Source organism: Equus przewalskii, chromosome 24 (genome assembly GCF_037783145.1).
Source record: "Equus przewalskii isolate Varuska chromosome 24, EquPr2, whole genome shotgun sequence".
In the NCBI taxonomy this organism is placed as follows: Eukaryota; Metazoa; Chordata; class Mammalia; order Perissodactyla; family Equidae; genus Equus; species Equus przewalskii.
In genome coordinates this window covers 31,948,773-32,070,668 of record NC_091854.1, presented here as the reverse complement: position 1 = coordinate 32,070,668, position 121,896 = coordinate 31,948,773, and the positions used below count along the sequence as shown (strand labels likewise).

Genomic DNA, 121,896 nt, shown 5'->3' with positions numbered 1-121,896 from the left:
CCTAGCCGACAACTCAACATCAGCCTTGTTATGTATACACCCGGAGCCTTCAACCCAGCCAAACCCACCCGGACTTCTGACCTAGAGAACAGTGATAACAAATGGGCGTTGTTCTAAATTGCTGAGTCTGTGGTAATCCGTCACACAGCAGGAAAAGTAATACAAGGGGATCAGGTAAAGGCAAGGCTCCCCGGAGGCAGCGATGTGGGGACCACCTGCAGCAGAGCCCAGCCCAGACCAGCAGAACCGCCCAGGTAACTCATAAAACCCCGAGCAATAGTCATACATGGCCATTGTGCTAAGCCACTACGTTTTAGAGCGCTTTGTTATGTAGTTACAGCTAATTGTTACAAGTTCTAAGGTGAGAATACAGAACAATTCCACTTCAGTGAAAAGCCCCATCCTAGTTCCAAAGACAGTGAAGAACATAGAGCGTGGGATGTGACTTGGCTGGCCTCCAAGTCATGTAACAGTGAGCTACACTTCCTGAGTGCTTCATGCTCTGCTGGGAGCTCCACATGCAGTATCTAAGGTAAGCCATACGACTCTGTGAGGTGGGTCTCCCTAGGACGCCGTGAGTCCATGCCACACTTTCATTTTGTGGTGTTAGGTAACCTCGGTTTACATTCACCATTCTATCCTCAATCTCTAGTCTATAAAATGGGGTTGATTATACTACTTAATTCACAAGATGATACTACTCTGTAAGCTTTGTGAACTTGTGTGTAAATATTAGAAATCTTCACCAGCAGTCCAGGATTCGGTTTGCATGTCATTTGCCCCTGAAACTCATCTACAGTGACTATCTCAACACTTGTCCTTTGTCTACATAACACCTATGTCGACACGTACATCAGCATTTGATTTCTGAGAGTCAGCGGTCCCGTGCGTCTGTCAGCCTCCCTCCTTGGTCAAGACGTACCAATTAACTATTAGAGGGGCATGAACAGAATCAAACTCACAGGTTAATGATAAGCTCTGGTGTGGGAATTGGGGCAGGGGAGCTAACATTTTTGGAGGGCCTCTAGGTGTCAGGCTCCATGCTGGGGGATTTCCTTACATCAGCTGATTGTCATGGAATGTGTCTGGACTGGAACACGGGTATTTCAGAAAGTGTCTCAGGCAATTCTACTGTGTATCTGTGCCTGAGACATACTGACATACAAAACCCTATTAATTCGTGCAGGAATTCTCTAAGATGGGTTTTATGTCCATTTTGTAGCAAAGAAATAGATGCCCATAGACATTAACTAACTTTCCCCAGGTCACACATCTTGTAAGTAGGGGAGAAAGCAGTGGCTTTTTGCCACTTCACCAAAATGACACGTTTCTGGAGCAGAAGAGACAACACTCTCACCAAACCGAGGGAGATGCTAAACCAAAAGGAAAGACTCAAGATTCCTACTTAATAACTGAGTCCCTTTCCTCCACTCTGTATTCTCCACCAACCCTTCTGGCCACCTCAGTCCTTGATCTCTCACCAAATTTCTATTCCATGAGTACCTGGTTTATTTTGACGTAACCATATTCAGCCTTGCTTTACTCAGTAAGGTACTCAGTACTCAGTACCTCCATCTATCAAGCCTTCCCTGTCTATCCCCTAGTTGTCAAACCTGATGACATGGCAGGTCAATCATGGTAAGAGCCCTCCTTTTGGAGCCACCCCCACCTAAGCTGGCCTCCTGCCTGTACTTATCTCTGCGGCCTTGACAAGCCATTTTATTTTTTGAATCTCAGTTTTGTAAGCATAAAACAGGGAAAACTAAACCTGTGCTTTAGCAAGGATTAGAAACATATTCAGTAAACCTTAGCTATTGGTATTCCCACCCTAGCCAACGGAAGCGGTGTGTGGTCCATCAGTAAACACGTGGAAAGACGCAGGTCGACTCAGACCTTTGAAGTTGACTCCTTTCTTCTAACACAAATATGCTAACCTTTGGCGAGAACAGAAAGAATAAGGAGTCAGAAAATCGAGCTAAGGCTGGCACTTCTACTCCTCAGGTTTCCAGAAAGGCATTTACAGGAAGTCGATATACCCTGTGTTTTTCCCCCCCTGCCTCGAATCCCTGCCCCACGACCGGGTCCCACCCGCAGCTCTGCCCTTCCATTTGGGGAGGAGCGGCGGATTTCACTTCATACTGGATTGGCTAACAGGGGGAGGTGAATCACCGAGGCTCCACCCACTTCACAGCAGGCCTGGAGGTGGGCGCGCGCCTGTTCCCTCCCTCCGGACCTGCCCAGAGGTGGGCTGGCCTGTCCCCGTCCCTTTAAGGAGGAGGCCCGAGCGCGGCCGGAGAGCCGGCATTGCCCCCGCCCGGAGCCGCTGCAGCCACAGCCCCGGCCGCCCCCGGCGAGCAGAGTCCGCCCCGGCCCAGGAAGCGTCGCCACCATGGTGAAGATCGTGACCGTTAAGACCCAGGCGTACCCGGACCAGAAGCCGGGCACGAGCGGGCTGCGGAAGCGCGTGAAGGTGTTTCAGAGCAGCGCGCACTACGCGGAGAACTTCATCCAGAGTATTCTCTCCACGGTGGAGCCGGCGCAGCGGCAGGAGGCCCAGCTGGTGGTGGGCGGGGACGGCCGCTTCTACATGAAGGAGGCCATCCAGCTCATCGTGCGCATCGCCGCCGCCAACGGGGTAAGCACGCGCGGGCCGAGCCGCTGCGCCCGGGCCGCGCGCGCCCCCTGCGCGCCCCCGCTCCCCAGCCAGTCCCCGCCCCGCTCCCCGGCGCCCGCGCCGCCCAAGGAGGCCCGGCCCGGACGCCCGCCCGGAGGTCCCGCGGGGTCGCCGTGCGCGGGCGGGTGGCTGCCTGGCCCCGCAGGGCTGCGCTCCTGACCCCCGGGCGCGGCGAGGCGCCGGCAGCCGAGCTGGGCCTGACCTTGGAAGGCCCGACCCTCCGCTCTTGCCCCTCCCTCTCTCTCCTCCTCCTGCTCCACCCGCTTCTTCGCCTCCCTGCCCTCCTCCTGTCCCCCCTTCCGAGGCCTCTGACATTTACGTTAACCTTTCCGGCCGCGGGAGATACGGTTACGGCGCAGAGCGCAGCCGCCGCCGCGCTGGAACCCCGCGCCTCCCGCCCGGCTGCCTGCTGTTCTCGTCTGGGCCCGGCGCTCCCGCTGGCTCCGAGCCGACCACAGGGCGGGCAGGGCCGCGGGGGGTCAGACCTCTGGGGGGGGCGGCCTGCAGGGGGTCAGGCGGCGGCTCAGCCTCGCTCCCCCCGCCAGTTTGCGCTGGGCCGGAGCCCCTGCCCTGGCGCGGCCTGGTGGCCGGGGGCGCAGCTTTTGGGAAGGCTGGTCTTTGCTCGGCGGTGCTTCTGGACGCGTTCCACGCGGGCCTGGCGCTGAATTCTGAGAGCCGGGCTGCGTGCCCGTGGGCGCCCTGATGCAAGCGGCCGCCGCAGGCCAGGAAATTAGCGCAACGCCGCGGTTCCGGCCGGCCGGGGAGCCGTCACTGACCCCGCTCCGCGTGGGGGGGGGGGGGGTTCAGCAAAGCTGGTACATAGCAATGTGGATTTATAAAACAGCTAAGTCGGGGCTGTTTGTTCACTCACTTCTGTAAAACATTTTCTAGCAAGTTTTTCAAAAACACCCCAAGTTTTCTTTCTATATTTAAAATAAGATTTGACTTACACCCAGCTCTTCTGGGGACTGACTCCCTTTAAGAATATTGTTATTCATTGGTAGTACCGTCTCTTTCTTGATTAGGGTATTGAGGGCCATTTTGCCCGGTCCCTTGCCTGTCTGTCCGTCCTCCGTGGCCCTGTGAGGTAGGCGCTATTACAGGCGGGCGGCTTCAAGATGCCAACGAGAAAACTGAAGCATAGGCAGGTGAAAGAATTTACGGGAACTGCAGTGGCAGCACTGAGAATCCAGGACAGACCTGCCAATTGCAAGAACTTGGACAGCTTCTGGGAACGAGGGGACCTTAAATCTAAACGTGTATTTTCCAGTATTCTCTAAAATCTAAAGCGGGCCCAGTCTGCATCTGCCGCCCCGGGTTAAACATTTGTGAGAGGCATCAGTGAGAGAAGATTGTCTGGATTTGTTGTCTCCACGCTCCTGAGTTTTCAGACAACCACAAATCCCCTGGAAAGAAGAGCTAACAATAGCTGTATCCCAGCAGAGGCCTTCATTTCCCTGTTAGCACCTGTGTTGAATTTGCATTTCATTCGTTCATTCATTCGACAGTGAGCCTGTACCATGTACAGAGAAATGTGTGGAATTAAAAGGTGATTCAGACACAACACTCCTCCTTAAGGAGCTTACAGCATAGTAGGACTATTAGGAGTCCAAATGGAATATTGTCCGTTGGGAGTAGTGTGCAGTGGGAAGGAAAAAATTAGTTAAGACTAAGAAAATATGTTCTTAGAACCTCATCCTCTTTAGCTACTGCCCGATTGCTTTCCCTCCTTTTAGCCCATCTTTATAAAAGTTGTCTGCCTTCACCATCATTGATGCCTCACGCCCGTCCACTCTCCCCTCACTGCCGTCTGGCTCCTGCCTTCTCCACCGCTCCACTGGCTCTGCTCTGACAAAGGCTGCTGCTGACTGTCGGGTTGCTAACTCCACGGGACGCTTTAGGCCATGTCTTCCTTGCCCTTCCTGTTGCATTGGGCGCTGCTGATCTTGCACTCCTGTAAAGCTCTCGTTCCCGTGCCTTCCTCACTGTCTCCTGATTCTACTCCCACTTTTGGAGAGTTCTCCATGGGCTGCTTGTCCTCCCCACACCCTGGCTTTCCTTAGGTTTCTGTCCTCAGCTCGCTGTTCTCTGGTTTTCTCCTTTTCTCTCTCTCCGCGCCGGGGAATTGAATATGCCACTCCTCTTCTGGTGTGATTCAGTACAGATAGCGTCTTCAGAAAGCTTCCTCAGCAACCGCGCTCTGCCGCCCTCCTCCCCTTGCCAAGTGCTTCTTTCCACAGATAATTCTAGAATAGATGAACCAAACCCCAGAGAAAGGATCCGTTGACACGGGACACTCCCCCACTGGACAGTAAGCTTCTTTATGACAGGTTTGTGGTTTATCTGTATCTGCCTCCCGAGGACAATGTGGCATTCAGTGCATCCTTGTTCCATTGCCCTGAACTGTGAATTGTGCATGTGACGGATCCACTTTAAATTAAGTGTATCTCAGCACATAAAGCCTGTGTAGAGTTGGTGACCAATAAATTGATCCTCATCAAACATTTATTCTGTGCTTACTTCGTGTTGGACATTATGCTAAGTTCTTGGGATCCGCAGTCTTCCTGCCCTCGGGAAATCCATAGTCTAGAAGGGGAGGTAGACAGAACCGGCTGGCGGTGTGTGAGGTGTTGGGGTGGAGGTCTGGGCCAGGTAGGGAAGGGGCGAGAGCCTGCGGGCTGTGCTTGGGCGGGGAAGGTGAGGGAGGGGGGCTTCACCGAGGGGTGGTAGCTGGACTGGGGTGGAAGGAAGGAGTTGGAGCCCTAAGGTGGGCTCGTTGGGGGAGAAACTCTAGGCAGAAAGAGTGAGTCAGAGTTGGGATGGTCTGCTTGAGCAAGCTGCTTAATTTCTGATCCTTTCCCCCCTTGTGTGTAAAAGTTGGAAATGATAATATGTACCCAGAGAGGCTCTTGTGAGGATTCAGTGAAACATTTAAAATTGCCTGGAACCCCCTTGTCACCTGGAAGCTGTTTGAGTGACACTTGTGGGGAAACCTCAGGGTGGGCCTGGGGCCCGGCTTTATGTTATCAGTGTTCTGCTGATGTGGGGACACCAAGTTAATCACAGCCAACCGGATGGATGAAGATGTTAGCACCTGCCCCCCCCCCCACCCCAAAGGCATCAGCATTGTCTCCCGCCTTCCTCTGACTCTCAATGGCCCTAACCAGTACAGAGGGATTCCCTGTTAGTCTAAACCCAGTTGGGTAAGTGGCAGAAACCTAACTCCCATTAGCCCAAGTGAAAAACGGATTTATTGGCCAGTTACTGGAAAGTCTAGGAGACGCCCGGTGCACACTGCTTGATTCAAACCACTCCTGGTCTCTAAAAATCAGTCTTGGGGCCCAAGGATCTGCAAATGACCAATTTAGGAATTGGAGAGAGTTCAGACTCACAAGGAAATGAATGTTTGGATATTTTGAAAGATAGGTTATCTTCAGCAAAGATAAATGCCTTCATGGGAACCTGTGAATAAGCAGGTTTTCTTTCATCAGTTCACAGGGGTTCTTGTGTCATTGGTTCCTTTGTTAAACCTGTGGACCTCCTCTCAGAATAATTTTATTTTTAAATAAGTAAAACAAAATACAAAGGATTACAAAGGAAATAAAAATTATATTGAAATACAGTTATCAAAATATTAACCAAATTTGTGATATAGCAAGATAGTTGCTTTTTTTTTATTGTGGTAACCTTGGTTTATAACATTATATAAATTTAAGTGTACATCCTTATATTTCAGTTTCATGTAGATTACATCATGTTCAACACCCAAAGACTAATTACAATGCTTTTCCACGTACATATGCCCAATCCCCCTAGAAGTGGTAACAATAATAATAATGATTCTGTGGTTTGTTGCCAACATTCATAATTGAAGGAAATGCTAAATTTCATTTAGAGGTTAGTGAAAATAAAGATTTGTGTTTGTTTTGCCATTCAAATTCATGGACCCCATTGAACTCTACCTATGGACCTCTTCGGGGTGGGGGCGTCTAAGGGTCCGAGTTCAGAACCCCTGCACTGAACAGATGACCCCCTTTCAGTGTCAGGTGCTGCTCCCACCAACATGGGCGTCAAATCCATGACGTGAGGTTGAGGGTCTCAAGTTCTCAGACCACACAGTGGGGCTTCAGTGGGGGGACTCCACTATCTCCCGCTTGGGATGGGTCAGTCTTTTCTGAACTTCCATGAGGTCCAACTGCAAACACAGGCGAAGGGAGGTGTTTCTGGATGTAGTTCTGAGAAGGAAATGGAAGAATACAGGGCAGGAGGGGAATGCTTGGAACTCGGAGGTACTTGGTGTTAGGTGGAGCACCTTGCTACCCTTCCTGATATCCTTGGGGGAGAGATGACTTGGCAGGAAAGCATCTTTGGATCACTTTTTAATATGCTATAAGTCCCATATTAAAATAAAAGTCCTTTAATTATGATGCGCTTATGAGTGATGGTTCTACCCAGTTTACACTTTCTGATTTTGATTGGCATTAAATAATAGGATGAATAAGCTATTGTCCTTTTCCATCCAGGAGTGTGCAATCTTTTGGGGGAGATAAGGCACAAGAAATACACATGCAAAGAACAGAATTAGAGAAGGTGCTCAGTTCAGATAAGGGAGAGAACGTTCTGGATTGGAGAAAGAAGAGGCAGAACTTGAATTGTGTCTTGAAGAGTGGATAGTATGCAAACAGAAGAGGGGGCCGCCTAACAGGAGGGGGGGCAGCAGAAAGGTAAGGTGGAGGAACGGGCAGGGCTGCTGCTTAGAGCCGGGCACTTAGCCGCTCAACCATCTTTGCTGTATAAAATATTCAGATCAAATTGTTTGGGAGCTTCTCTTTCTTGGCGTCACAATACTCTTGCTAAAAAATCTTTTTTTCTTTTCTCTCTCTTTCTGACCCAAATCTAATGCCCAGGGAACAGTAAAGACTAAAAGAAAAACGTTCTCCCTTTTCACAGTAAAGCTTCTTTGGGTAATTAGGATTCAGTAGGGAAGAGTGACTCATCAAGTCAGTAAATGTACCTATCCAGCGCCTGCTGTGTGCCAGGCCGAGTTTTGGGCCCAAGAATACAGCAGTGCCCTGAACAAAGCTGCTGCTGTCCCGGGGCTGCAGGGTCCTAGGCAGGGAGAGAGAGATGTCAGATCAATGCTCCGAGGAAAGTAGGGCATGGTAAAGGGAGCGAGTGTGGGAGGGCGGGCTGCCCTGTCCAGTGTGCGATCGAGAAAGCCTCTGAGAAACCTCCATGAGCAGAGACCCCAGTGGAGTGGAGGGGGGAGCCGTGCGGGCGTCTCGTGATAAGACTCCCAGCAGAGGAGGAGTTAAATGTAAGGGCTGAAACACTTGAATCGTTTCACATTGTGTAATTGTGTTCCAAATAAACAAAGGGACACATTTTCGCTGTACAAACGGTCCCAGTATACATAGAGTTTATTCATGTATTTGCAATGTTTGTGGAAGTTCACCGAAAAGTGAGACTCAGAGCCAGTTAGAATTTGGGGTTTATATACCATCTTAATAGGGGAAGGGGAGGGAGAGAAGGGCGTTTATGGAGAAGGAAGTGACTCTTAGGGAAGATAAACGAGGCCCCAGAGAAGGGCTGAGGGAGACAGGCTAGTTCAGCGATGAGGCCTCGGCTCTGGTGCTGAGTCCATCTCCCTGTTTGAGGACCTCTCCCGGGGAACGGCTTTGTGACAGGTGGGGAGGCTCTGCTTCCAGGCAGATAAAGGAGTGCAGAGAAATGCCTGTTCTCAAATGCCTTCAGCTCAGAATAATTTGGATGCCACAGTGGCGTATTCAGGACCCCTTCTGACTGTAGAAGAGCTTTCAGGAGAGTGATTTGTGTGGGCTACACCTCTGAGAAAGTTAGGCAGGAAAGTTTGAACTTCCTCCCCTAAATTCCCCCAAGGTCCACGCAGACCTACCCCGTCGTTCTGTTGCCCGTGGAGCTGTGCTCAGTGTTGGGAACCACCTTTTAAAAATGGCTGCTGAGCGTGTTGAGTAATCGAGGCTCAGCAAGGGCTTCAGCTGGGAGCATTCGGAGGACGTTTCTCACCTGACATCCTCAAAGGGGGCAGATCTCAAAGGGGCAGCCCCGAAAGTTGTTTGGGAAGGGTAAAAAGAGTGTGCCTTAGCCGTGGGGCATGCAGATATCAACTCTGTGTGTGTGTGTGTGTGTAACTTCAGCTGTTGGAGGTCCCCCTTCCCAACGCTTCTCCCAGTCACCACGCAGCTGAGTCCCTGAGGCGTACGATGGAAAAGGTGAGTCAAGCCCCGGATAAACACAGTGGGGACTGCCGATCAAGTCATGCCAATAAAGATTTGATCATGAAGCCGGACACCTCGAACATTATGTTTTCATAGTGGAAACATTTTCTCTCCTTTGTCGTCTTCATGAGTACCTGAAAGCGTTTCTGAAAAGATGAAATGTGACAGACAGGTGGTGCACAGAAGATGGGCTGACTTGTCCAACCTGCTAGTGAATGATGGAGTTGGAACCAGGACTCTGGTCTTCTGATATTTCATCCAGTTGGTCTTTTCCATAAATAATTTTACCCCAAAGCAAGTCGTTCAGGGGATTGTATAATATCCTGGTTAAAAGTTTGGGAAAACTGGATAGGGCAGTGTTAGGTAGGACTTTTCAGAGCTTTTAGTATACAAATGAAGTCCTGTGAATTTGCAAGAACGATTTTGGGAAATACCAGTTTATACCATCCCGGGTTGAACTCCAGTATGCTTACAAACACCTCTGTTGCTGGAGAGTGAGTTGAAAGGGCTAATACCTGTGTGAGTCCAGTGAGCTTAGTCAGCGTGGGGAGTAGCCGTTTTGGGGCCAAACCACCCAGTGTGGCACTGGCGGGGACCTCAGGATGAACCTGTCAGTTAAACTGACTGTCTCCTGGGATAAAGCAGAGCAGAAGACAAGCCCAGTTGTCACCCACTTGGGACTCACAGTCGAGAAGATTTGTGTTGGAGGCAGGTGGCCGCAGACAAGCACACCAGCAACTGCTGCCGGATGCAGTCAGAGCTGTGATGGGGAGAGCAGACCAGAGGTGCACCTGATTCCAGGACAGGGAGCAGGGAAGTGACACATACCCAGACCTGAAGGGGAGGAGGAGAGAAGAATTTTCCAGGTGAAACCAGATGTGAGAGAGCATAGCAGGTTGCAGAGGTGGGCTGGAGACGCCCAACTCTGTATTTCTGTTTCATATTCTACAAGAAGCAAGCGCACTAAAGGCACACCTCGTGTTTTCTATTTTGCAAGATGCTTTGCTTCATTTCCTCTCTACAGCAGACATTTCAGGAGTCCCAGACCCATGATCACAGTGTCAGGAAAAGAGACTGGAAACTGCCTCCTTTGCGCCTAGATCGTAAGAGATATTACAGTGGAAAACAAGGCAGGCCCCCCGGGACCGTGCTCCAGATTCCAGGTTCCCACGGGGAGTGGCTGAGGACACTGCCGGCCAGGTGAAGCTTTAAGCAGGAACTGAGCGTTTGGAGTGGAGAAGCGTGCAGACCATCTGCTTGGATGGAAGCCACTTTTCTCGCTATTAGATTGAATCGAAACCAGGTTAGGGATCACAGTGTAAAGGAAGAGGCAAATTCCACATCAAGGCATGACTGTTTTTCTTCCTTTGGTGATTCATGGAAAAAATGAAAACGGGACCGGTAGAATATAATTCTAGGACCAGCTGGCCTCCCTTGGTTCAATGGGGACAAGTCATTAAGTGTCATCCTATTAGCACCGGGAAGTCACATTTTACCACTGGGATGGGTTCTCGGGTTAGGGTGGAAGGTGAAACTTTAGTATAGTCAAAACCAACCTTAAAATCTCTTAGGAAAGTACCAGATTGTCAAAATGTGTAACATGATATGTATGTCTTTAAACACCAGAATAACACTTGGCACAGCAAGATGCTCACAGCTTCAGAGGCGTGTGGGGACTAAGATTGACTGAGGGCATATGGTCGCTGAGTGAAATGAGAGCAGAACTGCCCATGCTATTTAAATCTCACTTCCCTCTGCTCCCCCTGTCAGTTATATATAAACTTGTGCAAGATAAATACTTGTGTGCTGTGACTACACTGCAAATTCCTGCTGCCACTCGGAGTTGCACATGTGCGAACCACAGCAGTCCTGATTCAGCACATGCGATCTGGAGTGTTGAGCCCTGTGTCTTTCTGCTTGGCTTGAGTGTGGAATCTGTTAGAGTTCCCTCTCAAGGCCTGGACTCCCACTGTAGCTCAGTTTCGGCTGCCCTGGAAGATGACATTTTAAGGGACCTCCCAAAGTGAATTTGATGTACACCGTGTAGCCTATATTTTAAGTCGAATAATTTACACAAATACATAGGTTCAGGGTGGTAACAGAGACTCAAAACCATGGTGGATTAGACAAGATAGAAGTTTTTCCCTCTCTCCTGGAATAGTCTGGGTGTGAGCAGGCCAGGACTAGTGTGTAGATCCATGGTGTTGGGACCCCACCTCCTTCAATCTTGTGGCCCCACCATCTTGAAGGTGTTGCCCTTGCCCACCTGGTCGCAGATAGCTCCCCCCACTACATCCGCATTTCAGCGAGGGGGTGTGGGAAAAAGATGGAGCAAAGTGCCTTTTCCACAATGTGGAAAGAGCATGCCTCACTCTTGCTCACAATCCATTGATTAGATCTTCCGTGCAGGCCAGACTTAAGTTGCAAGAAGGGCTGAAAAATGCAGAGTTTATATTGGGGGGCATGTGCCCAGCTAAAAATGGGTGGTTCTGCTATCTTAAGAAAGGGAGGGCGACTAGAAATCTCTGCCGTGGGCCACCTCTTTGGCCACGCAGATGACCATGCCCACTCCTCTTCCCACCCATGAAACACATCACTCCTTCTCAGGGGAGGCACCTCAGATTCCTTCCAATAAATATGCATAGTTACACTGTTATACAAGCAGAGTGGTCACCAGCCATTGTGTTCACACTCTGCTGCTGGCGGGGAATGCAGACTCCCTGCCCTGGCAGTGGACCAGGTCCACAGGGCGCCCTGGTTCTGCCCTGTGGAGGAGCTCTCTTGTTTTCCATCCTCTTGCTCGCTCAGTGCTGGACCCTGGGGAGGAGGTCCTGAGAGCCCTTTTGGGCACTGAACAGCTTCCGCATTGTGCTTCCTGCCGGTGAAAGTTGGGAGGTGGAGGCCAGGGGTTGCTTTTGCAGACCAAGTTTGTGGTTTCTGTTACTACATAGTTATTTCAGAAGCTCATTAGGCTTCTGGCCTGTTCTGATCAGTTCCAGGTACTGACAACCAGGGTCAAAGTCCTCATTTAGACAGTTTTGAAGCCTGAAGCCTTCAGCTGTGATTCTCTGGCCTCCATGCTCTGTCCCTCCCCTGGTTTCTCCACCCCGGATGGCTGCCCTGAGACAGTAGGAAAGGATGGGCTGGGTGAGAAGGCAGTATCCTTACCTGGATCTTTGTGGGTGGGCTAGATCCCACTGTCTGGCAGGGAATCCTGGGAAGGATGTGAGGCCAGAGCCTTTTCTGCTACACCTGCTGCTTCATGCATGGCCGCTTTGGCTGGGGTGCGTAAATAGTGGTCATCTCCACTCTGCAGTGCTGCACGCTACTGGGCATGGGCAACATAGGTTGCAGGCCACAGTCAAAGACAACTTCTCGTCTTCTCTTCTCTGTAACCTCCATTTCTGTCTGCAGACTGGCCAGTCCTTGCCTGAGCTCCTCTCTGTATTGTGGCAAGACGCAGCCAACAAACACTCCTATTCTGAATTCTCCCGATCATTTGCCTGGAGCTACAGGTTTGATTGGCCAGTGGTCTGGCTTCTCAGGTTGCAGTGGTAACAGTTTTGCTATGGCATAAAAAGTGTGCCAATGCCACATATTTTAGATTCTGTTTTGGTACAGAATACCAAGTTTTATTATTAGTTAAAAGGTAGAGGGGCTAGCCCAGTGGTGTAGTTGTTAAGTTTGCGTGCTCCGCTTCTGTGGCCTGGGGTTCGCTGGTTCGGATCCCAGGTGTGGACCTGGCGCTGCTCATCAGGCCACACTGTGGTGGGATCTTACGTAAAACGGAGGAAGATGGGCACAGGTGTCAGTTCAGCGACAATCTTCCTCAAGCAAAAAGAGGAAGATTGGCAACAGATGTTAGCTCAGGGCTAATCTTCCTCATCAAAAAAAGGTGCATTTGGCTGCTGTAACAGATTTCCAAGATAAGTTACTTAAAATAAAAGCTCACAGTAATAGAACCCTCTGTGCAATAGGCTGGGTGTGGGCAGTCCAGGGCTGGTGAGGTCGCTGCATTGTGTAAGGGGACCCACATGTCTCTTTGGTTCTCAGCCTTCCCTAGCCAGGTGATATGGTTGTTCCAGCCAAGAGGAAGAGGAAGGAAGGCACGCCTTTCTCAGAGATTGCGCATGATCAGCTCCACTCGTGTCCCTTGGCCAAAACTTAGTCTGAGGCCTCCTCTGGCAGCAAGGGAGTCTGGGAAATATCAGTGTTATTCTGGGTGCTATGTGTCAAGGCTAAATGTTGGGGGTGTCAAGCTAAATGAAAGGGAGAACTGATGTTGGGGAGCACCCAACAGACCTCACTGTCCCAAACATGGTTTTCAGATTGAGGGAAGACCACTCAGTCATTTTCAAGTGGTAGAGTCACAGAGGGGAGACAGAAACTTAACTTTATATAGGTAAATAGATTTTCGAAAGAGACCTTGACTATCGTTTATTCCAACCGCCATCTTAGAAAGGAACCGAGGCAAAAACCTTCCCATTTTGGAGGACTTTTTAAATGAAACTGCTTTACTGAGATATAATTGACATAACACAATACATCCACTTAAAGTGTACCAGTCAATATTTTTTGTGTATTTACAGAGTTGTACAACCATCACAACAATTTTAGAATATTTCTATGACCGTAGAGGAAGCCCCATGCATTAGCAGTCAATCCCTCTTGCCCCCCTCTGCCTTTGGCCCCAAGCAACCACTAGTCTACCTTAGGTCTCTATAAAATTGTGTGGGTGGGTTTTACGCGGACTGAATGGCCAGTTCTGGTTGCCAGGCAGAAGTAACTAGGGAGGCCCAGGAGCAGGAGAAGCAGAGGCAAAGCCTTTGAGTCAAGACAGGAGTTGATGTCCCATTCTCCCGTGCGCACTGTCCCCAGCACTGGAGACACAGAGTTGAAGATGTCCCCAATCTCAAGAAGCCTCCAGCTGAATAGGGGAAGACTGACACACAAAAAAGACCGTCATCTCTAGGTACTGTAAGAGCTAGTACCCAAGGAAAAGAGATGGCTCTGGGCGCTCAGGGCAGGGGCACCTGCCCCAGCCTGGGGGCGGTGGGTGTCTCTAGGAGGGTGCTGTGTCCAGCGAAGGCTTTCTGCAGGCGACAAGTCTGTTTTTCTCTGCAGACTCCCTGTCCAAAGCAGACCAGGTTGTCAAAAAAAGGAGGAGAAATTTCTCCAGGAGAATATCTTCTTCATTTCCATGAGTGTAAGCAATCAGATTTCTTTTTTTACAAACATATTTGAACTTATATATCCAAATTAGTATTGTACGCTGCCAGATCGCCACTCTGGGACCCGCACGCTTATGCCAGTGATGCGTCTAGTGCTCAGAGCATTTGGGAACTCCTCTACGGGAACTATTTTTCAGCCAGTCGGCTTATGGGTCACCTAGGAAAACCAGTCACATTATTTTATAGTCATGCCTCATTTTTCACCTAAAATGATGTAACAAGATTTGATCACCCACTTTATTCATTAGACGTGGCTCCAACCAATTTTTGTCTCTTTCCAAAGTTCAAATCCATTCTCCAAGGATGAAATTTGTTATGACTGAAGACTTTCAAAGAAAGTCCCACAGACTGTAAAGACAGTTGCCCGAAAAAGAGTTCCAGAAATGTGAGTGCAGTGTCAGCATTGTTTGAATAAATATATTCGTTCCCGAGGTGATTGTTCTGAAGGAGATGACATTAATTTAGATGAAAGTCCTCTGGCATAGCTGTTTAGCATGTTACCGTATTTGTACTGTCGAAGCACACTGCCCTGTTGAGAGGGTCTTGGGAGACGGTTGTGCTGAGGGGCACTCTGGCCTTCTGCCTGCCTTCTGCAGTCTGCGGGGCGGCCTGGGGATACGGTTCTCCTCCATTCTGGTCAACATCTGAACGTGCTTTGGTTAGCATTTGGACACTGTACACAATGGGAAGGTTTGTTAAAACACAAGCAGACAAGATGGCCCTGACCCAGGGTGACAGTCCTGTCAGCCCTTGGCCACAGAAACGAGAACCTAGGTGTTCACCTGTGCCCACCTGACTGGGAGATGGTCCCGCGGGTGCAGAGAGGCCAGGACATGGAGCTGGGATGGCGTAGTGGGGTGGGGTGGGGAAAGAGCGTTCATGTTAATAATAAAACCATGTTATCACCGCCTCCACGGGGCCTTTGAGAAACGCACTCTGTGGAGAAATCCATCTAAAAATGAGGAAAAGGGAGACGAGCGCAGGATCCACTGAGGTGGATCGGGAATGAGGTTGGCATCTGTTGCAGAAGGCAGACTGCCTCCCCGGGCCCCACAGATGGCGCCAGGCCCTCTGTGGTCAAATCCAGGAGAAAAACACTTCTCCCACGGTTCACCATGGCCAGTCCCCATGTGTAGATTTAGTGTAAAAAGAGTAATAACGGCAATATCTGCCTTCAAAGAGACATGTGAGGATGAAGTAAAATGCATCAGGCTGTTATCATAGTGCCTGACGTGGTGTTCAGTGAACAGAAGATTCTGATGCTTCTAACCATTATGATGATTCCAAACGCTGAGGCCGTTGGAGTGTGGGGGGGTCTTCTGTGTCTGCCGCGACTCCCCCTGCCGCCCACCTGGACGTCCTGTCTTCTCTCTGTCCACGCATTACCCCTTGAATTTGGTTTGCGGTGCAGAGGCTCACGGTTGCTGTCCCAGTCACAGGCCGGTCAGTTTGGGGCTGTCACCTCATTGGAGTTGAGCTGGCAGTTGAGACGGATGTCTTAGGATGGGTCTGTGGAATGGTTCCCGGGCCCAGGCCAGTGTTATGCTGCAGATGGGAAGCTGCAGGAAATGCCTGTGGCCTGGCTGTGCGCCTCCTGCCTGCGTGGATTTGTTCGTCCATGAGCATGGTTGAGCACTCTCCATGTGCCGGGCCCTATGGGAGGTGGGGCGGCACAAAGATGAAGAAGAGCAAGCCTTTGTTCTCAGGGTGCTCATGCTCCTAGAGCAGCACCCATAGGTACGTAGAAAAATGTGGTGCGGATCGTAGTTTCCTGTGGCTGCTGTGACAAATACTACAAACTACGTGGCTTAGAGCTACAGAAATTGATTTCCTCGCAGTGCTGGAGACCAGAAGTCTGAGATCAGGGTGTTGGCAGGACTGCGCTCCCTCTGAAGTCTCCAGGGGAGAATTCTTCCTGCCTCTTTCAGCTTTTGGGGGCTCCCAGTGCTCTTGGCTTGTGGCTGCCTCACTCCAGTCTCTGCCTCTTCTCCTCTTCTGTCTCTTTTAAGGACACTTGTTATTGGATTTAGGGCCCACGTGGGTAATCCAGGATGGTCTCATCTCAAGATCCTTAATTCCGTTACGTCTGCTAAGACCCTTTTATCAAACACAGTTGCATTCACAGGATCCAGGTGGACATGTCTTTGGGGGAGGGCGGAGGGGGGGAAGTGGCTGCCATTCAACCCCGATACAGCTGTATAAGAGGACAAGTGCAGGGCATCATGGGAACGCAGAGGAGAGCTGCCCAGCCCCACTTTGAGGGGGAAGGGAGGAACAAGGGTGTCTTCTCTTCCCAGACGAGGTGATTTTTGAGGCAAGTGCAGAACGATAAAGAGGAATCAGAGTGAGGTGAGGGTGGAGGGAAGCCACAGTCCTTGGCTTACAGCAGGTGGCTGATACCTCTTGTCCTACTTCAGTCACACCAATGGTGTGTTACTACACCATTGTGTAATGTGTGTAACAGCTGGTGTGTATTACACCAATGGTAATAATTGACAAGAAGATTGCAGAGTTCCAGAGTCCACAGCGCTGCTGCAGACGCCTGACGTAATGCCCAGTGGAAGACAGGCCACTTGGAGGCTCCCTGAATCTCACCAGATAACTGCTTCATAGTGATGGGTTGGAATTGAAGATTTTGGTTCAAATCTCAGTTGTACAGTTTACTGTGCAATATCATGTTTTCTGCTTAACTGATCTAAAGCTCAGTTTTCTCACTTGTAAAATGGGATTAATTCTAATATCCGCTTTATCAGAGAGTTTTATGAGAATTAAATTAAACAATGGGCATGCAAAGGTTTTGGAAACCCTAGGATACAACCCAAATGTGAGTTATTATGGTTGTTTTGAAATTCCACTGTTGCTTCAGGAAAGCCACCCCACTGGACGAGTTTAAGTTTCCTGCCAAAACAAATCACAGCATGCAGCTTTATCTGACATCTCTCAAAGTCCAAAACTCAAATGTGCTAAAGAGTAACCAAAAAGTAGAGAGATCATGCCATTTTGAGGATCTTAGTGGGGTATCAAGATTAGCTCTTTTACCTTAGAATTTTGTTGCACTATAACTTTTGATGTCAGACAGACTTGAGTTTGATGCCTGGATGTGCTGTTTATTCGCTGTCTAATCAGGCACACTGCTTGAACTCTTTTTCTCTTTACCTATTTGTAAAATTAAAATGATGTGTCATAGAGGTGTGTTCAGGGCGTGGTAAGATAACGCATAGGAAGCCACCCAGGAAACGGTCTCACACGTGGTCGTAAGAAGCAGGTCACCACGCTGGGCAGTGGGGTGGTGATGGGAAATTCAGACACTTGAAACTTCTCCTTGCTGATCGTCCCCAGCCAGCCCCCACCTTCTCAGTTTCACTCTCTTCTTCCCAGCTTTGCCACTGACCCATCAAGATGCTCCACACCTGTCAGCCTATAAATTTCAGAAGTGTCTATTATAGAGACTAAGTGTTTCATGCCCAGGGCCCGGGGAGCAGTGGGAGACCTTCTCTGTATAACTTTAGGTTTTCAGTAACGTGTTATCAGCTTGATGCTCAGTTATCTCGTAAGAAGACAGTGGTCAGCCTCCAAAATAAACAAAATTGTCCTTGAGTAGCTTAAGTCCTAGTCACAGTGTTTGGTCTACCCGTTAGGGTGCTAGGGTAGTGGTTCTGGTAAATGGTTGGGTCCGCTTTCTCCTCCAGCTTCTCCCGAAAGATATTTGAGGGGGTGCTTTGCATCCATCCAACATTTACTGAGCGTTTTCTCATTGCTCAATGCTGTGCTGTGCATTTGGGTCAAATACGGTGCACAAGACGGTCTCCAGCTCCCGGGGGAGCTCGCTGTCCAGTGGGCGTTACAACGTGGGGTGACAGGTGCCTCCTTCGTGTCACTGGGAGCCTGGCGGGAGCACCAAGCGGTAATCAAACAAGTGGTAAGGAAACTTCCAGGGGAGGTGTATTCGAGCCAAGTCCTAAGGATGATGGAGAGGAAGCCAGGAAAAAGTGGACATGTTCCACATAGAGGGAGCAGCACCAGCCAAACCAGGGGGCCCTTGTGGAAAGTGAGCCCACAGGCTCAGACCTGAAAATAGAGCTCGTCCTGACTCCTGCCTGGCAGGACGGGGGCAGGCGGCGAGGCGGCCAGCGATGAGTGAGCCCCACACGGCCCCTCACCCTGAGTCTTACTCTTCTTTATACTCAGGCCGACCTAAGACCCAGTCTGAGGGTTATCTACGACCCCAGTGGGAAGGAAGAATCTTGGAGACTTAGGTTAACCGATCCGAAAAGCTATTTATAAGGGGAACTGGGTCACAGTATTTGTCCAGTACCTCATGAAGGCTCCATCAGTTTGCCGGGACTGTCTGTGTTCATCCAGCAGATGACATGGCATACAACGGTCCATATGTGACCTGACGTTTTCATCCGGGCAAGTCTTTTAACTTGGGTTGGTTCCAGATCTATGTTGTCGAATGAATGACACACGTTCTCTAGGTTAAATGATGCATTTACAGACACAAACGTTTAGAGAAAGCTAGACGTCCAGTGTGGCGGTGCTGTTCCTGTAGCTCTCACTCTGATGCCAGTGGAGGGGCTGGGACGCGGGGTGGCCGCGACCTTCCCTTTCCCTTGTGTGTTTTGCTCTGTGTCTCTCTCACTCCCCACCTTTCTATCCCACACTGAAGTCCAGGTTCTGGAACGAGCCCCGTGAAGACCTCTCTGTCTCTCCGCCTGCAATTATCCAGGGCTCCCCTTGGCAGTAGTACAAGCTTTTAGCCTCAACCACAGAGACTAACCAGCTCTACTTCCTTTGCTGTTGCAATTTCTAGTTCTGTTCCTAACTGTTATTGCACAAGTCTGTGTGCTGTAGAAACCCTAAAATGCCGGTTCTCAGGTGGAGTGTGCTCTGTGGCTGATGCCTTGTTCTTTGAGAAGTTGTCTGTGATGGTGGGAGTGATTTTATAGTTGAGGTTGGTCTCAGAAGGGGAAATAACTTAGTTGACTACTGCCTGGAAGAGCTCGCCTCCGTCCATCAGGAGCCCTGCTCACAGCGGTCATTTAACTCTCTCGCTTCAGCAGGGGAGCCGCTCTGACATGTGTTGACTCTCTGCTGTGTGCCAGCTTCATTCTAGGTCCTGAGGGTGCAGAATGAGTACGGTCCTTCCCTTCCCCTCTGGTTTGTGTACTGTGCCATGGCCTCAGCTGTGTTATTTGGTGAGAAGAACCAAACACTCGGGGGCAGAGCTGTGCGGGGAGGGGTCTCACTCAGACCAGCCACCCTGCAACAGGGGGACCCCACTGTCCCTGGGGTGGGCTTGCCTTTACATTAAGTCACTTGCGTATGGTATTAGTTTCCTAGGACTGCTGTAACCGAGTACCACAACCTTTGAGGCTTAAAACAGCAGAACTGTGTGCTCTCACAGCTCTGGGGTTGGAAGTCCCAAATCAAGGTGTCGGCAGGGCCGCGCTCCCTCTGAAGGCCCCAGGGGAGTGTCCCTCTCGCCTCTTCCAGCTTCTGGTGGTGCCCGCAGCTGCGGGGCCAGCGTAGCTCCAGCCTCTGCTCCGTCTCCACATGGCTCTCTTCCTCATGTGTCTCTCTGTCCCTGTGAAGAACCCAGTCCCTGCGTTCAGGGCCCACTTTGGTGTGGCGTGACCTCATCTTAATTTGATCACCTTTGCAAAGACCCTTTTTCCAAATAACGTCACAGTCACAGGTCTCTGGGGTTAGAATTTCAGCATACTGGTTTTTTTCCCGAGGGCGTGCGCAATTCACCCCACAAGACCTCTGCTGTCCTCCCAGTGCGGTGGGGTGGACAGGCGCCAAACTCACATACTTCACCCTTGCACCGTAGCCCTTTGGGAATCACTTGGGATCTGTTTCCTCTTGATTTTCTCCGAGTGCAAATGAGCTCGAGCATCCAAAGGCGCCATGCAGCCTAATGATGGGAAGCGCGAGCTTTAGCATTGAAACTGGTGTTGAAAGTGGCCTTCCCAATTTATTAGTTGTGGGACCCTGAGCAGGTCACCTAACTTCTCTGAGCCTCAGTTTCCTCATCTGTAAAATGAGGATTGCAGGGGTGGCTGTAAGCCTGCAGGAGAACCTGCATGCAATAGCATGCACTGTGCTCAGCCCTTTACATGACCTCATTTCATCTTTCAACAATGCCTAAGAGATTGGTGATTAGACCCCTGTTTTAAGATGAGGAAACAGAGGGTAAGTGAGTTGCCCAAGATCACCAAGATACTGAAAATGATCAAGAGTTGGATTCAAACCCAAATTTCCACTGTGCTGAATTCCTCAAGGTCAACCGTTTTAATAGAGTTATCTAGAGCTGTGGGCTAGGGGGGGCCAAACTTTTCATGTTGATGTCCAGCATTTATTTTCCTGAAGCCTGGTTCTCACCCAATCCTTGAGCCGAGAGAGAGCCCTGTGGCTGCCCCTCTGAGCCACTGTTCATCCCAGGAATTCCCACAAATGGTGTAGAGGGGAGAAAATGCCCACATTTCTTTAGATCACTGTTTTAAAAGCTATTGTTTATTGGGTATTTGCCGCTCACGTGGCCCCTGGTTAGAGTAAGAGGCAGCATGGTGTGATGGTTAAGTGTGGGCTCTGGGCCAGATTGCTGGGTTCAAATCCATCTCCACAAGTTCCCAGCTGTTTGACCTTGGGCAGATGACATGACCTCTGTGTCCCCCAGTGTCCTCATCCCTGAGATAGGGGCTGAGATCATAGTACTGATCTTATAGGGTCATTGCGAAGATCAAGTTAACGCTTGTAAAGCCCTTGGAACATTGTCCCACACGGCGTGACCTGCTGTGGTCATCTCCTACTGTAGGACCACCTTTAATGCAGGTGCCATTGTCCCGCCTTACAAATGAGAAAACTGAGGCCAGAAAGGCCACGCACAGCCAGAAGCTTATGTCTGTGCCTGCAGAGCCCTCTTCTCAGAGCAGGGCCTGTGCATCCCGTTCCTCCCCGTTTCCCCGCCCATCACAGGCGTTCGGTCCACACGCAGACCGACCCATGGTACGATTCTCTCCTGCCTGGGCTCACCTGCGTGGAGATGAGGGGCTGTGTGAGAAGGGTGTGACCAGTCCTTGTCAATGTCTCTCTGTTTTGGGGGTTTGTTTAACATTTGTTGAGCGGCTGCTCTCTGACCAGGTATTGTGATAAGTTACAGGCTTTCCTCCTCTACTTTCAGAACCGTTAAAGGAAGTTTTACTGTCGCCGTTTTACAGAAACTCAGGTTCACAAAGACCCCGTAGAAAAAGAAGTCCCCTCTTTGTGGCCACCTTCAGTCACTTCCTTTACAGCTTGACATCCTGGTTCAGCCAGGCCGTGTAACTGGAAACATCCTCCATGAGACAGAAAATAACCTCACCGTCCCTCTCCTCTTCTTAAAAGCCCAGAAATCCCGCCGCAGTGAAATTATTTAATGAGGGCCCGCCACTCTGCCGCCACGCTCCAGGGGTGTGTGGATGCAACTTCCCATTGTATCCAGGGCAACGGCCCCGGAGTTGTGCCATGAGCTCCAGCCAGTTGGCGCGCCCCCTTGTGAGGCTGCGGGAAGCTGTGCTTGATTTTCCATTTTCCACCACAAGAGGGAAACATACAACCGTGAATGATTTGAAAATAAAGCGATTCCACAGATGGACCTCTTTTTACCAGGGGATTTTAATACATGGTTCCTGGTAATAGCCAGAATATGGGGAAATATTCTGTTAGCTCCAAATGAATATTCTTAAGGGATTTAAATGAAAATTTTCTTGAGGATGCTTCAAAAAGGAAATGAGGTAAAAGATACATATAAAAATTTTATGTGAACCATACAAATTGCTGTTTTTATAGGTCAAAATGGTTGAATATTAGTGGTTTCTCATAGAACAGGAGTCCTCCTCATATGTGCGTGTGTCTGAAAGGGAGCGCTAAGCCCTGCGCATCTTCAGACCGGGGAGGTTGTTTGTAGTCTTAACCACACAAATTAGGAATGGCATTGTGGAGGCGGGAATGCCCCCATGACTTCTCTCTCTCCTCTGAGTGCTCATGGCTCCCTTGCGAGCTCCCAGAGTAGCATTTTCTACTCCATTTCATAGCAATTGGTTGATGTATCCATCTCTCCTCTTAGACCAAAAGTTTCTGGACAACTTGAGGCTGCCGTCTTCCCATGGTGCACAGTGCCTGATGAAATGGATGCGCTAAGTTAATTTATGTACTGACTGCTGGTATGCGATGGGTAAACAGGTGGACGACAGACTGATGGATGCTAAAGGACGCACACGCTCTGAGGCAGCTGTTTTGTTGTTTTTTAACCTCAAAATATGCTTCAGGAGTCTTTGAACCTGGGATTCTGTAAGTCTCTAAGCCATCTGGTCCTTTTGATTCTTCTGGCCTCATACCTTCTTTATAATTTAATGCAATTTCTCCTTTTCTTTAAAGGACATTTCCTAATTCTGTTAAAATGCATAATAGGTCAGAAACACAGCTACCTATTTCCAGATTGGTTCAGGGCAGTAATAAAAGCTGACACGTAGGCTCAGGAGGCAGTAGACCAGCCGGTGCTAAGCTCATTGAGTCATCCTGTCTTCACACAGCAAACCTCTGCAGCAGGTGCTATTTTCCTTTTTTTCCTCTCCTTAAGAGATGCATTTGTTTTAAATTGAAGTATAATTGACATATAACATTATATTAGTTTTTGGTGTACAACATAATGATTCGATATTTGTATATCTTGCAAAATCACCACAATAAGTAGGTACTATTTTTCAATCCCCATTTTACAAATGAGAAAATGGGGGCACCGAGAGCTTAAGTACTTTGCGCAGGGTCACCCAGCTAGTCAACGGTACTCTGCCTGTCTCCTTGCTATTGACTGAGGTTGCTCAAAGGGAGGAAGGCAAGCCGTTTCTACCGAGAGGACTTATCATAAGGCTAGAGAGTCGTCTCTGGAAAGCCGAGGGTGGCGTGGACAGGAGGGACCAGGCAGCTACTCCCCGTCTCTCCTCTCTGTTTATCTCAGCATATCTGCTGCCTTTCCTCTCTCTCTGCTGACTCACTTGTCAGTGCAAGTTGGTTTGTTCTGTTTTTTGGTGATCTTAGCTACAAGCTCATTTATTCAAACTCCTATGAATATTTCAGATTTGTGAATCAAATTCAAATATGTTTATTTCCTTTTTAAATTCCTTGTCTAACAAGCATAACTTTTGAAGTATTCACGTTGTTCTAACAATGATGCCAACAGGCGCTTGTGCAGGGCGTCCCGTACCAGCTCTAGTTTGGAACTTCCTGTATGTCACCTCATTCAACCATGACTGCAGCGGCAAGTGAGGTGGAGGGACTGCTGGTCTCCCCGTGTCCACAGATGAGGAAACGGAAGCCCAGGGAGGTTAAATGACTTGTCTGAGGTCACACAGCCAGTGGCTGGCAGAGCTGGGGTCCAACCCTGTCAGTCTGGCCTGGGAGTCCATTCCCTGAGATGCTGCAGTCAACTGCCTGCATCTGATGATTTAACCTTATCAATGTGGTACAAAGTTTTCTTGAATGTTCCCATAATGTTTATAATGTTGATAACATTCTCTTACCCCCTTGAACTTAAAATCCTAAGTCAAAACAAGTTACTCAATACACGTTATAAACTAGACTCACAAGGCTAAGCTGTTAGATAAACTAATATCCCAGATTCTCTTAATGTACTTAAATACCAAATATACTTGGATTTCCCCCCAAACTTACTGCAAAAGTGCTGTGTTTGACTTATTGTATTATATGTATACTATGTTTGATTTACTTCATATCTACACTTAATTCTGAATCTTTCTATGTTTAAAAATGCCCGCTTCAAAACCCCTTTTCTCACCCCAAGCAATTAGGAGTCTCCTTTCCAATTGAGTTGGGGGTGACGTTGTCAGCTGGCTGAGGCGCATGTTGACCTGCGATCTGGATGTGGAGCCACCCCAGTCCAGACGCCTGTGCCAATGGCATCCGCAGTGGCTGTGTTCACAGACCATGTTCCCTAATCGCCATGTCTCATCAGTCTGCAGCCCTTGCCCTCCTGAGAAGATTCGTCTGACTTATTTTCTGCTTGATTCTATTCTGAATTCTTTTCCAGCTCTTCCTGTTCATCAGGCCCACAACTCTTACAGATGTCTAAATAATCCAGAGTTGGAGCCTGCATAGCTCCCACCTATTCTCATGTATCGTCTGGCTGTCAGTCACTATTCTGTGACTGTTCTCATGACACAGCTGTCCCTGTGCCACAGCTCCTGCATTGACCTGTCTGCCAAGTTCAAGAACTAACTGAGTCTGACTGATGCTTTTGAGTCCTACTTCGAGATTCCTAGGACAGATAATAGGATTGGTCCAGCTGTTGTCAGGTGTCCACTCTGGTGATCATGGCCTGGCATCAGGGTCCTGTAGGAGAAACATGGCCCCAGGAGTCCACTCTTGTGGGGTGGGTTAGGGGACAGTTGTCAGAGAGGAGAGGGAATGAGTGGAACACACTACGTAGAGAAGGGGTCAGAGGAAAGAGAGGTTGTTCAGGTAGTGTCTTCATGTGGAGGGAAGAAACCCAGCAGCGCTCCAGCTGGCCCAAGGACTGGAAGCTGAAGTCCTGTGTGGGAGGCCGGCAGGGGAGGAGCTCTGGACAAGATCACACTGACCAGGATCCTCAGAGCTGAGGACGGGATCCTTTTGCGAGCCTTGGTTAACCTTTTTCCAGTCTCTCCTCCTCCAAGCCAGTTGATGTACCACCAGCAGCCAGTCAACTTTCCAAGAACACACTGGTTTATATTCCTCCAGCTAAAAAGTTTCCATAGCTTCCGGTGCCTACAAAATAAACTTTATGTGGTTCATGAGACTCAAATCTTGCCTCAACTGTTTCTCTAGCCTCCCCCCGTCACTGCAGCCTCTCCAGAGCCGCAGCTCTCCACGTGCACCTCCAGGACAGCGTGAAGCCGCCCTGCTGGGATGGCTCCCCTTTGAGAGGAGTGTCTTATGAAGAAAGGTCTATACACCTTTTTTTCTATCTCCACCCCCCTCAGACTGTGGAAAAAAAATCGTATCTTTACATGATTTTCTCGTTCACTAAGGCTTTCGTGGACATTCAGTGAGGTCAGCTTCACAAATGCGTTGTGAGGCAGGTGTTGTGGCCCCACTTTAGAGACAAGGAAATCGCGGGTTGGGAGGGGTAGGGCTAACGTTTACCGACACTCTACTTTGTGCCAGACCCGGACTGAGTGCTCTCGTGTGTCACCTGATTCAGTCCTCAGAACAACCTAGAGAGCTGTCCCCATTTTACAGGCTCAGTTCAAGGAAGTAACGTGCTCAAGATGGTACCTCCCCCACATTTTTGAGTCAAAGATCTGAGCCCCAGTTTTGTCTGGCTCCCAACACTGCGGTCTTTGCATTATCCTGCAATGCCCAGCTTGGGGCCGGCGTTTACCACGTGCTTCTGTACTGTTGGTTGGAGAAATGAATGACTCTTTCCCAGCTTGTTTCCCACCACTGGGATCAGACACCCCAGCAATCAGAGGCAGGCACCTGCAGCTGTCGAAGAGCAGGACCTCAGTTGGGGGTCTGCGGATCCCTGCTGACTTTAGCCAAGTTTTTAGCTTTCTTTCGAGTGCTTGCACTCAGAGACAGGGTTGGCAGTTCCGTCCCCTATGCCCACTGGTGTGGCATGTGCTAAAGATGAACTCTTGGTGTGAAGAGGGGAACCCCTTCAGGCCCTCGGTACAGCCCTCGCATGAGCCCTGGGACACAGTAGTTAACCACCCGATAAATATTTATTGATGGAAAAAAGATAGAATGAATAGAGGATTGGCAGGTCTACAGTTTCTGCTCTCTTCTACCAGGAAGGTGTCACTGCTGATGGCAATGGGAGCTGGAATCTTTGCAAGGCCGGGAGCGAAGGGGTCCGTCGTAACTCTGCCATTGTGAAATTGATTGGACCCAAGACCGGCATGAAAGTTCCTCCTCTGAAGGGAGTAATCCTTAAATCCCCCATATGGTTTAAATGTAATTTGTGTCATTGTGAAGGAGTACTGGCAACGCAGGCGAATTCATTAGGCCAAATTGGGTTCGCTATGCTCGACAGTAAGGTTTCCGAAGATGAAGTTCAACCTTTGCTGGAGAGCTAAAACAAATGAGTTTCTTAATAGCAGCCCACTTCGTCTGAGTGTCTTAGGAAGCTTAATGTTTTAATGCCTCTTCTTTTTCACCACACTTCACAGTCCATCTAACATTGCTGCTTCAGGTAATATTTTTATATGGGGTTGAGTTCTATAGTGTCCATAAAATTAGGACTCAGGCCCAGTTTTAGAATAGAAGCTTTTCTAGGGCAAGGATTATCTTTTGGGCTTAGTTTTGCAGACTGACAGACACCATTCCAGACATATGCATTTGCTGAAAACGTTACTCTCTGGTTTTGGGTACAGAACTCTCGTCTGGGCCTTAGATTTGGTGCGCACTTAAATTGCTGGGTTTTCATTGACATGGGCATAAGCCGTAAGAGGCGGGCATCTTCCCCAGTCCACGCCTGGCCGTGAGGCTGGTCATCCACAGGGAAGTGGAAAGGTGCGCATGCCCACACAGACACTCCTGTCAAGAGGGGCTCTGGGTCCACCTGTGACCTGACTCCACAGGTTGGACATGTGCGACCTCTTGATGCTCAAACGCTGATATCTATTTCTGTTTGGGTTAAAGAAATTTTTACATATGGACATGATCTACTGGGCAAGTATATTTAAAGATCTTGAGATTAAGAGGCAGACAAAATAATCAACCCCAGGATGGCATATCACGTATTTGGGAAGTTGAAACTGGATGAGCGCCACCCTTGTTCGGTTTGCAATAAATTTATTTAAACTACTTTAGAATTTTTTTTTAACCTTTGAGTATCAGAATAATTACATTTGGAATACTTTCTGTACCAATCTGTTTTACGTAGTTAGAAACTGGTACTAGGCTTGTGAGCAGGCTTAATTCTGGAAAAACATAGCTTTTACAACAGTTACAATGTGAAAAAAAAAACAAGTTTTGCTTCACATGAACACAGACCCGTAAGCGTAAGGTGAGGTTCAGTATCTAAGGTGGCCTCGGTCTCCAAGAAGAAAAGCAGGTGTTTGGCATCCTTTGAAACAAGATCTGTTGGATTTCATCCTGCAAAGAAACTGGCTTTCATGCTTGTACGTTTTGTGTTGAATATCTGTTTTGAATTTGCATGATGATGCCTTGATCCTTTGTAATTTCTCATTTAATGGGATTGATTGCATTAGCTGTAAACTGTAAATAAAATAAATGTGCGGAGAATACCGCAACAAAAGTTGGCTCTCCTGGTTCCAGCTCTAGAAAGAACTTCCCCGAGAAAGCGGCAGCCCACCAGTGGAGAACATGCTGGAATGTGTGGGCAGAGAAGCTTTGTTTCGGGGTGTTGGAGCACCTGTGACCAGAGGCCCCTGAATCTCCCCTGGAATTTCAAGATGTCATTAAGAAAACTACCAATTACGTGTTTGGTTGCTCTGTTATTCTCAATGAAAAAATTACTGGGCTATTTCATAAATCTGAATCTATTATTAAATATATCAAGACACAAATGCTGGCCTCATTTGCAGGCTTATCTAGAACCAGAGAAAAATTTGGCACTGAACCTAAAGAATATGAATACAAAGATGCGTTTGTAGCAAGTTGGAAAACAGTGGGCGTGTAAACTACTGTTAATAAAGCAAGTTTATTTCGTAAATTAATTTGCAAAACATTTTATTTTTAAAAACCAAGTAAGAGGCAAAAATAAGCTATTAAAAGCAATCGTCTTTTGGGCAACTGGTTTTCAACTTAACAGACGTGTCTCGTGAATCGTTTTCATGTGTGTCTCCAGGTTGTCCCTGCGCACAGCCAGCCCCTTTTGTCATTCGAGGGAGCGCAGCTGACCTGCCAGTGTCCCGCTTTCTGTTCCCGGGCCCTCAGTTTCTGCTGCTCCTGCGCAGAGCAGCCCGGAACACAGGGGCAGTGCTACCTTGGCGGGGGGATGCTGCTCCTCTCGCTTTCGGACTTTGCTTGACAAGTTGGTAGAAAAATACTTAAATTTCATTTCTCAAGGCATCGTTCACTTTTCCCTTGAACACCTTGACTCCTCTGTGCACGACAAACTCCCCAAATGTGTGGGGTAACTAGTCCTGGTTTACTTTTCAACCATCTTAACAAGTTCACCAAAACCTTGACATTGGAGCTTCTTAACTGGGAGTTTCTGCTGAACCAGATAAAGAGCGAGCATGTCTGCATTTAAGTAGATTATTCCCAACATCTCAGGGATCAAATGCGGCTGGATATTAACTTTATTCAGGTAGAAAGTTTTCAAATGTCAGGTTCTTCAAATGCGAAGGGCCTAGACGGCTTCACTGAAAATGTTTTCGTAAAAAGTCAAGTGTTTTTAAAACTCAGGAGATTAAAACACAAAATTTAACCTCATGTTCATACTATTTTTCCGAATAATAATTTGATGAAACCTCATGCACTCAGGAAAACATACTTTTCCCCGCTGTCCTGCTTCCGTTTTCGGGCGAATCTGGTGCGTCTTCATCCCCACGTTTCTCTGAGTTTCAGGGATGACGAGGTGCTGGTGCCCCACCGTGTGTTTGTAGGCATCTGTTCTTCCAGGATGGAATACTGCTTTGTTATTTCTTCAGTGGCCAATGAATAAATGTGTGCTGTTAGATGATTTTTTTTTTCTTCTAACTGGGATTGCGTGTGGGAAGTAAGAAATCCCCTGGGTATCAAAATGACAGTGATGTAAGGAAACCGGGGGTAACAGATCCCGCGCTTCCATTTTAAGATTGACCTTTAACTTGCTGGACGGTGTGGAGCAACTTTAGCTGAAGATGGCCTTCTCCGTGAGGAATGCCCAGAGAGGCTCCTGGTTTAAGGGGCGTCAGGAGTGGCGAGGGCCACTGCGGTGTCCAGGGCGTGAGCCTGCCTCTTGGGACGGCACCTGCCTGTCTGCGCCCGGGCTCGGAGAGTGGAGCCTGGCAGCCCTCTGCTGCTGGCGACTGAAGTCCGCTGCCCGCAGCACCCTTTGCAGCTCTCTCCACCCTAACGGGGAGACGAGACAAACATAATTGAAGGGTATTCGGCTTGGTTATGTGGGCAGGTGTCCTCATCCAAACAACTTTGAAGATCTTCTTTGTGCGTGAGTGTGGGTGGGTGTGTGGCCCTTAACTTTTTCCAGAGGGGCGACAACAACCAGGAACAAGCCAGCTTCCTCGTCGGGAGTGCATGTCCAGGCAGGACCTCCGTTTTAGCCACTCAGACAACACCGTTGCAGCTCGGGGCTGGACAGACTATTCTGGGGACTCTGGATAGCTCTCTGGACATCCTCGCTGAGCCGCGTTCTGGGAAGGAAAGATGAGTGATTTTGACGAATGGATTTCTGGGAAATACAGAAAAATGGAAGAAGGTCCTCTCCCTCTGTTGACTTTTGCTACAGCTCCTTACTACGACCAGAAACCAGGAACTAGTGGATTACGGAAGAAAACCTTTTGTTTTGAGGAAAAGCCATGCTATCTGGAGAATTTCATCCAGAGTATATTCTTTTCCATAGACCTAAAAGATCGCCAGGGGTCGTCACTGGTGGTTGGTGGAGATGGGCGGTATTTTAATAAATCGGCAATAGAAACAATAGTGCAGATGGCAGCCGCCAATGGGGTTGGTATACAATAAGTGTTGTTGTGTTTCTGGCTCTCCACGTAACCTCTTAATTTTGCAGAAATAGATAAAAGTACCAGGATTTGTATGTTGTAGACACCTGAATTCTACTAATGTCCAGTTAATTTCCTTGTGACTTTGGAGACGGTGTATTGTGATCTTGCTCCTGAAATCACGTGAGATCAGCTGCTTGTGTGTTGTGCTCTGTGCCTGTTGCTTGAAAAAGTACTTGTTGCTTTTTAGACATTTAAGGTGCACCTCTGCCTTAAGCTGTCTTGTCTATGTTCTAACTGGTCTCGAGGGGCAGCCTGTCCTATGTGAGCAGGCTCTGTCGAGTACTGGAGAGAGGAGGATTTTGTTTTCTTTCAATGGCTTCCTTGTTGAAGTTCAGTCACTTGTCAAACAGGGATACAAAAGCCAGGGCATGCTGTTGTTTGTGGATCCTGGTAGCCGTGCAGAAATGCTAGGAGGGGCTTGGAACGTGTTAGGGGTGAGCCTTCCAAGAGGACCTGTTACAGGGGACCTGCTCGTGATGACCTTGGGCACAGAGGAGCCCTGTGTGCAGTGAATTTGTGCAGCAGGCTAGAGAGAATAACCCCTGTGAGTCTGTAACAGAAGGAGTCTCCTACAGCTCGGCATCGTCAACAGCTGTGTGGCTGGATTAACCAAATCAGAAGGAATCTTGCACCTGAAAGCACTGATTTTGATAATCTAACAATTTACACAATCCCACAGATTTACGGGAAGGTGGGCATCAGGACGTTCCTGTTTTTGCTCTGCAAATTCCTCCACAGGACCAAAAATATATTTTTTTAGTGTTTTAGATTACGTTTATCAATAATTTGGAGCACACGGTCCTCGAGTGCTCGTAAATTTAAAAATATGTTGTATTTCCTTTCTAGAAGTGAACAGAAAATTTAGCATTGCAGCCAAATGTGTCAGGCGTTTATCTCGAGTCTATTTTAATAATACGCCAAGCAGGTGTGATTGCAAAAGCCAAATTAAAAAAAACACACACACCACCAAGTTAAATTTAAAAGTGTTTGTAGATCCTGTTGTTTATAATGCAAGGTTTCCTTTCCACCCAGTTTCAGAATCTGAATGCCTCTCATGTAAAAATTGCAGATCAAGCGCTCCGATATGAAATTATTATGAAGCATACACATTTTTAAGATAAAGTGTGGCATGCTGTAAATTTCACCTTTGAGGAGAGCTGTACAGGGAGCCATATTAAGATGCTTTCATCTTTGGAGAGAGAACGAGTGGAACATTATTTCTCCGCATAGATCCAGATTGTTGAGTGGCTCTGGGACACTGTCCCCTTTGCTGTGATATATTTGGCTTCATTTCATTTTTGTGTAGAGCTGAAGGATGTGGAAGAGGTGCTAGGAATGTGTAATTCAGGCAGACCCTATAGACTTCCTCGGATTTACGATCTGCAGGTTTGCTAAATAATACATTTAAGTGATAATAATTGACTAAATATGGTAACTGCCTATTTGTTAGCGCTGTGGCAGCCCAAGCAATATTTCCAAGTCTTTTCAAGGACATTGCTTATTAAAAATAGCGTTGCATTTAAAGCAGTCATGCTCCGCAACTGAATTACTTAAAACATTGAGTGGACCAATAAAACACTTTAATCTGATAAAACCCATCAAATCCTATATAGTTTGATTTCTTCTTTTTCTAACACATCCTAAGTTCTGGCCATTTTAACATCCCTTTGATTTTGGACAGAACTCTGAGGAGGAATGTAAAGGAAAGCTAATTTATTGCCACAGGTGTTGGTAGAGGCGATGTCCCTTCCTCCCCCGGGTGGAGACCCACTCCACCGTGAGCCGTGCTTGGAGAACTTGTTAGCCTAGTGAGCGAGATGGAGATCATTTCATTTCTTCTCTTCAGCACACTTTTACCTGGTGCATTTATGAATTGTGGACTATAATCTGCCTTTGTGAGAAGTGTCCCTTTGTTTTTATTTGCATAGAGCTGTCTGCATTTACAGGAAATTTTAATGTGCAAAATAAGACATTGGTGGGGCCCCATTTATAATACTGATACCTCATTTGGTCCCCAGAACTTAAACTTAGTGATATGTTTAGACATGAGAATAGAACCCACGCGTATGACTAGCAAGGCAAAGAAAATGAAACTTTTTTTTTGTGAAACATAAAAAAACACCAGGCCCTATTTTCAATTAAAAGGAATACTTTAAAATTTGCCCCTGTCATGTTTGACTGTAAAGTGTTGGGGGAACAGTGAGGCATCCAGTTTGGCAGCATGACTTGAGTCACGTGGAAGGGAGTATGGGAGAGGAAAGGGCGGCAGAGGCTGCTGGGTGAGGGGCTCGCCGGCCAGGCTGGGAACCAGGCAAGGACTTTTCTTTTTTTCTAATTTTTATTTTTTGTGGTAAAGTATACGTAACATAAAATTTAGTGTTTTAACTATTTTTAAGCGCACAATTCAGTGGTATTAATTACATTCACAAAGTTCAGCAACCAGCACCATTATTCATTTCCAGAGCTTTTTATCACCCCATCTGAAACCCTATACTTCTCCCCTCCCCCCAGCCCCTGGCAACCTCTCTTCTACTTTCTGTCTGTGGATTTGCCTATTCTGTGTACCTCATGTAAGTGGAATCATAAAATACTTGTTCTTTTCTGTCTGGCTTGCTTTACTTAGTACAATGTTTTCAAGATCCATCCATGTTGTAGCATGTGTCAGAATTTCCTTTTTAAGGCTGAGTAATGCTCCCTTGTGTGTATGGACCACGTTTTGTCTATCCATTCGTCTGTGGCTGGACATTTGGCTTGTTCCCATCTTTGGCTATTGTCTGCCATGCTGTTATGAACATGGGCGTGTACGTTATCTGTTTGAGTCTCTGCTTTCTTTTTGTGTCTACACCTTGAGGTGGAGTTTCTGGATCATGTGGTGCAGGAAAGGTTTTGAGTTGAGGAGGGACACGGTTTGAACTATGGTTTAGAAAGATGAAGTAGGTGGGCCTGAGTAGGTAGGATCGATTCTGCCAGGGTAGAGGAGGGGGCACTGAGGCAGGAGCTGTCACAGTGCTGCAGACATCCTTCAGGGAAGGAGGGCACCGTCTCCCCGATGCCTGGCTGGGGGTGACTCGTAGGAAAGGGTCTGCTCCGGAAGGGGCTGGCGTGCTGGCTGCACCTCTTCTTGGTTCAAGAGAAAGGAGCTATCATGGACTTCCCGTGCTCTGTCTCTTGACTTGCTTTCTTATTCTTTCCCCTGGTATAATGCCCTCAGTCTTGGACCATCACTGACTGCAGATCTCACCATAAGGAATGGTAGAGTTCAGGGTGCCTGGGGTAGCAAAGCTTAATAGTCATTTACCACTCTCCCCTTCCACACCAAATACAGAAAGAATCTAAGTGAAAGTCGATGTTCTTCATGTGCAAATACAGTTTCCAGATAGCTCCCCAGCCACTCCGGCTGAGTAAATTGCCATCTCTAAACCCCTCCTATCAAAATTATGGAACTGCTCAACCACAGACTTTTATATTCTTAGCAGAACCACACCTGGAACCTGCTGGAAGGGTGAGATGCTACTGTTCCCACTGTACTGAATCAGGAGGTATCAATGCTTTTCCCACCTGTGGCCACTAATTTGCCATGGGACCTTGTCCTGTCATCTATCTCAGTCAGTGTCCACCATAGCACCTTCTCATCATTGCTTGTTCTTATTGCTGCTTGATGGATGAAGAATGAACGAATGGGCAGAATCATGGCGACTCTGGACCTCAGCTTCTTCATCTGCACAATGGTACTTGGAGGAGCAAATGTGAGATTGAATTGAAAGTGCCCTGGGCTACAGAAAGCACACTACAGCTCAGTAATAATCATTAATATTGATTTCATACCGTCTGCAGGCTCCTCTAGTCTAGAAAGGAGCCTAGTTATAGCGGCTCCCCTGGTCCTGAGGGAGGCAGGACAGAACATACATTAGCACAATGAAAGTTGTTCGGAGAGAGACGTATGAGAGCCAAGAGGTGATGAAATGAAGCAGCTGCTTCCTGGGGGGTGGTTGGCAGAGGAGGGTTGAATTATAAGGCAGTCAAGTTCTCAGTGAGCTGAGGGAGGTGGGCAAAGATGACAATCCCAGAAAAACTTTCCCAAGGGAATCCAGGTATCTTATTGGCGTTTTCAACATATGAAACACATCTTCCACCGTAAGTCATTTCTTCAACCATATTTATCTTGGATGGGGCAAAAAGAAATAACAAATGGAAAATTTAAAATCATTCCTGTCTTTTTCTTCTCTCAGAAGGGATAACGGAGGGAGGGCACAAACTCCTCATTTTATAAATCTCTTTATGTAGCAGGCATGTCTTCTCCAAGTGTGTCAGAGGAACTTTCTTCTTTTCCAACTTGGGTTATGTGAAACAGGTATAAATTACTGTCATTTTAGCGAGGAAAGATCAGGAGCTGTGCTGATACCATCTGTGAGAGGTATGGGAAGGTAACAGAAGTCCCACCTGCAGCCTTTCGTGTAGGTGGGTCTGACTGGTACCCAGTAACTCCCAGCATTCCCTGCCTTGGGCCCAGGTGGTAACCCCGGGTCACCCTACCATGCGTGGGTGTGTTCTGCTTTGAGGGAACCAACCATATCAAAACCTAAGCTTGGCTGGAAACATGAATTTATGAGATATATTTTGTAATATTCGTCATATAAAGTTTGCCCTTTTTAACTTTTCCAAACATTTTAATTTACAAACACCTTATCTTTGGGTTAGAATTCCTTTAACTAGTTCAACTTATATCTTCTTTCCCAATGTAGATTGAAAGTATGATTGAACTGGATATAAATGTGGGTTTTCTCACAAATTTTTGGTGTATCCAAATTGTGAACCTGTCTGGACAGGCCCTGTTGGGGATACTCAGTGTTTTCTTGCCAGAGCCTTACAGACCCCCAGATCACGGTCTGTCCTGAAATGGCAAAATCCCACAGACTGTCCAGAGGAATGGCTTTGTCAACAATGCATGTTCTACTCCAATCGCAATGTTATTCACAACAACAATATTCTACTTTAATATAATAATAATAATAAGAAGAAGAACCCAAGCTGTAGACATTTGCAGCAGAACATCTTTTCTGGTCCAGCAGAGTATTGCTTTGTCCGTCCGCCCGTTCTGGGGTTTCTGTGCAGTAGCGCTGCCTTTATTGGTGTGAAAGTGTGTGCTCTGGCTTCCTCTCCTAGATTGGCCGCTTGGTTATTGGACAGAATGGAATCCTCTCCACCCCTGCTGTGTCCTGCATCATTAGGAAGATCAAAGCCATTGGTGGGATCATTCTGACAGCCAGCCACAACCCAGGAGGGCCCAATGGAGACTTTGGAATCAAATTCAATATTTCCAATGGAGGTGAGTTTGCTGTCATTTGGAAGACGGTGAATTTTATGTTCAGTGAGATAAACCAATAACTGAGGCCTTGGGAGGCCAGGATTCTGGTTCTGATCCTTAGCAAGGAGGTTCTTTGTTTCCCTTTGATGAAAATGAAATTCTTCTCATTCTGCTGTACCCAAACGTGAGGAGCCATGCATGGAAGATCATTAACATAATATTTTCTTTTGGAAAATCCTGATACTTTGCGGCCTGATGATGGAGCAGCAGATGTGCTAGTGAAGAGGAATCGATGAGCTTGGTGTTCTTTCCGTTTCCAGGTCAGCTGCGCAAAATGACCCACTGTTTGCTGTTTGATTTCCAGGTCCTGCTCCGGAAGCCATAACTGATAAGATTTTCCAAATCAGCAAGACGATTGAAGAATATGCCATTTGCCCTGACCTGAAAGTAGACCTCGGAGTCCTGGGAAAGCAGCAGTTTGACCTGGAAAACAAGTTCAAACCCTTCACAGGCACGTGGACTTTCCTTCCCATCCCGCCCATTCCTAGTTCCAGCGTGAGCGATTTGCCTCTCAAGGTTTCGTTAACATGGGTCTTCAGCTTTGGGACGACTGTGCTCACCAGGCTGTGCGTGCATTAGTTAGCTGGTCTCAACGTCTAGAGATCTGGGCACTTGGGCCCTGCCAGGGGTCAGCTGTGTGACCTGGGGCCAGTCATTTCCAAATCTCTGGGCCTCGGTCTCCACACCTTTAACATGAACGCCCTTGACGAGAAGACATGTAAGATGACATTCACAGCTAACTTGTCTGAGCTTTTATTATGGGCCAAGCTCTGAGATGCGTTATCCCGTTTCCTTTTCGCAGTGGCCCTGTGAGGGAAGCACTTTCTCCAGAGGGGGAGACACAGGCTGAGCGAGCCTGGGGAGCAGGCTCCAGTCACGTAGCCGGGGTGCAGCGAGCCAGGTTCCAACTCAGGTGCCAGTGGTCCCCGAGCCTGCACTTCGACTTTGTTATTCCTGCCCCGATATTCAGTGAAATCAAGTTAGACCGTTTTGGGGCTAAATTGAAACTCCGTGTTAGGCAACGGTGGTAAACACTTTGTTGTGGACTGCTGATAACTGGTAGAGTCAGTGTTTATCGAGTGATTCATATTGATGAACAAAGCCGAGAGGCTTGGCAGTGAGCCTGAGCTCTGACTCTGCTCTAACGCGTATCCGTCCTCCGGACCGCGGCTTCACGGAACGTGTTTCGTTTGAACCGCCCATCGAGAGCTGACGGCCGCTTCCTAACGAAGAGAAACGGCGCTTTGGTTCATCGTTAAGACGTTCTCAGGGTTTAGAAAACACCAGGAGAGAATTTCTTAAATTCTTAATGTTTTGAAAACATTCACACCCCTGAAAATCCAACAACAAAAACAACGGTACGAAGTTATGTTTCTTTTATTCCTTTAGCAGTGTATGTGAGGAGCGATTCATTAAAAAATTTTTTTCTGCTTTTTACCATTAAGTCTTGATGCCAGTGGGCCTGGAGAAAGGAAAGTAGGTGTTATATTTTCTGTTATTTATGACACCAAAAGGCACCTGTCTTGGAGAAGGACAAGGAGTCGATGTGGCGGCATGGCAGGGCTTACCGCCGGGCAGACCTCCGTGAGAATGCCCTGTGCCCATCGCAGGCCGGTGGGCAGGGTGTTAACCTTTCTGAACTTGAGCCTCCTCATCTATAAAATAGGACTAAGGACACTTACCTCTCAGGAAAGCTGTTAGTATTGAGTAAGAGACCATGTAACAGCCCTGGCATATTGGAGGCGTGATAATTGTCCTTTCGAAATAACTACTGCATGTTTACAGCAATGTAATCGTCTCACAGGGTAATATTTCTAAATGTGTTTAGTTCCTCCATCTTTTAATGTTGCTTGTTTTCACAGTGGAAATTGTGGACTCGGTGGAAGCTTATGCTACGATGCTGAGAAACATCTTTGATTTCAATGCACTGAAAGAACTACTTTCCGGTCCAAACCACCTGAAGATCCGTATAGATGCCATGCATGGAGGTATGGAGCCGTTTCTCCTCCATTCCCTTCTCTCAAAGATGCGAAGCTGCTCTCCACCATGTGTATCATGATGCTTTTACAAGCCTTTTCTTAAGACTCTCTCTGTTTGGCGGTTTTTAAACAGTTATTTTGCAGCCATTTCAGAGCAATGTTCATGTAGATAAAAATCTAATCATGTGCAGCAAAAATAACGGAGACGTTCCTCGTGGGAAGTTAGTGTGAAGGTCAGTGTTTCCGCGTTAAGCATCAGGTTTTGAGTAACATGCACCAGTTTTTGTGGACACTTCCTCCCCCTCAGAAGATACCTTACATTCTTCCTCAATGCCCCATCTGTTTCCGGGGCGGTCGTCATTTGCTAGATGTGGTAAACACGCTCCTGAGCCCCACACCCCCGCTCGTCTGCCCCCACATGCGCCTTTTCTTAGACGAGGACAGGAGCAAGCTGAGGATTAAATTCAGGAACAATAGGATCTGTGTCTCCCCCTCTTCTGGGTTGTGTGGCCAGGTTGGTAGAGACGGCAGTTGTCATTGTGAACGAGAAGCATAAGATTTTCTTCCGTGTAGGAATATGGGAATTCCTGAGTGCTTATGTTTTTTATTGGTTTTGTAATAATTTAGGATTTTAGAATCTTTGAGTGGCAAGGGTTTTCGCTGGTGTTGGAATCCAGCTGCCTGCTTGTGCTTGAACCCTTCGAGGCTGCTGTCGGGGCCCCTGCTGCACTGCAAACCGTGGCTAGAAGTCCTCCCCTGGTGGGCTGACGTCTCCCGTCCCTGGGACCCGGGTTCTCCCCTTGGGTCCTAGCTTGCCTCTGGGACCCTGCAGAACGGGTCTGCTTCTTCATTCAGACAGAAGCTCTTCTGTCCTTTCAGACCATCCAGGAGACCTGTGTTGAGTGCCTTCCCCATGTGTGCTGCGGGGGAGGCAGGGCCTCAGCTGACGGCTTCCTTCAAGGAGCTCTCGACGCTTGGGGAGATGAGTGGGACGAAAACTCCCCACTACCAGGCCAACGAAATGAGAGGCAGACAGGATTTCCAGTATCCCCTTTGGGGTGGGGAAGAAGGCCTCGTTTGAGTAGGGGCGTCAAGAAAGGCTTCCTGGAAGAAGCGGCAGCCAGCTCAGCTTTGATAGAAGAGGGGTCTAGGGTGGCGGAGGTCACATGCTGGTCTTTCCCAGCTGAGGCGGTGGCTGCAGCAACTGTGCAAAGGCCTAAAAACAGACATCGCTTTAGGGCACTGAGGAGGAGCCTGGGCTGCCTCGGGCCCGGGGCTTGTGATGCGCTGCTGGCAGGAGAAGCTGGCCACGAAGTGGACGTCTCGGCAGGCCTTTCGGTTCCCCTGTTGCCTCAGTTTCTCAGTGCCCTCACAGCCCTGGCTGCCTTGACCTCCTTCTGTGCTGTGTCCTTGGCCCCCTTCCCATGTGGCCCCTAATGGGAGACGCGTGTTCTAGACTGTTCTGACCTCTGTGGCGTCTGCTGGTGTCAGGCTGTGCCTTCTCAGGATTTTAGAGACGAACGTTCTTGGTGGGTATAGCAAATGTCACCATAAAGTAGGTGACATTTTTCCTCTTGCTCCTTGTTGTTCTGTTGTTCGTTTGTTTGTATTCTTTTAATCAGTTTGTCAGAGAGCTGGCTAGAGCAGAAAGAGGAGGGCTCTGAATCCCAGCTCCCACCCCTACGAGCTGGGTAAGTTTGGGTGAAAAGCTTCATCTCAGAACCTCCGCTTTCTTGTCCCTAAATTGGAGGTGATCGTCACGATGCAACACTTAGAACATGCGTGCACTGCTGTTCTCAGTGCTTCCTGTCTATTAACGCACTTGATCCTCACAGCAACCCTGTTAGGCAGCTACCACTATATCCTCATTTTGCAGATGGGGCAGATGGAGGCACAGAGAGATTAAATCACTTTCCCAAAGTTGCACAGCCAATGATTGGCAGAGCTGGGATTTGAACGCAGACACTCCAGGCTCTTAAACACTGAACTGTGCCACCTCGTGGGCCTTTCTGTAGGATGAGTGAGAAGGTGGTCGAGCAGCAGCTGGCACAGGTGTGCAGGAGGGCCTTCCTTGTGGTCAGCCTCCTCCTTGCCCCGCTCTTTCCTTCATCGACTGGCCCCACCCCTCCCGTCCCGACCTCTCGTTATTCCTGCTGTAGACCTTTCGACTCCAGCCGGCCTTCCCTCTCCGCTAGCCCAGAACACGGTTCACACGTTCTCCTTGTTGTTCATGCCATTCTCCCCAGAACGCCCCGACCCCGTCCCCCGATCCTCACACGCTCCAGTAAGTTGTTTCCTGATTCTTTATTCCGTGCTTCACATAGTTGTGGGGCCGTATGTGAAGAAGATCCTCTGCGAAGAGCTGGGCGCCCCCGCAAACTCGGCAGTGAACTGCGTCCCCCTGGAGGACTTTGGGGGCCACCATCCCGACCCCAACCTCACCTACGCAGCTGACCTGGTGGAGACCATGAAGACAGGGGAGCACGACTTTGGGGCCGCCTTTGATGGAGATGGGGTGAGTCCAAGCGCGTGTAAGTGAACTGGGGCGGGCCAGGCCAGATCCTCCAGAGAGGGACAGTGGGCTGCGTCTGCCAGACCCTCTGGGCCTAGTGGGCGACGGTCAGGGCTCCCTCGCTGTGCCTGGGGTCAGAGCTGCCTTACTGTTAGAGGACCCTCTTGAACAGGAGAAGAGCCCTTGAAATGTATCCCACGTGTTTGATTTAGACATTTGTGTTTGCTGAGGGGGCGGGGTGCTTAGGGCCGGGGGATGACGCAATGACTGGCGGCTCCTGAGCTGGCTGCGTTCTCGACGCCCATCCTAAGGTAGGTTTCTGCTCTCGACCGGCAGCTGGCTCCTGATTCAGTCTCTGGAAAGGGTTTTGGACTGATAATATACCCATCCGTTCATTCACATTAGCTGCATGCTGAAGCTACAAGAAAAGAATTAACCTTTTATTCCTTCTCTACGATTAATACCAAACTCTGTAAACAGCTGACATTTCCTCTCTCCTGGGGGGGAGCTGGTGGTTCCCGAGTTTGGAAACGTTCTGGGAGGTTAAAGTCGGCTGGAGGAAGAGCAGAGCATTTGGCCCAGAAGCGGTGTCGGCTTGCTCCTTAATTGAGAACAGTGCTCGCTCTTTGGTGTGGGGGCGCCTTTGGCCCGGTGGCCCTCACGGATCCATTAGAACCAAAGTCCAGTGTTTAGAACCCAGTATGAGTAAATGTATCCGTTGTAAACGTCATCCTTCTGAGTTTTATAGACCCCCAGGTAAGAGACTTTGGTTTCTTCAGCAGTTTGATTGAAAGATCTCCTTTGACTCCCCTTCTCCCAAAGGATCGAAACATGATTCTGGGCAAGCATGGGTTCTTCGTGAACCCCTCAGACTCCGTGGCTGTCATTGCTGCCAACATCTTCAGCATTCCGTATTTCCAGCAAACCGGGGTCCGCGGCTTTGCACGCAGCATGCCCACCAGCGGGGCCCTGGACCGGTAGGTCTCTGCATGCCCTCGGGCCCCCGGGCCCCTCTCTGGGCCGGGACTCTCTTCCTCCCCTTTCAGCGAGGACGTGTGCACAAGGGGTGCTCAATAGCACTTGTGCCGTGCCGGGCGGTGAAGTGCTTTCCAGGTTACACGGCCCCCGCCCCGTGCTCCCTTCCATCCAGCACTTACCCCCGATCCGAGCGCCGGCTCACTGGACGGGCTGCCCTGCTCGACTGCAGACTGCTGCGGAGACAGGACTGTCCGATTCAGTGTCCCAAACTCTGCCTGACCTCCATGTGCCCGGCACACAGTAGGACACACACACATCATCTAGGAAATGAATGATTGACTGTTAATGAGGATGAGTAGGTGGCCTTTCTGCTGTGGGAAGATGTTCTGGGGAATCGCTTCCTTTGGCAGCATGTGCAGAGTTTGGGCAAAAGAGCAATTTGGAGTGAGATCGGTGTTCCGGGGAACTTTTAGAGAAACGTTCCTCATCCACCCATCCGCGGATACACACACACAGACACAGTAAATGCTCATTGATCCAAAATCTACTTAAACAGGAAGCTCAAACAGTTAAAAAAATTGCATTCAATTCTTATGAGAAAGAGAGGACCCAGCGACATAGACAGTTGATCTTCAATTTCCTTATCTGTTTATTTATTTATTATATATCACCTCATTTACACCCAAGACAATTTAAAAATATGAGTAATAAATAATAAATGAGGACTAGGGAGAATATTAATGAGGACATGTTAGGGGCCCAGTAAACATTTGCAGAATGATTGGATAAAGAATGAGTCAATGAAGAAAAGGTCAAGGTCTTGGGGCCAGCCTGGTGGTGTAGTGGTTAAGTCTGTGTGCTCCTTTCTGGCAGCCCAGGGTTCGCGGGTTCTGATCCTGGGTGCGGACCTGTGTACCACTCATCAAGCCATGCTGTGGCTGTACCCTACATACAAAATAGAGGAAGATTGGCAACAGATCTTAGCTAAGGGCCAATCTTCCTCACCAAAAAAACAAAATGTCAAGGTTGGAGAAGAAAGTAGAATGTGTGTATCTAGGCTCTTATAACAGCTCATATTTATTGAACATTACCTTGTGTTAGACGCTAAGTACTTTGTATGTTTGAAGTCACTGAATTCTCAGACCAACCCCGTGAGGTGAATGCTATATGCAGCCCCCCTTTACAGGTGGGAACACAAAAGGATGAAGAAGTTAAGTAACCTGTCCGAGGTCACCCAGCTGGTAAAGGGCTGAGTCAGGATGGAAGCCAGAGCCCTCACTCCCCACCACGGGCTGTGCAGTAGTTTCCTATTGTGGGGTGGGGGTGTGTTACAGAATTAGTGGTCACTCCACTTCAGCCAACAGGAAAGTGATGACTGACATTCGTATGTGGTTTGTAGTATTCTCAGAGCTTTTTCACGTTCGCCATCTCAACTGATGCTTAAAGAAGAGGAAACGGGAGGTCACAGACGTTAGAGTTTTGTCTGGGACATTGCAGCTAAATCAGAGCTAGGCTTTCCCAGTTCTGGTGCTTCTGCCCCATAGCGTCCGTCTGCAGTCACGAGCTGGTTTCCATGACGCTGTTGTGCGTGAGACCTGTCTGGTCTTAGAATACCGTCTGTGTCATCCAAGACAGTTTAATTCAAATTTTTGGAAAAATTGATAATCCACATAGAGAATCCCGACAGAAATACCTCATTACCCAGATAAAATTTATTGCACTTTCAGTTTTCAAAATCATAGATTTAGTTTTCCTCAAATGTTAGAGTGTAAACATGACATTGTTCTGCTAGCACTAAGGCGGGCATTCTGGAAAGGAAACCCCACTCCAGCAGTGAACGAACTGTGGGTACTTTCCTATTCAGAGGGAAAAGGATCTGAAAGAAAGGTCACTCAGAGAAGGTTTTAAATAGTCTAAAGAGTGTAGGGAGAAGTAAAGCATGTGTTGGGAGGGGGGAGCAAGGATCAGTGTGGGTGACATTGGTGCTACTGGGAGACCCCACTGGCACTGTCCCGCGGGGCCTTCTGGTGAGCTGAGAGGAGCACTGATGGGCAGCCCGTGGCGGGCAGTTGGTCATCCTGCTGTGTGGCCTTGGGCCGTTCACATCCCCTTCTAGACGCCCTTTCTTCCTCTAAAAGGCTGAGCTCCTAGATGCAATATCCTCTGATTCTGGGGTTATAGGTGCATCAAAACATCCTTCTTCTGTGCTTTGTACAGTGGGTGTAGATGCAGTCTGTATCCAGCACACCTGTAGCTCAGTACCTTAGGAAACAGCCTGGCACATTGTGCTACTGTTGCTTCTTCGGAAATATTAGACTCAATGATCTGAATTAATTCTTTCTTCTTCCCCTCCTACCTGCTCCTCTGACTCCACATATAATAGCCCATTGTGCACAAGTTTTCTCTTACAATTTTCCCCCAATCTTAGAATCATGCAGGCCTCTGAGCAGTGCTCAACGGGACCCCTGCTTACGATAACAGTTGCTGTTTTCCGTCCCTCACGTGGCTATGCTGACATTCCTGTTGTGATGTAACTTTGGTTTCATGCCTTTGAAGGGTGGCTAATGCTACAAAGATCGCTTTGTATGAGACCCCAACTGGCTGGAAGTTTTTTGGGAATTTGATGGATGCAAGCAAGCTGTCCCTGTGTGGGGAGGAGAGCTTCGGGACCGGTAAGTGGGCAGTCCTGCATGACCGCTTCTTCCCTGTAAACACGCCTTGCAGTGAAAGCTTAGATGCTCAGGCGGCACTGAAATAGCATCGGGAGCTCATGTATCCTAATCAAGACCCTGTTTATTTATAACAACTCTGATGACGGCGACACATTTGAAAAGCGGCGAGCACCCACAGCCCAGGAGGGCTAATTTTACTTTCAGAGGATCCCGTCTACCGAGACAGGAAGTTTGGGGGCTTCTTTGGCAGCATGGTCATTGAGTCTGTAGGGATTAAACAGAATGATAAATGTATTTTCTTCTCTCAGTGGTCAAGGAAACCTTTATAAATGTTTTCCTTTCTGGGAAGAAGGACAGTAGAGGGAGTTAGTTTTTTGTTTTAATTTAGGAGGAGGTTTCAGCACAGCATTTAGCCTTTCTCTTTAATAGACCCAACTTTTCTATGGCAACAAATCGTGATTTCTTAGGGTTAAATGAAGGGAGACCGTTAGGGTGGAACTAAGTTGTGAGGTGATCAAGAAATTGGAATACGTCCTTGTCCATGAGGATGCGTGTGTAAGTTGTGGTACAACGAAAGAGTGGAACGTGGGATGCTTTGGGGACTGTCCCAAGACCCTTAGACCCCAACCTCTGTGCCATCCCTCCTCGTTTCTGACTGTCCCACTATTGACCTGAAGTGCCACCTCCGCGCCCTTTCTTACTACCCCTTCCTGCCCACGTCAGTCCCTCTCTTTATCCACCATCCACTTGCGTGTAGCCCTCTCCCACCTGTCAGTCTCCAGCCAGGTTGCAAGGTGCTTCAGTGGCCACATTTCCTCTCCTCCGGATAGTCTCTACCCAATATTTTGAAGTAAAAGCACGAATCTTCTTGGTCCTTCAGTACTCTACTTCCATCTTTTGGTGAAGAGAAGAAGATCAAAACCAAGCATTCTATCAGCCTTGCAATCGAGTTGTAATTCATGCAGGTTAAACAGAGTAGAATCCTGATTTCATTTCTTTTCCAGCAAGTCTGGGAGTAGGGTGGGTAGAATGAGTTGGTAAATTTGAGACACCTGTTCACAAAGTTCTAAGCAATTTAATATCCTTGAGGGAGTGGCACTACGCCTTGGTAATGAATTGAATTGAGAGCATTAGAGGGTATTAAGAAAGATGGGTGAGTCCTGGGGTTGAACAGTGTCCACAAAGAAGGCTAGATGATCTCCCAAGGTGCTAGGTCTTTGGTCTGAGGATACAAGGCCACTGCGTCGTCCTTTCCTACCTCATAAAATATGAACGGTGCCCGTTACTCCATGGGATCCTGGATGAATGCCCAGTGAACCTGTGAGGTGGTCTTCCCTCCCGTGAAGCCCCCAGCGGTCTCCTGGCGGGCTTGGTATTCATCGTTCTTCTTTAGGGAGGAAGCTGTATTTGAAGGCAGGCACCACGCCTTAACGTTTGGTTTCCTAACCTCGCGCACCTGTATCAGTGCTGAGCCTAATGAAAAGAGAAAAGCCTAGAAAAGGGTTCCCAGGGTGTTTGGGTGTGTGGAAAGATACTAGTTCTGTGAGAGGGTTCTGGGTTCAATGAAAATTGGGAAACTTGGATGTTTGCCGTGATATTAACATTTGAAGATTCTAAAACATTCGACTGTAAGGAATCCTGTTTGTCCAGTTTTACCTAAACATAGTTCACTGTATATCTCTTTTTCTGTGGTCTATCTAGTAACACCTTGCCCCACAGACCCATGTGGGAAGCACTGGGCAAGGTGGGTCAGAGCCCTGGAGCCAGGTAGGAGTCCCGGGTGTTGACAGGCTGGGAACAGGCCTGAAGATGGGACAGCACAAGCTGCTGCTCTCTCACGTGACAGGCCTTCAAATGCTAGAGGTTTGCTCTTCTGCCGGCGCCCACCCTTGGTTCTCCAGTTCTTCCTCACTTCACCTTGTTTGTATACTCAGCACCTTCTAGATGCTTCCAAGTTCACCACTGCCCCTCTTAGAAGATCATGTCCAGAACTGAGCCCAAATCCTCCAGGGCTGACCTGACAAGTAAAGTGTAGAGTAGGAAGATTATTTTTAGACAAGTGGGCACTGTACTTTTCTTGATATAACTTTCAGTTATGTTAGCTTTTAGGACGTTTCATAGTGCTGTCTAGCCCATGTGATGCTGTGGATAGTTAAACCCCTTTAAGTTTTTACTCGAGGAGTATTTGCCAAGGAAAGTCTCCCACATTATGTTTGTGGAATTGACTTCTCTGAACCCAAGTATTAGACTTTAAACTATTCCGTGTCTAAGTTTGTTCTTGTTTATTTACTTATTAACCCATTCAACAGATACTCAGTGCCAACCTTGGCTTTCTCTTCCTTCCGATATCTTTTATATGCAAAGAGAGAATGCCTCGTGAGTATAATCCACAAGCTCATTCTGTCTGTCTTTGAAAAAAAAAATTGTTCTGTAATGTTCCTGAGATAAACATTTTAAAAACCAGGCTGCATAGCCAGGGGTGTCCGCCGCTGTGGATGGGCGCAGCCGGACTTAACTGACCTTCTGATCTCCTTGTTTGTGAGGAGTCTGCTTCCACCCACTGGGTCCCTCGCCGGCGAGTGCCTGCCAGGGCGCCTTCACCGCTGCTCAGGGCGGACATTAGTGATTCTGCAAACCTTAAAATATTTGAATTCTCTAGCTCAGTGGAGCACAGGGTAACTTATTTCTCTACTTTTCCAGGCGAGAGCAGAGGCACTTTCTCAGGAGAGCCTCCCTAATCTTCCAGAGTGGGTCAGATCCCCTTCTCATGGGCTCTCATGGCACCACACACTTCTCCTTTCTTGCACATATTGTAGCTGTAATTTTGCAATTATTTATGATTATTTGGTTAACGTCTGTTGGCTCCACTGAAGTTCCGTGAGGACAGGAGTCACGTCTGTCTTATTCTCCATCGTATCCCCAGAGCCTCTTAAAGCCCAGCATAGAAGAGGTGCTCAGCAAACACTTGTTGAATGAATGAGCGAACACACTCTTCACTTGGCACCCTCCATTTAGACAAACAGAATGCTGGTGTTGGAAAGGAAAGGACTTTGAAAGCCGTTCGCTATAATGTCCTGTGTGTTGCTGGACTCACAAGTGACCAGCCAGTGCTCTTCTGCTTCAAGACCCCCCTCAGTGAAGAGTCCCCACCTACTTATTGCCGCAGTCTGGGACTTGTGGGCACCCAGCCCCACTCCCGCTGCCTAGTCCAGCATTGGAAGCCCAAGGTCTTTGTGGGAAGAGAGGAGCTTTTGTAAAAGAAAAGGAAACGTTTACTTGCAGAGCGGGGCAGAGGAGTCAGCCTTAGAAGAACCGGCTCACCAGAGAAAACAAACCACCAGCATTTAAAAGCACAAGCCGTAATCTGACTAATGTTACCAAGCAGACATTACTCTGCTCATGGTGGAGAAACAGCAGCTGTCCCATGACTGTCATAGCCACAGAGGTGAGGACACTTCCTCGGACATCTGCATCACAGATGCCGGGGATGAAGGTGTTTTTGTCAGACACTCAGAAATGGGCACCAGAACTAGACAGGGCGGACCTGTTATTTTTGGTTGATCTCATGGTGCCGAGCTGTTTGCTCCCCTGACTGTGGATGATGATGTCCATGTTTACACACAATGGCGGAGGGCAGTGTGGTCAGTTCCATCCTACCTTGAGCTTGTTGGGAGATTGAGAAGAAAACAGAAAGTGAAGTCACTGAAGAGAATAGAATGTCCCCGCTTTTGAAACTCGTCCTCAGGAGGTGGGGGCTTGAGAAGAGGGGTGGGAAACCAGGTTAAGATCAACTTGGTGTCGCCTGGAAATATGCCAGCAAACTGTGATCTGGTCATGTCTAGAGGTCATTGATATTTTCTTCCTGTCCCGTCTTTAAAAGGTCCTAGGGATGATGCATTCTGTAGGAGTGATAATTTGAAGAAGAAATTTGCAAAGATTAATGCTTTGCAAATTTCTTTTTGCTTTTATTTCTTATGAAAAGTCCTTTTTGTTTGTACTTCTTTCCATCGACTCATTCCTCAAAGTTTATTGGACTTCAGCTGTATCCCCGATGCTGAGGTAGGCTTAAGGGGGACAGTGGTGGGCACGACCTCCTTGTGAGGTTCTGTGGAGTCCACACTGGGGAAGGAGGTCAGACCCTGGCCAGGCTGTTATAAGTGTGTGGATAGAAGGTGCAGTGTAGGAGCTCTGGGAGCCTATTCTCGGGCCCCTGACCTGTTCTGGGGTAGGGGATGAGGTTTTCTGTCTGGTTCCGCCCATTCTAATCTGCATAGCTCTTGAGTATGTTTTCCAACGGAAAGGTTAGAGCACCCCATCTCTGGGGGTTTCCCAGACAGAGTACCCTGACAGAACCAGCTGATGCCCTGATTAGAACTAAGTCACTTAAATGTTACCTGCACGCCTGTCTCCCTCACATGTGTGTCTGTGTTCACCTGTGAGGGCAGGGAACAGATCTTATTCATCCTGGTATTCTCTTAGGTACTTGGAATGTGGTAGGCACGGGGTCATGTTTGTTGAGTATCAAATGGAGGTGGGTTAAGATACAGCTTCTGCCATCAGGGGCTTACTCCTTCCTCCAAAGAAAACAGAGTTCCAGGGGCGCTCACAGGGCAGTGCAGGGTTCCTGCTGGATGGGAAGGCTGGGAGTGGCTGGGGGGAGCCCCCTGAGGGCTGGTGGGATCTGGAAAAGGCTTCCTGAGGAGCTTATCCATGCTTTCAGAGCCAAGTCATTTGTGCAGTGGAAGCCAAAGAGGACAGGACTGTGGACAGAGCAGGTGTGCTGAGCTTACCAGCCAGTCAGCTGGGCTCGGGCCATTCCCAGGGCAGATCCTTGAGAGCTGACTGTGTGCCAGGCACCAGCCAGGGACACGCTCATAGTCTAGGGCGGGGTGAGAACAGACAGGGTCTGAAGGATAGGGGTAAGCACGGAGGGCCAAAGAAGGTGTGCTGCATGGTGGAGGTGAAAGTCATCTCAGGAGGTGTTGGCCAGACTAGCAGGCATATGTGGAGAGGAAATTTCCAGGTGGAGAGATCAGCGTGTTCAGGAGACTGAAGGAGAGAGAGGGATGGGCAGAGAAGGGAGAGAGGCAGAGACAGACAGACAGACAGACGCTAGTGTTTTCAGAGAACTCCATGTTGCTCTTTTTCAGCTTCCACATCCACATTCGCAAGGCCTGCCACCTGGCAGGAGTCTGGGCGCTCCCAAGATGCCCATGCCGATAGATGGAACCTAATCCCTAAACCGGCAGCTCATGGCTCGCCCAGCAAGGTTGACATTTTTCTTGGCTGAGACCCAGAATGTGCTGAGTTTATACTTATCACAAGGTGCTGATGAGGCCCAAGTAAAGCGACAGGTGTTTGAAGATGCTGAAAAGGCAGAATTCCCATGTGCTCACTTGGTCCCTGAGCTGCACCAAGTATGGGGAGACCCATCACATCCCCGCTGTGCGTTCACGTTGGCCCGGACCGGTGCTGCTGCTGCTGGCGTCTCCCTTTGCTCCCAGTTAAGCGAGCCTGGCTTCTTTCACTTTTTTTAAATTAAAAAAAATGATGCCAGTAATTCACATTCATAATAGGAAAATTAGATAAAGGAGAAGAGAAAGCACTGTGATCCCCACTGCTCAGAGAAGAGAGCATGTTGGGTTATGTTTCATTTTCCTCCCCAATATGTACAGTTAAGGGACTTTATTTTTAAAAGCTTAATAAGGTAGTAGAAAGTATTAATTTTCCCTGAACGTTTTTTATTTTTCCCTTATTCCTAATGGTTATGTTGCATCTATATAGTACTTAGTTATAAGGTATGTCCTCTTTCTATCACAGCTTATAAGTGACAGTCTCAGATCAGGCTTTCTGACTTAAGTATAAAGCATTTTCCATTGAACCACAACTGCCAAAACACCGATAGCTTCAGAAGCAGGTACACACACCACTGCCTTTTTTTCACTGGTAACTTCTCATCATTCGTCAGAACCCTAAAGAAAATGGGATTTACCCAGACTTCCTGAGTATTCGTCAGAGTTACTTCGAGTTTTATTCATCCAAGGTGATTAGTGAGATTAATCAGAGTTCCCAAAGAGGCTGGGAACGGCCGTGGAGCGGATGGTTGGCTTATGTTATCCAAGGCAGGCGGTTGTTAATAATATGAGGTATGTGAGTTAGCTATCTCCAAGTAACTTCATCAGACTGGGGTAAGATTTTTAGGTTTTATTTTCATTTCCACATAAAAGAAAGCCAGATTCTTTACTTAGAAAGCTGGAAAAGCACAAAGGGACAAATGACCCGTATGCTTTCAGTCTAGCCTGAGAAAAGACAAGAAAAAAAGAAGGAGGAGAAAAGACTAGGAGAAGCCCAGAGAAATAATCCGAAGCTGTATATTCTGTCCTGAGTTCTCAGTATATTGGGAAAGCTACTGGATCGTGGTTTCCAGGGTGAACTGTTGCCAGAACATATCATCATTTGCAAAAGCTGGTGAGATCAGAGAGCTAACTTTTTGTTCCTTGAAATAGCAGGAAAGGCAAAAAGAAAGTCCACTGATATAAAATTAAGTAAACATTTCCAAAGTTTGTTATATAAAGCGCTAAAAGTATTGCCTGATATCTCTGGTTTTGCCAGCATCCAGGTTTCGAGGACTGTTTTTTCTAAAAGCGATATGTTACTGAAGAGAAAATCTTTTGGGAAAAAAAGTTGTATGTCTTTATGAAGCAAAGGGGGAAACAGAAAATGTTGGAGTAGATTAATTGATTGATTGATTCGTGCCCTTCTTCGCAATTAGCTATTTACCATATCCTGTGTGCTCTGTTGATCGCCAGACTCAGTCACAGGAGAAATGAGAGATGCCTCTAAGAAATGCATGGTTAGTGGGGCGACAGGCTCACAAACAGATGATTGAGGCTCAAAGCGGACGGCACTGCACCCCATGTTTAGAGCAGGTCGCTGCCGAATAAGAAAGAGAAGGTAGCTCAGGACTGCCCAGGGATGCCGGGAGCTAGGCTCAGAGACGACGTTTGCGCTGCGTCTAGAAGGATTGAGAGGGAAGTGACGATCCTGCTGCACAGCCAGCACTGTGCTTGATACTCCCAACCGTTCTGAGAAGAGGACGACCGAGATGACCCGGGGGAAGTCGAGAAGGGCAGACAGGCACATGAGGAACGTCAGGCGTGATAATATGCAGAGGGCCTGGGTGGAGTCCTACTCGGAAATCAGAAAGTGAGCCCAATGTCGTCTGCCTTTTTTTAGAGTAAGGAAGGTAAAGGCAAAAATGAGAGTTCTGTTCCGCGTCAGGCTCTTAGAAAACAATCTCCCTACATATCAGCACCTCCAGAGGAGCCAGTTTATTGTTTTTGGTAAAGATTTTAGCAAGGAGACAGATGTGCTATGGTTGATTTAACCAAATCCCCGTTGGCTAAAGAAAGAGGTCCTAGGACTGGAGGGGCTGGATCCACAAGCAGGTCCATTTCGAAGGCTTGATTCTTGTTGCCACACTGCTCCCCGGAGGCCGAGCCCTCGCAGCCTCCACGTGCTGGAAACCCGGGTCCCTCACACCGACTCCGAGACGCGGTGTTCTCGGTTTTAAATCTGTGGCTATTTGTCAAGCAAGTAGCGGTTTCTTATTGTGATTTTAACTTTAATTTGTCTTCTTGAAAATATTGCTAGCTTTTTGTTTTGTTAATAGGGTGCCTGCATTTATTCTTTGGTGAATTGCCTGTTTGTATCCTCGGCCTGTTTTTCTATTGAGTGTATAAGAATTTCTTATTAATGTATAAGAATTTTTTCTGTATTGAGTGTATTAAACATCTACGTTATGTGGCAAATGTGTTTTTTAAAGTTTGCCAATGGCCTTTTAATTTTACCTATGGTAGTTTTGCTGATAGAAATGCTAATTTTTAAGTAGAGAAATACACAGATTATTTTCTTGTATGAATTCTGAATTTACGTGTATTTGCCATCTCCAAGATTTAAAAAAAGATTTATATATTATGTCTTCTAGTGTTAAAAGTTTTCAGTTTTTACATTTGAGTGTATAATCCATCCAGAATTCTTGAATGGTTTTTTCCAACTGTTTAGCTGGTTATCCAAATACTCTTTCAAAAGTAATCCAGGGGCCAGCCTGGTGCCACAGCGGTTAAGTGCACATGTTCCACTTCGGCGGCCCAGGTTGCCAGTTCGGTTACCGGGTGTGGACATGGCACCGCTTGGCAAGCCATGCTGTGGTAGGCGTCCCATGTATAAAGTAGAGGAAGATGGGCACGGATGTTAGCTCACGGCCAGTCTTCCTCAGCAAAAAGAGGAGGATTGGTGGCAAATGTTAGTTGAGGGCTAATCTTCCTCAAAAAAAAAAAATCAATCCATTCTTTTCCTGCAACCTTGAAGTGACACCTTTATCATATCTTAAAGGCTCGTATGGGTTTGGGTCTCTTTCCAGATGCTCACTTTTGTTCCATTGAGCTACCAGACTATTTTAATGGTTGAAAATTGACGGTGGTCATGTTCTTGTGCTATTTGTTTATTTAAGATTTATTTTGTTTTTTCTGCTCACATTCATACTTTATAATTGATACATCAAGTTCCACCAAATTATTCCGCTGACATTTTTATTGACATTTGCCTTAAATTTCTAAATTGCTTTGGGAAGCATCAACTTCTTTTCAATATTATGTCACTTTGTTCAATACGTGGTTCCTTCTGCGTGTGTGTTCAGGTTCCTCAGTAAAGTTTCATGACTCTTTTGGTTGGGTCTTCATGTTGACTGTTGAGTTTATTCTCAAGCATTTTGGAGGCCTCTCATTTCTCACAGCTGCTTGCTGTCCCCTGATCAGGTTCTGACCACATCCGTGAGAAAGACGGACTCTGGGCCGTCCTCGCCTGGCTCTCCATTCTCGCCACCCGCAAACAGAGCGTGGAGGACATTCTCAAAGATCACTGGCAAAAGTATGGCCGGAATTTCTTCACCAGGTGAGCCGCAGCCCGGCCGGGGCTCCGAGGAGGGTGCACAGGTGGGCAGGGAGAGTTTGCACGCATACAGACTTTCACGTCTTAAGTGATAGTCAAACCCTAGTTCATCCAGCCTCTCCCAATTGAGGATTTTAACATTATTCAGTCAGAGTTGAGATGAAGTCAGCTTTTACATTAGCCTTGAAGAACGAGGCTTGAAAAAATGTAGTTAACATATTCGAAAGAGTAAATGTTTTGTAAGCCTTTTAAATGTACCTCTCAGGTGGACATGATAATAGTTTTGGATTTAGATGCAGAAGAATGGATTCAAATTTTGTTTCTGCCCCTCAGTAGATTGGAAAGTCATGTAACCTCTTTCTCTACTCAGCTTTCGCATTTATAGAAATAGAAATAACATTCCAGTTAGGAGTGGATTGAATGAAACATGAGTCTGAAGGTGTTTTGCAAACTCTGGGCACTAAAAGTATAGAAACTGTTTTCTGAAATTATGGAAACAATAATCCTTAGTCTAGATCAACTTTTCTGAGTTATTAAAATAGGTGCCTAAAGGCTGTGTACTTGTCAACACTTCGTTCGTTGGTTCAGTAAATACTGATTGTGCCTACCTTCCACCAGGCGCTGGGATTCAGCAGTGACCAGAATATTTAGACTATTTGGCCATTCTTCTTTACTGTATATGCTTCTGTTTTTAAGAAGCATTAAGAATTTTTCCAGTAGTGCTTTCCACTAATTTCACTTTCTTCCCCCAGTAAGTGGGAAAATCTAACAAGATTTTTCCTGGACCTCACTATTCTGATTATGGAAAGGAAATATGAGAAAAAGGATATTAGATAAATTGCTTATCTGTAAGAAATGTACAGATGTAATTTTTCTGGACTTCAGTTGCCTTTTCTATACAATAAATGAGTTAGAACAGAGAGCTTAAAAAATATGTTGCGGATTTAATAGTCCGTTATCTCTGGATGGTCAGGAAAGAATTTCAACCTGAAGCAACCTGGCCTCCTGAATCAGAATCCTTTTATCAAGTTTGACAAGTTCATTGCTGTCTTCCTCCCTTAAGTTATTCTTTTGTGGAAGATATAAGTTGTAATGGCCACGTGGTACCGCACAGTAGCCCTAGGAACCAAGGCAAGAATCTTGACTTTCGAAGAACCAGAAAAACCTGGGAATTCAGAACAGCAGCCATGAACTCTCTGGAGCCTAGAATACCGTGAAGGCAGCACCATGTCTGTTTTCGTGCTCCTTGGTATCACCAAACACCTCTCACAGAGTGACACCACGTAAAAATGCTCTGAACAGATGAATAGATGCGTCAGCACGTGAACGGTAGCCAGAGTGGGATGAGATTAGGAGGGTCTGTTCAGAGAAAGGGTCACTCTTGAATCAGTTAAAAGTCTCCATCTAAAAACTATGTTAAAGTATTTTTATTAATTTCAAATAACTGCTAACCAAGTATTGCAAATAAAATCCTTAGAACCTGCGTTAATGGTTAGTTAAGACTCCATTGTAGCCTCCATTTGTTTGATGAAAGCGCTGGGCACTTCTGCACGCATTGTTTCGTGTCAGCCTCAGAGCAGTGATTGACAAGGCAGTTGAGATTCTGAGAGACAAGCGACTTGCCCCTTGTTGCAAGTTAGTAACCAACAGAGGCTGGATTCATAGCTCGTTCTGTCTGATTCCGAAGCCAGATTCCTTCTGTTATACCCTCTGTGCCTAGGATTTATAGAACTTTTCCCTGAACGCCCAGAGGTTACTGACATAAAGCACAAACACCTGGTTGTAATTTCTTGCTCTTTCTCGTTTTAACTAGGGGAAAGAGCTGACTTCCAGATTAAGCGGACTCTTGTCCTTGATTCATAGGATCCTGGAGCCAGAATGGGTTGGCCTGAATTCCCCAGTATTTCTCATGTCTCAGAGGTGTCATCTTGCACATATCATATTTGTTTCACTATCGCAAATAAATATAGACTCTGCTATCTTGAGCCTCTGAAAAATAACTCTCTCAAGAGAGTATGTGCCACTAGGTCAAGAAAAGCCACCTGTAAGAGTCTTTAACCTCATAAGAAAGAAGTCGAGAACAATTCTTGGAGGAAGAATAACAGTCATAGAGTTTCATCTGCGACGCGCTTTGTTTTTCCTCGGCCCTTTTGCATCCACACCAGGCCGCGTTTGTCAGGGGGACCCTGAGCACTTTGGGCCAGATCCAGTCTCGCTGAAAGGAGGGAGGCGGTTCAGATGTGAAGAGTTAGGTTGGGCTCCTTCATCTGGTCACTGAGAACTTGGCCTTACTTTAGGAAGCTCCTGTGGGGGCTGGAACTCTCCTTGGCCAGCATCTCAGCAGCCTCAGGCAGGTCCCAGAGGGAGAGCAGGCCCACACTTATCCCAGAGAAGCTCCAGTTGTGGCAGAGACGTGCCCAGTCCCGCGCTCCCTTATGCGGGGTTCTCTAGAGATAACCCTGCTTTTAATTCTCTCTCCTCACGATGTGGCGATTAAATGTTAGATAGTGTCTCCCGAAAGCCTTTGAAGCTTCTAAGAGCTTTATTCTGTAGAAAAGCCAAGATGGGAGTTTTCTGCTTTTTCGGAAGCTCCTGAGCCTTCCCTCCAAACCCTTCCTTTCATTCCTGGCCTGCTCCAGCCCCAGGGACGGACAAGCCCGTCTGTTACCAGCTTCTGAAGTCAGGTGGTTGGGGAGGGGCGGCAGACAACGATGAAGACGGTGCTGGCACCCCGGGCGGGATCTGAAGTGACTCCTTCCCGTGACTCCTTCCAGGTACGACTACGAGGAGGTGGCAGCCGAGGGCGCCAACAAAATGATGAAGGACTTGGAGGCCCTGATAACTGATCGCTCCTTCGTGGGGAAGCAGTTCTCAGAGGGTGACAAAGTTTACACCGTGGAGAAGATTGATAACTTTGAGTACAGTGACCCAGTGGACGGAAGCATTTCGAGAAACCAGGTAGGAGCAGATTTATGTGTGTCGGGGGGAGAGAGGCCTCAGAGCTTCATCTCTGAGATCTCAAGAGAAAAAGGAAAAAGGCCCCTTGGCCGTGTCTCCTCCGCCGTCCTGCTTCTCTAGGGTAGCTGCTCTCAACTGGCTTTCTGCTGAGTGCCCCCTGCCTCGCAGTGTCCGCGTGGGGAAGGTTTCTGCCCCGGTTCTGTGCACTCCCCGATGCCCTCGTTCTGGGATTCTTAGCCTAGACTCCAGGGGGATGTTCACACCCTCCACAATTATATGTGAGATCCGTGTTGAGTGTGTGTAGAGAGGAGCCCCAGAATCTAAACAACGGAGAGAGCTGCTGGCTTCGATACCAGCTCCGCTCTTTTCTCTCGGGATTGTGGCAGAATGCCAGCGTGAGACTGCCATTATCAGACGTTTCTGTGATGTGTTCTAATTTCTAAAAAAGAAGAAAAAATAAACAAGCCATTCACAGAAACGTTAACTGTGCTATGTACAGGGTGTGACCTTCAGCCGGCCCTAACACGGCAGTGTGGGGAGGACAGCACAGCTGAGCGCGTGGGCCCTGTCTGGCTGGCGACCACGCTGGCGGGTTCCCTCAGTGGTGCCATGGCTGCCGGCTGGGCCAGCCCTCCAGGCCCTGCACAGCACCCAGGGCCCAGGCTCCTTGCTCCTCTGGTTCCGTTGTCACAGAATGCCTTGTCGCTAATGATTTAGAAACAGAGAGAATGAGGACGGAGGTGGAGGTCTGTAGCAGCTGTCCGCTCTTTGTCCTGATAGACCCAGATTTTCGGCCCGGTCCTTCTCAGGGCATCCCACAGGCTTCGGAGGAGAGGGGCTGCGGGATTTGGTTAAAGTCTCTGGAGAGCAGGTAGCCAACAGGTGGATGGAGCATGGCCACAGCGACCGTCAGTGCCTGGGGTCTGCCTTCCTCAAAGTCCGGGCACAGTGGCTCTTCTTATGCCTTTTCACCGCCTGTGAGAACTTTGGGTCCAGATGCATGGCTATAGATTATGGCTGAGAAAATCAGAAGGGGAGAGGCCTGGGATGGAGGCAGGGTGCGTGGGGAAAAGAGGAGGGAGGGAGGGGCCCCGGGGAAGGCAGGGTGGTGGTCAATCCTTCAGGGAGAGCATCTGTGAGGGGGGAGGGGGCAGGGCAGCTGCCGGGCCAAGTGTCCGCCTGAGCTGAGTGGGCGCCGCCCTCTGCGCTCCGGGAGGAGGAAGCCCACAGCTCAAGCTCTAGTCAGCAAGTCTGAGCGCTTAGCTGGGAGCCCAGGGAGGAGGGGACATCTTTGGCGGTGGACGTGGCATCCACAGTCAGGTGGGAAGAATTGAGACACTTGAAGTTGAAGCTGTGGGAGAAGGAGACCAAGCCAGGAACACTTCCAGAAAGCAGGAGACAGTAAAGGGGGTGAACTGTGTCTCCCCGTGGTGACTGACGCGGGAATGAGTCTGATTTCACCCGCCGTCTTCCCTGCGGGACGGCACAGCCCCTCGCTGGGTGGGTTTGGTGACGACTAGCAGAGGAGCAACAGTGTCTTCCCTTCTGGCTGGTCCTTGGCTTTGTGCAAAGTTCTTCATTTTATTGAGGAATTGACAGACTCCTTAAGACCGAGGGGTCCATCTCGCCCAGCCTTCCTACCGCAGGCCGCAGAATCTCCTCCTGAGTCCCCAACCTGAAGCCCCCTGAAGCCAGATGATGACTGAGGACGAGAGAGGCTGCCAGGGAGGGAACGGAGAGGGCCGCAGCGAGGGGCTGGGCTTGGCGGTGCCCCACGTGGACCCCGCTTGGAGGCCCCAGGCATCGGCAGGAGACTGACCCCTGGGTCCCACTTGACAGGTTGGGGACAGCCTCTTCCGTTTGGGGCATATGGCCTGCTCTCTTTCTGAGGCTCTCTGTCCGTGTTGGTGAAGAGTTCTTCCTCTCATCTGCCTGAAGCCCCTTCTGCTCTGGTCTCAGCCCATTCAGCCCGTGTTTCCCTCCTGATCTGGGGATCAAATTTCTACACCTAGTGGTTTACTTATTTATTTATGTATTTATTAAGCTTCAGACTGGAATGGTTAATCCATAAATCACAGGGAAGTTGGGGGGGGGCAGGCCTCGTGTCCTCCAGCCTCCCTGGAATCGGGTTCCCCACCTGACCCTGGGGATGCATCTCCCCGTGCGCCCAGCCCCCGTTGACTGGATGCAGTGACAGGTTGACCGAGGGGAGATTCATGGGCCTCGACTGCTGCCATTTTATCAAGGATCTAATCCTCCGATTGATCAAGTATGGATGAGGTTAGGTCCCCAAGTGGACCCTTGTCATGTTCCAGCCTTCAGTCTCCCTTCCAGCATGTGGCGAAACTGTCTCTGCTTCTCTTTTCCAGGGCTTGCGGCTCATTTTTGCAGATGGTTCTCGCATCATCTTTCGACTGAGCGGCACTGGGAGCGCCGGGGCCACCATCCGCCTGTACATCGACAGCTATGAGAAGGACCTCGCCAAGATCTATCAGGACCCCCAGGTAACGCCCAGCCCTGTGCCCGACTGCTTCTTCCTGTTGGAGGACGACAGTGGTTTCCCCGAGCCTGTGTTGTCACAGCCATCACTTAAATGATCGCATAGGAGTGCTTGCTTTTCCCCGTGTCTCTGCCAGTTTTCCTGACAACAGTAATAGCTAACAATGGTCTGAGCACTTTCTATTTGCCAAGCTTGTTCTAAACCCATTACATGGGTCATTCATTCTCAAATGTGGTGGACTCCATTGTTGTCCCTGCTACAGATGGGGATACCGAGGCACAGGCAGGCAAAGCAGCTGTAAGTTCACACACCTGGCAAGTTCACACACCAGATTCGGGATAACTAACCTTCTTATCACCTGCCTGTCTGATGTTCTGTCTGTCACTGATCACTTGCCACTTTGCTTGTCTGACCACCTGCCCTGCAGAACACAAGCTGGTTCTAGACTTGGGGTGGGGAGAGACAGTTTCACGGCCCTGCAAGAAATACCTTTATGGAAAGGTCTGCGGGCCGGCAGCCTTGTGGTTTGGGTTCCCAGCCCCACCCAAAGATTCTCCAGAAGTGTGTCAGATGAGGAGGGACCAGGGGGCCAGGGGTGGGACGGAGAGCTCGGAGGACTGCCACCCAAATGGAGGGGGTAAGGGGAGGCAGTGACACCCAGGGGAGGGCTCCCCGTGTGCCTTCCTCACAGCACTTGTCTTGGCAGGTGCTGCCCAACCAGAGCTCCGGGGCAGAGCCGTGTGGGGAGCGTTGTGCTGCCTTAGCCCCTCTTGGCAGTTCACCGCACACGCTGCACCTCACAGGCTCTGCGGAGACTTGCAGTAACGACGCCTGTTTGAATAGCACTCGCCAGGCTCACTTTTCCACAAAGCCTTTTTCCTTCTAACACCTAATTAAAACCTGTGAAACTCACTTGGAAGCCCCTGGCGTAGTGGTTTTGAGCATGCATTTTGGAGTTGGAGACATCTTGTTTTAAATTCGGTTTCTGCCACTTAACAGCTTGGTTTCCTCGTCTGTAAAATGGCAGAATGCCACCTCCCTCACAGAGCTGTTATGGGGATTTAAGGAGACAGTGGATGCAAAATTCTCCACACTGTGCCTGGCGTAGAGGATCAGCTTTGGAGAAAGAGTGGCTCTTCTAGTTGTTTTCGTTACCAGAAGAGGGAGGTGAGAGAATGCTCCACTTGGACAGTTTTCCAGTGGCCACGCTCCAGCTTCAGTCATCGCCAGACCGCTGTTATGTTATAGGCACCCCTAAAACTTGACCAAAGGCAGCGGTGTCTGCATGGTAGGCCGGCGGGATAACAGAGCGAGCGGACAAGAGGAAGGACATTGGGTTTCTCTGTCCTAACGCCTGGCACTTGGTAGACACAAAGAACGGATGAAAGATAAGTTTCTTCTGAGTCCTAGTCCTCAGGAGACGGGAGGGCGCTGAAGGGTGCAGGTGCCCACAGCGCCCAGGTGCCACCATTCCAGCTGGGAGATGCCGTCCCCTCCTCCAGAGCGGCTGGCCTCAGCCTCGGACTTTGCAGGACTGTCGGGGTGCCAGGGGAATGGCAGGTGGTGGGGTCAGCATGTGGGTTGGGTCTCCAGCCCTCCCCCGGGGGCGATGAGTCGGCGGAGACGTGGGTGAGGGACAGCGACAGGGCGGTGGGGGCTGTGCTGCTCTTGGCCCCGCCCTGGAGTCACTTGGTCAGCTCGCCTCTGGGTATCAGTTTCCTCTTCTGTAAAATGGGCAGTGCAACCAGATGAGTAGTTTTCACTTCTTTTTAAATATTAAAAAATATTTATTTAAGCAAGAGCAGAGTTCATTTTTTTCCCCTTAAGTGAGAGGTAGATGGGAGGGGGTGTGGTTGCGTTTTGAAAAGATCTCCTCGGGTGCAGTGTGGGAAACAAATTGGAGGAGGCAGAAGCGGATGTGGAGGCACCGGTGTTCCAGGTAAGAGGGAGAGGCCGGTTTAGCGAGAGCTGTAGTGCTGGGCTCAAGAGAGCCGGGTGGCTCTGAGAGAGGGTTAGGAGAGACAAGTCACCTAGGTTCGCTGATGGATGGGACGAGGGGAACGCGGGAGAAGACGGTGTCAGGAGTCTCAGCTGTTCAGCTGCTTTACCTGACAGGCCACGATGTCACCGATTCCCTGAAATAGGGCATGCTGGAGCTCGGTTTTGGGGGAAAGCACGTGTCGTTGTTGTTAGGTATGAAGAGTTCGAGAGCCCTTCGGGAAGTCGGAGCAGGCATCCGACGCCAGGGTCTGGCGCTCCGAGGCTGGAGCTGCGGATCAGTGTCTGGGGAGAGCGATGGGAAACTCCTTCTCTTTGTGTCTCCCTCAGGTCATGCTGGCCCCCCTTATTTCCATTGCGCTGAAGGTGTCGAAGCTCCAGGAGAGGACAGGGCGCACCGCACCCACTGTCATCACCTAAGACAACAGGCCAGACGCAGTACGTCCCTCCACCCAGCACCTCCACCTAGCTGATGGAAGAGCATGCACAGAGGCAAGCTGTATGCACCCAGGGTTTTTAGGACTCGGTTTCCCACTGACCGGTTGATGAGGAATGGCACATTTTTGAGGTGCTGCAGAGTGAGAAGCCCCTGGGAGCCATGTGGAAAGGAGGGGAGAGGACCCAGGGCTGAGGCTAACGTCAGTCCCTTTCGTGACCGTTGCAGTGTGCTGTGTGGGGACTTGTCTCCTTAGCACCGGGTCTGTTTACACTACAATGGAAGACGGAGCTTGAGCATCAGCTAGTGAAGCCGTTTTTCATCCTTAGGGTGAAATGCTGACACAGGTTCCTTCCTCCTTGGCGAACCCTTTCTCCCGTTTACTGCTGACGTGGATCCAGCAAAATGCCATTTCTGGTGCCTTCTCTCCCATCAGTTTTTTCCTCGGAGGGAGACGTACTCACCTGCGGACTTCCGCCTTGTTTTGCAACATAGTCCCATTCACACAAATGTTTTTGGGATATTAAAGCAAAATAAGCTGAGATTTGTTGATGTCTTTTTTTCTTATCTACAAAATGCTGTTTTGATTTCAGGAAGAAAACAGATTTTCTTTTTTGGAGGGGAGGAGGGTACTGTATGTTGTTTTGATGTCCTAGCAAGAAAACAAAATGTTGTCTGTGCTAGGTTGAAAATCCTTAGACTAGGAGCTGTCGTTTCAGAGCTTAGCAGGGTCAGCTGAGCCCTGCATCCTTCAGGGGAGTGAGTTAAGCTTGGGGTGGTTAACCTGGAATGAGCGAAAGGAACATGCTTTTCAGGCGATCTTAATAGCCAGGCACTGCCCTGTGGATTAGGTAAGGCTTTCGGCTGGAAACCTTGAGCCCACTGGCATCCTAGTCATCTTAGAACATTTATATTCGATCAACAAGTATAGTTTAAGTGTAGTCTTGGGAGCCAGCCAGCCTGCATTTGAATCCCACTTGAGATCTTGGGTGGCCTTTGAATACCATTCTCCTTATCTCTAAAATGGGGATGAAAATAGTTCTAACTTTGTAGGGTTGTTGAGAACATTGAGTGGCTCTGTCAGAAGCAGTGGGCACTGTGTCTCGTCCATGATAGGTTGTCAAATAAGTGGAAACTAGGATTATGTTTACAATATTGCTGAGACTTGAAAGTGTAAGAAAAACAAGAACCGGAACACTAGTGTTTGTAATGCATTTCCTGGTTTGCGAGGCACTTCCACACAGTCACTGGTCCCATGGGCTGTTCTGGGGAGGCAGCCCCACTCTGCGCCCTCCCGCCAAGAGTGGAGTGTCCATTCCAGGACACAGGATCTTTATCTGGGGTGAGCCTTCCGATGTTGCCATTTAACGAGGGATCTGGGCCCACAGACACAGCCGAGCTTCAGCAGTGATGGGAGGGCGATGAGTGCTCACCGAACATTGACCCCACGCCAGGCTGTGTCCCAAGTGCTTTGGTTATGCTCTTTAACGCTCCCAAGAGCTCTGTGAGGTAGGCTGTCTGAATACCCCCATTATACACATGAGGTCCACTTAGTCACCTTGGTCACGGCCCTGGATAGTGTGACACGCCCCCGGGTGAGCAGCTCCAGCCTGCATGGTTTTCCAGTACGTTGTATCACCTCTTCTGCTGCCTGGCCACTGCCAGCAGGTGGAGAAGGGTGTGCAGACCCCCTGTGTCATGGTACTTAAGGGCTACCCTGTGTGCCTGGGCTGCCAGAGACTCTCCCCGCTGCCACCCCAGGAATCTTGCTCTCCCAGGTCTTGGTCAGCCAGGAAGCACTGTTGACCCACGTTGGGCGTGAGATGGAATGGACCAGCAGGGGATGGGTCCCCACTGATGGAGGCCTGTGTGGGATTTACGCCTTGTGAGTTGTGTGGGCAAACCTGCTGTCAGGATCCGGATTTTCCCAGCACCTGTTCTATCTCAGGTGTTTCTGGCTGCTTCCCAAAAGCAGAACATTATAGCACCCATTTAAAGTGGAGGCAGCTGAAACCCAACGGAAACTGCGGTCATTTGCCCCAGGTTCCCAGCTGCCATGTGGTGGAAGTGGCATTTTGACCCTGAATCTCACTCGCTTTTCATGACCCTTTACTGGCCCCACCCCCCCACCTGTGGAACAGCAGACACTCGCGGGTCTGTGGCCCCTGGAATGACTTCAGAAATTTCCTCCTCGTCCCTCGTCATAATCCAGCAGCTTCCTCTGACCCCACTGGGCTACAGGTGGAGCTAGAGGCTCGGAAAGACAAGGAAGGCGCCTGAGGCCGTGAGCAGTCGGGTGGGCCGGGGTAAGGGCCAGCTTCCTCCCTCTGTGGCTGCCAGAGAGACCCCAGGAGTGCGGGAGACAGACCCCCGAGAGGCCGGCCAGCGGCACGCAGCCAGGCCTCCCGCCTCCCAGGATTGATGTGGTCTGTAAGTGAGGCCTGTTTTCTTTGGGCGTGGTGAGAATTACAGTGAGAAAATTGGGTTGGAATTATTTGGGGCCCAACTCTGAAATTTCGCTTTTTCCCTCCCTCTTGACATTCAGCTCTCATTTGGGAGAAGCAGTTTCCTGTTTAGGGAAGTTCCCCAGGCCCAGAAAATGGCCAGGCTTCCACGGATGGGCCTTGCCTGCCAGAGCATGACAGCACAGACCGAGCTCACTGCCATGCTGGGGAGGCCGGGCCTCGGGGTGGGCCCCTCTGCCTCCTCCGCCCCAGAGTTCATCCACGCTGTATTTCTTGTTCACTCATTAGGCAGAAATTGGCCTTTCTGTGTAAGAATCCTCCAGAAATGTATTAGCACGTGTAAGACACACCCCTCGTGTTCTCATGTTCTGAGCTCCCAGCAGAAGGGGTGCCATCTGAGTCGTAGCAGCTGTCACACACGGAGTCCCTGTGTTTCGCCTGGGTCAGCAGTGGCCTCACCGTGGCCCTCGTGCTGGTTCCCTCTGATCTGTTCTCCACGTCACTGGCCAAGTGCTCTTTCAGGTGCCCTGTGTCGCCCACAGGCCTGCAGCCTGCCTGCCCTCTCCCTCTGCTTCTGCCTCCCGCTCAATGCCGCAGCCGTTCGGAACCGCCTGCAGCTCTGCCAACCCCGTGCTCTCTGTCTCAGGGCCTGCGTCCTGCTCCTCTGTCTGCCCCATCACCTCGCCCCTCCTCCTGGCCCCCCAGGGCTCAATGCAAACACCGTTTCCTCCAAGAGGCTGTTCCGGAGCCTCCAGTGGGTGGTCCGGGGCTTTTTCTGGTCCTCACACAGCGCGTCTTCCTGACTCGCACCCCGACTGTGTCCCCAGCCTGATCCCCTTCCAGGCCTCCTCTGCCTGGACCCCGGGACCCAGGGCCGGCCGCCTTCAGCAGTGTGTGCCCAGGGTCTGGCCCGGCCCGGCTCGGGGTGGAAGTTCAGTAAACAGCCCTTGGGAAGAGGGAGTGGATCTGCTAGTGGGACGGCAGCAGCGTCCTGATGCTGTGACCGACCCCCCCATCCTGACTACGAGGGATGACTGTCTTCCTGTTACAGGTGACACCTGTCCCCTCCCTGAAGGCCTGACCAGGAGCTCTTTCATGAGGCTTTACAGGCCGAGGGCGACAAAACACCCAGGAGAGGGGCAGGGTGGACACTGGCCGCACGCGGGTGATGTGGGCCACGGTCACTTTGAATAAAACTTAGTTTTAACGTTAAGACATATTTTACCTCCCATTACGACAAAAGTTAGTTGGGGTGTCGTGGGGAAGGGTTCTACCAAATTAGCCTGAATACAGAGAGGACCTACTCCCCTTGGCGGAATAGAGTCTGCAAAGCCGGGCCCCCACCCAGAGCCCCTCGGAGGCCCTCAGAGCGGACGCAGGCGCCTGGCGGGGCAGGCAGCCGGGCCCCACCCGCCAGCACACACGGGTTCTGGAAGGCCCGAGGCTCCTCTGGCTCCTGTTGTGGGAGCGGGTAGTGTCTCCGCCAGCAGAGCGTGCCTCCTGTCTGCCGCTGGTGTCCCCCAGTCATGGTGAAGGAGAAGGCAGACCCACTGCCTCCACTCCCCGTGGTGTTTGGTGTTCTTTTTCTGGTTTACCGTTGCTATGTGACACAGCACCCCAAAATCGAGTCGTGTTAAACTTTCGCACGATCTTACTGTGCTCACAGATCTGTGGGTCAGGAAACAGCCAGGGCCGGGCGGGCATAGCTCGTGTCTGCTCCACAGCGTCCGGCCCTCACCTGGGAAGACTGGACCAGCTGCGGGAGACTCAGATGCCTCGGGGCTGGAACCATCTGGAGGCTCCCAGACCCCAAGGCTGGGTTCAGCTGGGCCTATCGCCGGCCCAGGACCCCTCCAGGCAGCCTGAGTTTCTCACGGCCGGTGCTGGCTTCTAGCAGGGAGCTTTCCAAGAGCCAGTGTGCCGAAGCCAGGCGGGAGCTGCATTTTCCTTTCCTATGTGGCTTCAGAAGTCACACAGCATCGCTTCTGCTGTGTCTAGTTGGTTATGAGCGACTCGCTCAGGCCAGCCCAGATTCAAGGGGAGGAGAATTAACTGTCCCTCTTCTTGGGGAGTGGCAAGGTCACACTGCGGAAGAGCACGTGAGATGGGAGTTCTTGTGGCCATCTTTGGAAAATACAGTCTGTCACCATTCTTAAAGCAGTATTTTCCCCGCAGTAAACGTAGCATTCTGAATTATGTGGGCATGAGAATTCATTTAATTTAGAAATTATTTACAGCAAAAGCATCCATCTATCAATTATCTAAGCATAGGCATGTGCTGTCATTTCACGTTCCACGCCCATGACAGACATCACTAATCAATGGCAGCACTGTTTCTACGAGGCCCAGACAGGGCTCCCGACACCTCACTACAGTATGCTAGGCAGAACCATCAATCAGTTGTGGTGGGGACGTGAATGAAAACTTATCTGCTACTTCTGAGAAATATTCCTACTTTCTTACTTTTACAAACGATTAACTGACGTTTCACGTAGGGTGTAAAAGCCTATCTGAAAATAGACCAGTCGATCTGTAAATTGATGAAAATTATGTGCCCAATGTGGACAAAATGAACGGCTACTGTTAGATGAAAGAAATCAATTGATTTCAGAAATAGTACGACGCATATCAATAAAATAACTTTACTGGTATTTTTGAACTTAGAAGTGAATTAGAGGTTGACTTTGCTGTTTTCAGGTCACGGCCCAGCTTTTTTGTCCACTTGGCTCTTTCATCTGCCACTTTGCAGCCCCGGCTGTCACAATGCTTCACGTCTGACTTCATGATTCCTAAAAGCCTTGTACAGCACGTTGCAAAGCACTTCAACTTGCATCCTTTCATTTAATCTTCACCACCGTGCTGTGAAATAGGTAGATTTGCAGTAAACATGACATTTAGCAATCAGATTATTTGCCCCAAACCATACAAGTCACTAATAATAATATATATTGATCACCTGTCGGGGACCAGATACCATCTAATCACTTAACATGCACCGTATCGTTTAATCCTTATCACAACCCGAAAATGGGTGTTATTATCTCCATCTTACAGATGAGGAAAGGGAGGCTGTAAGAGATGAGGTAATTTGCCCAAGTTTGAAATAAGCAAGTGGTGGAACTGAGATTCAGACCCGAGTCGATCAGACTATAAAAACAAAGTAAAATCTAGAACTAGAACCAAGGCCTGAGTTACTTCCTTTGGGAAATAAAATTTTATTCAGGTCTAATCTTTTAAAATGATTTTATCAAGATGAACTGATCATAAATTTGGTGTATAACTCAATGATATGTTTTTGACTGATGGGTGGTGCCGATAGGGGGATGTATCTACACTGACATCTGGGGAGAGGTCAAGGCTGGTTTAAAATTGAAGGTAAGTTCGGGGGTCCCAAGTGTCATCCGGTGGTAACCATCGCAGTGTGGCTGATCTATGGCAGGGGGAAGGTTTGGGGGTCTGGCCCCCTCTGCACCGTCTCCCTGAACCCAGGGGGTCCTGGTTGTTCTGCTGGGAAGTGTGTGGCGTCCTAAGGATGTTCTTCCCAGGACCCCTGAGTTCGTGTTTCTGTTCCCTTCTCCACGCTCAAGGCAGATTTTCTTTTCTGTCATATAGCAATTTGCAGAGAACGAAGGATGACCTTCAAAATGTCTTTTTTTGGGAGTGGGGTTGGGGGGGTAGATGGGAAGGGGACTTCTGACTGGTGATTCCCACTCCATGCCGAGCATCGCTGACGAGAGTGGCCGCAGTGAGCATCTGTGGGATGCTGGCTCCCACCACCATCATCCTGCCAGGCAATGAAGGATGTCCTGGCTTCCAGGGCCAGGGGACATGCTCACCCCCGCTGGCCCTGCCAGCCTCCTCTCCAGGTTTGTCTCCAATCACAGTCCAACTTCGTCCTCCACCCTCCTCACCTGCCAGTCCCCCAATTGCTCATGCTTTTCCACGTTCGCCTGACGTCACACACACTGTTGCATCTGTTGGAAAGGTTTCTGTGCTGGACCAATGTTGTGTTGTCTGCTCTGCCCAATTCCTCCTTAGGGAAACTGGCTTCTGCAGGGGTAGGGGGTATGGCCATGCTTTGAACCCCCATGGCATTTCCTGGCCACAGTTGGCTGGACCAGCGTGAGCACCTGACTCAAGGGCAGCCAATCCACTGGCTAGTCAACAACCTTTAACCTGTGACTTATGGCTTGGTTCAAAAAGATGAGCTAGAACAATCAGGTTCGCCCTGGGGGATCTGAGGTAAGACAATAAGAGATTTGCTTCATCCATCTCCCAGGAGGAGACTGTCCCCTCTGGATGAGCATGCCACTGCATACCTCCTTACAGTGGTCCCTGGAGGAGGAAAACGATGACTTATGCTGTATTCCCAGGGCCTAGTTCAGTGCCTGGCCCGCAGCAGGGGCTCAGTAGCTGTGTCCTGAGCCCATAAACCCAGATGAGCAAGAAAAATTCACCTTGATTATGTTAAAGCAACTTCATTCTGGCTCTGACTCTCATTCCACTAGGCTGCCAGGATTTTTTTTTAATTGGACACTTTACATTACACATTTCAATGCTCACAACAATAGAGGCAGTATGATTTTTATTCCCACTTTCTAGATGAAAAGCAGAGGCACAGAGAGTCTAGGAAACTTGCTCAAGGTCACAGTGGTGATAAGTGACGGGTCTCAGAGACCCAGAAAGTCAAGTCCTGGCTCCCGTTCACTGCCTCTGAGATTTCGTCTCCGTCACTGCGATGCACCAATGAATGGATGAAGAGGACGCGCTTCTGACGACGGCTCCGTCCCACCATCAGTTGGTCTTCCTCTCTCTCACCTTTTTCCTCATATGTCACGTGTCCAGACCTTTGACAGAGAGCTTCCTGCAGTGTGACAGAGCTAACAATGTGTGCTTGCCTGTGCCAGGTGCTGTCCTAGAGAAGGTGGAGGAAAATGGATTCAACACGGTTGGAAATTATATACGTTGAAATATTAATGCAGGTTGCTGTTAGTTCAAGAAGAGATTCTATTTTAAAGCCCAGAGTCTTTCCTCCTTCTGAGGAATTTAACTTCAGAGTAAGCTCTTCCAGATCCTGGAGTCCTGGCCTTGCTGGCTTTCCTGTGGAAGTGAGAGCTGAAGTTATGGAATTTAGGATCGTGGGAAGTGGGATGTGACAAAACCCAGGTGGTGTGTTTATAAAAGATTGTAGGGTTTTTTTAATGGATCTTACTCTTGTCCTTCCCGCCCGGCGATTTGGAATTTTTCTGTGATGGCAGAGTTCGCAGTCACCCCGTAAGGTCAGCAGGTGAAGGAGCTGTTTCCTCCGTGTCCCATGAATGATTATTATTATTCCCATTTTACTGATGAGAAAACCGAGGCCCAGAGAGGTGGTGTAGCTTGCCCAAGGTCTGGTAGATGTAAATGGCAGGCAGGCAGACTCTGGAGCCCCTTTTAAAGGAAATTGAGTCATAACTCACATACCGTGAGATTCACCCTTGTAAAGTGTACCAGTCATTGGTTTCTCGCGTACTCACAAGGTTGTGCAGGTTGTGCAACCATCGCCACTATCCAATTCTAGAACATCTTTTTTGCCCTTAAGAAAACCTGGAACGCATTAACAGGCACTCCCTGTTCCGTGCCCCCAGCCCCTGGCAACCTCAAATCCACTTTCTGTCTGTGGCTTTGTCTGATCTGGACGTTTTCTGTAGATGGAATTGTACGATAGGTGGCCTTTGTGTCTGCAGAGCTTTTATTTAACACAAAGCCAGTGCCCCTGGACTATGTGCTCCCCCAGCGTGAAGACTGCTCTGTCCATTTCTGTCTTCACAGTGCTCTGGATCCACCGTGCTTGTTAAATGAGCTGCACAATGCACCAATGCATGTAGACACTGAACAAAGTCAGGGTCTGATGTTTTGCTGAGCACTGACGACGGGCCTGGCATGGTGTGAGTGCTTTGCAAAAGTGACCTCGCTTCCTCTCGTCATGCCCTCAGGAGCTGGGTGCTGTAATGTGCCCACTGTACAGATGGGAAAGACAGGGTTACATAACTTGCTGGGCGTTCCTGGATAGTGGGTGGCAGAGCCAGACTCAAACTCCTGTCCCTGGTCTCTGAACCTGCACTTCTAAATTGTATGCAAAGCAAAGTCCTTTAGAGGCACGGTCCAGCCTCTTGTGTCTGCAACAGAAAAATGGGTCTCTGATGCTTCTGCAGCTGCTCACTGAGCCATACTGTTTGGCAACCACTGCACCACCTTGGAGGCCATGCGCTAGTCAAGAAAAAGGTGATTAAGCTGACAGTGGCAGTTCCCTGCGGCAGGCACTGGGCTGGAGGTATGTGTGCACGGAGAGCTGTGGGAACGGGGGTGGGTGAAGGCACCTGTGTAGATTGCACAGCCCGCAGCCTGAGCCAACCTTTCCATCCTCTACCATTCGCAAAGCACATCTCCATGTGTGATTTTGTGGGCTCACAGTCACCCCCTCGACACCCGGAGGGGTTGCTGGGAAGGGTGGCCCTGGTCTGTCGGGGCGCAGCTGAAGCATCCTGCCCTGGCAACGGCCGGCTGGGCCCTGCCTTGTCTCTCGGGAAAGCTGGCAGGCCTTCCTCTCTGCACCAGGGCGGGGCCCGGCTGCCAGCGACTCCTTTAGTGTTCCCAGCTGCTTGTGGCTTTTCTTTCCTCACAGAGACTGCCGTGTTGCCTCTGTTTTCCTGTGTCGGATAGTTACTGGATCCGCACTCCGTGCCAGCATTCCTTGTTGCCAGCCTCACCACCTCAGGCCGGGCCCCTGGAGCGCCGTCAGAGACTGCACTGCCCCTGCAGGGGGCGGGGTCAGGAGAGGCTTCCCATCCACGTCTTAACCGGGCCAGACTCGGGCCTGGTCAGCAAGAGGACCCAGGGGCTCTGGTGTCAGGAGCCCAGGCCCCGCTAGGCCATGCCACCTCCACAAGCTGCCACAGACTGGGGTGAAGACCCAGCCTGCCCTGATTGCCTTCTCCTTTCCCCGTTCCCTCGCTCTTGGTCCAGCGTGTAGGGTCAGGGCAAAGCGAGAGGGACATGATGCACATGGGTTCACGTGAGGATGCAGGATCCCGAGGTCAGGCTGGGCCTAAGAGGTAGAGAAAACTCATACTGGGGGCAGCCAGGGGCCTCACAACTGAAGGAAACCACATAGGTTGAGAGGGAGGCAGCAGTTCCACGCCAGGGAAATGAGGCAAATATCATGGCCACAGCGGGCTCAGCTCAGGCCACGCACAGGAAGAGGGCTCACGAGGACAGAACTAGAAAGGTCAGAAACAGGTTGAGAGGGAGCCAGGAATGCCCCAATGGCCAGCCACAGGTCCAGGTGGCCACCACAGGGGGAAAGAGGTAGCTGAAAACCTCAGCGTGGGGATGTGAGCATATGCCTGGTGGGACTCTCCTCTGGGTGCATCCTGGACTGAGGGTCACCAGAGAGGTGTCGTGCTTGTTTGTCCTGGGTACCCCAGGGGTATGACTAGTCTGGAACCCTTTTATAGTTGAAGATTTCGGGACCATGCAAGTGGGACCCCAGGAGGAGACTCAGGTTTACGAAGTCTTGAAGGGGATGGCTCTTTTCTACCCGGAGCCCAGGCCAAGACACAAACGCTTCCTTCGTGTCTCTCCATGGCGACGGGGGCCTTTCTTCTGGTCCACTATTTCACCTGCACTGGGGTGCCCAGTGTTATGCGGGTGAGGGTAGAGGAGGAAGATTCTCAGATCAACGCCCATCTCATCCAGGCCTGAGACCTGCTCTCCTTTCCCCAGGCGCTGTAAAACCCAAGCCTTTGGTTACCCAGGACCAGAAGAAGGTCCCACGGGAGCCACAGCTGCAGCCACTCACTGAACCCTCTGTCTGTCAGCGTCCTCCTCGTCTGCCCCAGGATCGTTTCTCCTACTTTCTTGCAAATCCTACTGTGCATTTAGAAGGATCTCTGCTACAGTTTATGGAGCATTTCTAGGTGATTTCAAGGTAGCTAGGAGATGTGTCAGTTTGCCCAAAATCTGAAGCCCTTTCTGCTTCCACTCCTGCCTCCTCCACTCCAGTCTTATAACAGCCAGTGTGAGCTTTTGAAAAGACAAACCTCGGGGCTGGCCTGGTGGCATAGTGGTCAAGTTCCCTCGCTCTGCTTTGGCGGCCTGGGGTCACAGATTTGGATCCCGGGCACAGACCTACACACCACTCATTAAGCCAGGCTGCAGTGGCATCCCACATACAAAGTGGAGGAAGTTTGGCACAGATGTTAGCTCAGCGACAATCTACCTCAAGCAAAAAAAGGAAGATTGGCAACAAATATTAGCTAGGGCCAATCTTCCTCACACACATACAAAAAGATAAAACTCATCTTATTATTTAGTTGAAAAGAAAGTCTTGATGATACTATTTGAGCTCCTGGATCCAGCCATACCTGAAGCTTTAACTCCTGACTTCCCAATTAGATGAATTAATAAATTGCCTTTTCACTTAAACTAGTTTGCATTAGGTCTTTGTCGTATGTAACAAAAGGAGACTTGACCAATAAAGGACCAAACCCCTAATGTGGCGTTCCCAGGCCCCGTGGGATCTGCTGCTGCCTCTCTCTGCCCGCTCACTCACACCACTCTTTTCTCTCTCTTGCTGGCTCATCAGCACAGAACTTCCTTCAGTTCTTCAGATGTGCCAGGCTCCTTCACATCTCAGGGCCTTCACCATCATGTTCTCCTAAGTCACTTGGCGTGTCCGGTTCCTACACATCCTTCAGGATCCGCATCTGGATCATGTCCTTGGGGAAGGCTTCCCTGGCTGCCCATCGGGGCCGAGCCTCCTCTCCCCTTCCGTGTTGTGCGCTCCCACGGCACGGTGTGCTTTTCCTTCCAAAGACGTGTCAGAGCTGTGACGAGCAGATGCCTGTTTACAGCGAGACGGTCCCTGTCCACAGCCCATCTCCTCTGTGGACTATGATGCTCGTGAAGCTGGGGCCCTGTGTCTTGATCATCAGTGTGTCTTCAGTGCCTGGCACAGAACAGGTGCTCTGCAAATAGATGTCGAATGAGCAAAGGAATGGTGCAGTGTTTGGTTTGGCAGCCCCTGCTTTCTGCCTCCATGGGCTTCGTTAACTAATAAACACTGGCGTCCCCATTCATAGTGTGACTACAGGACCTCCCGGGGGAGCAGAGAGCCCCACCACGCGATGGAGTTGGGTATTCTGAGCTGGACCTCTGCCCGGCCAGACCAGAGCGGACCTTGCTCCCAGGAGATGGCAGTGTTGTACAGTCTCTGTCTGGCCGAGGCTCCCAGACTCACTTCTCTGAGGCCCTTGGGAGCTACGGGACTGGACCTAGACCCCTCCTGCCTGGCAGCCAGTCTGGCCCTTTGAAAGAGCTGTGTGTTCAAAGCAGCTCAGAAGCACAGCCTTTGTCCCAAGATAGACAGACCCCCATGGACAGACTGATGGATCCGCTTTGGTCCTCTGTTCAAGAACCCCACCTTTCTCAGGGTGGCTCCAAGGCCCCCATCAGACGTTGTGGTCTATGGTCTCCCGGGAAAGCAGGCCGAGCCACGGCGTTGGCTCCTCCTGAGGCTGTGGAAGGTTCTCCCTACTCACAATTTCTCTCAAATCCAGAGGCGGCTACTGAGGATGCAAAGTAGCACGACTACCAACATGGACCCACAGGTGGATGGTCCTCTGCTCAAATCCTGGCTGTCACTTCCGGGGTGACCCCAGATAAACTCACTTCCTCTCGATAAGAGAGCAGTAACGTCTACTCCTCAGGCTGTGTGGAGTGATGGAGCCAATGCTGCCGACCCCCCCCCCCGGCACCCTACCTGGAACCCAGGAGCTGCTCGGTGGACAGGTGGCCAGGAGCTGCCACCGTGGACCGGAGGGAGAGTGAGAAGGCCTCCTCCGCAGGTTTTTACTGGCAAATGTCTTAAAACCACACCCTCCTTCACCCCCACCCCCCACGCCCCTTCCCGCCCCAATGTGACTGCAAAGCCGGATTGAAGAGTGCCCATGGTCACTAGCACACACCCAGGTGGATCATCCGTGTCACGGGTCCCTCCACGTGAGCCTGGCTCCCGCTGCTCACCATGTGCGAGCCAGGTGCTCCTGGGGACCCTGGGAGCCTGAGGCCAGGGCCCGGCTCAGGGCCTTTCCCTCTGTCGTGTGGAGCATTTGTTCACAGCTCTGCAAGGGTTTTGGCCCTGGGGCTGGGCCCTTCCCTCCGTGCTGTGTGAGCCCCGTTCCTGCCGTGTCAGAACTCATTAGAGGCCACTCTGCTGAGGCTTTTGAAGGAGTCCTGGGCTCGTAGCAGGAAGGGGCCATGCCAAGCCAGACCAGATGGAGTAAGTAATGAAGGCCCCGGATTAATCTTGCTTGTCTCTTTTCTCCAGTATGAAGGCTCAACCCACGGGCTTGGCAGTCTCCAGACAAATTACACTTATCAGCTTCAAAGCACAAGTTCCCTTGCAAGTCAGCATGTTTGTGATTTCTCTCTCTCTCTCTGTCTCCTTCTCCCTTGAAATAAAAAAAGCTGGAGTAAAAAATGGGATGCATATGAAATGTGGTGACATTTTTGCATTGTTGTAGTAATAAGAGCTTCCAGCGGGCAGTTACTGTGTACGAGGCGACGTGCTGAGTCCTCTACGAGTGTCCAACTCCCTGATTTCTCGCCATAACCCTACAGGTCAGGAGGTACTAGCATCCTCATTCCACAGCTTAGGAAACTGAGGTTCCCAGAGGACAAGTGACTCAAGGTCACGTAGTTAGTAAATGAGGAGCAAGGTTCGAATTTAGGTTTGTGTTCCTCCAGATGCTGTTAGTCCCTCTGATTTAAATCTTTGCCTGAAAGAAGAGGCCAGTTCTGAAGCCGAGAACAGTTTCCTGCTGCTTCCCATGGTTGGCAATCCCCCTGCGGTCTTGGGCGGAGATCACGGGGTGAGGATGGGGCGTCCAGAGCAGCATTTCCCAAAGTTAAACCCCAGCCTCTGAGGTATGCGGGGACAAGAGCTGTGGTTAAACGAATTTGGGACCCACTGCGTGCACTGGACCCCTTCTGAAGCCACAGGCCCGTGAGGAGGCAGGAGCTCCTGCAAGCGAGGCAACTCAGGGACCTTTGTCTTACCCACTCTTTCCCCCAGTTATTTGGCCCGGTTATGGTTTTGCAGGCACACGCAGAAACATCCCTGGAGCGGAGGCCTCAGAAGCCAGCCTGCCGCCAGCCCTGCCGCTGCGAGCACTGTGCTCAGAGCAGTATCAGCAGCCGGTGCTCGCCAGGAGGGCAGAATGCAGGGCCCCGGGGCCCCAGGCCACCTGGAGGCGCCGACACCTGGGAAGCCCTGCTCTGGAGCGGAGGCCAGCAGAACAGCCTCAGACAGACACCCAGGCCTTGAGGGCCGGCAGCACTGGTGTTGTACTCTTGGAAAACGAACTTGGAAAGCAGGCCCAGGTTCTCCCTTGTCCCAGCAGCCCCGGCCCCCAGCCGAACGGGGACACGACGTGGGGAGAAAGCCCTCTGTGACCAGCGCACGGCCTGCCTGTTTATGGATCATTTTTCTGTGTAAGTATGTTGTGAACATTGCAGGGGACATACCTGGACTAGAAATGCATTTGGTGTATATCTGAAATCCAGATTCAGCTGGGTGTCCTGTATTCCACCTGCACGCCCAGAACTGCTACGAGAAGAACAGGAGGTCCAGGCAGGGGAGGAGCTTGTTAACCACCAGGGGGCAAGAGAACACAGTGTCGGAGACTACAAAATGCTCCATTTTCTAACTTCTGCCTCCATAGATTAATTTTGCCTTTTTGGGGTGCTTTATATAAATGTATCAAACAGTATATCTTAGTGATGGGGGCTTTTTTTGCTCAAGACAAAGTCTATAAAATTCATCGACGTTGTTTGTATCAGCAGTTTGTCCCTTTTTACTGTAAGTGGTATTTCACTGCATACATTGGTGTTAAGTGGTGATTGGGTTTTCTCACCCTGCGTGGGCTGCTAAATCTTTGGGAGCAAATTTTGTATGTTTGGTGCTTGATTATTAACCCTTCTCCTGGGGACTTGGGAAGACAGGGTGAGCTGATGTTGAGTCTTGGGTCCTGGAGGTCCGAGTCAGGCGTGGGTCCTCACCACAACCTTGAGGAGCACAGGTCACCAGCGGAAGAGCTGGGTCAGAGTCCTTGGGTTTCCCAAGGCTGTAACCTCAGAAACCACTTCAATGATGCCCCGAACAGGAGCAGGTGGGGTCAGAGTCTGGGCAGACATGGAACAGCATAGGGCAGGTCCAGAGCAAAGAGAAGAAGCAGGAAAGCGTGGTGTCATGCTGCCTTCCCAAAAGATGTAGAAGCCCTAACCCCCAGGACCTCAGAATCCAACCTTATCAGGAAATAGGATTTCTACAGAAGTAATCAAGTAAAATGAAGTCATTAGGGCGGCCCCAAACCAATATGACTGGTGTCCTTATTAAAAGGGGAGATGTGGACACAGACACACACACACACAGGGAGAACGCAGTGTGAACATGAAGGGAGGGGTCAGGTGCTGTCTCAGAAGGAACCAACTCTTCCAAGACCTCCATCTCAGACCTTGAGCCTCCAGAACGGGGAGGCGTAAATTTCCATTGTTCCAAGCCGCACAGTTGGTGGAGCTTTGTCACAGCAGCTACAGGACACTAGTCCACATGGAGGGGGTTGGAGCCCCTCGGCTCTGTCACAGACGCTTGCTCTTCTCTAACGTGGGGGCATCATCCAGGTCCTTGGCTTCCAAGTGTCTATAAACCAATAAATTCCACATTTGTATCCCCTGCCCTGGCCTCTCCCCAGAGCTTCACTTCTTTATCCCATCGTCCATTTACCATTTACCTGGATGTACTGTGGGCCTCTCAAGTTAACCTGTTTGGACAGAAACCTCAGTCCTGTGCACTATCGTGACTGTTGTGTTTCCTCCCTGGAGTGATGGTTGATTCATGTGTCAACTTGACTAGGCCACTGGGTGCCCAGATCTTTGATCAAACGTTATTTCTGGGCGTGTCTGTGAGGGTATTCTGGATGGGACTACATTTGACCCAGCAGACCCAGTAAAGCGGATAGCCCTCCCCAGTGTGGGTGGGCCCCATCCCATTGTTGAAGGCCTGAAGAGAAGAAAAGCCTGGGTAAGAAAGAACACTTTTTCTTTTGCCTTGTTGTGCCCTGAAAGCAAGATGGCTCAGCAGCAGCTCTACTGGAGTCCCTTGCGAAAATTCAGCTAGCATTCTCACTCCTGCCACGTCTACACAAACCCGCAAGGTCAGATCCGGAAATCCGGCCGCCACGTGTGCTGCCCATGTTTCTCCATCAGTGTGAGAAGGACATAGGCATCATGAAGCTGGACTAAGCCATCTTCCTCGAATGATCATCCCAGACATCTAGCTGATGAAAGAAACGATGCTAGCTCTCCGTATATGAAGAAACAAAACAATTTGAAATAGACAATTGGTTATAGAAATCTCCTTTTAAGAGTTTACTGTTATCTTCTCAATAGACTCATCTACAAAATATGTGGCTTATTTTCCCTCAGTTGTATAAAAATGTTCATGTTGAAAGAAAAAAAGAAAAGAATTCTTTCTTTCTGCCTGACTGTCTTCCAACTGGGACACTGTCTTCTCTCGACTCTGAACTTGGACTTGGGCTGGAACCACACCATCTGCAGACACGGGCCTTCTCAGCCTCCACAATCCACATGAGCCAATTCCTTACAGTAAATCTCTCTCTCTCCCTCTTTACATGTATATCCTATTGGTTCTGTTTCTCTGGGGAACCCAGACCAGTGCACGTGGTTTTCCCCATCTCAGTACATAATCCCCAGGCATCCAGGTGCTCAAGCCAAAGACCCAGGAGCGATCCTTCAGTTCCTTCCGCCCAGTGAGTCTGAGTGCTATCAACTTGACCTCAGAAGCTTCCCCTGAACCCTCCACTTGTCTCCACCGGCACCCCCACGGTCCAAGGCACCGTCCCCCCGCCCAGATTACAGCAGCGGCTTCCGCGTAATGGCGCTGCTGCTTCGAGGCCTGCCTCACCCCGCTCTCCACATAGTGGCCAAGGTGAACTCTCAAAAATGGAAACACGACGCGTCCCTCCACTGTTTATAACCCGCTATTGGCTTCACAACACACTTAGAATAAACTCTAAGCGTCTAGTCCTGGCTCATAAACCCACGTGATGTCTCCCCTGCCCGCCTCCTCAACCCTCCCCCAGCCCCTTCCGAGTCCTCTCACATGCCAGCCCTCCTTCTCTGCACTAGCTGGTTCCTCTTTCCAGAATCCCCTCCATCCTCGGCCCCCTGCCAATACTGTCTTGAGGCAAATGCCGCCTCCTCAGAGAAGCTCTCCCTGACCAATCATTTTGAAGCAGCTACTTAGTCACGATCACATTGCATAGGGCACCTGAAGCGCGGGCAGCACCCTCACCAGAGAAGAAGTCCACTGTGGTTTTGCTTGTTCATTTCTTGCTGTCTTTCCTGATTGCCTTCCCCTGACCAGGGTATAGACGCCATGTCTGTGTTGCTCACCACTCTATACCCCGTTCCTGAAACAATCCTGGGGCCACGCTGGGCACCAGCAAGCATTCGTTGAAGGACTGATGTGTAGCTTCCAGAAGCGTGTTCATGCCTCTTTGGAGCATGTGGACCGATCAGCCTGGTTAAAAAATACGGGCTTAGACTGACGTTGGCTCCTGCTACGTGGTTGATGTTTGCAGCAAATGCTTTCGGCGCCATACGCCAGGTCCCCCAGCCCACTTCTGATCTCAGCTGCAGCTGTGGGGCGGTTCTGTCATGTGACCACTACACTTTTCTTAGGGCTTCTGCAAAGAGCAGGAAAGGAAAGGGCAGGAAAAGGAACGGCAGGAGAGGAGGAGAGAAAGAGATAGTCCAGGCAGAGCGGAGAGTGGGAAGCTCATGTGACACAGGGGGGAGCGGGAGATGATGGATAGAGGGCTCCAGTCTCCCAGCGGGGCTCAGCTGAGGCAGAGTCTACACAGCGTCCAGGAGTCCCGGCAGGAGGGAGCCGCGGCTGCTCCCGGGAGTAACTGGTTCACACCCCTGCTGGCGTCTCCTCCTTTTCCCTAACTCCCTGGCCGCTGGAGCTTTCTGGCTCACCTCCCACTAAACTCCCCGCGTCTGAATCTTCATCCTGGGCCTGCTTTCAGGACGTGCTTTGCAGTTCCCCAGGCGTTCTGCTTCCATTGCAGGAGACGGTTGCAAAGCGACTTAAGAAGCACTCCCTCCCACATTCTTGGAAAACGTTATTAAAAGCTATTCTCAAGTGCCCGCGTAGCCTATAGATTTATATATTTGTTATGCTTTCCCCCTTTTTTTTAAAAAAAAATAGAATCTCATTTGTATGGAAAATAGCCATTTGTAAGAGCATAACATAGATCCACCCTTCAGTTTCGAAGGCATTTTTCTCCTGGGACTCATTTGACTCTTATTTGACTCTCATTATTCTCAAGGTCTGTGTGACCTTGACCAAAACAGTTTGATTTTGGTCTTCCCACATATAAGAGGAACCAGCTCGATGGACGCTTGCTGAGGTCCTGAGGTCCATGCGAGCCCAGCCTTTGCTGCGGGCAGACAGTCCCGCTCAGAGGCAGCACTCCACGATGCGAGGAAGCCTGGGCTCAGGGCCCTCACTGGCCCTGGGGGGGCCTCACCACTGTACCCATGTGGTCATATGCTTTTGTAACACGTGCAATAGTAACTAGTTTCTTATTGTTTTTCTTTTTGAGGAAGATTAGCCCTGAGCTAACTACTGCCATCCTCCTCTTTTTGCTGAGGAAGACTGGCCCTGAACTAACATCGTGCCCATCTTCCTCTGCTTCATATGTGGGACGCCTACCACTGCATGGCATGCCAAGCCGTGCCGTGTCCGCACCGGGATCCGAACCAGTGAACCCCAGGCTGCAGAGAAGTGGAAGGTGCGAACTTAACCGCGCGCCACCGGGCCAGCCCCTCTTACTGTTTTTCTTGAGGAAGGTCCCTGATTTTCATAAGCCTCCGGCTGTGCGCGCCTGGATGCACGCTGGCCGGGCCTGTGCCCGGGGATCCTGTTGCGGCTCCAAGCTGTGGCCGGGCTGGCCGCACCTGCCGGGACCCGAGGTCTGTGTGCGGACGCGATTCTCTCCGTCTTAACCCGCTGCTTTGCGTGGAAGTAAGCCGTGCGTGCGCTCGGCTTTCAAAACGAGTCGGCTGTGAGGTCTCCGAGTTTGAAATCCCTGCGCTGCTGGACTATCTTGGATTTTAGAAGCTAAGGGCTTCCCAATTCTGTTTTTTGGGCTGTCGTGTTTATTTAGAGGCCTTAATTAGCACGTTAATCTAGACTGCTTCTGTGTCCCCGAAAATGGTTTGAACAAATCATGGGTCTTGCTTGTTAGGTCCTGGCCACAAAAAAGGCCCCAGATTAATCAGTCCCACAGTATTTATTCCTTCTTAAAGTTCATTTACCATTTATTGAATGAGCAACGGCTCCGTCTGAGCCTCTGGCTTCCTCGTTTGTAAAATGGAAATAATAATAATGAGAATAGTGATAATGACAGCATCTGCCTCATAAGGTGGTTGGGAGATGGAGAAGCTGAGCATAAGTTACACGGCAAGCAGTGGGTGCTCAAAAAAAGTTATCTCCTCTCCTCTCCCCATTGCCCCGTCCTCCCCAAAAATCGCACCAGCGGTGGGTACCACAGCTGACTCAGATTCACGCTGTGAATTAACTGTTCAATGCGTATAAATCATTTCCCTGGTGAGAAGTCTATAAATTCCTCAAATGTGTAGACAACATCTCCTGCATCTTTAGCATCCTTCTACCTGCGTGGGGTTTCACACGGTGCCAGGGGAGAGTAGATGCTCCATAAAGAGTTGTCAGCTCAACCCGAGCCAGTGTTTTACCCACTTCTCTCAGTTGTCAAGAAAGAAAGAGTCAGGAAGCTGCTCAGAAGGCCCTCGAGGCCCCCGCTGCAGGCCGGGGCTCCCACCCGCCTGCTTGCTCTGAAACCCCAGCACAGGTGTTCATGACCGGATTCTCTCCGTCACTGTGACTCTTCCAGATTGTTCTGGCAGCAGGGTAGCTCCCACCCAGGGTCTGGGAGAGCAGTAGGGGTGGGGTGGAGGGAAGGCAGCCACAGAACCACACCCTGGGTCTGAGAGACATGCAGGGCTCACCTTGGCGTTGGCCCTGGAGCCCCGAAGCCCTTGCGGATCAGGATGCAGAGAAGGCATTGCAGACTGAGCAGCATGAGGGCGACGGAGGTGAACCATGGGGCAGGCCAGGCAGCACCCGCCAGGATGCTATCTATCCAGGCGACTGAGATGCGGCTGCGCTAAACAGGCCAAATCCAGATTGGCCCTGCTTCCACTAAGGCTGGGAATGGCAAATGCCCCTTGCTGGTCCCTGCCAGTCTCTGCTACATTTTTGTGAAACTCACAGTTGGTCATAATCTGATGAGGTTCCGAAAACCATAGCATGATTGCACGGTTCGTGCTGTTTACTGGGAACTTATGATTTATTTTATCACCTAAATTTAAAAACCCTTTGAAGTGCTCCCTTAAGAAGTCCCCTTCTGGAAGGCAACAAAGCAAGCCGAAGAAAGAAGCAGAAATCCTGAGGGGGGGTGGAATTTGTCAGATTTTCCTGAACATCGATTCTGTTTCAGCCAGTAGACAAGACCTAGTAATTAAGTTGTTTCTGTAAATAGTATTTATTCCTAGGAAATCAGGATTTATTCATAATATTCATCCATAGGAAATCGGAACCCCCACTTAATGACTATTGCATAAATCGCCAGATAAGAGTGATTTGAAGCCATGGCAAGTGGTTTCTGCCTGGGTGTGCCCCGGGCAGGGGTGGGAGCCTCGTGCACCATCCCCCAGGGGCCAACTCAGAGCCCAGGAGAGTGAGGACAGCTTCTTGAGGAGCCCAGCACCAGGGAGTGGGGAGCTGAGACAGGGAGAGAAAGCAGCAAAGAAAGACCACGTTTCCAATCACCGCACCATTGCGGGAACTCCGCTGGGACCCTGGGAGCAAGTGTAGGACCCCGGCCCTAGAGGCAGCCCCCCCAGCCCCAGGAGCCTGGAGCTGGAGGTTCAGACACCAGCTCCCTCAGCTCCCAGGGATGGCTGCCTGGGGGTGTTACCTTTAGGACTGTCTTTCCCCTCCTGTCGCAGGCGGAGCAGGTTTCCTCCTTTAAGAAACCAAACCAAACCAAACAAAACCTCCGAGGCAAAGAGGTACAGATGTTGAGAGTCTGCCGGGCCAGCTCACGCTGAAATGGGGAGGCCTGGGAGACGCGGGCACCAGCAGCCCCTGCGGCTCTGTGGGGCTGCCGGCCCTCAGCACAGGGCCCAGCCACGGCTGGCACTCAGCATTTTTCCACGAAACGAAAGAATCCACAGCGGCAGCCGTCTCAGAAAGGCCACAGCGGAGGCGGAAGATGGAATCACGTGCAACAAGCGGTGAACGGTGAACGTGGGGCCTGAGAGCTGCGACTTCTCAGCCTCCAGGCTGTGGATGCAGGTGTAAGGCAGCTTTGACCTGGGGTCCTGGGACTCTGTTGTGATGGAGATGAAGAAAGGACCTGAAAATGTAAAACCAGCTGAAGCTGGAGAGGCAAAGTGATCCCCACGGAGGTTCTGGTCTCTGCACAGATCTCCAGGAAACGCCGCGGGACCGATGCCGTGTGTAAGTCCCAGACCCAGAGTCACAAGTCGTCCCTGGTTTAGGAACCAGGCCTTTTGGTGCAGGAGGCAATGTTTTATCAAATTAGGATCGACTGTCAGAAGAGGTGAGGTGGGGCGGGGCTGGGAGCAGGAAGGGGTTGAGAAAGAGGAGACGTGGAAGCTCTGTGGGCCTAAGGAAAGCGTCTGATCTGCCGTGTGGAGGTGTCATGGCGGCTGAACACGCCGGTCAGCTAACCTTGTCTGGATTCTAAATCCAGTTTCCTCCTTTACTGGCTGTCGGCCTTGGACATTTGCTGAACGCTCAGCCTTAGTTCTCTCATTTACACGGAGCTGATTCCCACCCTGCGGGTGTGTGAGAATGGAGGGAGAGCATGTATGTGAATGACTTTCCTCTCCGTCCGAGGTACCAGTGCTGACTGTGTGGCCGATGTCATCCTCTCCCAGGGACACTGTTTGCAGGCTCCTCTGTACCCTCAGCATCTGGCAGAGTGACTGGCACAGAGCAGGCGCTTGGGAAATAATGTTGAACTGAAATAATCATTTGCATTCTCCCTGTGTCGATTAACTCATCACCTTCTCTTCTTCTGTCCTAGAACTCTTGCTTACTTCCAACGTCCTGAGTGTGTTAAACTTGAATTGAAAAGACTCTGCTGGAACTGAGGCTGGGGACAGGTTTACTGACCTTACTTGTGCCAGGCACGGTGGGAGGCACTTTTTATGGAAAACTTTCTTTAATGCTAAGAACAAGTATTTGGGTGAACCATATGGAATTGTTATTTCCATGGGTCCAAATGGTCAACTATTGACAACTTCATATGCTTCCACCCTGTACATGGTTTGGTTTGATTATTGTTATTCTCATTGTACAGATGAAAAATCTGAGACTCGAGAGGGTAAGTAATTCAACTGTGGTCTCACAGACCCGTGCTTCTGAAGCTGCACTGTATGCACAACTCACTGGGGACCTTGCTGAAGTGCAGATCCCGGGTCAGGGGCCTGAGATGCTGCGTTTCCACACGCTCCCAGGTCGTTCCTGCTGGTCTGTGGGCCTCACGCTTTGAGTAACAAGGAATAGTTAATAACTGATTTGAGTTTGCCTAATTCCCAGAGGACCCCCAGAGCTGAGAAGGGGACCAGTAAAGACACTACCAAACAGGCATCTTATATTATATCAGTCTTTATAAAGAGATTTTCCTTGCATTCAACTTTATTGACTGCCTATCATAGACCACACCTGTGCTGGGCAGCCACTTGCCAACCAGAAGAGCGGTCCCCTCCCTCCCATCCTTCCTTCCTCCTTCCCTCCCTCCCTCTCTTCCATTGATTTATGCATCCCTGTATTTAACACACTTTTACTGAGTACTTGCTATGTCTCCAGGCCTGTGCTAGGTGCAGAGGAAACAAAGATGAACAAAACAGAACTCCTCAGGAGGAGCTCTGAGAGAATGGGACTGCAGATAGGATTATGGTAAAATGAAAGTGAGAGCGATTGTGGTTGGTCCTGGGGGCCTCTGAGAGCCGGGGGAAGCTTTTTATCCAGGTGAGTAAAAATGTCTGCCTCTGGCTGGCAGATTTACGCTTGAAATCAAAATGTTCTTGGCATTGGGCATACTGATGTTTCCAAGGCAAGATGCTCCCAGCCCTAACCTTGCAGAGCAAGTCACCCTCCGTTTGTCACCAGGAGGGGGCGACAACGTGATGGCTGAAAGCTGGGAACCTGCGGGAGAGGGTGCCCCGCCCCACTCGGGAGCTGGAAAAATAAAGTCTAGCAGTAAAACGTAAATATAATTTTTCTTGTAGAAAGCTGTTACAAAACTTTACAGTCTGTTCTCAGGCAGTAGGTCCTTCTGTTACTGAGGAAGGAAATTCACATAAAGAAATCAGGTCCAGCGTAAATTCGAGGGGATTTAGGCCATAATAACGAGGCTACGGGACCAAAAACTGAGCAGAAATATCCCTCAGTGTTCAGATATGATGTGTTTTTAGGGACCTATTGATAGAGCAACCGCTCGGTGGTTTCTAGAGACTGGGGTGGTGCTCCGAGAAGACAACCTACCTTCAGGAGAAATAAAAACGTCACGATTTTTCTTTAAATTGAGCACATGACGACAAACTTGCATTTTATTCTGGGATCTACTTTATAAGGTATGAAAAGTAAGCGGAGTCTGCAATCACAGCTCCTGCACTCCAGCTTTGGGTTGCTGGCTTCCGCAGACCGCGCCACACTCACGAAAATGCAAGGTTATTTCCATCGTGGAGTTGTCTCATCCATTGACCAGTTCATCAACGTGCATGGGCACCCATGTGTTGGTGGCACTTGTTGGGGTCCTGAGGGTTACTCAGGTCTTGAAGGCATATTCTCTGCCCAGAGGGTTTGCAGTCCAGCCAGTAAAACCTGAGAACAGACATGCTATTTAATAGCAACGGGAAGAGCCAAGGGGGTGGCTGCGTTGGACAAGTGGGGTGACGGGAGGCTGTCTGGCATGGGAGGAAGTGCGGGCTCTCGGGTTGGCCGGCATTCTGGCCATGCCTGTGCTGGCAGTGACCCTAGGCAAGTCCTCACCGCGTCCAGACACCAGTGAAGCTCTAGAGGCCGAATCCTGGCTGTGGTCCTGGAACCGGCCACTCATCTCTGGTGCCTCCATTTCCTTTTCTGTGAACTGGAGATAACAATGGTCCACATTTCAGAGGGATGTTGTAGGAATTAGGTAATAAAAGAAGCTCTTGGCCTGTAATAAATATTCAAGAACTACTGCGAGGGAAGAGAAGTTCGCAAAATGCCAAGGTGGTCAGGGCACGCTTCCTGGAGGAAAAGAGCCTTGAAGGATGGGTAGTCTTTGGAAAGGATACAAAAGGAGGCATGCCAGGCAGAGGCACACACGTCGAAGGAAGGCCTGGAGGTAGAAATCAGAAAGGTGTGCTCGAGAGAGGGCTGGGTAAATGAATGGAGCGCCTGATCAAGTCGGAAACGCAGAAAGGCCATGAGACTCAGGGATGGCCGCCTGCAGCAGCAGCTGAAGTTGTGTCTGGATCATAAGACAAGTCCCTGCCACAAGCCGCTTCGCTCTCTGGCCCCAGCTCCTGGCTGGAAGGGCCAGACAGGAACGATGCCTCACCAGGCAGGGCCTCTTCCAGGGCTGGCATTCTCTGTCTGGGTCCAAGTCTGTGCCACACGGGATCAGAACAAATACGTGAGCATACGTGTTGACACAGCCAGGACTTTGAAAGCCACTTGCCAGTGTCTCAGTGTGGACACCAGGAGGCAGTGTTTCCTTCCGGTTGTCATTCATTCTTTCATTCCTCCGTCCATCTATTCGCCCCTCAAGTGTTTACTGAGCTCCTCTTGTGTGCACAACACACATCTGACCAGGGCTTGCTTTCTGAAACCAAGATCCCACCACACTGCAGCCCTGCCTGGGTCCTTCCCAGTCGCCAAGGGCAGACTCCAGGCCTCGCACGCGGCATCCTTGCCCACCTGCAGGCTTCTCTGTGTGCAGCTCCCTCTCTGATGTTCCCTCCTAGTGATCCGGCTACTTTTGAAATGTCCCTTCCACTCTGAAGCTGTCACCACCCTCGCCTCGGTTCCCGTCCCTGCCCCTGGCTGGCGTCAGGCTCTCCCCTCTGTGCTCACACAGTACTTTGTCACCTCTGTTCCTGCTCTGGTCGCTTTTTATTTTAGTTGCTGCTTGTGTGGCTTTCTCTCCTGCTGGGTTTTTAATTCAACGAGGCAGGAACTGTATTTTAGTCATCTTTGTAGCCTCAGCACCTAGCATCTGCCTGGCACATGAGACACAATTAAACATTTGATGAATTCGCTTGTGGAAACTTCGGAAGTAGATGAGAATGGTGATATGAATAGTAACGACAATAATAGCAGCTACCTTATATCGTGTATTTCTTACGTGCTGAACCCTGAGCCAAGAGATCCACGTCTGTGGTCTGTTTAGTTTGAATCCTCACTTCACCCTGTGAGGTGGGGGCACCGAGGACTGGTGAGGGGCACAGCATCTCCGGGGGCAGAGAGCTGGGGTTTGCGTTCTGGCTCCCTCACTGCCCTATACATCTCTGCACTTCATGCCCTGAATGAGGGGCTTGGCTGGGAGGCGCGTGAGCTAAATGCTCCCTCTGCTCGCCAGGCCAAGGGCTCTGCAGTGGGGCTGCATCTGCCCGGAGGAAGGGGGCGCCTCCTCCAAACGAGGAAAATGACACTCTGTGGGCAGGCGCTGGCCTCATCTGGCTCTGCCCCTTGGCAGCTGTGGCCGGGCAACCTTCCTCCTTAACTCTGCATTTTGCCTTGACTTCCTCATCTGTAGAGTGGGTTACAGCACCACCCCCCTCAGATGGCTCTTGTCGGGACGAGGGGGGTGAGGAGTGCGATAGGCCTGCCCCCCTCCATGGTTCCCAGCTGACATGTGGATTCAAGAAATGTCAGTTATAGTTATTATTATTAGTAGTAATAGCCCTATTTGCCAAACAAGAGAATTTTGAGAGAAACGAGTTGGCAGAGAGCAGAACATGGAGCAGTCCTCCATTTAGGGGCCTCTGAGGGAAGGAGCGGAGAGAAGGGCTGAGAACGCTGAGGCAGTGAGTGAGAGGCGAGGCTGGGCAGGCGTCAAGTGCTTCGGAGAGATTAAGCTGGAGGAGGCTGAGCCAGAGGCCCTGGGCCTGACAGTTGGAGGTGACTGGTGACCTTCACACGAGAAGTATCAGGGCGTCAGTGGGAGAGGAAGCGAGATTGCTGTGGGGTAAGGGAGCAGTGAGCAATAAGGTAGAAATAGGAACTCCGACCTAGTCACCAGAAGTTCACGATGGGCCAGAGACAAAGAGGTCGGTTGCTTTAGGGGGATGCAGGATGGATAAACAGCCCCCTGTCACATACTGTATTTAAGGAGACAGGCATTCCCTTCAAAGGGTCATATCAACAGAGCTCTCAGGGAACACAGACCCCCACCTCCATGCCTGGACCCTAAATCTGTCTGGAGAAGCTGACAGCCTCTCCAGACTCCTGGGATGACGAGGAGGATGACTTGCCTCAACGACCCAACTTCTAGATGGGACTCTCTTTTGCTTAAACAGATGAGAGTTGAATGTGTGTTTTTAGGCGAAGGACAGTCAACGGAATGCAGGTGCAAAACAGATAGGATGGCATCAAGCAGCCAGGTGGACGGATTCATCCTGGGGGCGGTGGGGATGGAGAAAGGAAGGGTGAAGACGCACAGACGCATTGCGGATGGAGCAGAAGGAAGCGGAAGGACTCTCTGGATGGCCTGTCTTTCTCAGAACAGGAAGAGGCAAGGTCCGCTGAGTAAGGGGTGAGGGGAAGTGCGCTGGTCAGCGCAGGGTCAGTGCTGCGGCAAACGAGCCCTGAGTTTTAGTGGCTTAACACAGCGAGAGTTTACTTCTCCTCCATCGAGTCCAGTCCGCATGGGGTTCAGAGAGACCTCCGTTCTGTGTGGTGACCAAGGACCCAGGCTCCATACATTTTAAGGCTTTCTTCATTTTCTGGCTCCTGTAGGATCTCAGAGCCCTTTTCTGGGCTTTCTACATCTGCTGGCAAGCACAGGAAAAGAGAAAGACTGTGGAGGATTGTGTAGGAAACTATAGGCCGCTCTCGGAGGTGCTGCACGTCACTTGCCCACATTCCATTGGCCGAGCTTCAGTTCCAAAGCCGCTCTGAACTGCAAGGGAGTCTGGGAAACTATGGAACGCTGTGCACAGTACTGCCTTGTCTGCGTCCTCGGTGTCTAGACAGTATCTGGAACAGAGTGGGTGCTCAGTAAGTGTGTTGAATACACGCACAGATGAACATCACCTCGTTTGCTCCTTGTCACTCCTGTGCCGCCTGCGTGAAGCTCGAAGATGCCCTAGACCTGATGTCCTAGACGTGAGCGAAGGTTGCGCTGGGCTTGCAGCTGCCCTTCCTGAGACGCTCTTCCTGGGGTGTTGCAGGGATCCATTCATACTCTTAGGCCTGTACGTTTGCTACCTGGGGCAAAGCCTGAAGTCTGTGGTTAGTGACGCTGGTGGAGTGATGCTCACCTGCTCTCAGGGAGGTGAGGACCAGGGTCTTTCTTCCAAAGCCCAGTGCTGTAACAAGTTGAGCTAATCAGCCAGAAAAATGCATGAACCAACCCCTGAGCTACAGTTTCCAATCCAGGATGAGCCAACCAGCCCATGCTTTTGCTGACCAGATTTCTCCTGAGCTACCCATCCCCTTGCTAAACTAGCTGGTCCCAAGAGGCATAGACAAGTCACTGAGATAACCATCCTCCAGTTAAGCTAACTAGTTCCAAATCAAAGTAATTGGCCACAAGTTACCACTGATTCAACTGTGTCCTCAGAGAATGTTTAAAACCCAGAGCTGGGATTATCTTCTCCCCGACCTTTATAATGGCCTTTTTATGGATACCACGAGCTCTAGAAAGGGAAGGAAAGCTGGGACGTGAGTCACAACTTCCCTAAAGGGCAAATAAAGGACTCCTTATCAGGCTGGCAGGGCTCGCCTGCACGCGGAACATGACGTGGGACCGAGTCGGGCAGGGAATGCCAGGGATATTTTTATAAACAACTCCAGAGATATCAACAATGTGGGGCTGGTGCAGAGATGCCCATATTTGCAGATGATATTTCACGAACAAGGGTGCCTGCGAATAAGAGTGAGTGCCAACAAGCCCAAGGAGGGAGAAGGAGGCAGAGGCAGACGGTTAAAAAACAAGTCATGTTTCAGGCTTGGGGAGACCCAGAGGCCAGGGCTGACATCTGTGACTCAGCCAGCCTGGTGCAGGGCAGCAGAAGGGGGGGGTCTGTGTATCTGTGCACCCAGTTATGCGAAGGGGGATAGGGTGCCCAGTGCCAGCAGCCCTGCCCAGACTGAAGGGACCACAGGCATGAGAGCCCTGATGGAGAGGAGATGGGCATCCCCTTAACGAACCAGATCAGTGGAGCCCTCGGGGAAGGCGGACCCCTCTCTCCCACCTGAGCCTCAAATCTGTCTGGAGAATCCAGCCATCTTTCTAGACTCCTGAGATGATGAGGAGGATGCCTTTCCTCAACCACCCAACTCTAGAGAGGACCGTGTTGAGCTGCTCGTGATAAAGTAACTCATTTCAAAGCAATAGCTGTGGTGTCCTGGAAAGAGGCCAGGCTTTGGCGTCGGTGGGTTCTGATCCCCCCAGTTACCTCTTAATAGCTTTGTGGCCTTGGGCAATCTATTCAGCCTCTCTGGATCTCAATTCCATTTCTAGAGAACAGTCATTCTATTTTGCAGGTTAGTGAGGATTTAATGAGATTGTGCATGAAAAGAGCTGAGCCCACTGCTTAGAAGGCAGTAGGTGCTTACTCTGTGGTCTGGGGCCAGGCTTACTCCTTCCGTCATCACGGTGGAGCCCTGGGCCGGCCTAGGGCATTGCTCCTCCAGTGCCCATGCCGACCGGCCTGCCCTGGCCCATGTGCGCCTGCTGATGGCTCCAGTTGACCTGCCAGAGGTTCCAGCTGCTCCCAGGCGATGGTCCAATCTCAGGCCCAGCGCGCTCACACTTCTCTGATTCTTGGAAAGGGCAGGTAGGCAGGATACTGTCAGGCAAGGGAGCAAGGCTGGGACCCTCTGCCAGACTTCACATGAAGAACCACGTCCTGCCTCATGAGCAAAGGCAGGAGTGGCTGGGCTGCCCAGGCCCACATGTCTCCATCTGAGCATGCCCAATTACTGTCCGGTTCTACAGAGGCAATCTTCTAAAACACGGTGGCTTGACCTCAAGAAGGGCTAGAGTCAGGCACATCTCCACTGCGATTTACGCGAGCTGAGCTGGTGAGAGCGGGAGCCTGTTTGTGGGCCAGCAGGGGGCGCTCTGCATTCTGCGGTGAGGTTGGGATGGTGCTGACTGGGCTCTCGAGAGCACTTTGCGCATGTGCATCTCCAGGCTAGTGTTTATTACTGGGGGAGTTGGGAGGCGTCTCTGGGTCACCGTTCCCAGAACCTCCAGGGATGCTTATGCACGCTAAATTTTGGGAAGCGCATCCTTCCTCCTTGACCCCGTCTCCCACCCCTCTCCACTCTCACTGCTCCAGCCACCCTGGTGATCCTACTTAAGCACTCCGAGCATCGCCACTGAGCCTTGTTCTCGCCCTTTCTCCTGCATGGGACCCTCCTCCCCCACCTCCTTCAGGACTCACCTGACCAGAGGCCTCTTACTGACCACCCTTTAGAAAGTGGCACTCACCCCATCACCCCCATTTCCTTCCCAGGACGACTTTTCTTCTTAGAACTTAGCATCAGACCTATTACGTACGTTTCCTTTATCATCTGTCTGCCTCCCACTGGAATGCAGGCTCCACAAGATTTCATTTTGTTCACTGCTGTCTTCTCGGGACAGCTAGGACCCCAGTGGACCTTTAATAAATACTCGATGGATAGATACTGGGCTTCACCTTCAATCTGGTCCGTTGTCAATACAGCGAGCTGGGTAGAATATCACTAGTCACGTTACACAGATGAGGAAACTGACTTTCAGAGAGGTTGAGTGACTCGCTTAGGGTCACCAGCTAGTTAGAGGCAAAGTCAGAACCAGAACCCAGGTCTCAATCTGATGCACGTGCTGACAACCTTAACTCTCCAGCCCATTTCCCAGAGGAGAGCGTGCTGCCTGGCCTTACAGACCACCCCCACCTGGAGCACCGACTCGCTTTAAGCTGATGGATTTTGCTGATGGACTTGTCAGAAATTGGAATCTAGAGTAATAGGCCGAGACTAGAGTTTTTTAGTGAAAACCACTTTTCAGTTCACCCAGCCTCTGCTCTGAACTCTGTTTATTCCAGGTCTAATGCAGAAAATACACACACTAAAAAACAAATTAGAAATAAACGATAAGTGAGTTAGAAACTGCCCAGGGCTGTCAGGGACTTATGCGCCATGCTCTGTGGGTTTTGAGTAAATATTTGCTTTGCAAGCCAAGGAGCAACAGGCATTCACCGAGGCCGTCTCCGCCAGAAGGGCACATGTGCTACTGCTGGGACCTGGCGCAGTCTCCCTGGGGAGGTGTGTGCACAGGCCTGGGCACTGTGGCATCCGGAAAAGGCACCGGCAGACCTGGGCTCTTGTTTGAGCTCTGCCTTCTCTTGTTGGGTAAATTGAGGCCACTTACTGCCGTCTCTGAACCCTCTTGCCTTTAGCAGCATCCTATGACTTCAAGAGAGAATATCAATAGTTTTCTGACTGGCAAAGGACTCAGATGACTCAGAGAGAGACAGAGAGACAGAGAGAGGGAGGGTCATGGGTACTTTAGTTGTCTCTTTCTTCTGTCTTTCCCACGGAGTCAACTCTGCTGTCTTCATTTTTTCCCCAACTCTTTTTCCAAGAGCTTCTAACCAGTGCCAGAAGCTTCGAGGGCTGTTGGTCTGTTCTCCAGCAAGAGCTAGTACCAGTGCCCAGGACCATCTGGGCTGGTGGAGTCAGTGGCTGGCTACGTGGGGTGATGGGATGAGGCCTGAGTGGCTCCTCCGTCTAAAAACATTAATCATCAAATCCCACAATGGGAAAGACGTTCATTGAACACATTCATCCAGCGACTATTTATTGGTCTTCTGCCCCAGGGAAACACTGGGAACCAAGCTCAGTCCCTATCCTCATGAAGCTCAAGGTCTGGTGATGGAGAGATGGGGAAGGAATCAGGTATGTTCCATCTCCCACGACACAGCTACAGGGAGCTACATCCTTAGGAGGGCTAACTGACTCAGTCCTCAGTCTGGAGGGGGAAGATTCTGGCAGAAAGTTCCAAAGTAGACGACATCTAAATCAAGATGCGAAATTGGGGAGAATAGGAGTTATTCAGGCAAAGGTGAGGCTGAGGATGTGAATATGCGTAAGTACAGAGGCCAGTGGGGATGGGGTAGGTCTTGCCAAGAGCCTCGTGAGCGTCTTGAAAGGGTTTGGAGCTTGTGCCCAGGGCAGCGGGGGTTTCTGGAGCTGGGGAGCTGGTGTTTTGGAGAGACCACTCCCTCTGTGGTGTGGAGCTGCCCCTGGAGGGAGGCGAGGCGGAGGGTGGGGACAGGGTGGCTGGAGAAGAGGTATATAGTGCAGAAGGATCTTTGACTCCCAGAGCAGGTCCAGGCTTTGGAACTTCTAGAACAAGTTTGGCTCCTGTCCTTTCTCGGATCTCTGTTGTTCCTTTTTTTCATGCGCCAGAGCATTCTCAAATTTGATGTCAATAAATTCTGAGGCTTTTGTCACATTAGAACAATGGGATCCAACGCTTTTGAGCACGCGAACCTTTTGTGAACATGAAAGACCTCACCCCCACATCACAGTCTTGTCCTTTTGGTCTCTGTCAATTGAGGAAATGCTAAAGAACAGAGGCTCCAGGAGACGTAAGCACGCTTGAAAATTAGGCCTCCGTCTACGTGGGGGCCAGCATTCAACCCGTCCATTGACATGGCTGTTGTAACACATGGATCCCCAGCCATCTGAAAGGAGTCTGCGTGCCCCCAAGGGACCGGGAACCGCTGCCCTGGCACATGTGTGTTAATAAGTCGCATAGACATCTGTCCCCAGAGGGGGGTGCGTGGCTGCCTCCTTCGTAAACCGTGGGGTACGTCAACTCAGCTGGTTCTAATTGCACAGGGCACGCCATATTGTTGCCCGATGTAATGTCAATTTTTATTTATTTGTGTTTGTGAAAAGCAGGGCTGATTAGACCACTTAAAACTACACAGGCTCGTTAGAACCAGGCTGGCGTTAGTGATTTCAGCTGCCTCCCTAAGGCACTGGCGCTCCCAGCTCGCGGCCTCCCTCCGAGAATGTAAACTTGGGCCTCGTGCTATCATGATTTCTAGTTCATCCTGACTCTTATAAACTGCCATATCAAAAGCAGCCGCTGAAGCCTTTTTTTTTTTTTTTTCAATTTCATTTTGAGGCTTGGAAAATCACAAAATAAAAATAGCCCTGAGAGTGGAAAGTTTGGGAGAGTTTGTTTAGCTTTCTTTGAAATGCACTTTGTGGAAGAATCAGCAAGTCATCAGATCCCTCTTTGTGGAGCGCTTTCCAGTCCGCGTAATTTTTTCACATCCCCTTTCTCCTGTTTGATCCTCGCGGAGCCCCCGTGAGGTGTGGGTTATTACTGTCCTCATTTTGCAAATGTGACAGAAGCTCCGGGAGATTGAAAGATGGGCCTGGGCCAAGACTACACGACCAGGGAAGGGCAGGCTCAGTCCCGGCAGATCCTAACCCCAATGCTGCCCTCCTGTCTCTCCTAGAGGCCCCTCACCCGGCCCCTGCTCCTGCCTCTTCCTTCCTCAGGGCCGTTCTCCTGGAGGGGAGGAGTCCAGGCCTGTCCTGACAAGCACAGGCTCCATGCTGGTCACCTGGGAGGTCCCTTCCTATCCTGGGACCTAACACTCAGTGGAATATTTACTCACAGACCTGGCTGAGTCCCTTCACAGACTGCCATCTCCAGGGGGCTGGGCCTTTGGCCTTCGTCCTGTCTGTGTCCTTAGGGCCCAGAATAGTGTCTAGTTCACGGTAGACACTGTGGAAACGGTTTCCAAATTGAAACATCGTTGAATAGGAAAGTCTTTTATCATCCTTCTCTTTTATTCCGTTTCTGGCCTGATTTGTGAATTGGCCTTTAGAAGACTGATTAGAGCCTTGAGGTTATTACTTGGCTCATCATTTCCCAGGCTGTTTTGAGGACTATTCTGAGATACGTCAGTAGATATTCCAGAAGACTTCAAAGTTCCACGGTCATATAAGTTTGGGAAATACTGATTCAATAAGTTCAACAGATTTTTTTAATTGCAAATTTTCTCAAAGCATCGATTCTCTTCCAGGTCTGGTTCCCTTCAAGATCTGCCTCCCCATCTGTGTGAGTTTCAGGCATACTTCTCCATTCTCACGATTGTTTAATGAGTAACTTTTAAACACACACATCTGCGCTCATACACAGAACTGTTTTCCCGATTGGTCCATAGTTTCCAGGGCTGCTTCTCTCATGGAGTCATCCGTTCTCAGCAAAGGGAGGGGAGTGTGTGTTCCTCTCCTTTATAATCTTCTCTGCATCCCACCCATTGCCGGGACATAGACCTCCCGATGGCTGAAAAACCCCATTTACTCTAGTTCCTTCCCTTTAGCCTAAAAAGTGCTACTGCCTTTTTCATTTAAAGAAATCTTTCCTTGACCACGTCACTTCCTTGAGCTGTGGCTCCAGTGCTCTCCTTCTCTTTGACTTGAAACTTTTGTGAACAATTGCTCTCATCCAAGGTCACAGCGCCTTGCAGAGGGCAGTCAGCATTCAGTGAGTCTGAATGCATAGGGATCTCGTCGGCCTCCTCCCCTCGATTCAGCATTACTCTGCAGGTCCGTCCAAGCTCCAGAGCTCCAGCTGGGATTAGCCGAGAATCGTGCTGTCAGTGTTCACAGCCTAACTTCTCCCTCTGTTCAATGCTGTTCCTTCACGTTCTTCAAGGTGTCAATTCTGAGAGTATTTCCTAGCAAGCAGCACAAATGCTAATGTCCGTCCCAGAGTTTGCTTCCCGGGAAATGCCAGTGTAGCAGTTGGCTCCTGGCATGTCCAAGAGTGAAGATGTTAATATGCAATTTTTGAGCTCGCTGCTGGCAATAAGAACACCATCTCTGGTGGTAGGTGGAACACAGATGGCTTCTGGCACAAGGTAGCAGTGTAACTGATAAAATTTTCACACGGTGAACTGGGAAGATATGCAAGTGTATCTCTGTGCAGTGGTGGGTTGGGAGTTTGGGTAATATGGAGGAAAGAAGCTATAAAGAGAAAGGAGTTGGATGGGTGTGGTTGGGAGCAAATGATGCTTTGGAGAAAGATAATGAAAGGCTGAGGGTAAATATTCCGCAGCATGTACAAGATTCTTACCTCCTGAAGTCTGGAACAGAAAGAGCTGAGGATCAGGCCCAGGATTTAATCATAACAGTAGCAGAGCTTCTAAACCCGGGCAGAGTTACTCCACCAAGATTGAGCCCTGACTGGGAAAGGATGCGACCTTGAGATAGGGCAGGAGTGCATCTGGGTTGATGCACTTGAAAATCGTGGGTCCCCAGATCACCCTGAATCTTCTGAGCCTGCAGAGCAGCCCACTCTCCCTGTTAAAGGCCTGTGCTCCCACTTGCTTGAAGACAGTGCAGAGGCCTCTGCCTTGCAAGATAACACGACACCCCTATTTGCCACCCTCTTGGCCACTAGACAAAAAATTGGATTAAATCACAATATAACCCAGCCAGGGAAGTGCTGAGCCTGGTGAAGGAAGAAAGCAACTATCTCCCAGAGCAGCTGCAGAACCGAGCAACGTGGCCAACAGAAGCTGGGAGAGTGTGTGTGGAACAGGTGTGAGAGGGCTCGGTCAAGGCGGGGCCAGACCACGAAACTGGATGAGGGAAGGTTTATAGGTATCGTAGCACTCCCCCTGACTGGGACCCTGGGCGACAGTGCTAACACACATCCAGGATGATTCTCAAAAGGCTGGAGAAGGCTATAACCCACAGTAAGTGATGTTGAAATACCATGGTTCCTACAGAAGATGTTGGAAGGAGAGATCAAATGGCTCAGAGAATGTGCAAACTAGGATGAATAAACTATGTAAAGCTAGGAAATCCACCAGAGGCTGTATCGTGCAGGTGGGCCCAGAAGACACTCCACTTGCCAGAGCAAGAAGGAATGCACTGACAGGAGCAAGGCCAGTGTCAGCGTGGAGCTCAGTGGTGGCTGTTCTTTGTAGGCCAGAGCTTATTCTAGGAGAGTTGGGCTCCTAATAACAATAGAGATGATATGATCCCAAAAATAGAGGCCAGGTTTCAGCGTTTATCTCTCAGAATCAAGGTAGTTGCCATTAAGCAACAGAGATGGTGTGGTGTCCCCAGTAGACTGAATACATGGATCTGGAAATCAAGAGGTTTATGTAGGAGCAGCCCCCTTACCATCATTCCCAATTACCCACTTGGGAAATTGTGCTTAATCCCACAACTCTGGGCTCCACGGGGTTAGAGGTCTTAGCTTACAGCGGGGGAAACGCTTCCAGAAAGAATTCCATTAAATTTTAAACTATATCTTGCTCTCTGGTCCCTTGGGCTCCTGGCAGGGGCAATTGATCCTGATTATCAGGAAGAGGTAGAGTCGATGTTACATGATTGGGACAGGGAAGAATATGTTTGGCACCCAGGTGATTCATTTGAGGGTTTCTTGGTATTTCTTTAGCCAGTTTTGATGGTAAATAGATAAGTGCAGCAGCCAATGCCTGAGAAGGGCAGGGTGACCCCAGGTCAGATCCCTCAGAGATGAGTCTGGGTCACCCCTCCAGGTAAGCCGTGTAAACCTGCAGAGGCACTAGCTGAAGAGGAGGGGTCTGGACAGCAGAGGAAGGAGATGCCGAGTGTCTGCTTTGTCCTTGAGACCAGGTGTAGCAGTCAAGTAGCAGTTTATTCCTTTGTCTTCCTATTTTTAGATTTCTCCAGAAAAAGATGTCCACCAGAATCCTGAAAGATCTACTTCCAGGACATATTCCAACAAGTGGATCTGAGCAGCATTAAAGGTGGACTGTGGTGGATGCTGTGGTATACCAGCCAAGTTCTGTCCCTACCCATCAGGGACAAAGCACTCATCCTCCAGCTACAAGAGAGTTGGCCGTTGACAAGGTACAGCTGAGTCTACTCCCTGAGTTTGCCTTCTGTTGAAGACAGTTGTCTTGCCCAATGTCACACACCGTTCTTGAGGGCAGCCTCAGTCCAGTGAGTCATTGCTATGGGGTTATAAAGGCTCAGCCCCATCACCCCAATTTGGGACAATGCTTCAGGGCCATCCAAGCACCAGAGTTCCCCATGGGGTGGGCTGATGCTGCCATTTTTGTGACTGCATTACAACCCAACTTCACCTTGTTCCCAATCCTATTCCTTTACTTACTCCGCAGACCTTGACCCTGAGAGCTCTTCCCAGTAAGCTTTCTGCATGATGATCTTTTACTCAGAGTCTGTTTTCCAGTCGACAAGGCATACAACAGAAAGCAATCCTCAGATCCGAAACAACAATAAATTCCAAGCTGGATATCTATCTATCTATCTATCTATCTATCTATCTGTCTGTCTGTCTGTCTTTCTATCCACATATATGCAAACACAAACAATGGCAAACTTCAGAAAATCAAAAAAGATACTTGGAGGTGGGGAGAAATAGAAGATAAGTCAGAAACAAAAGATAAGACTTTTCCCAAAAGATCAGCAAAGTGTCTGATGGCTCACTTCTCTAGAGAAAATACTGAAGCCAGAAAATGGTGAAGTGACATCTTCAAAGTGCTGAAATAAAATAACCTAGAACCCCATACCCAGGAAAACTATCAGTAAAGAATAAAATACAGAAATTATCAGAAAAATGAAAACTGAGAAAATTTTCATAAAAACAAAATTTGAGAAAATCTAAGAGCAGACACTTGTTAAGGAAAATTTTAAAGAATGTACTTCAGGCAGACTGGCTGGGATGTGTAAGGAGATATGGTTAGTAAAGATTTTGGTAATTTGTAGATAAAACTAAGAACACATTTAATTTCTAAAATAATGATAATGTCTAATGTCTGTTTGGGGCACAGAGCCTAGAGCTAAAATATGGACAAAAATAGTTTATAAGTTTGGAAGATTGGGTGATCGTATTTAAGTCATTCTAAGGTCATATTTTTTGAGAAAAAGATAAAGATACTACTTAGATTTTGTTAAGAATTGGCAGAGAGCATTTAACTGCCAAACAAGTAGAAGGAGAAGTCTGATGGCTAAGAGAAAAAATGCAGTCAATCCAAAGAAGGTCAGAAGGGTGGGTGTGAAATAGTAAAGGCAGCATGAACAGAAAAGACAAAGAGAAATAAGAGAGTAGAAATATATTCAAATCAATCAGCAATCCAAATAAACATAAATGGATTAAACTCTCCTGCTAAAACACAAAGACCCTCTCAGATTATATAAAAACAAAATTTAACTACGTATTTTCTATAAAAGACAAGACTACAACATATGAGCACAGAAAGTTTTAAAGTCAAAGGCTAGAAAAAAATATACCAGGAAACTATTAACCAAAGGAAAGTAGATATAGTCAAATCAACACAAACCAAAATAGACTTTGAGGAAAAAAGCTTTAAAAGAGATAAAGAGAATCACTTAGCATCATGCTAAGAGGTCCAACTTACTAGGAAGATAAAAACTGAAAACTTATATTCACCTAACAGCATGGCTTCAAAATACATAAACCCTTGTTAGATCTACAAAGAGTTATTATTACCAAATCATTCACTGTTTTAGTATGGGTTTCTCGGTTATGGATAGATCAAGCAGAAAACAACATAGGTAAGGGTATCTGAGATTTGATGAGCTTAATTAACAAGTTTTTAGGACAGCGCCTTGCTTACCATCGTCTCCCACCCCACATTCTCGTCTTCACTCCGCATACACTCCCATCTCTCTGGTTCCTGATTCTTTGATTTGCTCATCTCAGAGAAGCTCTTGATTTGTATTCCGTGCCTCAGTTTATTATTTGCCTCTGGTTTGAGGCTCTACTCATACCCTCAATTTGGCTTTCCCAGCCTCTTAAGCAAGATACTGGAGGAGAGATCTTCCAGTGTCTTAGCCAAGAGCATCCCCTATTAGGCAGGACCAGACCTTAACCTCTCACATTTCAAAGTGAGCGAGGGTTCAGACACCACATAAATGTTAGTGTTGACAAATGTTAGGTAAGCGCTCATAAATGTATGCAGAATGAAAACAAGAAACACTAACTTATTTGAAAACTCGTCTCTCAGCATCCTTTAACTCTAGACCGAAGTGCTTGGTCATATCCTAGCCTAATCCCTAATCCAGAGGGCTTTCTCGACCTTCGCTCTCCCAGCCCTGCATCCCGACACATTCCGGGTCTTTATGTTTCTTCTCGACTTAGTCCATATTTCCTACCACTTAGTGCCAATTGCAGGATGAGAGTCCGGGAATGGTTTCTCCAGTAGGGCTCGTGACAGGAACAGCAGTGGCAGACGGAAACTGCTGTAACATCTGCCACAGATGCTGGGCTGTCCCAGCTGACAGCCCTCTTAGCAAGTGAGCGTTCATCTGGTGATAAATAGCAGAGGCTACAGAGCTGCCCTGCTCTTCGACCCCGCAATTCCACTTCTGGGAATCCACTCCAAGGGAATAACTTAAGGGGAAAAATGTCATCTGTCTAAAGATGTTCATAGCAGTTCAATTCATAAGAAAGGAAAACTGGAAGCAATCCAAATTCCCACCGTGGGAAAATGGCAGAGCAAATTATGACCTGGTCACAATGGAATACTCTATAGCGACTACAAATGACAAGTATCCACACTAGGCCGATTCTCGGGAATGTGCTTGTGAAGTAACGTTCAGTGAGAGGCAGCAGACCAGAAAACATTTATTGAGCGTCTGTTCCATGTAAGAGACTGCAAATCCTGAGAGGGGCTGGGGTCAGCTGTTCTGAGGACGAAGAAACTGATGCTCCAGGGTTTAGTGCTGGCCTCGAGAGGAACAGCAAGTCCAGCCTGGGTCGCTAGGATACCGAAGGCCGTGTCCTCCTGTAAATGCAGCTCCAGCCTCATCTAACTTTCCAGCAAAGATGCAAAGGGAATGTAGAGTGATCCGAGGAGATGAGAGTTTATTGTTAATCATCTTGTTAATAAAAAATGGCTTAAATTTAAATTGGAAAAAAGAGAAAGAAAATGAGATCTGACCCATGAAAACCAGGCATGACCACAGCTTGACTAGACAGTCCGCTCTGAGGGGCCGCACCAGGAAGGAGCCCACGCTGCTTATCTCCCCGCAGGCATCCAGCACCTGAGCGCTTGTTCAGTCTACACCCTCCCTCTTCCCCCGCACTCCCTCACCCCCACATTGAAACTCTATGTCTGTGCTACAGTGAGCTACTGCTCCTGGTGAAAACACAAACATTTGTTTTTGGTTTCTTTGGACCCAAAAACAAAGACTGAAAATCACTGGTTAAAGCATTGTCCTTAAAAGGTCCCTGTGAGGTCCCGGGAGCTTCCATGTCAGGTGAAAGAATCAGTGTTTTCTCATCCACACACGCGACATGTGACATGGATTAAACAGAGGATGCGTGGTGTTTGCATGGATTTTGGAGTAAGGGGCATTTGGGTTCAAGTTTTGGCCCAACTGTAATTGTAGGTGAGAACTATTTTAAGCATGCGTGTGTGCACACATGCGCACGCACGCACACACACACACCTGGCCTGTCCTTAGAAACTCTTAGAATGGCATGTTTATCTTGCCCTTTACCCCAACGGAGTTGGGTTTTGTAAGCAAGGAAAGGTCTTTGTACTTGGGCTAAAGGTGCCTCGGCAAAAGATAAGGATTAGAAACACTTTGTTCCTAAAAATCTTTTGTTCCTTGGCTGCTATAGACTGAGTATTTGTGTCCTCTCACAATTCATATGTTGACGTGGAAGAGAAACAAACACATGGATAGGAGGACAGATTAGTGGCTACCAGAGGGGAAGGGCATGGGGGGGGGGGCAGGATGAAGGGGCACGTGTGTATGGTGCTGGATAAAAGCTAGACTATTGGTGGTGAACATGATGCAGTCTACACAGAAACTGAAATATAATAATCTATACCCAAAATTTATACAATATTATAAGCCAATATGATCTTATAAAATAATTTAAAAATAAATTCACATGTTGAAACCTACTCCCCAACGTGGTGGTATTTGGAAGTGTGGCCTCAGGGCGATGGGGCCTGTGACAGAGCCCTCCTGGATGGGATTAGGGCCTTTCAAAAAGAGGCCTCAGAGAGCTCCCTCCTCCCCTCCAGCCGTGTCAGCTGCGGTGAGAAGACGGCCGTCTATGAACCTGGAGGCGGGCTCTCAGCAGACACCGAACCTGCCAGCCCCTCGATCTTGGACTTCACAGCCTGCAGAACTCTGAGAAACGAACTTGTGTTGTCGCAAGCCACCAGTCTATGGTGTTCTGTCAGAGCAGCCTGAGCAGACTAAGACACTGGCTGATGCTTGTGTTTTCACTCCTTGTCCTCCCCTAGTGCCCCCAACGCTGCAAGGCCAGCAGCGCTGACCTCTCCTGAGGCATCTGCACCTGCAGTCCAGCTGGCTGACTTCCCCACCTCCTCCGTAATTGCGCCTGGCTGGAGAAGCAACTGGACCACACGCTTGAACTGAGCGATGAATAAAGGGTAGGGGGCCACTTGGAAGTAGCAGCCTCCTGGCCCTAAAGAAACTATAAAACCAACCCAGGCAAAGAAGTCGTGGAGGTCTGTAGGCTCAAGGGCAACAGACCCAGGAGACACCCCGCCATCAGAGCACCAGCTTCGGAACGGCTTTTCTTGGGTGCCCTTCAGAGTCAGAGGCTGCTCCCGTCCTGACTTTGCAGAAGGAGCAAGCTGAGGTTGGTGGGAGAAGACGAGGGACGTGGGTTTGTGAACTCCTTGCAATCAGCTGATCTACCTGCCCCGCTTGCTTCCTGCTGCCACGACCATGTCCTTTTAGTTAAAAGCGATGCTTTTCTTCTTATTTAGTGGCAAGTGGATGGGATTTTTTATCTTGCTATTACAAACACATAGGAAGGAAAGTATAGCCATCAGGTCAGGAGCACGCAGAAAGAGCTCAGGTATTACAGTCAGGAGCTGGGTCACAAGGCAGGACTTAGAAGAGGAGGCCCGTGCTGTCCAGACCCCTAAGAGCCACCAGCAGATGCAGTGACCAACGGGTAGTGTCACTTTGGGCCAGGTGCTCAACGTCTCTGATCTTGAAGTCCCTGATCATAGAGCAGAGCTAATTTTTCCATGTTGCAGAATTGTAGGAAAGATTAGAGAGAATACGCCCAACACGCCTGGCTGTCAGTAGCCACTAAACGAAGGAGGTTTGCATCCGTGGTTGTTGTGCGTTGGTCCACTGGATTCTCCTCCTCTCCTTTTTGCTTTCGAAGGTGAACTGGCTGAGAATCAATGGGAAAGCAGGCAGGACAGGGTCACTGGCTGTGATGGTTCATGTCGTGTGGGAACTTGACTGGGTCCAAGGGGTGCCCAGGCGCTTGGTCACACGTCATTCCGGGTGTGTCTGTGAGGCTGCTTCGACATGAGATTAACATCTGAATGGGTAAATTGAGTAAAGCAGACGGCCCCTCTGATGCGCGTGGGCCTCACCCAGTCCACTGAAGACGTGGACAGAACCAAAAGCCTGAGTTCCAGGGAGCTCGTCCTGCAGGACTGCTTTGAGCTGGGACCTCAGTCTCTCCCTCATGCCGGCTTCCAGACTGGAGTTCACACCATCGTCTCTCCTGCTGCCCAGCCCTTCGGACTTGGACTAGCACTACCACTGGCGATCCTGGGTCTGCAACTCTTGACTGCAGCTCTCGAGACTTGTCGGCCTCCGTAGTCGTTGAGCCAATTCCTTATAATAAGCAAATAAATGAAGAAAGAATGAATGAAGAAACAATCTGGTTCGGTTTCTCTGGAGAATCCTGACTAGTACAGCAGCTCAGGGCTCTGACTGCAGATGGCAAGCCTAGGGGAAGACCTGTGGGGCCAGGGGAGGCCTTCCTTCTGGGACAGAGGAGCCAGGAAGAAGGGCCAGGGGCAGGTGTGGAGAGCACGGAAGGGGAACTGCCCCCTTTGCTTCTTGGCCACTGTACCTGGTGGAGACGGTCTGACCGAGGGCTCCTGAGAGTGTTCCAGGAGCGGGCCCTGGTTGGCTGGGCCCAGAGTGACGGTAAAACGGAAACAGGCAGAAGGAATTGTCCCACCTTCTGGTGTCCTGAGCGCGTTGTCCACGGTAGAACCATAACCACACAGCCTCACATCCTATTCGACAACATGCCCGGCTCTCATGGTCTGTGAGCTCTGTGAGGACAGGGGCTGAGTCAGAGCATCCCTGCTCCCCAGGGCCCAGCTTGAGACGCGGCACCACGCCTGGCTCATTGCGGACACTTCTGTCCTTTGAAATTGTGGGTTAGCGTTTGGGGGATGGAAACATCCCATTCTTTCCCTCTCTCCCCTAACATTGGCCTCTTCTGCTTCTCAGATGTAAAGGAATTTGAACCAAATAGCCTTTTTCAGATCAAGCTGGGCAGGGCCCTGTGGCAGGAGCAGCCCCCTCGGAAATCTCGGGACTTCACGCAAGTTTATTTCTGACTCGTGCAGAGTCCCCTGTGGTGATGGGCAGCTCTCCAGGGCAGCTGCTCTCCAGACACGGCTCAGCAACCCAGGATCCTTTGATTTGGTGTCTTCATCATCTCAACACAAGGCAGGGCGAGAGCTGGTGGGGGGCCACGCCCAAGCAGCTGTGCGGCAGCCCAGAAGCGCTAGCCATCCCTGCCCCTGCCGGGTCGGGGACCGGGGGCCGGGGGCCGGGGGCCAGGGGCCGGGTCTCCTCCGGTGGCCACACCTCACTGCAGGGTCGCTGGGGTGAGTGGTTTTCTGCGTGCCAGGGAAGGAAGGGGGACCCACATGGGCGTGTGCCAACCACAGGGCCCGAGCTGAAACTCAGGACTGCCCAAATCAAAAGTGGGAAAACTATCAAATTTTGTTGTTCTTGTTCTGACACACACATCCATTTATTTATTCATATAGGAAGTATTTATTGAGCACCTACCAGGTATTAAGCATCATTCTTGGTCCTGGTGCACAGCAGTGAACACAGCAAAGTCTCTGCCATCACGAGCTTGCGGTCCATTGGGGAGAGACGACAATAAATAGGTGTATAAACTCTCCGAGGGTTATACGTGCCAAGAAGGAAAGTAAAGGAGGGTGGAGGAAGCTGCTGTTTTGGACACGGTAGTAGAGGACGTCCTTGCTGATAAGAGGTTTGGTGGAGGAGGGAGACGAGCCCACGCATGGGGCGGGGCAGGCAGTGTTGCAGGCAGAGGGGAGATGCGGGGCAACAGTCAATTCATTCATTCAGTTTATTCATTCGGCAGACATTTATTGAGCTCTTACCACCTTGCCAGGCTTTCCCTTGCAGAGCTGGTGACACAAACATTGACAAAACCCAAACAATGGCCTCCAGCCGTTCACAGTCCACTGAGGGGGGACATATGTGCAAATAAACATGCACAATGAGAAGTAAGGGCTCAGAGGGCACACAAAAGAGAGAGCTGCAGTCTCCATTTGGAGGGAGAAAGCTCAAGGAGGATGTTATGCAAGAGGTGACTTGGTGGTCTAAAGTGGAAACTAGGAGAGGTAGCTGTTGAAATAAAAGAGTTGTATGCATTATCTACTGCTGAGTAACAAAACAGCCCAAAACCGTGGCTTAAAACCACAAGGTTCTATTATTTCTCAGGATTCTGCGGGTTGGCTGGGCTCTGTCAGACGGTGCTTCTGCTGCATGTGGTACTGACCAGGTCACTCGTGGATGCATTCAGCCGGCAGCCTGTATAGCCGCGACAGCTTCCTTCCCACGTCTGTGCTGCACTGAGATGCTGGAACGTCAGGGGCTGACTGAGCCTCTCTCTCTCTCTGTGGGATCTCTCACATAGTCTAAGCCCAGCCTCTTTATGTGGTTGCTGGATCCCAAGAGGGTGGATGGAGGCTGCAAGGCCTTGCAAGGACAGGAAGTCACAGTGTCATTTCCACTGCATTCTATTGGTCAAATAGGTAAAAAATCCAGCCTAGATTCAGGAGCAGGGCAAACAGACCCATGCATGCGGGTCCCGGGCTGGGAGGAATTGGCGGCAGCCATGTTTGCAGACAGTCTACTGCAAGCATCAACAACATGGTGAAGCAGACAGGTCCGCGTGCTCCCTCGCTGCCCCTCTCCCTGACGGGAGTGGGGCGGAAACCATTCAGTGCTCCCAGCACACTTCTGGCCGAGCCGAGGACCTTGAGTCAGCAGCCCAGGCAGGCTCACCGGGGCCAGGGTAAGGGATGAGCCCCGTTTGCCATTCCAGCCATGAAGGAATAGAGCAACCGCCAAAACTGTGTCTGCGACGTGACTGCGCTAACGCTGTCACTAGAGCGTCTGAAATGAACTTGGGATGGGCACAAGGGGTCGGATTGTGGATGATGCTTTTTGTCATATTTTTGTGATAAACAGGCAGTTTTAAATGCCCATGGGATTTAAAAATTAAAAAATAATTATCCTACAGGATAAAGATGCAAAAAAGAACAAAACCTCTCGAGAGGGGTCTGAGTGAAGGCCACGCATGGCTGGCCCCCAGAGAGCGGAGTTCAGAGGCTCAGGAAGGAAGCAAGTGGCAGAGGCAGGTCAAGGGGGTCCTGGAAGGAACGTTTTGGTCTGAACGCGAGGGACCGCCCTTGGTTTCTAACCAGAAGGGCTCGGCACCCCGTCACTTGCGCTCGGGGAAATGGTCTGGCCGGCTTAGAGGTGTGGGCAGCACAGGCAGCTTCCTGAGGCCACCTCTGCTGGCCGAATTTTATGGCAAAGCTCAGGACCTGAATCGGAGCTGTCTCCATGGGGACGAGTCCCCACACACACCAGAATATGTGAACAGCAGTTCTGTGCCCTAAACTGCTGAGAGTGTTATGTTTCAGGTACCTCACTGTAAAAGAAGGTTGCGGAACAATGGTTAGGCTGTGCTCATAAGGACAGAGGCCAAGGAGGAGAAGTCTGTGTTATCGCCTTTGGTGGTGACAGCAGCCAGATCAACCAGACATAAAGCGAGGGGCCACGGGGTTTCCTGAGAGAACATATGCTTATGGTGTCTCCTGACCCTTTAAATTATAGATATTTTAGCCCCACGCCTCAGCAAAGCAAACCCTGAGTGGGGTTTCGGGCAGGAATGTCTCCCTCTCCCTGGGCAGTGGGGATGTGTGGGGAGCACACTGGATCCGGAGTGGGGGCCGGACTTCCTAAGGGGCACCTGCAGGGCGTGCTGGGTGTTGGCGTCATCCGGACCTGGCGTCCCCGGGCCGGATGGCTGGCTGCCTCAACTGACGAGTTTGTATGATGCTGGGAACGATGTCTGCTCTCCAGAGTTGTTGTGAAGATAACTATCCTCAAAGAACCCGGGGTGGTGAGGGAGTGGAACCCGCAGAGCGCGAGTCAGCCAGCGCGGCTCTCACGGCTTCCTGAGAGTTCATCTGCCCGCGGGCCTTCAGACGAAGACATTTTTTTCTTAGCCGAAGAATTAGAATTCTGCAACAACTTAGCGAGAGCCAGCCGGTCCAGTTGCTGAGTGGTCCCAGATGGAGCGGTTCAGGACCCCCTCCCTCATAAGTAGGAAGAGATTCTTTTGTGTGGAGGTTTCAAATCGGTTATCTATGAGGCCAGATCACGATAGGTTCTGGAATTCAGGGAGAACCTTTTCCCCAGATAAAATAGAAAATTGCATTTCCTGCCATCTCAGCCACCATCTGGGCTTCCTCCTGCATCAAGTATCACATTTTGGCTACCGTACCCTGTTAAAACATTTACCGTAAGCTCTCCCCCGGGGATTCCAAGGCCCTGCCCATCAAGTTTCCTAAGCAGAAAGATCCCTTGAGCGTCCGAGGGATGGCTGTGGGTTAGGAAGAAGGATGGAAACACTCAAATCATCACCGGGGAACCTGTCCCTGGTGGGGCCTTCACAGGCGTATTTTATGGGGAGATTTCTTCTTTGGTTTTATTGTTAAGTACAACGTCATTTAAGTCAAAAATGTTTCTGTACTGCCGTCTGCTGTAGTGTTTGTTGGGTCTGTCTGGCTGAGAGAGGCTCTAGGCTTAGTTCAAATTCTCTCCTAGACATTTTAGAGATACCCCCTCTGTTTCTGGCTTCAAGGTACTTGCCGCTAAGTTTCGGTCTTGCATCCACTCACTGTGTGCTGGTGGCGACGAGGACGGAGGAGGGCATCTTCTCATGAACACACATCGGATGTGTCCTGTGGGCCAGGCTCTGTGCTGGACACGGGGACACAGACAGCAGAGACAGCTCCAGCCCTCAAGACGCAGTCCAGTGAAGGCCACACTGCCGACCCGGGCCTTTCTTATCCTCCAAAGGCCGATTAACTCACACATATGGACCTTACTGACTTATTGACTTCCTGTGAGGTGGAACGAACAATGTTCCATAACAACCCAGAGCCTGATTCTTTGGCCTCATCGGTCATATTTAGTTAAGCTCATGCTAGATGCTGGAGCAAATGAACCCCAAATGTGTAATGGACCAGTAGAATACAAGTTCGTTTCTTGCCCACATCCAGCCCGAATGTGTGTTTCTGTTGCCTAGCTGCTCTCCCCCAGCAGGGGTGCGGGAGCCCCGTGTCCGAAGGATCCTCCACCTCCACAGTTGATGGGAAAAGTGGGCACAGAGAAGGCACACCCACTTCTTGAACACTCCAACCCAAAAGTGACAAACATCACTTCTGTTCACACTCCATTGGCGAGAACAAGTCACGTGGCCACCTCAAGATGCGAAAGGAAAGGGGTCCCCTGGCTCGGCAGTTACTTCCCAGGAACGTGGATCTACTATGCAAGGGGGCTGTGAGGCTTGGTTCCTAGGACAGCCGGCTGTCTCAGTCCCATCTGCCCTACGTCAGTAGGTAAAAAGCATCCCCTCCCCATTGCTTTGCCTGCCGCGCTCCTCTTCGCATGCTGGCTTTGCTCCTTTTCCTCCAGGATCCTGTAATTCCCTCTCTAGAGTGATGGGATTAAAAGAACTCTGAACTGGAGGTCTCAAGAACCGGGTTCTAGAATTGTTAACACTATCTCACAGGGTGATCCTGAGCAAGTCATTTTCCTTCCATGTGCCTCCGTTTCCTTATCTGTAGAATAAAGCTAGAAATATCTACTATATGGGGTGTTAGGAAAATTAAATGTGAGTCACATCCAAAGGGGCTAGCCTAGTGCCTGACAAACAAGAGAACGTTAACATATATTTACTTATTATTAATTGAGTGAATGATGAGAGAAATGTTATCAGCCATTTCCCATCTGGCTTCGACTGGTTCTTGCAGCTGTGTTTTTGGTATTATTTGGGTACGGGGTGGGGGAGGAGGTGACAAGAGGAACTGGAGCTTTCCCAGTGATTCAGTAAAGCCACTGAAGGCAGGGACTGTGCGCGAGCCCCCTCCCGTGTGCCACACCCCTAGTGTGTGTGTGGAGGGGAACCAGCAAACCCTGCCGGGTGAATGAGTTCTGTTGAAGTACGGATGAGCGACGCTGCCATTGCCCTCGAGGGGCTGAGCACTGAGGCGACCACAGCTATGGCCATGGACCAGGGTTGGGCTTGCCAACCTTCAAGAACCAGACTGTTTTTGTCCTTCTGGTTCCAGGGTGTGAGGCAACATTTCCAAGGCGGGGAAGCCCATGCTGATCCCTTCCTGACTGGAGATGTGAGAAGGTCCTTCTGTTCACTGTGGAGACGGCTTTTGGCCTCTAGACTGACTTTGGAGGCCAAATTGCCCACTTGAGGATCCAAAGCAATAAGTCTTTCTAGCAAACTGGGGCAACTGTGGTAGGGCTTGAGGTGGACGGTGGAAGACGTGATTTCAAGTCCTGAATGTGCCACCAATTCTACAGGGCCCAGGGGCAGAGTGGAGGGAGTAGGGGCTCTGCTAACCCAGCAGGGAGGGCAGGGTGGAGGAGCAGGGCTCTGCTAACCCAGCAGGGGAGGGCAGGGTGGAGCAGCAGGGCACTGCTAACTCAGCAGGGGAGGGCAGGGTGGAGGAGCAGGGCACTGCTAACCCAGCAGGGGAGGGCAGGGTGGAGGAGCAGGGCTCTGCTAACCCAGCAGGGGAGGGCAGGGTGGAGGAGCAGGGATCTGCCAGCCAACAGCTCTGGCCTCAAATCTGGGCTTGGCAGAGTAGCTTCAGGCACCTTATTCAACCACCCTTGCCTCAGTTTCCTCATCGGCACAATGGGAACCGTAGTCCTGCTGCCCTCTCTTCCCTCCTCCTTCCCTTGTGAGTTCTTGAGAGGAGATTGGCGTGAAGGTCGAGAAGTCAGGCTCCGGAGGCTGACTCCCTGGGCTCTGTGACTGTGGGCAAGTTACCTAATCTTTCCATGTCTCAGTTGCCCTCCTGTAAAATGGGGATAATAAGACTTTCTGCTGTATATTCTTGCTGTGAGCATTAACTGGGTCAATTTATGGGAAACGCTCAGGATAGTACCCAGCACAAAATAAGCAATCAACCAGAATCAGTAATAGTATCCTTCTTCTTGTCACTGTTATCAACGGAATTAAATGAATGTATTGTCAAATAAAAATGGCAAGTAATAGGATATATTGGAATATATGAGGAAGCCATTTTGGTGTAAACCTAATTCGGCCTGACCTTGTCTTTCCAAAAGGGCCTGACCCAGGCCGTTGAGCATGCATTGTATATCTGCTTTAGAGATTCCCTATGGCAAGAGCAAAAAGCCCTTGAGCTAAAGGTGCAACTCCCTCCCCCTCCCAACATTGGCGTCTCCTTAAGGATTAAGCATCTTTCCTTAGGCTAGAAACTGATTGCTGCGCTCACCTGTGACCGCCCAGCTCGAGACAATAGACTTGCCTCCTGCTACGCCCTCCGAGAGAGCAGACCCACTACCTGCTGTGTCCATCAAGCGCTGTGCCGACAGGGCAATCTTGTGACTATTGTGGGAGGGACATTTCAAGCATATGTAAAGCACCCTCTCTGGGGGTATATAACCACTCTGTGCACCTCATTTCTTTGGTGCCCTTTCTTCCTTTGGGAAGAAAGGCCCCGGGCCATGGTCCTCAGATTTCAGCTCAGAATAAACTCACCCAAATTTTCACTTACAGATTGGTTGTGGATTATTTTCGTCGACAGTAGAGTCAGTTGATAACTCTAAAGCTGCAAATCTTAGGTTCCTTATAAAGCAATAGCCTTCTGCATCCCCACCCAGCTCTATGTTCTGGCCTCTTTGGAGTCAGGACATTTCTGAGCATGGAGGGGCACTCCTGACTCTCACGCTCCGGGCCTGTGGCCCAGAGCAGGCCGGCTCCTTCAGGTCCGAGTCTGTGCTCCGTGACTTCTGCCCGTCACGTGTGCAATACACGTTCCCTTTAACGCAACTCTTAGGTGCCCTGAGCGAGGCGTTTCCCATGCGTGTTCGCACTGTCCCTGGACTGGGATGGAAGAGACCCCAGGCCAGCACCACAGATGACAGACGAGACACCGGGCACTGGGGCCTCTCTCTGGGTGAGCCATCTTCTGATCCGCCACCTGGGAATTGGGTGGGATGTGGAATTTGCAGTGGAAAGACCAAGCAGGCAGAGGTGGAGAGCAGGGCTCCTGGTCTGAGCCCGTGCGTCGGAGCTCGGCTTGCCCTCTCCATGGCTGTGGATGCTGGAGCATTGACTTCCCCTCGTTGAACCTCCCTATGTTCACTCGCAGACCAGGGATAATAACACCTACTCCTGAGAGTTGTGGTGAGCACAGGATGCAGTGGTTCAGTCTCTGGAAACAGCAAACAGCCAAGAAATGTGAACTAACGCCTATGAGCTGGGGGTCAGCAAAACTGGGTCCCAACAAAGCGCCAGCTACAATATTCTGCCAGCATCAGTAAGTCGCTCCCCTCTGGGTCTTCGTGTTCTCCATCTGTGAAGTGGGCGTGGCGGCTTTATACCAGGTCAACCTGGCGAAGCTGGCATCGTGCTTCCCAGAACTCCCTTCCCGTAGGGATCCCACTTAGAGTTGGCTACAAGGCAACCTTGTAGTAAGATTTGGGAGGGAGAGTGAAGCAGGAGCCACTGCTAAGCTGCAGCGGGCACTGTGGCGTTGTCGCTGACGTGCTGGCTCAGCTCATTGGCATGGGGCTGCACCCGGGCCCCCGGCTCCTTCAGCTCCTTCAGCTCCCACTAGATCCTCCAGTGGCTTTTTCAAGTCCTGGGCCAGAGCGTGGGCGGCTGCGTGAGAAGGGCGCAGCTCCTCCTGCAGGACACCCACGGCACTGCGGTTGGAGGTGGTGGAGACACACGGGGTTTCTGGTTTGTCTTCGTGGGTCCATGCTTTCCACGTGGGTTCCAGTTTGTCCTTCCATCACATCACAGCCAGCCCTCCCTCCCAACGTCCAGGGCAGGTGACCCATGTCAACTTTAGCGTGACACCCAGTGCAGACACTTCTCCAGCAGCTGGCGCGGTTGCAGAATGATTGATTTATTTCTACTCTAAATCCCTTTTTCTGCATCAGTCACAGTGATTGCTCTTCTCTGCTCAAACACAGGTGACACAGAGGGGCCAGAAGCAGCAACCTCACAAGCCTGCTTTTCGGCTCGAGTGACTTCTCTGAAAAGTAGCACGTGAGTTATGTATATGCGTGCCTTTTCTTTTTTTTTAAGGAAAGATTCGCCCTGAGCTAACATCTGTGCCAATTTTCCTCTATTTTGTATGTGGAACGCCACCACAGCATGGCTGACGAGTGGTGTAGGTCCACACAGGGGATCTGAATCCATGAACCTGGGCCTCCGAACTTAACCACTATGCCACCGGGCCGACCCCTCCTTTTTTTTAAAATCATGTACAGAAAAATTTCTTGATAAAACTCAAAAGCATAATTCTTTCAAGTATTTTTTAAAGCAGAACTCCTGGTCTCCCCCAGACCTGCTCCACCGTCTTCTTTCCAGTGTCTCAGGCCAAACCCTTGGATCGTCCGTGACATCCCTCTCTCCTACGCATCCTTTCTCACATCCAGAGCCCAGCCACTGCCCCCACCTCCGCCGACTCCCTGGTCTGTGCCACTGCGCCCCTCGTCAGGACGGTGGTCTCCCACTGGCCTCTCTGCTTCCACCCCTGCCCACAAATGCTCCAGACAGAACCTGGGTTAGGTCGTGCCATTCCACCCTCACAGCCTCCAGTGGCTTCCCTTCCCTCTCAGAGGACAACCCAATGCCTCTCAATGCCCTCAGCGTCCTTCTCTCTTCCAGCTGCTCTGAGCTCGTTTCCTCCCCTGTTCCCCTTGCTCACTCTGCTCTGGCCATGCCGGCTTCCTTGCCACCCTTCAAACATGCCAAGTGTGTGCCATTCCTTCAAACGGGACCACCTTCTTCAGAGAGAAGGAGTCAGGCCCTCGAGTGATGGCCACCTAGTGTGACAACTGGCTTAGACACGTCTGGGAACGTCACTTGCCACCCGTGCACAAGTATGTACCAGTAAACCATACGACCACAGACCGAAGCTGGATGTCATTCTGAAAAGTGCTTTTTACCGGGACTATAACACAAATCGAGATCACTGTTAGTATTATGGTTAACAACAACAACTTAGATTTTAATTATTACAGTCCACAAAATCATCTCATATCTCTGCGGCTAAACAGGGTTTTCAAAGTGCTTTCACGTCCGTTCTTTGATTTAGTCCTTACAACTGCTCTAGCGGTTATTATCTGCCCGCTGTTACAGATAGGAAAACTGAGGCTCAGAGGACACGATCGACTGGCCCAGAGTCACACAGCTGGCAGGTCACAAGGCTGAATCCCAGAGGTAGGCCCAGTGTTCCCACCTTTGTATGGCAATTTGGAGCTACTTGTAAGGCCAACCTGATGTGTAAGGAGGATCAGGTGGAGTGGAAAAAATAGTTCCTCTCCCATGCCCAAACATTGCAAAATTTTACACTTCCTTTTTAATACAAATATCCTGGGGATTTGTCTGTGTGTGTGGTGGGGGCAGCTGGCTTGCTTTCCCCTTAAGAGCATCTCCCCAGAGGACACGGCCTTTTTTGCTTGGTGGAAATTAGGCAGCGAGAGAGCAGAGGAGTGCTGAGAAGCAGGCGTTCAGACACCTTGGGTAAGATATGAGGATCCTGGTTTATGAGTGGCTGGTGCAACTCCAAGCTCTCGGAGTACAAGCTGGCAAGGAGCAAACCCACCTGCCACGTTCCCTGTAAATAGGGGCTTTAGTTAGATAGCGCTCCGTTCACTTCCAACGCACCATGGGAGCAACTTTGTGCAACAAAGTTGTGATGAGGAGGCTGCAAAGAAGTCTACCCTCTATGAACGGTTAGAAAAGGCGCACATTCCTGCAAGTAGGCCCTATAAAAGCAAGCAAGCCTTTCAAAAGTCGCATGGTTTCCTGTCACTCATGCAGGAGCCCCGGCACCGTGGCTGGGACGTTCGTCAGGCCCAGGGGTGCAAGCCTCCACGCTGTGGGAAGGCCCGCCAGCAGCAGCGATGCGGCCTGAGCGTGCTCATGGCTCTGACCCTGACTGTTTATTACTGATAAGCATGGCCGTTATTGGATACTGATGCCAGGGAAGTGGCTTCACCTGTGCTGGCTCGCTTAACCACCCCCAACCACCCCGTCAGGGAGGACTTATTTACCCCCATTATTGTGAGAAGAAACAAGGCTCGAGATCACATAGCTGGCGTAGCTGCTATGTGGAAGGGCTGGGACTCGAACTCAGGTCTGTTCCATCTGAAATCCACGTTCTTGCAGCATGGTGCGTTAAAGCAGATGGAAAGAGCACAAAACCGAGGTGATGGACTTAACTGAATTGGAAAGACTGTCGGCAAAGTCTACGGGACTCCAGAAGGTTCCTTACTACTAGGAGACAGCGCCTGCCTCACAGGGCTGTTGTGGGATTGGAGAAACTCCGATAGAGGCCCCACCTAATGCCCGGCGCATGGTGGGTACCGGTACCTGGGGGCGTTGGTGGGTGTGTAGGACTGTGGCCAGGGACCCTGCTCTGGAGTGAGGCCGGCTGGACCTAACCCCACCTCCAGCTGGTAGCTGTGTGACCTCGGGCACGTCACGTGACCTCCGGAAGCCTAAACTTCCTCATGCGTAAAATAGGGATAATAACTATTATAATCTATTGGATTATATAATCCAACTATTATAGTCCAATAATTCCAGTGATTAAATGAGCTGATCCACATAAGGGCCTGATTCAACATGAAGGACCTTCCTGCTTATGGGCTCCGTCAAGAAATTTTGACTTGTTATTAATATGGTTATTTTTTCAGTCCTCATGGGTGTTGGCTGTCGTTCTAAGAGCAAGGACCGTGATGGGAGTGGCAGTGAGTGAGGAAAGGGGAAGGAGGTGAGCACCCCCACTTCCTTGGGGCCCCTCCCCTTCAGTGAGCCCCTGCATCATGAGGAGGCGCCAAGAAGTCTGCGGGACCCCCATCTCCTCATTTTCTATCAGCTCAAGCCGCTCCGGTGGTTTGGGTGGGGGAGCTGCTGAATGCCGAGGAGAGTGGCTTAGTGGGGACGGGAGAGGGGGAGAGGGTAAGGGGGGCACAGAAGGACGGTCCTGGGGTCCTGAGAGGTGGGATGGGGACAGAGGCGTCCCACGCTAGTTGTTGGATCCCAAGAAGATTGGTGGTTTCTGTGTTTACATGCCAGTGTGGGAGGCACGAGAACCAGGCACCTGGAGGGGGTGAAGCCCCAGGCTGACCCTCACGGAGGGCATGAGTGGCAAGCTGAGGCTGCCATCTTGTTTCTGACGGGCCCGAGGGGCAGAACAGCCTCTCTAGAGGTTTGGGGCTTTCTCCTTGGGACAAAGTGTCCCAGGCCTCCAGGTGGCCCAAGCTTCAGGTCAGCAGAGGGGAGAAGGTGCAGGAGGTGTGGAGTAGAGGGGCCTGCTGGGGGAGGACGTCTCTCCCTCCCCGTCAAGGGCCCATGTGTGGTTGGGGTCAATGCACCTGCCCAGAGAGAAGTGAGGGCCCCGTCTCCAAGCAGGTGGGGCAGCCCGGTCTCCTGGGCACAAACAATGAGAAACAACCAGACTTCAGAGCCCGAGTTCCTTCGCACGTGGAGGATGTACCAAGATGCTCCCGGAACATCACCTTGGGCTTCCAGGATGTTTAATTCTGAGGGTTTTTATGTTGCCTTTTTCTTTTCTAATGCTAGAAATATAAGCTGTTATGCTATTCGGTGAGAGCGAGGGCAAAGATTGTGTTCACCACAATGACTGCAACCATGGAAAAGAACACAGTGTCCAACACATAGCAGTTGCTCAATAAATAATTGTGACTGGAGGAATGAAACTCGTAAGGAGGGAAAAAGACTTGCAGGAAAAAAAAAAACCCTCCAAAATGCTGTTATTGGTTGGTGATAGGATTAGTGGTGATTTCTATATTTTCTCTATCCTCCGGAGTTTTGTATTGTGGTAATAAGATTATTATAATAACAGGTAATTATGACCAAGGGGAAATAAGAGCCAAAATTAAGGGGTCATTTTCATCTGAAGCAGAAGCCAGCGCTTGCGCTGCAGGCACCCAGGCCTGCTGAGTCTCTGCGATTTTCACGTCGATCGCCCCTCTGCTCTTTCTCCTCAAAAAGCACTAAATCTCTCCCTTCTCCCTCAAATTCATTAGTGCCATCTGCAGTCCTGCCACTTTTCAAAGAGACAAGATTTTACAGTAGTTGGTTAAGACACGAGGCTTTAGAATAGACAAATCATTTGAGTGCCTTAAAATAAATACACTGTTAGTTCTGAAAAAAAATCTTCTCGTGGTAAGTATTTTTTCAAAAAGCATTTTCTGCTGATTTTAACAGTGGGTTGAGAACTAGATAAAGTTTACAGGAAACAGTTCCCTTTTACTATGAACTGGCAGGGTCCTAAAGATTGACGGCGGTCCCGCAGGGGCACATCAGATGTGGGGAAATCCTCTCCCAGGCTTCCCTGTTCTTTTATGAGGAGCTGGTCCTGAAATATTTACTTATCATCTTCTAACCCCATAACCCTCCAGGCTCAAATAAAGTCCGCCAAGGGAGCAATGGCCATTTTAGGATTAGGTCAGAAGAGCCTGGCTCCCGTGCTGTCGGGTGACAAGATTCAGGGCAAGATGGGCTTGTCCTCTTCGTCTCCTAGGACCGGGTCACAGGCTCCATGCGGAGTGCTTTTGCTGTGGCGAGAGACCGACCTAGGCACACCAGGAGCAAAGTGGCATTTAAGAAAGAACTCCAGCCATTTTCCTTAAAAGACTCTGACACCCTCTGGTCACAGGGTCAGGTTGAGGTACTTGCACTTTGGGTAAAGAGTAGGTCTGAGAATTCCTAATATAGGAAGTTCCTGTGATGAATTCCCATTCCATCCTTATTGGGCCATTACCATGGGATCTGGGTTTTATTCCTGGCTCTGCCACAAACTTAGAGGGTGACTCTCCTTAAGTTATTTGCTTCTTCGGGCCTCAGTTTTCCCATCTGTAAAATGGGAACGATAATCCTCACCTCATAAGGTTGTCGAGCAGAAGAAATGACATAAGGTGGGTGAGAGGGTCTGCCCAGTGGCACGTGGCCAGTCACCTAGCTCCCTGCAGAGCATCAGGACAGCGCCTGGCGCACTCAAGGTTGTCAGCTGCTGCGCCAACCTACACTAAGTCCCTCCACAGACACCACCCACGTCAGAGCTTTTAATGAGCGCCAGGTGAACCCGGCTCAGCTCCAGCAGTCCAGGAGCCTGAGTGACATTTCGTCAGGGATCTAGTGCTTTGGGAAGGACCCATGCTGCCCGGGGTGCCTGGGGCCACACCCTGGGGCTGGGGAGTTGGTGGCCGTGGTTGCATTTCATTGTTGTTTGTTTGTTTTAAAATATCCACATCCTGTTCCACAGCTGGGGCAGAAAATGAAGCTTTAGTTGTGGGATTTTTGTTTACTTTATTCACTAGCTGGGCTGGCTGGGAGTTTAACCGAGGTCAATGCCTTTATGTCGCTTGGATTCTGCAGAGAGACTCCCGCAGTTTCTGGCTTCTAAATCTGCTGGTGTAAAAAAAGGGAGTTAAAAAAAAAAAGTTGACCTACACAGTCCAGTTGCTTTTAGGATAAACTCATTTTTGCTTTGCTTAAAAAACAAACTTCTAAATGTTTATGTGTTTTCATCTTGCACAGGCAGCTTTGGCAATGAGGATTTTTGGTAAAAGAAAAAATTATTAACAAAATAAATGTGGCAGCTCTCACAGCTGCAAATCATTGATTCAGCTCCACTTACAAAAGAGAGACGAAAAAGAAAAGGAGAGAGAAAAAGAGAAAGAAGAGAAAAGGAGAAACAGCGATTAGCCTATTGCCCGAGGGTGGCTCCTCTCAGTTCCCATAAAGTCTCGCTCACGTCCTTTCTCTCAGAACATTTCAGAGGTCTGGAAAGTATTTGACTCGTAAGGGCGGAGAGTAGACAAAACAGAGCTTCTCAAAAATTTAATCACACTGCATGCTATCTCTCTGATAAACGTAAAGTATGTTCATTACAGAAAAACGAGAAAATATTGAAAAGAAGAAAGAGAAAGAATTCCTGGCCATCCAAACGCAATGGTTATTGACATTTTCATGGTTTCTAGCAGTCTTTTTACTTTCCACATGTTTCTCCCTTTGTTTCCCAGGGAGATAATGATGGGGTGTGTACGCTCTTGCAGTGTCTTTCACATAACAGATAATAGCATTTATTGCAGCCTCGCTGTGTGCCAGGACTGTCTGCCATGACTCAGCCTCTCTCAGCCAGCCTGACATCCACACATGTCCGTCATCAGCGGCAGCCACACAAACGTGATTAAGTTCCCGTCTGTGTCTTTGGCATCACATGGTGTGAAAACAGCTGGATGGAGTTTCACCCCTTGAAGGGTGTTGAGGATGGTCTTCCTTCAAACGTGGGCTCCATGACATGAAAGTTTCACCGTGAGAAGCTTTGGGTGGAGGGGCCTCAGCCCAGACGGAATACTGTGGCACTTCATTCTGAAGATTTCACTGGGTTGACATTTATATTTTTAAAAGTTTGACATGATTTTATGGATGAATTCAATATATTTCAAAATAATCATAATTTTTTCCCCAGAAATTATACCTGACCTAAAGGCCTCTGAAGTCATTAATTCAGTGTCAGGAGGAATTTTTTTGAAAAGAGAGCTTTAAAGAGTCTAACCCATCAGTCAGAATGGGGTAAATGTTTGAAATCCAAAGAGGAGACACACACTGAGAGTTCCCGGGGCGGTTCTCCAAGAGAGGCACACCTGTCCATGGGCACCTGGGGCTGGTGTCCAAGCCAGGAATGTTGACAGGTTGACAGCAATGAAACTGACATACACAGAGGCATCTCTGATGCCTGCTGGGAGAGACAGGCCTTTGGATTCAGCTGCCGTGGGAATATAAACCAACGGTGGTTTCAAATATGAGGCTTAACCCCAAATTCCTGTGGACAGACACTCTAAGGTATGACAAGGAGGTTGTTTCTTCCATGGCAACTCCAGGTAACAATGATTCCAATGAGACATGAAGATGAGTTTCTGCATATCACAATCCATGGGACAACAAATATGTGTATAAAAACCTTGTTTTTTTTTTTTTTACCAAGTTGAAAATTATTAGAGATCTGTTTGAATTATTACAACTCTAAACATTAATTTTCAAATAGCTTCTATTAACCTTACCGATTCTCCTGAGCAATGTCACATGCTACAGCTTGAAATGACAGTGAAGACTACAGTGGCTCAGTTGAACACTCTCCACTACTCAGAACGAAGGGTGCTGGACAGCATGGTTGGTACCCCACGTGACATGTCAAATAGCCCCACAACAATCCCGTGAAGTGGATACTATTATCATCCCTCCCTATTTTGTGGATCTGGGTCAGCACTACGGTGAGGCAAGAGAGGTGCTCAGGGCACAAAATGGAAGAGGCATACAGATTTCAGAATCTTTTGTTTTTCTCTCCTGTTTTATTGAGATATAATTGACATGTAAAATTATATTAGTCCAAGTTGTACAACATAATGACTTGATATCTGTGTATATATATATATATATATATGTGTATATATATGTAGTTACACATTTTCTCTTTTTGCAAAAGGCAGGATTTCCTTCTTTTTTATGGCTGAATAATATTCCACTATATACATATGCCAAAACTTCTTCATCCATTCACCTGCTGATGGACACTGAGGTTGTTTCCATGTCTGGCTCTTGAAAATAATGCTGCAGTGAACCGGGGTCACAAACATCTTTCTGAGATAGTGACTTTGTTTCCTTGTTCTCAGCATCTTATTTGAATTATGCCATCCCTGTGGCCATGGCACTTTTATTACCTTCATTTTATAGATGGGGGAACTGAAATATGGAGAGCTCAGGTAACCTGTGTAACATTACCAAGCATACGTAGTGGGGCCGGAGTTCTGATCCAGTTCAGCTGAGACCCAGTCTGACATGAGAGTGGATGCCTGACCAGCACGCTCCTTTGACTTCAGCACCAGCCAAGTCTTCTGACGCCAAGTCCCCTACTCTTTCCAATACATTGTAACAGCCAGCTCTTGGCATACGAATGTCAAATATCATGCCAATAATTTCATATGTAAGGGATTTCAAAGGTGTACCTCTGGGGAGCCTATGATCTCAGCCGCATGGTAGGAAATAAATTGCTGGAGTTTAGTGCCTTAAATTCAGATCACGAACACGGTATCAGCAGTGGGGTGGAAGTATTAGTAAAAACTCATCTTATAAGTGAACATCTGTTTCCTGGAATTTGACAGCATGCCCGTTCCCGTTCACGGCTGGGCTGGGATGGCTCACCGAGAAAGCTGAAGCACGTTTTCTAATGCAGTTTTCTTAGTTATAAAAACTATAAAGATGAAGTCAGTGTGTAAGCAGTCTGAATTTTAGTACCTCTAAAAAAAGAAGGCATTCTTTTTCTTTTTGAGGAAGATTAGCCCTGAGCTAACTGCTGCCAATCCTCCTCTTTTTGGTGAGGAAGACTGGCCCTGAGCTAACATCCATGTCCATCTTCCTCTACTTTATATGTGGGACGCCTACCACAGCATGGCTTGCCAAGCTGTGCCATGTCCGCACCCAGGATCCGAACCAGCAAACCCCGGGCCGCCAAAGTGGAATGTGCAAACTTAACTGCTGTACCACCCAGCCAGCCCCAGAAGGCATTCTTTCATCTGCCCAATTCTAGAGTCATTGTATCTTTTCCTTCCCAGTCTGGTACCAAACAACACACAGAAAGACTGGGCAAGGAAACAGCATCGAGTGGCCCAAAGGCAGGAAAGTGGGCACGGTCCAGAATCCTAGAAGATGCCCCTGCCTTTCAGCTCCTTTTGGGTTTGGGATTGAGTCCCGTGGTGGACCGACAGCAGCAAATGTCTGCAGCTCTTCATGTACTTTGCAGTGTGACGTTGCCGGCCGTCAGGAGGTGGACTCTATCCTACCCTTGAATCCGGGCTGTAGAAGACAGCCTCACTTGCCAGGGAATGTGGCAGAAGAGACGGTATGTCTGAGCTCTTGCACACTTGTACTCTCTCCCGTTCCTCTGCCTTCACCGTGAAAGCAATCCTGAAGGAGCCTGCTGGGGGATGAGACACCACAGGGAGCAGAGCGGGTCATCCGAGCCCAGGCTGTGCTGGATCCGCATCCCCAGTAGACCTTCCATGCGGTGGGTTGAGCAAGCCCGGCCGACACCATCTGAGCCCATTTCAGATCAGCATAGTTCTCAGCCACCCTAAGTGCAGGAGAAGTAATAAATGGTTGTGGTTTAAGCCACTAAATATTGGGATGGTTTGGTATGCAGCCTCAGTAGGGCAAAGACAACCAATAAAAATGCCATAGGCCAATCTCGGCAGTGAGGAGAGGTCTGTTCCCCTCCAGCATGTGCTCCTTCTCGAGTCCCTGCTTGCTTCCTTCGAATTTGCTTCGGGTAAAGGCTGCAGCCCCACCCTCACCCAGCCCCACAGAAAATATGAAGTTGGACCAGGCGTCACCTACGCCGGGAAGGTGGCCAACTCTTCCATTACAAATGCGCAGAGGAGAGCACGCTCCTCCAGCCCAGAAAGCGAGTCTCAACCGGGAGGAAATCCAGACCCCACTCCTGGTCCCGCCATGCTCGCACTTAGATCCGTTTCCATTCATTCCGACCGTGGCTCCACTACCCCCAGAGAGGGGCAGAGCAGAGAGTTGAGAATCAGGAAGCCTGGAGTGGCACGGATCTGGATTCCAACTCTGGCTCTGCCACTTACCAGCTGTGTGACCTTGGAAAAGCGCCTTCACTCATGGAGTCTCAGTTTCTTGGTCCCTAAAATGGGGAGGATGATCTCTACCTACAGGGTTATTGTGAGGATTGAGAGCAGTGTGTCCTTGGGACGCATTAAGTGCTCGATAAATAGTAGTTTTGACTAATTGGTTGACTATCCGACCGCATTCTCTCCAGTTCCAAGCTCTGGGGCTCCCCTTCAGAATTCTGGTTCATACGGCCTGCTCCACCCCGAGCAGGACTCCATGGAACCCGGTCTCTTGGGACCCGAGTCCCATCTCCATCTCCGTGAGCCCCAGACTTCAGTCCCAGCGTGCCCCGGACAGATGCGCCCTCTGCCAGGGGGTCGCTGGGCGCGCGGCCTCCCCGCGCCCCAGGCTCTGCTGAGCGCGGCGCTGGTTCTCCCACGACGCAGCGCTCCTCGCCCCGGGGCGGTGTCGGGTTTCCCTGTTCCCAGGCGCGGCGGAGCCTGCCGCCCTCTCCAGGTCCCGACGCGGACCCGCGGCCCTGCGCCTGTCCCTCCGCCGGTCCGCAGACCTGTAGTGAAGTTCAGACGGCGGCGACGGCCGGCTCTCTCCAAGCCGCCCCGGGGTGGCCGCGCGCCGCAGGCTGCAGGGAGCGCGCGTCTCGGACGCCCGGCCTGCAACGGCGACGGCAAGCCTGGCGACGTCGCTTCTTCTCGGCAGACCCGAGGTGCCCCGCTCCGAGAGAAAGGCAGACGCTTGATCCGACTGTGCGGGGCGGGGGTCGAGGATACAAGTGATACATGAAATGAAGCAGGCTTTCCAAAACCAGCAGGGCCGCAGCGTAATGACTTCGTTAGTGGGACGCTGCAGTTTCGAAAGCTGTTTCACAGCCATTGTCTCATTTGATTCCCACAGCAGCCCTGGAGGCAGAAGGACAAGGATGAACATCCCTATTTGACCAGGGGGGTCACACAGCAAGTAGGTGACAGAGGCCGGGCCCGCACGCAGGTCTCAGGACCCCACCGCCGTGCGCGTCCTCTGCGTTGTGCTGCCTTCTCGCCGGCATTTCCCACCACGACTAAGGCCCAACATTTGTAAAACTTTCCCATGGAAACATCCCTCGCGGCAGAGGGGAATGTGCATCCTGGAAATGCAAAATTACTACCAGATTCTGGGTTTTGTCTAAAAAAATTCATTCAGACTATGAATTCTGATTCATTAATTATCTCATTATTATTAAATATAGTTTATATTCATAACATAAAAGTAAAATTTTATTTTGGTTTCCTTCAGATAAAATAGATGTTTCAGGAAGATGGCTTTGCTTAACCCCTGGTAACTTCAGGAGTTTGTGGCACCAGGTTCTAGATGTTTCCAACCGGTGTGCAAGATGAGTATGCAACACACATGCATATAACCACAGCAACCACGTGAAGAAATGCTTTATTTTAGCACCCGCCTCGGTGAGGATGTTATTTCTTAATTGGCATTGTTGTCTGGGGCTTCCCTTCAGCCATCTGCCCCAAACATTCCATCCCCAGTCCTCAGACAACGAAAGACGTGTTTCTAAGGTGTGTGTGGTGTCTGAGAGCTGAGGGGATGAGCTCTCCAGCATTCTCGGATGCGCAGTGTGGTGCAGACCAGGGACATGCGCTCCAGGCAGGAACCAAGAACAGGAGCCAGCCCAGCCAAAGGAC

At 49.8% G+C, this 121,896-nt stretch overlaps 1 protein-coding gene across 2 annotated transcripts; it reads left to right on the top strand.

Annotated features, from left to right (window-relative positions):
- The first annotated feature begins 2,041 nt into the window (after positions 1-2,041).
- Positions 2,042-60,785, top strand: PGM1 (phosphoglucomutase 1). 2 transcript variants are annotated; one of them, XM_070591868.1, is made up of 11 exons: positions 2,042-2,635; positions 35,060-35,222; positions 35,566-35,712; positions 37,124-37,249; positions 39,565-39,755; positions 40,575-40,729; positions 43,287-43,402; positions 52,219-52,354; positions 55,126-55,309; positions 57,679-57,813; positions 60,138-60,785. In XM_070591868.1, exons 1-11 carry the CDS (start codon positions 2,390-2,392, stop codon positions 60,225-60,227), a joined length of 1,689 nt encoding a protein of 562 aa, XP_070447969.1. In that variant the 5' UTR covers positions 2,042-2,389; the 3' UTR covers positions 60,228-60,785. The 2 variants fall into 2 exon arrangements, with proteins under 2 accessions (XP_070447969.1, XP_008522616.1); XM_008524394.2 differs by lacking the exon at positions 2,042-2,635 and adding an exon at positions 28,975-29,840.
- The last annotated feature ends 61,111 nt before the right edge of the window (positions 60,786-121,896 follow it).

Excerpts from the sequence above, each read along its gene's own strand:
- PGM1 (XM_008524394.2), top strand. The coding sequence starts at position 29,541 with ATGAGTGATTTTGACGAATGGATTTCTGGGAAATACAGAAAAATGGAA. Across the intron at positions 39,756-40,574 it reads CCGCCTTTGATGGAGATGGG|GATCGAAACATGATTCTGGG; the intron begins GTGAGTCCAAGC and ends CTTCTCCCAAAG. Across the intron at positions 55,310-57,678 it reads GAAGCATTTCGAGAAACCAG|GGCTTGCGGCTCATTTTTGC; the intron begins GTAGGAGCAGAT and ends TCTCTTTTCCAG.